This window comes from Chanodichthys erythropterus, chromosome 13, assembly GCF_024489055.1.
Source record: "Chanodichthys erythropterus isolate Z2021 chromosome 13, ASM2448905v1, whole genome shotgun sequence".
In the NCBI taxonomy this organism is placed as follows: domain Eukaryota; kingdom Metazoa; phylum Chordata; class Actinopteri; order Cypriniformes; family Xenocyprididae; genus Chanodichthys; species Chanodichthys erythropterus.
Window position 1 is genome coordinate 50,126,067 of NC_090233.1, and position 135,135 is coordinate 50,261,201.

At 42.6% G+C, this 135,135-nt stretch overlaps 2 protein-coding genes across 4 annotated transcripts; both read left to right on the forward strand.

The window, feature by feature from the left end:
- Positions 1 to 6,631: 6,631 nt before the first annotated feature.
- On the forward strand, positions 6,632 to 61,936 carry LOC137033991 (lipocalin-like). 3 transcript variants are annotated; one of them, XM_067406531.1, is made up of 20 exons: positions 6,632 to 6,787; positions 6,937 to 7,076; positions 7,159 to 7,238; positions 7,321 to 7,431; positions 20,495 to 20,596; positions 30,664 to 30,758; positions 31,502 to 31,521; positions 31,730 to 31,844; positions 37,831 to 37,973; positions 39,283 to 39,484; positions 41,990 to 42,092; positions 42,173 to 42,313; positions 45,131 to 45,196; positions 45,663 to 45,719; positions 45,828 to 45,953; positions 54,626 to 54,769; positions 58,910 to 58,987; positions 59,084 to 59,238; positions 61,122 to 61,287; positions 61,367 to 61,936. In XM_067406531.1, the coding sequence occupies exons 1-20, from the start codon at positions 6,692 to 6,694 to the stop codon at positions 61,561 to 61,563; spliced, it is 2,337 nt and encodes a 778-aa protein (XP_067262632.1). In that variant the 5' UTR covers positions 6,632 to 6,691; the 3' UTR covers positions 61,564 to 61,936. The 3 variants fall into 3 exon arrangements, with proteins under 3 accessions (XP_067262632.1, XP_067262633.1, XP_067262634.1); XM_067406532.1 differs by lacking the exon at positions 20,495 to 20,596; XM_067406533.1 differs by lacking the exons at positions 30,664 to 30,758; positions 31,502 to 31,521; positions 31,730 to 31,844; ... (10 more) ...; positions 61,122 to 61,287; positions 61,367 to 61,936 and adding an exon at positions 21,210 to 21,426.
- A 32,002-nt stretch (positions 61,937 to 93,938) lies between these two features.
- LOC137033892 (cytosolic phospholipase A2 gamma-like) lies at positions 93,939 to 124,465 on the forward strand. Its single transcript, XM_067406345.1, has 20 exons — positions 93,939 to 94,074; positions 94,218 to 94,357; positions 94,440 to 94,519; positions 94,602 to 94,712; positions 96,607 to 96,708; positions 98,533 to 98,627; positions 100,467 to 100,492; positions 100,714 to 100,822; positions 100,941 to 101,083; positions 104,732 to 104,933; positions 105,824 to 105,926; positions 106,011 to 106,151; positions 108,200 to 108,265; positions 112,089 to 112,145; positions 112,252 to 112,377; positions 115,371 to 115,514; positions 116,369 to 116,446; positions 116,551 to 116,705; positions 123,673 to 123,838; positions 123,920 to 124,465. Exons 1-20 carry the CDS (start codon positions 93,979 to 93,981, stop codon positions 124,126 to 124,128), a joined length of 2,349 nt encoding a protein of 782 aa, XP_067262446.1. The 5' UTR covers positions 93,939 to 93,978; the 3' UTR covers positions 124,129 to 124,465.
- The last annotated feature ends 10,670 nt before the right edge of the window (positions 124,466 to 135,135 follow it).

The following is a 135,135-nucleotide window of genomic DNA, read 5'->3' on the forward strand; positions in this document are numbered from 1 at the left end:
CCATTCCTCAAGGCCCGGAGGCCTTGTCAGAGTCTGCTCCAGCCCTGCATGCGCTTCCTGTCAGTCCCGTCATGGCCAAGAGGGTTGTCTTCGCCTTTTATGTTCTGGCTGTTCTGCGTGCCTGGAGAGTGCACTTAAGTTCCCTTGACCACGGACCAGTCTGCCAGCCCGAGCCCGCTGCAGTCCCAGAGTTGTCAGCTCTCCCTGATACGGCCACGGAGGCCCCTTGGTCTGCCCTGCCGGCGCTGCTCCAGCACCGCCTTATAGGTCAGTAGCAATAATTGATACAGAACTTAATAGGTAACCAGTGTAGAGATGATAAAATTGGTGTTATATGATCATATTTTCTTGACCTGGTAAGAACTCTAGCAGCTGCATTTTGGACTAATTGAAGCTTGTTTATTGAGGAAGCAGGAAAACCAGCTAGTAATGCATTACAGTAATCTAGTCGAGACATTGTGAATGCATGAACTAACTTTTCTGCATCAGAAATAGATAACATATTCCGTATCTTAGCAATGTTTCTGAGGTGGAAGAAGGCTTTTTTTGTAACACGAAATATGATTTTCAAAGGACAAGTTGCTGTCTAATATAACACCCAGGTCTTTAACTGTTGTGGATGGAGTCACAGTACATCCTTCTAAATGCAAATTGTAGTCTGAGAGATTCTGTGTACAGGTTTTTGGCCCAATAAGTAATTCTTCAGTCTTATCTGAATTTAATAGAAGAAAATTAATAGTCATCCAATGTTTTACTACTTTACACACTCTGTCAGATTGGATAATTTAGGGATTTCATCTGGTTGTTGAAATATATAACTGAGTATCATCGGCATAGCAGTGGAAACTAATTCCATGTTTTCTTATAATATTGCCGAGTGACAGCATGTATATTGAAAATAGCAGAGGGCTTAAAACTGATCCTTTGATTTTTCCACGTTTAAATAGACAAAATTGTGACGTCTGATAGGTACGACCTAAACCACCGTACTGCCTGTCGCTGAATACCATTATAATTTTGTAGTCGATCTAGGAGTATTTTATGATCTATAGTGTCGAACGCAGCACTGAGATCAAGTAACATTGAGATACAGCCTTGGTTAGAAGCTAGAAGTAAGTCGTTTGTAATTTTAACGAGCGCAGTTTCTGTGCTATGATGAGGCCTGAATCCTGACTGAAATTTTTCATAGATTTTTTAGCAAGAAGGAGCAGCAATTGGGCCGACACCACATTTTCTAGTATTTTAGACATAAATGGAAGATTTGAAATGGGTCTGTAATTTGCCAGTACATTTGGATACAATTGTGGTTTCTTAATGAGGGGCTTAATAACTGCTAGCTTGAACGGTCGTGGGACGTGACCTAGAGATAAAGACGAGTTGATAATATTGAGAAGAGGCTCTTCTGCTACAGGTAACAATTCTTTCAGTAGTTTAGTGGGTATTGGATCTAATAAATATGTTATTGGTTAGAAGCAATGATAAGTTTATTTAGCTCTTCCTGTCCTATAGTTGTAAAGTACTGCAACTGTTCTTGAGGGGCGATAATTGAGACTGAATCACAAAACTCAAAGGTTGTCAAAGGTTGTACATTTACAATTGTATTTCTGATGCTTTCGATTTTCTCAGTAAAGAAATTCAAGTCATCATTACTAAACTGTAATAATGTTTTGTTCTGGTGATGTCTGTCTATTTGTTAATCTAGCCACTGTAAACAAGAACCGTGGATTGTTTTGGTTATTTTCTATGAGTTTGCGGAGATGCTCGGCTCTGGCTGCTTTTAGAGTCTTTCTATAACGGGACAAGCTGTCTTTCCACGTGATTCCGAAGACCTCTAAATGAGTTTGTCTCCATTTGCGTTCTAGATTATGAGTTTCTCTTTTGATAGTGTGAGTAATACTGTTGTACCATGGTGCATTATTTTTCTCTCTAACCTTTTTTAATCTCATGGGTGCAACAGTATCTAATGTACTAGAGAAAATGGTGCCCATACTGCTAGTCATGTCGTGAAGTTATCTATAGTTGTCGGGAGAATTGTTCTACCTATTCGATATGTTGGTGCATTTTGACAAATATCAGCAGTATGCAGTACGCATGTTACAAGTTAGTGATCAGTGACATCACTTTGCGGTAGAATTTCTATATCGGTAGGATTGATTCCATGTGGTATAATTAGATCTAGTGTATGATTAAAATGTCTGTAATCTGTAGACGCAGCCCCTAACGCATCATTTGTATTGTCAACATGAATGTTAAAATCACCAACAATCAGTGCTTTATCGACGTTGACCAATAGGTCTGAGAGAAAGTCTGCAAACTTTTAGGAAATCAACATAAGGCCCTGGAGGTCTATAAACGGTAGCCAAAGCAAGAGATATTAGCAACTTTTTGCTTGTATATGAGAGTGTAACATTTAACACAAGAATTTCAAATGAATTAAACCTGTAGTTTGTTTTATGAGTAACATTAAGAATATCTCTTTAGATTGTTGCAACACCACCACCACGGCCAATCAGACGGCATTTGTTTTTATAACAGTAGCCCGGTGGACAAAACTCATTAAGACCGAAATAATCCGTTGGTTTAAGCCATGTTTCAGTAAGGCAAATTACAGGACTAAAGACTATTATCTGTGATCATTTCATTTTTAATAACCGCCTTAGGTGTCAGCAATCTAATGTTTAGTAGCCCTAGATTTAGAAATTGTTTTTGTTCAGTAATTTTGTGAATTTCTGTTTTGATCACGACCGTTTTTTTTCTAGATCCTTTATTTTTATTGTTAAACCTCACTATTCGGGGAGTAGACACAGTTTCTATGGACTGTACTACACTCACATCTCTATCAATTAAGTGGGCAGAACACAGATTGTGATTTGAGGTTTGACTTACTAGTCATATGGTGTGAAGCGTCTTGGAGATGTTCTCTGACAGAAGATCAGCTCCGATTCTGCTGGGGTGCAGGCCATCAGCACGGAAGAGCCTAGGTCGCTCCCAGAAAAGATTCCAATTATTTATAAAGAGCAGCTTCTGTTCATTACACCAATACATTAACCATTCATTTAAAGCAAATAATCTACTAAACACATTTCATGTCCATGTCGGTATGTTGGAAGCGGTTGGATACGATGATCCTCCAAATGGATTATTTTTAAAATCACCAAAAAATAAATCTTTAAACTAATGCAGGTTGAGCTCATCCACACACCGAATAGAATCAGCATATTTTAAGCCACTACATCAACCTCTCTCATCATATTGGTGGGGAAACAAATTCCGACAGCTGGATTTTTGCCATCGGATTCTGTTCCCCCCCATGGATCTTACACAATGAGGTTCTAATATTTATCAAACTGATGCTGGTTAAACTCCGTGCACTCACAGAATAGAATCAGCATCTTTTAAGTCACTACATCAGCATCTCTCATCACATTGTAAGGGGAACGGATTCTGACAGCTGGATTGATTGCTATCACATTTTTTCCCCCCAGCATGTTTCTTACACAATGAAGTTCTGATATTTATCAAACTGATGCTGGTTAAACTCCATGCACTCACAGAATAGAATCAGCATCTTTTTAGCCACTACATCAGCATCTCTCATCATGGGAGTGGGGAACGGATTCTCACAGCTGGATTGTTTGCTGGCAGATTTTGCCTGGATTGTAAATGGAACTTTGGAGAGAGAGAACATCCAAATTTACAAAACACAGGATGGCCACAGGTGATGGCAAACAAGATTTCAGTGGTAAGCATGAAGAACCTAATTCAACAGCAAATGAGTTATTATTTACCTGAGTGTAAGCAAGCAGAAAAATAGGAAAGGTCTAGAGCATATAGGCAATTTATGTGTGTATAAACTGCCTATCCTAATCACAGTCTGTATCACAGTCCATCAAGCTTGTTGATGGACATCACTGCATTGAGCTTCCATTGAAGAAAAAGGATGTAGCGTTTGTTGTTACTTCTCTGCGTGCATTATTTCTGAAAAGGAAATTCCAAAGAAATTCAGCTTTCCACTAGGAATATTGTAGTTTCATGGAGGACATGTTACTCAAAGGTCATGCTGAAAAAATCCCTGAAAGTGAAATTGAAGCAAAACGTTTCAGAATCTTGTACATCCCACACCACAGGGTGTATCACCCACAAAAACACAAACTTTGAGTGTTTGAATCAGCAGCTACCTACCATGGAAAATCACTAAACTTTCAACTGTTATAAGGACACAAATTGAATACTTCTCTCATTGGTGTGCTGATGAGATTCAGACATAAGCCAATAGCCCTTGCAGCAGATGTGTAAGGGATGTTTCATCAGATCAGAGTTACTGCTGAAGACAAAGACCTGTTGAGATTCCTGTTCAGATTCAGTCAAGAAGACTAAATGTTATCTTTAAGAAATTTGTTTGGCTCTTTGGTATAAATATGTTGGTAATTGTTTTGTTGAACAAAGACAATTAGGGGCTGGTATGTAAGAGCCGGTATGTAATTTAACATGTCTATAATTTGTATATTATTATTTGCTTAGTGTTGATTTGCAAGTAATAACTTTAAGTATAATTTTTGTAACTTTCTTTGAGATGCAATTCTGATATTTCCTATATATATATATATATATATTTCAGTATTATTTCCTATGTTTGATGTATAATTTCTGTACTTTTTATGTAACGACCACGTCTACTTGTTGTTATGCAAGATTGAAAAGGTTCAGGCAGGGAAATAAGGGAGAAACTGTTTTCTTACCGTTTTGCTGTCATTTATGGATACAACTTGTTTAAACATTTAAGGAAAGACAAGATAAAGGTTTAACAAGTGTAATATGATTGGATACAAGAACCAACAGGATTTTTGTATATTTTTGTGTTTTGATTAAACTCGTACTTGTTTGTTTTTTTTTTTTTTTTTTTTTTTGACTGACTTCTTGTCAGGGTTCTGTCACTCCCGTTCTTGTCGTGTTTTTGTGTGAGCGTACAGTCTTGAGTGTTCTCGGGGCTGTGCGCTCTCTTGTCTGCGTGCCTTGTTTCATGTTGGGAGCGTGGCGTTCGGATCCCGGCACTCGTGTCTGGTTTGGTTTCGTGTCGGGATTCGGACACTCGCGCTCCCAGTCCTGTCTTTATTGTGAGCGCACGGTTTGTACTTTCACTTGCCGTGCGCTCTTGTTTCATGTTTTTGTCTTGTGTTGTGTAGCACGCAGTCTGTGTTTCATGGGCTGCGTGCTCTCATGTTTCGTTTTGTGTGAACACGTGACTTATGGGTTCTCTCATAGTTGCGTGTTCATGTCTCGTCTTGTGTAAGCACATGGCTTGTGATTTGTCTTCATTGGCCATGTGCTTGTGTTTTTTGTTTTGTTTGGTGTGAGCACATGGCTTGTCATGTGTTTCTTTGTGCCATGTGCTCTCATGTCTATTGTCTTGACCCCGCCCACCTTGTTACCTGATTGTTGGTTGATTTGCCCCACCTGTCCTCCCTCATTACCTGCCTTGTTTGCTCTCCTATTTATTCTCCTTGTGTTTGCAGTCCTGTGCTGGTTCGTTGTCGTAATTTGTCATTTAATGTCATATTATTCCGTGTGTGTCACGTTCTAGTTCAAGTCAAGTCAAGTCAAGTCAGTCGAGTCGAGTCGAGTCGAGTCAAGTTTTAGTTATAGTCTGTTTTCCCCCTCTGGGTTGTTTTTGTTGTGTTTTTGTTTTTATTTTTATTATTAATAAAGCCCTTCCTTTCCTGCAATTGAGTCCTCGCTCCTTCCACCACCCACCCTACCTGACACTTCTGTGATGACTTCAGTGAAGTTAATCTAGGACTTTGTATCTACAGCTAGGATATGTTGAATAATATTTGTTTAATTGATTTCTTTCCCAAATTGCACTGACTGCTCCAAAATATGAGGCACCAATGTTTCAGGAGTTTAGGACACAGAACAGGACATGTGTATTCAATAACAGATTTATTTCCTATTTGAGTTTATGTATATGCTTTATTTTTTAAGATGAACTGTTTAGCCAAGGCATTGTTAGATTCCAGTGTTTCTTGTCATAGCTATGCAAAGATTTGATTTCAAAAACCGTATCATAGATATTAAACAAGTGGTTCTTGTTATGATTTTTAATCTGTATTTAACCTCAGAATGATCTCAAAGTAAAAAGAGGTGCTAAAGTCTAATTTTGTAGTGGCTGTGCTTTAAAATTAAATGATTATAAGTGATGAAGGATTTTAAAAGTCTGACAGTAATCAGTGTTGAGTACTACTGTTAGGTTAACCTGCCTGGTTTAAATGTTTGAAAATGATTAACAGTTGAAAGCATTCGTTAGAAATGTTTATAAAAATTTTCGAATGTAATCAGTTACATTACTTTAATAAAGTAATTGAAATGGTGATGATACTATTTTAAATAGGGTAACTAGTAATTTGTAACTTATTACATTTTCAAAGTAACCTTCCCCACACTGGTTAAGTATTATGTTGAAGTGCATTCTCGTGTGTGTGTATGTGTGTGTGTGTGTGTGTGTGTGTGAGTGTGTGAGTGTGTGAGTGTGTGGTTGTGTGGTTGTGTGGTTGTGTGAGTGTGTGAGTGTGTGTGTGTGTGTGTGTGTGTGTGTGTAAGGGGCATGTATTTATGTAACGTAGGGCTGTGCTATATAAGAGCATGTTGTTAGACTCAGAATTCACCCCAGACCAAGATTCTCTCTGCAGTAGCCATGCCAACCACCATGCTGGGATTGCTGGGAGTTTTGCTCTGTGCCCTTGCCGTTAGTTCTGGTGTCACGCCACAGCCTGACTTTAACATCAAGAGGGTAAGACTGCAAGATGCTGATGAGAGGAGGAATCTATATATATAGCCTATATATGTATCCCACAGATTTGTAATGATGCAGGGACATGAACTATATTTAGAGACCAGAATATCCTTTGGAAAATGTTGATGTGTGTGTCCTTCATATAGATGGCTGGGAAATGGTACCTGATTGGTATTGCCACCAGTGATGAGTGGTTTGTTTCCTGTAAGGCAGACTTGAAGATGGGAGTCGCCATACTGACTCCATCTGATGAAGGAGATCTGGAGATGGCATATTCTAGTCTCAAGTAAGATAAACTAATTACTAAAAATAAGAATGAATGAAACTTTCCCATGTTAGATAATGCAAGATTTCACTTGTTTTTCCAGTCCTGATGGAACATGCTGGAGGATAAACCAATTCGTTGATAAGTCTGATTTTCCTGGAATATTCAGCTTCCACAGTAAACGTAAGGAAGATATGATCACCTAGACATGAAATACAGTATAGTGGTTTATACTGGACTCAAATGAAAAATATTTGTTCCACAGGCTGGAAGACTTACAACATAACTTTTGTTGATGTGAAATATGATGAATATGTTTTGATCCACACTGTCAAGACCAAGGACGGCTCCACTACAGTGGTCAGCAAACTCTACGGTAACAGCTCCAGCATCAACACACCTTAAAATGAACGTGAATTTGTAGCAGTTTGTAATCAAAGAGTGTGCCGGGTTTCCTCCTGCAGGCTAACAGGTTTTAAGCAAACGCTGGTAATACATTGTAGCACAGTTCGTATATACGGGAAGAGGGAGGCGGGAACCGGCGAACATTCAACAAAACTTTAATATAAAATAAACAAAGAACAAAACGAAAGTAATGCCGGCAGACCCTCGCGGATGTCTGCTGGCCACACAAACATAATAAAACATAAAATAAAGTCCAGGCCTGGTCCTCTCTCATCCTTCACTCACGTCGCTCCTCCTTTTATGCTCCCGGAGCTCCTCTGTGAGAGACTCAAGGCCGGTGCGCCTCACAGGTGATCCTCGTTATCACTTGCGTCACCAACCTCGCGCCGATCCCTCACGGCTCTCGCCCGCCCTACTCGTCACATACACATTTAGCCAACAAAACAAAAACCATAAATATTATAAAATGTGCGCACTCACACTGAGAGAAAAGAACAGCAGATGCTGGCTTTTTCAGACAGTTCAAGTTAGTAAACTAGCCTCTTAACCGATCTCTGACTTCTTTAACTTAAGCAAATGCTGTTATAATACACATTTTGTTAACAAAACAAAAAAAGATTTATGCTAGAAAAGTGTACACACTGAGACAAATAAAAATCAGATGCTGGATATTTTCCTGTAGTTCATCTTTTAACATTTAGTTAACTAAAAACAAAAAACAAAAAAACATGCGCATATTAATGCTATGTACAACAAGGAAATGATCCAGCTGTGTGCCAGACTAAGATGTTCAGGGAGGCAGCTCTGATCAGTTCTCTAAAGGCCATCTTTCATCAGAGCAGCAGCCATATCACCCTGTAGCCCAAGACTGTTTTCCCACTGAAGCTAAAGCCGAGTTCAGACTGCACGATTTTAGCCCTAATTTTGGCTCGCCGACAGGTTTTGAGAAATCGCCGACAAATGCCCGAAATCACAGGCAAATTGGTGCTCGTTCACGCAGGTGACAATCACGCAGTGTGAATGAGAAAAGACGCGATCTGAGAGAATCGCAGACGAGTCGCGAGTACTTGGCATGCTAAGTATCTGGACCTGTCGGCTATTCAAAATCCTGCTGTGTGAAAAGTGTTCTGACTGAAAACTACATTGGCGATGACTGAGAGCCAATGAGAGAGCAAGATACAGAGCAGCGGGGAGTTCGGGGAGGAGTTATAGACCACAATATCAGCAAGCATTGCTTTGTTTCAGATAAACATTACAATTCTATCAAACAGAAACAAAGCACAAACATTTGCTTGACCATCCGCAACAGCAGAACATTGAAAAGTTATGTATTTTCCTCCAACTCTCTTGGAGAACACACAATCCTTGTTCCTCGCGTCTCCCTAACCATTTCCTCCTCCATATTCTTCTTTTCTTTTTCTTGTTTTCGCTGCAAATCCGCGCACAGGCAATTTGTATTGCAAGCTTCTTGCGGGCTACCATTTTTATTAATAATAATAACTCCGGTCTTGCACGCGTGATATCGCGTTGTTTCTGTAGTTTGCGTGCCAGACAGAGTTGTCGCGATTCTTCCTATTGTAAAGTCATGCAGTGTGAATCCTTCTGTCACCGATCCATCGTGCAGTTTGAACACAGCAGCGACTGAATGCTGGCCAAGATAGTCATGCAGTGTGAAAAGAACAGTGACCCGACTACTTTGAAAATCATGCAGTCTGAACTCAGCTTAAGCAGGGTTGAGCCTGGTTAGTACCTGGATGGGAGACCTCCCGGGAAAACTAGGTAGCTGCTAGATGCAATGTTAGTGAAGCCAGCAGGGGGTGCTCACCCTGTGGTCTGTGTGGGTCCTAATACCCCAGTATAGTGACCGGGATACTGTAACAAGCACCGTCCTTCGGATGATATGTTAAACCAAGGTCCTGACTCTCTGTGGTCATTAAAAATTCCATAGCACTTCTTGTAAAAAGTAGGGGTGTAACCCCGGTGTCCTGGCTAAATTCCCTCCATTGGCCATTACCAATCATGGCCTCCTAAAAATCCCCATCCATTGAATTGGCTCTATCACTCCCTCTCCTCTCCACCTACAGCTGGTGTGTGGTGAGCGCACTGGTGCCGTTGTACTGTGGCTGCCGTCACATCATCCAAGTGGATGCTGCACACTGGTGGAGGTTAAGGAGAGACCCCCTGATATGATTGTAGAGCACTTTGGGTGTACAGTTATACATAGGAAATGCGCTAAATAAATATGCCATTCATTCATTCATTTATTCATTAATTCAGTAACTGTGGTTGCCATATGCTTATCTGTGAGTGTGAGATATTCTGTGTGCAGTTAAATGGTGTTGACACCACTGGCCTAATTCTTCGGTCAGAAAGAACAGCAGCTACTCCAGAATGAATGTGGTTGATATTAATATGTATTGTGTGGGTATACACATCAATGTGGTTTCTGTGAGAAAACAAAATGAGGATAGTAAATATACAGGATAATATGACATGACCGAAAATACAGAGATTAGAACTGTATACACTGATAAATTAAAATAATATAATGTAACAGTAAATCAGAGCTTATTGTAATGTATGAGCGCTATACGCAGCTATATTAAACAGACCGAGCTGCCGCTGCTAACAAGTGGTGTCAGATTACAAAGTGTTTGAGCTGCTCTAGCACTTCCATGCGCTCTTTATATTATTACTTAAATGCCGATCAAACATTGGATAAATATTTTCATCATCAACATACATAACAAGCAACTCCCTTTCACACACGAATAAACATCTTAAGATAACCAATAACTAGATCATTCATCGAATATATGAGTATTGCCGCCATTGCGCGTATAGTGACGCATTAATAAATGGTAAAATGAACTCAATTATGCTATAAAACACTCTGAAACATATCTAAAAATAATAATAAATGTTGTTACTTAGAGTTATTAACGCACCGCAATACCACACAAGGAAAAGCAGATTTTCAATGAATAAACAAAACCAGGAAACTCTGTATAACTCGGCTACTGCACACTGCTGTCTGAACAAGTATAACTTGTGCATGCGTGATAAGGAAATTCCTACAGTATAATGTATAATATTGTGCTGCCCTCTCGTGACAGAATAGGGAATTTTGTACAGCCACCCCACAAATTTACACAGGAAATTTGTAATTTCACAAAATGTCCCAACTCTACTACTGTTGCTATAAGCTAATCTTTAGGCATTTCGGGTAACACAATAAGTTTAGCAACAGGGCGAACATATGTATTGCCCTTGATGTCCACTTCTGCAGCTCTTATGGCACTGCCGTCACTTGATAGGACTCTGGTTACCTTACCGACTGGCCACTGGGCTCTGGGAAGTTGAGAGTCCGCAATCAATACAACCTGATCGGCTGCTAGGTTTGATGTGGTGAGCTGCCACTTCTGTCAAAGCTGAAGACTGGGTAAGTAGTTTCTGAGGAACTGAGTCCTGAAGTGATCGGCAATCACTTGACTGTGTCTGTAGCGACGCTGTCCAAGTAGATTACTGGGCCCATACACAGCCTGAGGTAGGGAAGCGTCCTGCCGCCCCATAAGCAACAAATTGGGGGTAATAGGGTCTGGATCTGCTATATCAGAGGACATGTACCCCAGTGGTTTTGAATTTAGGATGCCTTCCACTTCAGTCAACACTGTGATGAGGGCCTCCTCTGGGACAGTGTGATCCTTTAGAACAACTTGGAGTGAAGACTTAAAAGATTTAATTTCCCTCTCCCATGCTCCACTGAAATGCGGTGCATGAGGTGGATGGAATGAAAGGCAATCTTCTGTTTTGCTAGTTGCTCTTGAAGGGATGGTTCCATTTCGGTAAAGGCTTCAGAAAGCTCACATTCCTCCCAGTGACTGGTCTTCAGATAGCAGCCTGGTTTGGTGAAACAGGTTCAGAGAGCATGTTGTTGCCATAAGTGGAGACATACGAGCCATGAGTAAGACTCCCAACAGTGGTGGACCAAGAGTGGGACCAGGTAGTAAATTATCATTTAGGTTCATTTTCTTATAGGTGAAAGAGCAATTAAAGACCACCCAGGCTTTGTCATTGTGGAGTACAATGTGGTGAGAAACGTACCATGAGTCACTGGAATGGGCTGCTTCTGGGTTAGTTATTCGTACTGCATAACCAGCTTCCTCAAGTTTGTGTATCTCTTTGTTATAAACATTTGCCAAATCAGGATAATTAGTGAGGCGACGTTCTGTAGCTCTTAAAAGAGCCATGACGGCAGTGGGTGGTGCCTGGAGTTTAGCCGTGTCTTGCTTATGAAGTAGTGGGGTAGCATAGCGGGTTGTACCATCAACTGTAACACGTACCGTTTTCTCCTCCAACATGGCAAGTGCAGCTTTATCTTGTGTGGAGCAGACTATTTCTTTCTCATTTCTTGGTGGCAGTACGTCAAGCTGCCACAACCGCATGTTGACGTAACTCTTGTGTAGGAGAAAGGAATGCCATGTGGAGGGACAAGCTTACGTTTGAGGGCTGCTGGAGAAAGGCTGTTGGCCCTTGAACTGTCCAGCCAAGAAGTGTATGTACCGATATAGCGCTACCAAGCAGACACATACGGATTGGGCAGTTTGATGTGATCAGCTGTGGATAATCTGATCCTATGAGTAGCAAAGGCTGCACTTTATTGAATACTGGCAATGGAATTGCCCTGAGGTGTCCATATCTCCTCTTCAGTGCGTCCACAGGACAAGACTCCTCAGCTCAGCTGCTCAGCTCACTGCTGTGCTTCCTCTTAGCTGAACAAGTTTGTGTCTTATTGTTCGAAGAGTCAAATTTTCTTCAGATCCTTTCAAGCCCAGATGTTTGACTGCTGCTGGCAAGATGATAGTTCTTTCAGACCCATTGTCCAACACTGCATGGGTGTCCAGGAACCTTTTACCACTGCAAAGTCTTATTGCAACTTTCAACATCACTTTGCCTGAATGACTGGTCTGATCCAAGTAAACCAAGTGGTTGTGCTCAAAATGAGTATGCTTTGGTTTTCCGCAGTAACTGCAACTTCATGTAGAACAGGTAGGTGCTGTCTTCCACAGGTAGACAAGTTTTCTTGAGTGTGCAGCTGTCTTATTTGTGACCTCATCCACACCTCCAACATTTATTGTGCTCCTTAATCCATCTTCCTCTTTGAGTGTGGTGCAACTTGCAAAAAGCTGCACATGCATTGAGGTAGTGTTCATGGTTGTTGCAGTATGGACAGAAGGGCTTAAAGCGATCCTGCTTTTTAGCTGTAGCTGCCATTTTAGCGACTGGGGGAGCTGGAGGGCAAATTGATGGCTTTAGGTTCTTCACTGCTGGTGAGAATTGTGGCAGCCTTGGCTTTGGGATGAGAAAATTTCTGCTCTCGCCGAAAAGGTTCTGTATGCACTGGACCCGTTACACGTCGAGATATCTGAATGGCCTAAGACTTCCTTTCTAACCACTCTGCAAATTCTGGCAATGTGTAGGTCCTGGAACTACCACTCACAATAATGTGCTGGTTGAGACCGTATTCTATGAATGAGTCTCTATAGCTGACAGGCAGTTTTGTCAGTAGAGTGTCAACGTGAGAACCACACTGCAGTTCATATCTAGAGGGACTATCCATTGTGTTCAACATGCCCACCAGTGTGTTAACAGCTGCCGCAGAGTCCTCAAATCCTTGTGCATCACCTGGTCGAATAGCTGGTGCATTGAGGATAGCTCTCAGCTCACTCTGAATTAACTGTCTGGGTTAACCGTATCTCTGTTCGAGAGCCTGCATAGCACTGGAGTAAGGAAATAAGTAAGGCTGTGGACATACCTCTTAGCAACCTGGTAAGCAGCGGGAAGATGTAAATGATCCAAGAGCACTTGATATTTATAGTCCTCAGTTAAATGTCTGTGTGGGCTAAGGATACTGTCCAGTCCTTTCTTGAGCATAAGGAAATCACTCTCTTTCCCTGAGGAGAAGACTGCCAGCTTTGGTTTGGGTATACCATATGATGAAGCAATGGCCATTTCTATCAGTCCAGGCGTCACGGAGTTGACAGGATAATAAGTCTGTGGTTGTGGTCCAGGCCAAGGAGGTGGAGGCAGAGATAGTGGTAGATAAGGGTGTTGGGGATGCATCGCTGGTTGCGCTGGCACAGGCTGAACTGGAGCTGGCACCATCTGCGGGTACCGTGGCTACAATGAGGCTGGCGCAGATTGTACAGCAACTGGTTGACGTTGGGGTTGAACATAAGAATGCACAGGCTGTACAGTGGCTGATTGATGCAGTGACTGCATGCGGGCTGGTGCAGACTGCACTGGAGATGGCTGATGTTGTGGTTGTACCGGAGAATAGGCAGGCTGAACAGGCTGAGCAGCTGTGGGGGGCCATGAATCTGACCGTCGCAATTCAGCAAATGGTCTCTGAGGCTGTGGCCCTGGCAGAGAAGATACACAAGCTAAATTGGGTGGCTGTGCACTTGATTGATTGTGACCGCTGCTGAAGAGGGGGCTCGTGATAGAGTGATTCCTCATAGTGTGGGGATGAGGTTACAGTCACAGGTGGCTCTAATGCAGAGTTACTCAGTTCAAGGCGAGAAAGACTCTGGTAATGTCCATAAACAGGAGATCTAGATGGAAAGGAGGCCTGTCTAGCACTGTCCTTTCTGATTTGAATTTCTCTCATCTCACTGCTTAACTCTTTCCACCGGGCCTCCAAGTGATGCAGCTTTGCACTTTCTAAATCTCTGTCCCTGTGAGTAGGAGTAATATAGCCCCTATAAGGGTCCTGGCTTGCATGAGATATTCCTTGAACACCATCTGCTGGTGAAGGATGATCATGCAGGTGGGCACCCGCCAGGTACGTCTAAGACTGGGATCTGGCACTTGTTCTTCCTCAAAGTAATCTCTGTATGTAGCCATAGCGCATCTGATGTCCCGATCCGACTCGAAGGACCAACTTGTGAGATATTCTGTGGGCAGTTAAATGGTTGGGACACCACTGGCCTAATGCTTCAGTCAGAAAGAACTGCAGCTACTCCAGAATGAATGTGGTTGATATTAATATTTATTGTGTAGGTATGCACATCAATGTGGTTTCTGTGAGAAAACAAAATGAGGATAGTAAATATACAGGATAATATGACATTACCGAAAATACAGAGATTAGAACTGTATAACTATACACTGATAAATTAAAATAATATAATGTAACAGTAAACCAGAGCTTATTGTAATGTATGAGCGCTATACGCAGCTATATTAAACAGACCGAGCTGCCGCTGCTAACAAGCAGTGTCAGATTACAAAGTGTGTGAGCTGCTCTAGCACTTCCATGCGCTCTTTATATTATTACTTAAATGCCGATCAAACATTGGATAAATATTCTCATCATCAACATACATAACAAGCAACTCCCTTTCACACATGAATAAACATCTTAGATAACCAATAACTAGATCATTCGTCGAAAATATGAGTATTGCCGCCATTGCGCATATAGTGATGCATTAATAATTCTGAGGTAAAATGAACTCAATTATGCTATAAAACACTCTGAAACATATTTAAAAATAATAATAAATGTTGTTACTTACAGAGTTATAATGCACAGCAATACCACTCAAGGAAAAGCAGATTTTCAAAAAATAAACAAAGCCAGGAAACTCTGCTACTGCACGCTGCTGTCTGAACAAGTCTGAACAAGTATAACTCCCGTATGTGTGATCTTCTTCTTCTTTGGTGGATTTTAACGGCAGTTGGCATCCATAGTGTTGCATTACTGCCATCTGCTGTCTCACTTTAACTCACTATGTTAATTAAATTCGTCCTTCCAGTCCAGTCCTCCTTAGAAAATTAAATAAATATCTCCGTCCTTGATCATTATTTCCATGTTACTATATTTTTTAACATTATACTCTCCTATACCCATTTCCTGTAGTTGACACTTGAACTCTTGCCTTTCTTGCATATATTTCTTGCATGTTATAAGTATGTGCTCAATTGATTCCTCCTCCTGACATTCATCACATAGTCCTGTCGGGTGTTTCCCTATAACATGAAGAGTTTTATTTAGCTTGCAATGTCCAATCCTCAGCCTATTTATTATGACTTGCTCCTTCCTTTTATTTCCCTTCTTACTTTCCATACCTACCCTATTTTGTATCATGTACAGATGTCGCCCTTTAATTTCATTATCCCACTGCAGCTGCCATTTTTGCATGGTCTTTTTCCATACTAAACTCTTCCCTTCTGATTTTGATCATTTAATTTTGACATCAACATGCTCTATTTTTTGTTGCTTCTTTTGCCAGTCTGTCTACTTTCTCATTTCTCTGCTGGCACCCACATGTATGTAATGTTTTTCCCCCGCCTGCTTATTCTTGAGTTGGTAAATAAAATCTCATAAAGTAATTCCTGATGATTTCTAGCTACACCCGACGTTATGCTCACAAGGGCACATACAGAATCACTACATATTACAATGTTGTCCCATCTAGTTTGTTCGATCCATTCTAATGCTATTAATATAGCATATAACTCAACTGTGTACACACTTAAATTATCCGATGTTCTTTTGTTTACTCCCACATGATGTCTAGGAATATACACAGCAGATACCGTTGCCTCTGTTTGTAAATCCTTGGATCCATCTGTAAAAATTTGAATGCTATCTTAGTGAATATTATAGATATATGGACAATATGCACAGACTATATCTGTATTCCCACTGCTTCCTTTTATTAGAAGCTCCATGTCCACCTTTGTACTTTCCATTGTCCAAATTGGTTTGTTAAACCATACTAGCAAATTGTCATATATGTCAATTTCTTTTGCTATTAAATCTCCTGTCCAGCCAAAACTTTCCTTTTTCCTCCTCTCCTTCTCCCAAATATTTTGTAGCACCTTTTTCGTTGGATGATTTTCCCCATGCCCTCTTAGATGAATCCAATAGTTGGCTACCAGTTGTTTCCTTCGTATCCTTAGAGGCATTTCATTTGCTTCAACCTGAAGTTCACACACTGGGGAAGTTCTGATTGCCCCTAAACATATTCTTAACACTCTTGCCTGTACAACTTCCAATTCAGCTAACACAGATTTTGCTGCTGACCCGTACACAGTACAACCATAATCTAATTTTGACCTTATTAGTGCAATATAAATATATTTCAGAGATGAAAAACTTGCCCCCCATTCCAATCCTGCAAGACATCTCATTATATTACGCACTTTTTTGCATCTATACACAAGGTACCTTATATGTTCCCTCCATGTTAGTTTTGTATCAAAATATACTCCCAAGAATCTAAAACACTCTACTTTTCTCCTAAATAGTTCCATACATTTCCACCTGGCATTCTTTAGCCTTCTTTTTATTTGTAAAGATCATTACTTTTGTTTTTTTCCACTGAGAATTAAATCCCCGTTTTATCCCCCACTCTTCAACTTGATTAATTCCCTTTTGTAATTTCTTATTAATAAATTTTTCATTTCTTCCTCTCTTCCATATAGCTCCATCATCTGCAAATAGGGATCTCCCCATATCCATTGGAAGCTCTGAGTATATATCATTAATCATGATGGAAAATAAAATTGGGCTAATTACACTTCCTTGTGGTGTCCCGTTTTCTACTTTATATTGATTTGATAATACTTGCCCTATCTTTACTTGTATTATTCTTCCATTTAAAAAAATCCATGATCCAACTGAACATTTTCCCTCCAACTCCCATTAAATACAATTTAATTAAAAGTCCCTCCCTCCACATCATATCGTACGCCTTCTCCACATCAAAAAACACTGCCCCCACTGTCTCTTTGTTTACTTGAGCTTTCCTTATCACATCCTCCAAATTTAAATCTGCTTTGACAACTAACATGTTTTTTTTTTTTTTTTGGACAGTAAAAATATAATTAAGCCTTTCATTTATCATGCGCTCCATTAATTTACAAATATGTGACGTAAGTGCAATTGGACTGTAATTTCACGGCCTACTTGGATCTTTGCCAGGCTTTCTAATTGGGATAATTACTGCCTCTTTCCAACTTTTTGGTAACCTTCCCTCCTCCCACACTCTGTCATAAAACATCAATAGTTTCTCCTGACTTTCTATACTTAAATGTTTTAGCATACTGTAACATACTTCGTCTTTCCCTGTCGCAGTTTTCCCTGTCCTATTCAATGCCCTTTGTAGTTCTCCCATGTTAAAAGGGACATCTTGATCTCCATTTCCATTATTTTTCCTGCATATTGCACCCATCTCTTCCTTTGTTCTTTCTCTACCTCTTTTTCCCTCTTCTGACAAACTATTATAACTATTTATTTTAACAAAAGCTTTTGCCAACATCTCTACCTTTACTACCTCTACTGCAGTTTCATTTCCTTCTATCAAAACTGGATAGAAAATTATGTGTCCTTTTAACTAACTTGAATGTTTTATTACCATTTTTAATTACTACCTTACATTTATCATCCCACCATGGCATTACTTTCCTTTTATTTTTTCCATTACTCTTTGGGATAGCCTCTATTGCTGCTAATATTATACCCTGCTTTATTTTGTAATCTAATGTTTCAACATCCATTTCAAAATTAGTTTGACTCATATATCTATTACTTTCCTCCTGAAATTTTCCTCAATCCCCTTTTCTGAGATTCCACTTGTCACTTATATTTTCTACTCTTACTGTTACCTCTATATTTATTCTGCACCATATTGGGTAGTGATCACTGCCAATTGTTCCTTCTCTATACACTGACCAATCACTTATTTCTGCAATACTGTTTGATACTAGTGTAAGATCCAGTACTGACTCTTTCCCCGTGTTGATATCTATTCTTGTACACCATTATTTAGACACACTAACTTCTTCTCATCTAACATTTCTTCAATTATTTGACCATTAATGTCAGTTCTGTCACTTCCCCACAATGTACTGTATTATGCCCATTAAAATCCCTACACCATACCATGTTTCTACAGTCTTGTCCCTCTATCTCCTCTAGGTTCCTTACCTCTAATCTTTGACATAGATTATAATAATTTACTATCACCAACTCCTCCTTTCCAGCCCACACTTTTATTACCACATATTCTTGTTCATTTCCTACACCTAACACTTGGTATGATACACCCTGTTTTATAAATGTTGCACATCCTCCTCCTCCCCTCTCTCTTCTATCATGTCGCACTGCCACATAATCATATAACACAAAATCGAATTGAGTTTTTAACCAAGTCTCTTGTACACAAATAACCTCAGGCACTTCTGTCCTACTAGCAACAAATTGCGTACAGTCTTGTCCATTAGCCAATAGACCTCTTGCATTCCAAAATTAACATTATTAATATTATCACCCAACACATGAATTCTCTTGACTTGCTTGCATCCTCAATTCATCATTTATTTCCTCCCACTTCAGTCCCATCATATCCAAACGATGTTCTGCTGCTTTCACAATCACCTGAATCCTTTCTGTTTTTGATTTTATTTCAAATGTAGCATTTGTTACTCCTGCAATGAATGTGACCAGTTTTTGTCTTTTCCTCCCATGCATTCTTCTTATCTTGCTGCTCATTTACTTTTCTTTGCTCCATATTCCCTCTTCCCTCCTTACTTGGTTTATCCTTTCCAGCCAATTGAACAGCCTCGGCATATGATACCTTCTCTTTTAACCTTATCTGTTGTACCTTCACTTCTTTTTTGAGTACCTCTCATCCACAGAAAGCTACACTGTGTTCTCCTCCACAGTTACAACGTTCCCCCCCCCACATCTAGCACATCTTTGCTTCCATTTACACATTTTGGCTATGTGTCCAAACTCTTGACATTTGTAACATCTCATTGGTTTTGCAACATACTCCCTCACATTATATCTTACAAAGCCAAAATATACGTGCTTGGGTATCTCTTTCTCCTCAAATTCAATTAGTACAGTTTCTGTTTCCTTTTTCTCTACCCCTCTCGTTATTCTTCTTACACCTTTCACTGTGCCACTTTCCACTTTAATCCTTTCCACCAGTTCTTTTATATTCACATGAATGGGAACTCCATAGATCACACCCTTGCATCCACTGTTTTTCTTCTCCCCAACTCTTACAACCTTAAGAACTTTAATTTTTCCAACAGTTGTTAGTTTTCTCGCCTTCTCCATTTGGTCTTTATTATTACACCCAATTAACAAGTTCCCATCTCCTAGAATTCTAGCATATTTCACTTCTCCAATTTGTCCTTTGATGATCCTTGTTAATTTAATAGGGTCAATTTTCTTTATTCCTCCATCCCCTTCAAATCTAACAACTACATTCTCTATACCCTCATTCAATCTCTTTTCGCTTTCTTAATTTCCTTCACTTTCCGATTCTTCAATGCTGGATGTTTCCTTTTTCTTTCTTTTTTGGCTTTTTTCCTGAATCATGCACTGTTCCTTTTAATCCTCTCGCCATGGTCCTTGCACCAATCAGGATGAACTCAAAGGCTACTGTGAATAAAATGGGGGAAATTGAGCACCCTATTCCCCTATTTTCCACCAGGTTTTTGCCAGCTGGTTGTAAAGACATGTAGTGAGTGGTAGATCTTCAAATCTGCAAATTAGCAGATGACACATGCAGGCACGTGGAAGAAGTCCAGGGCAAAATCAATCAACCGATGTGAGAAAAGAGCCATTGGCTTTCTCCAAATCCAGCCGGACAACATGAAGATCCTTCTTGTCCCTCTTAGCGAACTGAATCTGGTCCCAGCTTAAAGGATTAGTTCACTTGAAAATTAAAGTTTAAGTTATATTGGTTAACATTAGTAAACAAACTAAGTAAAATGTTTCTTATATTATTCCTTATCTTATCTTATTCCTCTCTGAAACATTGTTACAGAAGTAAATGGATTTTGAATGCCGTTTCTGATCTTTTTAAATTTCAGCCTGTAATGTGTACTGTAAAGAAAACATTAGCTCAATTAATTTAATTATTTAATGCAGTTTGCATGATTTAGTTAGAATTGTTTCTGTGACATTTTGATGTGCTTCTATTATTTATTCATTGTAATTTTTTTAGGCCGAAGACCCCACCTGAGCCAAGTTGTTTTGGACAAGTTCATTGCGTTTTCTTGGAAGCAAGGCATTCCGCTGAAGAACATCGCCATCCTGTCTAAAAATGGTAAAACCGCCAACACAGGCTCATTGGAAAAACATACCTGTGTATGTTGTACTAATACGTACATACAACTGCAGTTTCCAATAGAAATGAACACCTAGAGGCAGTAAAACAGTTTAATCATTTTCACACAAAATTATGATTACAGGGGTAGATTATGGATCAATAATGACTTTCACACAGCTCCTTGCACAATTATGTTATGACCTCAAAACACTATCATAGTGCATGATCTGTAAACAAACATATTTTGGAGTTTGCATCATTAAGAAGCTCCATATGTTCAGTTTTACTTACATACTAAGCTTGCTTAGTAGCTCAGCTAGTTAATTAATCCAAAATAAAATTTCTGTCATTAATTACTCACCCTCGTTCAAATAAGATATTTTGATGAAATAGAAAAGCTTTTTTTTATCTTCCATTGAAAGCAACGTAATTACCAAGGTCCAGAAAAGTCGTTAAAATAGTCAACGTGAAATCTTTTGCTCTATCCCCGAGGGTCTATCTCTTGAATTGTAAAGCTGAATTACACCTCAGCCATGATCTAGAATGTGTGCTACATCTTTGTACCTTTTTGGCAAAAAAATTTATACTTTTGTTGTGGTCCACTCCTCAGGTTCCTTCTGTCAATATGTGGTTGACTCAAATTGCTACTTCCCTACCTTTAGAAAAATTAACTTGTGACTTACACCGGAGGTCTAATGATTTTTGGCGTGTTTGGTCCCCTCTTTGGACTTTCCTTGAGAATGTAGGTTGATTGTTTACATTTCTTGATTCTTGTCTAGTTTGGTGCTATTACCCTCCACTCGACCATTGAACTACCATTGTATGATTGTATGTACCACAGTTTTGTTATTGTAAAACTGTAAAAAATAATAAAAACGTATTTATAATTAAATAAATAAATAAATAAAATAGTCAACGTGACTACAGTGATTCAACCTTAATATTATAAAGCGAAGAATATACTTTTTGTGCGCAAAAACAAAACAAAACTAATGACTTTATTTGTCAAATTTGTCTCTCCCCTGTCATTCTGCTAAGCTATTTACATTACAGAGCTTGCGTTTATGTCCAAACGCAGGCTCAGTATTGGCCGGCTCTGGTCACATGAGCAGCATGATGCATGCATTTGATGCTGACACAGGAGCCAGGGCTGTGTTCAGCCCTGACAAAACGTTGAAAGTGGTTGAACGCCCTGTTCAGATGACGCAAAAGTTGCAACTATGGCAGCTGAGAAGGCCATTCTTTTTTCCATTGTGTATTTTTTGAAGAATTTTCTGAGCCTGATGAAATCGTTATAAATACATTTAATACTGCAAAATACGGTCAATATTACAGTCACTGCCCTTGCCCTCAGAAGAGGGTTGCCAAGTTTTCACAACAAAACCTGCCCAATTTCTCCTCAAAACCAATCGCGTTCAAGAGGGTAAAATTTGCGTTTTTGGTGGGGCTTCCCTGGTAAAATTCACATTCCAGGGACTAAATATCATGTTATTTTGGGTCATGTCGTTTAACTCGGAAACCGTAGCAAAACTTTGCACACGTTTTAGCTTCAACGTGCCCCAGCTAACACTGAGCCAGCATTCTGACGTAAAACCTGGAAGCATTGCAATGCTCTATCTTCATAGTTTGTATTAGATAATGCACCCTGCATAGTAACCAGAAACCAATTCCACGTTCTACACTTCCCCACCTCAGTCTGCAGAAAAACTGCATTTTGCGTGCACAACAAGACTCTTAAACATGGTGTAGTTAATGAGTATGAGTCACAAAAGCGGAATTGATAATGTGTGAATATATAACAGTGCCACTTTTACAGTGTTCAAAGCATGGGCACAACATAATGCCACACTTACTGCTTTCAAAAACAAGTATAAAATTACCATTTGATGAATTCTCTCATCTGCGCAGAAAAACACCCAAATGTGGCTACTTCAGACCTCCTCATCAGCCTCAGTGTCACACTCGTCGTAAAACCAGGCCTCAGCATGACTGGAGGTGGAAATGCCAAAATGAAAGACGCTAAAACAAATTATAAGGACATTCCAATAAAGTTATTTTACATGTAAAATCACCTTCATCCAGGAAATCAAAACGGCATGAGAAGCTTTACATTATTCTGTACATCTCTGCATCTTCTTTAACGAGCATCCTTAACTTTGACAAAAAACACATTTAGTTAGTCATTTAGTAATTTCTCCACCACTTTTTTTGACTAAATGTATGAAGGAATGTATTTCCTATCTAATTTTAGGAAGAGAAAACCAATCAAATTTACCGTCTTGGTCGCATGAAGAATCGTGGCGTCTGCATTTTGCGAGGCAGCAGTCATCGAAGGGTGGAGTCAAGACATTTTGGCTTTTTTTTTTCAATGTAAAACGTCTCAGGTTACGTATGTAACCATCGTTCCCTGAGAACAGGGAACAAGACTGTGCGTTTGAAACGCTTTGGGGAACCGTCACTCGTGACAGGTGTTAAAATGCCAAGAATCATAACACTCCAATCCTATTGGCCGGCAACAGCCTATGACATCATTAAGGCGTGAACCATGACGTATAAAGGGAGCGCCTGAGGAAGCAGTCAATACCTACTCGTCTTTGAGGGACTGTTCAGCAGGCAGCCCGAAGCATGGCAGGTCAACGCAGAGTCTCGTTCCCTGTTCTCAGGGAACTATGGTTACATACGTAACCTGAGACGTTCCCTTTCGAAAGGGAACTCAACTCTGCATTTGACACGCTTTGGGGAATGATATACCCACGCCGCCATGCTAGAGGAAAGTGCATGCCAAAATGTCTGGACAAACGTCCGGCAGTTCCAGAGAAAAGCCGGGAGCAACTCTCCGAGGCTGTCAGTGACAGCATTCCCTATGGCAAACAGCACAAGCTGAGCCTAAAAGAGGCCTTCCATGGAAGGCCTTCCAAGGCTGCTCAAGGCATCTGGGACCAAAGGGAATGTGGCCAGAAGACCGAACGGAATCCCGGACAGTCACTAGAGAGGAACAATGTCACCCCCAACACCACCAAGGAGGCCGTACTAATCTAGCAAAAGCCAAACATAGTCTGGGCCAGCCCTGTCTGATACACAGAATCTCTAAAGCGCAATCTTCAAAGAAGAGAGCAGGTAAGAGCGACTGCGAAAGAGCAGTAAGCAACTCAAACCTACGCGCAGAGATGGGCATCCTGGAGATGTTCAGCTGAGCGCTATAAACCCTCATATTGAGGGGAGTAAAATCCACTCGTCCTAGGATCTACTCAGTGTCTCATAATCACTGAGGAGGCTGTGCGCTAGAAAAACCCTGGTACAGGGGAGCACAAACCAGCCTAGGGCTAGTCTGAACGGGAGACTTCATAGAAGTCTACAACCAATGACCAGCTTCGGGAACTAAGCACAATTACACAGTCAACCCAAAGGGAAGTACAAAGCTCAACCTAACAGACAGACCATACCGCAGGCACATAGTCCTGGAGGCCGACCAGAAGAGGCCTACAACATAACTAAAGTTCTTACAAATTAACTAATATCACACCAAGAACCCAATTCATAAGGTGGTATTCAGGATGGCCCATAAGGCCATTCGACTGAAAAATATAGCATGCTGAGCGCATGGCCAACCAAGTAATTAGGTAGCTGTGAGTGCCCACGAAACAGCCCGTCCAACACAATCCAACGAGCAATGTACTCAGTAAAAGCACCTTTCTACTCTTTAAGCAAGAGGAGTACAGCATACGCCATCATGCAATAAAGAAGGCCCCATGGCCTTTAACTTCAGCAGACACATGGCATCAGCTCGTGGCAGTGTTATCAAGGATCAGTTTAAACAGACCGACTACAGAGGAGGTCATCAGTCAGCCCGAGCCCTGGCCAGCCAGCTACACAAATCCCTTTTAGTGTTTTTGGTAAAATTGTCAGAGAAACACACAAGTACATGCTAGCATGCTCCAAAGGAGGCCCTTAAGGCCAAACTGTCACACGCGGCGTCAGCTAGCAGCCACTAAAGTTTTAGGAGCAGAATAGAACAGAGTAATAAACAAGGTAGCTACTTAGCTCAACTAGAGCTAAAGGAAACCAAGCTTAAGTAAGCAAATGCATAAAACCAGACAAACAGTTGGTTTTAACACAAGAGAGGCAAGCCACTCAGCCTTGAGAGGCAAGCCACTCAGAAAAAGTACTCCGTAAAAGCACCTTTTACTGTTTAAGCAAGAGGAGTACAAAGCCAAACTCCATAGAACTGTGATACATAGAAGTATCACCCCGTACAACCCGTAAACACGTGCCGTCAGCTAGTGGCAATCATGACCCATCCATGGTGATGAGTCACATAGAAACCCACACAAAGCTGTGCCAACATGCAGACTGAAGGGAGGCCCTTCATAAACACATGGCATCAGCCAGTGGTAGCTTCATGACTAAGACCAGCCAGCAGGCCAAGTACTCGAGAAAACCCTTAGGTTAGAAGTACACACTGCGCCGCAGAACTCTACAAGAGGCCTGACCTAGGGCCTACTCATACAAAGGTGGCCATGGCCGATGGCGGCGCGAGTCATAAGACAAGACTCAACCATGGAATGAGTCTAGATATAACCAACCCAGCTGGGCCAACACAGAGGCTACAAAGGAGGCCTGGCAAGGCCTGCTACTTTTAGCACCATGTGGCGCCAGCCAGTGGTCATATACAAGATCTAAAAAAAGGGACCAGCACTAAACCCTAAAGTTATTGAGGGTAACTAGCTTACCCGATCGGAGCTTAGGTGTGTACATTCCAACAGGCAATGTACCCAGTACTACTACCTCAAACAAACATGAGCATAAACCTGAGGCGGTGCTAAGTTAAGCTAAGCCTACACATTCCAACAGGCAATGTACATAGTACACATAAACATGCTATCATGGTCTAAGGCAGTGGTTCTCAAACCTGTACTGGGGACCCCCCACCACTGCACATTTTGCATGTCACCCTCATCTAACACACCTGATTCAAGTCATCAGCTAATTAGTAGAGACTGCAAGAGTTGAATTGGGTGTGTTAGATGAGGGAGACATGCAAAATGTACAGTGGTGGGGGGTCCCCAGGACAGGTTTGAGAACCACTGGTCTAAGGGAGGCCCACAAGGCCTACCACCTCAAACAATCATGAGCATAAGCCTGAGGCAGTGCTAAGATATGTGAGCCAACTCGTGATCGTAAACCAGCAGCACCCGAGAAACAAGCTGTATAAGAAAGATTGTTGGCTCTTTTGGGTAGCCTCTAACAGTATACGTAAAGCAGCTGCTGTGGTCATGATCGACTGGGGGCTAACAGAGATCATTTCATTTCTACCAGAATAAGGCTCTCTACACTCAACCTGAGTGTGCAATCCAACAGGTGATGCACTCAGTGAAACACAAGCCCTAACCGGGGAGTACAATAAAACAACACGCTCATAGATAGAGGCTTATCACAGCCTGCTATCACAGAAACAGATGCTAACCTGTGGCAGCACTAGAGTAAGCTCACATATATTGAAAGTATGTAGGGCTAAAGCTTAGAACCCAAAGCAAATGCAAATGCTTTGTAATACATGCCATCCAAACAGGATAAATGCTTCCACAAAACAGATCTGAGATCTGTATTGAACCCTTGAGACCGAAAGCTAAAAAACATTTAGCACCGAATGCTCAAACTTGAATATAATTCAAGGGGCTTTAAGACATTTCAAGACATTATAAGCATGACAAAGTTCTAAAAAGTGGGGCCTAGCAGCACTGCATAACTTATTTTCCAAAGATAAGGGCCTACCACCTGGGAAAAACAGCACCAGGAGGCTCATAACAGCCTACACCTTAGCTGTTAATCTTACTATAGCGCCTACATAACAAATATATGAAGGGGGAAAAAAGGGCAAATGGCCAACAACTCCTTCGGGAGGAGGCCAGAACTAGGAACTATACAACTATGAAGGGATAGCGAAAAAAAAGGGATGATGTAAACAAACAAAACACTAAAACCTAGCTCTAGCCTAGCCACTAGCTAAGGCCTATTAGAGACCAAGACACGCTTGGGCTTCGTCTTAAATCCTCCAAATACAAGGAAAAAATGAAGTACTACAAGCAACAGTGCCAGATGGCTGAAAAACCGGCCGATCTAGCACATATAACTGAAGTAAAGAGTGCCAACTCATACTGAAACTACAATATTTAGCTGAGAAGCTACTCTAACACAGGAGGCTAAAAACAATAGCAGCCAAACAGCGGCTCGCGAATATAATCAGCCAGCCTAGCATTCAGTTATTTGCCCAAATAACACCTTCTAATACTGACTATATACTCAGGAAAAACAATACAGGAAATAAAATTCACAAAATAAATATAGACCCCAATTACCTCCTGTGGCTTGTAGAACGAAGATTTCTCTTCCTTTTCTCTGCTCAAAGAAGGATAAAATCCAAAGCCTGAAAGCACTTTCACTATCAAGCCAGACGGCGGGTCGTCAGAAAAATATTCATCATGGGCCCACTTCATCAGCCTGACTGTCAAAGCCTGAGCACATAGTTGTTTCAATGCTTCCGGGAGGTGGAGGAAGAAGAAAGAGCAAGGGCAAAATGTAGCTTCCTACCTTGTTCTTCCTACCTTGCATCCCGCCGCTTCTGCGACTTGCTCCGGGGAGGAGGAGGCGCACGGGTGCCGACACTGGATTTCTGGGCCTGTCTCTGTGCCTCGACTCGAGGTCCAGATCTGAGCAGGATGCTAGTTCTGAAAGCAGCGGAGTGTGCCTTCGCCTCACTGAACTTCTCAACCACCGCCTCAACGGATGTGCCAAAAAGCTCAGTAGGCGAAACCGGGGCATCGAGAAGAAAGTGTTTTTCTTTCTCCCCGATGTCCGCACAGTTGAGCCACAGATGTCGCTTTGTGGCCACCATACCCGCCATAGATCTGCCAATCGAGGCTGCCGTTTGTTTGGTGGCCCTCAGAGCAAGATCCGTGGTCCGGCGCAGTTCCATGACCGCCTCAGCGGACAGATAAAGCTAGCTTGCTGATGTCGGTGAATTCGGGCCAAACGAGAACGGAGCTTCTTCATAGGCAGACGCTCACAGTTGGCACAGACAGCACCCTCGAGCACTGTCCGTGTGTGCTCCTTGCCCAGACAAAACGCACAGGTTGTGTCCTCCGGTGTAAGAAACCTGTGTAACGTCTGGGTAACGATATTACACGTATTTGTACAGGTATTTAATCAATTTATGGGTTAAATATGAATATAATAAATCATAATGCCTTATGATTAATTATGATACATATATCGACCCAAGAGGGAATTACGCATATGTATTGTGAATTAATAACAACAAATTATAATCAATTACATATATGATTAGTTCTGATTTAATAATTATTTAGAGAAACTACAGTTTAGAGCAAACCGTTAGCTCCTCACAGACTGTTAGAAAAAGAATGTTATTCTGGTCTTAGTTCTTCTCTCAAGAAAATAACATTTGATAATAGCATCAAAGCGTAAAGCAATGTTGCAGGGTCGAAATGTAAAAGTGACCTGGTCGTTATGAATGAGCAGCAGAACAATCGAGCATGACTAATGTGTTTAATATATGAAAACTACTAATACAGAGGTTATGCATCTAAATATATATACAGGATATACACATATATACAAGAGCGGAAGTAAAGGCAGGAAAAGAGAGAAGACAAGTAGCAAAACTTACTAACAGTCCTTGAGAGCCAGCACAGAAATCAGTTTCATTATCTAAGATTGAGAGTCTACTTGCATCAGTTGCGTGCTGAGTTTCGGAGAAGTGCGGCTGCAGTTCGTTGGCTTCTTCCGTTTCTGCGGGAAGGTTTGAACTGAGGACTTGAAAGTTTGTTTCGCCGGAGATGATGGTCCCGAAAGAAAGTGTGTGTGCGTGATGGGAGCGCGGTCACCTGAGACGTCCGTGCACAGAGGCGATGGACAATGCAGAGGTAATTGAGAGACAATCTGGAGACAAAAAACAAAGCCACAAAAAACTCAGGATCGGGGGAGGGATGGCGGGCCAAGTCCAGGGTCCCGACTGAAACCAGGGCGGTGCTGGCGGAACTGACAAGGTGGGTTCCAGAGGGTCTGGAGTCCTGGCTGATTGCCAGGGCGGCGCTGGAGAAACAAACCAGACGGGTTCCAGCAGGTCTGGATTCCTGGCTGAGTGCCAGGGCAGTGCTGGAAGAACAGACCAGGCGGGCTCCAGTAGGTCTGGAGTCCTGGCTGATTTCCAGGGCGGCCCTGGAGAAACTGATAAGACGGATTCCAGCAGGACAGACGGCCTGTACAGCGGCGGCGGCAGGGCAGACCAAGGGTGCTCCGTGGCCATATCAGGGAGAGTGGGCAGCTCGGTGACGGCCTCCGTGGCTCGGGCTGCTCCGGGACGGCAGCGGGCTCGGGCTGCTCCGGCACGGCAGCGGGCTCGGGCTGCTCCGGCACGGCAGCGGGCTCGGGCTGCTCAGGAATGACGGCAGCGGGCTTGGGCTGCTCAGGAATGATGGCAGGCTGCTCGGGCTGCTCAGGAACGACGGCAGGCTGCTCGGGCTGCTCTGTGATGACTGTAGGCTGCTCGGGCTGCTCTGGGACGACAGCAGGCTGCTCAGGCTGCTCTGGGACGATGGCAGGCTGCTCGGGCTGCTTCGGGACTGCAACGGGCCTGGACTGCTCTGGCCCGTGGTCATCAGACGCTACGTGCGTTCTCCAAGCCTGCAAAACTGTCAAGACAGCTTTCTTGGCCATGTCAGGACTCACCGGGGAAGCATTCGACTCCAAAACCTCTGGAGTGGCCTCCGTGCCAGCAGCAGGCTCTGGAATAGCCTCCGGGCCTTGAAGGATGGAAGCCCTTCTTCTCCTCTTTTTCCTCCTATTCCGTGAGTGAGGCAGTGACTCTGGACCCATCTCCTCTGAGGTCTCTGGAGCGCACTCACGGACTGAAGTGGTCTCTGGAGCGGACTCACCGGCTGGAGCGGGCTCACCGGCTGGAGCGGACTCACGGGTTGGGGCGGACTCACGGGTTGGGGCGTACTCACGGGCTGGAGCGGGTAAAGGAGGTCTCCGAATCGGCTTACTCCTATGCAGATACAGGTACTTGGCGAAGTTCCAAAAATTTAACGTCCCCACCATCTCCATCTCCCACTGCGGTAGAGGGTCATCCAAACAGTTATTACATGTGTTCTTGAGGACCGCATGAGGGAGGCTAAACTTCTCCACCCATGACCAGAACCTCTGGATAAATGCCGGCATCTTTATACCCCTCTGCCGAAGCGCCGCCAAATCCTGGGGATTTCTCCGACTTTGCCGTGTGTTGGTCGGTGACCGGACTCTCTCGCTGCTGGATCCTTGCATGGTGGTTCGTTCTGTCACGTAATGCACACAGACGAGATGTTAGGATCCAAGCACAGCATTTATTGGGTAATCCAAAGGCGTATATCATAAACAGGCAAGGGTCAAACTCCACAGAACAGTCCACAAAAACAGAAAGCCAGAGATACAAAAGTGCACGTAACATAAATTAACGAACCACAAACAAAAGCAGAAACAACTGAGTATAAATAGACAGACACTAATGAACATAATACAAAACAGCTGGGTGCAATGAAGAGGTGATGAGTCCGGGAAGTGGGTTATGGGAAATGCAGTTCACAAATGGGGTGAGAAACAGTCCGGGTTGGAGTGCCCTCTAGTGGCAGACAAGGGCACTCCCAGTAATGATCATGACAGAAACATTACATATTACATATGAAAATGTGATCTGTTGCAGTTAGTGCTCAACATCAAAACTGAATTATCTTTTGGAAATATTCAAACAAGTTGCAATAATCAAAGACATTCCCACAATAGGGGAAATATCATGAATATTCATGTATACCCACTGCCACTGGAACAATTTTTCACAGGAACTGAATATTACACAATAGCCCCAAAGTTAAACTCTGCCTATTCATTCAGCCCCTTTCCATGTGATCACATCAATTACAATGACATCTCATGTCGTGATTTTGGCAGCATAAATAGTGGATCAGAATCAATCTGTGAGACAGGCTACCAATACAGTATATTTCATCCAGGCTTTGATCACCGGCACACTGCAGCAATATCAATACCTGGTGGCTTTACCCCAGAGAAGGTTGCCACTCCAGAAGTGGAAAAGATCTGCCTTGAGGTATGGAGACACTCATGTAATCACTTTTTATTTTTTTTAATTTATTTTTTTTAAACAGCCTAGTACAATTATCTATTTTATATAGATTTTATATACTATTGTAATAGTATATTATCTTTTTTTTTTTTTTTTTTTTTCATTGCTATGGTGCAATTTTCACAAGCAATTGGTACATTTTCAAAACTCTTAGTACTAATATCACAACATATCATTAAAATTGCATTTTTTTCAAACATTTCAGCATATTTTTAATTGTCTTAGTACAATAATCACAAAAGTATCCTTTTCACTATGTAAAATAAGAGTTTCATCTATAGAAATATTTCATTCACAGTTACTGCCATTTATAATGCTATTACTGTCAGACTTTTCATTTGCATCTCTTTTCATTCAGTTAAATACATTCGTCTATTATTTAATCCAACTGAACTTAATGGTTAATCAATGAATCATTTGGTAAACCTATAGATTTCTATATTGATTCTATAGGCATAGTTTCTATAGAAATTATGTGCAATTTCCAATATGGATAATCAAATGTAATGAATTATAAGCAATTTATCTTAGATGATTACCACAATTTTCTAAGTGTGTGTTTGTGTGTGTGGTCCTGGAAAACACTGTGTTGTGAACCAAATTTCCCAACAAGGATGGTAATACCAGTAATTGTAGAACTAGTTTGGGGAATTTTATTTTATTTTTTTAAATAACTCTAATAACTCTGTAACTCTAATGTTTTATAGATGAGTGCATCCAAACTAAGGTAATCCTGCTCAGATTCCTGCAATTATTGAAGCAGTGCACTTCATTACATAGTACTGCTGCATTACTTACACAATTAAAATCTATAACAAAATGGATCATTCATAACTGTCCAAAATGAACATTAGATTAAATTATATTCAAATCAAGAATATATGAAATCCAAATATATTAAATAGCAGTATTTGATGATGTTTATGTTCTTTCAGCAACAGTGATGTGAGAATCGGACACTCTCTGAATAAGAATGAGAAGGATTTTAGAATCAGAAGGAGGAACACTGTTCAGCAATGCCTGCAGAAGCTTGGGATACACTGCAGTCTGGTAAAACATCTTATACTTCATATATCTGTCTGACTATATATTGGTTCCAAATGGTTCCCTTTCATGGGAACATCGTGCTGCGTCGAGACGCATTGGGATCACCTCTGCGTGATTACGTCTTGAAGCACTTGTGAAATCAAACCAATGGTGTGACGGAACGTCAGAAGCAGGTGACGTCACAGACCAGGAAACTATAAAGCATACCCAGAACAAAGAACACCAGCTTCTGTGTCTTCAGCAAGCGCTCTGTGTTATCGTGTCTTATTTGGTGTCGTCTGTCAATTACATACAGAAACGATCTCTTTTGTTTGAGGACAAGAGTATCAGTGTTACACCACATATATACAAAGTTCTGGCATGAAACTCTAGATGGCGCAGACTAATAGATCCTTTAATACACCTGCTAATTATCACATCATTATCTATAGGTGTTACAGATCCCTTGTTCCCCTGGACTCTAATTCCCATGATCCTCCTGTTTCGTCACCTGCACTCACTTCCCTCGTCAGCTCCTCATCATCACTCATCACCTGCACCTGGACTCTATTATCATCACTCCCTTTATATGGCACTCACTCCCTGCACTCCTTGTCCGTTCTCTGTTTTGTTAAGGTGTCTGTCTGTTGTTCCTTCCCGTTATTTAAAGTAAAGTAAAGTGTTTATGATTGTGGAAATCCGTATCTGCCTCATCTCTCTACCAGCCACCCGTAACAGAAGAATGGACCTTAAACTGACCGGATTTCCACAAAAAGAAAAAAATGGAAACTTTCCCCAGCTCCTTGGCTCCTGCTTCTCCCAGGCCTCAAAGCTCCTTCACAGCCGGCAATCGCCTCATTGGGCTCCTACAGGTGGGTCGTTCACTGGAGAGGTATGTGGAGGAGTTGGTTGAGCTGGCTTATCTGACTGACTGGCCCAATGCTAATTTAATCGCCCTGTTTTTGGACGGTCTGGATGACAACACTCTCCGTTTCCATGAACCAGATTATCGTTTCTCCTTAAGCGAAACTATCAATTTTATTTTGTTTTTGAATAATTCCAAATTCTATGTGGACAAGGTTCAGGATGAGTGTTGGTCTCCAGTCTGTCCAGAAACATGGTCGGCCGGGCCAGTTAGTCAGCCTCCGTATTCCTCCGCTTACCCCTCCAGCGAACTCCCTTCCTACCCCATGCTGGACCCACACTCCTCTACTGGGTCCAGAAAGCGGAGGAGGAGGAAGCAAGCCGCTCCAATCTCTCCAGAGCCCGCTCTAACCCTCTCCGAGCCTGCCGCTCCATCCCTGTGTGAGCCGCCAGATGTTGCGGCCTGGCTCATTGACTTCTGGACCGAGCCAGTTTCTCCAGCCTCCGCCGCCGAGCAATCCGCGCTCCAGCCGCCGAGCAATCCGCGCTCCAGCCGCCGCCGCCGAGCCAGCCGCCGCCGCTCTAGCCGCCGCCGAGCCCGCTTCTATTATGAACTGTGTTATTGAACTCTCCAACCCAAAGACTGTTTTCCCTCCCTGCCTCCCTCTCCCGCCTCCTCCTATCCATGTCCACACTGAACCTCCACCTCAAGCCCCCTCGCCCAGATCTCCACCTCGGACCTCTGGGCAATTACCTTCACCCCAGCTCCAACCTCCCTCTGCTCCACCGTTGTCCATCAGTCCACCAGTATCACCAGTATCCATCCTGCCGCCACTCACACCTTGGTCACTCGTCAGCCTGCCCTCCCCTCTGGACTACACTCCTCCGTCTTCGCTCCGTCACTCCGTCCCTCGGTTTCAGTTGGCCTCCTCACTCCCCCAGGTGTTCGTTTTGTTGGCTGTCTTACTGCTTCCACTGCGGCCTTCTGGAGCCCCGGCTGCGCTTCGGTCGGCGGAGCCTACTGTTCCGCCATCACCCGCCAGTCCTTCAGCGCCGCCTGGGCTCAATGGCTGGAAGGCTTCGGCCCCTGACCCTCCATGGCTGCCTTCGGCCCCTGAATCGCCATGGCAGCCCGTTGCACCTGACCCTCCATGGCCGCCCACGGCACCTGACCCTCCATGGCCGCCTTCGGCCCCTGACCCGCCTTGGCTGCCTTCAGCCCTGCCCTGGAGACCTCCACTCCAGTCTACTCCTCCCCCTGCTCCGGCTTGGGGCGCCCACCCCCCGGTTGTTCCATCTATGGCGCGAGGACGCGCCTACCGGGAGGGGGAGGTACTGTTACAGATCCCTTGTCCCCCTGGACTCTAATTCCCATGATCCTCCTGTTTCGTCACCTGCACTCACTTCCCTCGTCAGCTCCTCATCATCACTCATCACCTGCACCTGGACTCTATTATCATCACTCCCTTTATATGGCACTCACTTGTCCGTTCTCTGTTTTGTTAAAGTGTCTGTCTGTTGTTCCTTGCCGTTATTTGAAGTAAAGTGTTTATGATTGTGGAAATCCGTATCTGCCTCATCTCTCTACCAGCCACCCGTAACAATAGGTCACAGATGATTGTTTCCGGCTGTATTAGTAGCCAATGAACTGCGTGCCTAATTTTTAAATACATGAGTTAGCATTGCTTAGTAGCGCAGCATGCTTCAGAAATCATCTAAGATAAGTACATGGGTTTTACACTATATCACTGTGCATTTTTGCGTAGTCTGCTTTATCAATTCTATGTCATGTCAACAGTCGGTTAATGCTTAGATAAAATTACTAAGCATTTTGGCAGCTAGCGCATATGCATGTCTATAATGATACAGAGACAAGCTTGCTGAACTTTAAATGGAAACAGGTTTCGTTTTGTATCACAATCTAACAAAGCTACAGCAAGTATTTTGTACAGCAGCAGTATGGATAACATATTCAGATAGTAAATGGAGCGGATATCAACAACAATAGAATGCAGCAGACGATGCGTGCGTGCCGTGTGCAGGGCTAAAGTTACATGTTGCTATTGAGTGAGGAGTTTGTGTCGGCTAATGAGTGATCATGCGATGTGAATATATCATGATTAAAATGCAACAATGTTAACAACAAACAATGCAAACAACCTTATTTACATACTAAGTACGTGAGCATCTGTATTCAGATTTTATTGAGCATATACTTTTTCATACTACAGGACGAACAGCGATTTTGCAAGGTCGGTAAGTCATTTAATTAATGGATTTCATGTAGAATGATATTTATAATTTCTGCTTACCCTATAGCGTGCCAAGGCAGTTCTTCATACGAAGCAAGAGCGCTTCAGTATGCTTAATATGTATTTTGTGTTAATCTGTAGTATTGTGTTGCGCTCTGGATAACATTAGGTGTTTCCATATGCGGCGTGTTGCAGCAGCAGGAAGTGTGGCCGAATTATGGACGCGCTTTGTTGATCTGAGCGGTGGCTGCATGACTGTCAGAAATCTCTCTCTCTGCTTAAAATGCCAAGGTATTCATTAACAGACCAAAAAATTGTTATGGGATTCACCGTCAAATTGCATCAACTGACATAACCATTGCATATGGGACAAAGATATAATAGGAATGTATTAGCATGCGACTTAGACAAGATAGAATATTAATTAAAAATATTGTTTCTTTAAATCTTATTCATATTATGATGTAAATGTTTCTAAATGTTTCATAGTACTGCTCAACTTGAACACTCTTCAAGGCTGACGTTTCATGTACCTACGTGTTCGGGCTGGGTCAGCTGATGCATGTTGGAGTTCTGCTCATTCATTTTCCGTTCATCCGAATGAGTTTACTTTTAGGAGTATACAGTGTTACAATGACTTATCAAACGATGCTACATTATATTATTATTTGCTCAGGTGGTTGTGGAGGGTTTCTTATCTCTATTAGCCTGCAACATTTTATCATTTGTTAAAGCCACACATAATGCACATTCTAATTGGTATGTTTGAGCCTTTTGGCTCAGGCACACATATATATAGGCCACTAGAGCTAAGCCATTTGGCGTGGTAGCCCAGGCACACATAGCCATATTGTTCACTAAAGCTAAGCCATTCGGTGTGGTAGCACATGTGCACATAGTCTAATAGGCCACTAAAACCAAGCCTTACAGCTCAGAATTACTTGTCGTGGCAAAAATGGGCCAGGCACACATAGATAGCATACACACGGTTCCTATGGCTCTTCGGAGCAGCAGCAGTACATATGTTTTGGCGGTAGATCTGCTGGGGGGTTAGGGTGAATCATCATCTTGCCTTCTGCATTGATGGGGGATCTGACATCTCTGGGCTTGTATTGTCCAATATGTCACCTGCTCTGTTGGGGGGTTATTCATGTACGCTATATTGTACAGCAGCAGCATGTCTTACACGACCCGCTGCTGTGCGCGAGTATGTATTGGCAGTAGCAAGTCCCGTACTTGCTCTGCAGCAGCAGCAGCAATAATCAACAGCAGCAGCAGCAATTAAGCAGCAGCAGCGTAGCAGATCTATTCTGCCAAGACCAAAGATATCTACATTGTCATATCCATTACCATACCAAACACTCAGAGAGTTGTCATGAAAGAAATATATATATACATATAAAAGACACTATAATGGCGAGCAAACAGCAGTTCAGACAGTGTGCTTCTCCCTACCCTCGTTACTTCACAGGTGGAGATACACACAAGCTCTGTGTTGTTTGTATGGGAGCGGAGCATGCCCAGGCAGCCCTCGAGGGGGTTGCTTGCAAGCATTGTGATAAGTTTTAATATAAAACCTCTACGCTCCCGCCAGGCGCTCTTTGAGGAGGGCGCCACGGCTTGCATTTTTCGGGGTCGGGTCTCGCTTCTGCCAAGGCAGAGCGGCGGCTCAGATCATGGGGTTCACAGATGAATCTGGCAGAGGGGTTAGAGACGAGGCCACCCTTTCTCTGCCCTTACCTGCCAGGTCCAGTGCCTTTTCCCAGGTGGAAGCACACTCTGAAGATTTTGTAAACTTACAAATATTGAAGATATAGTGAACAGCGGTTGGAATCGTGTTCCTCCCTGTGCTACACTACAAAGAGTGTGGGGATACACACGCTTTATGTGTTGTTTGCTGAGAGTGGAGCATGCACGTCAGCTCACATGGGGCTGACAGTATACATTCATAAAAATGTCCCGAAGTGTCCCAAAGTGTTTTTAGTTCCACTCCTTTTGGCTTTATTCTCGAGAGAATAAAAGTCTAATGCAAGGCCGTTTACCAATGCAGCGCGTGGATTAGGTCTGCAATAAAGAATATATGGCTCGGATCTGGCGTTTGCCAAGGCAGCGTGTAGATTAAAGGGATAGTTCACCCAAAAAATTAAAATTTGATGTTTATCTGCTTTTCAGAGGTAAGGTTTTCAGACCTTACCAATCAGATGCTGAAGGCAGTTGGACATAGTGGTGTTTTAGAGGTAAAAAAATTATATACATACTGTTCGGTTTCTCGCACAAACTCATCGTTTCATGTCTTGGGACATGAATGTGTTGTCACGAGCCACAAGGTTTAATTTGGATTTGTCTGTGCATGCAAAGACTCAATCTGCTTTGCCGGTTAGGGTACTAAACACGTATGTCTTGACTTAGGCTCCACTCCGAGGTCTGCTGTGCTCTCGTCCTAAAATAACAGACAGGCACTTGGCATTATGGCATAGTTGGGACAGGGTTCCCAATGCATCTCGACGCAGCTCGAAGTTCGCATGAAAGGGAACGTCTCGGGTTACGTATGTAACCCTGGTTCCCTGAATAGGGAATGACACGCTGCGTCACCTTGCCATAATCCCTGCATGCCTGTGAGCATCTTGCTTCAGCCAATCAGGAGCTGGCATTCTTTGTTCTGGGTATGCTTTATAGTTACCTGGTCTGTGTCATCACCTGCTTCTGACATTCGGTCACGCCATTGGTTCGATTTTACAAGTGCTTCAAGACGTAATCACGCAGAGGTGATCCCAGTGCATCTCAACGCAGCTTCTCGTTCCATATTCAGGGAACCAGGGTTACACACGTAACCCGAGACGCTTTGTAGCAGCTGAACATCAAATGTTTGTAAAATCAAACCATGTGTTTTTCAGGATGATGCACCAAACATTGCATTACTGGGTTCTGGAGGAGGAGAAAGAGCCATGGTGGGTTTGCTGGGATCCCTGGTTCAGCTCCATAAAGTGGGACTTCTGGACACCATCCTTTATCTGAGCGGAGTCTCTGGATCAACTTGGTTCGAACCTTGAAAAACAACAAATAAACACACATTCAGGCATCTGGTAGGAATGCACGATATTATCGGCATGACATCGGAAAACGGCAGATAAAGGCTTAAAATATAATAATCGGCATTAGCAGATATGAAAAAAAAATATGCCAATATGCCTTGCAGATATGATAACATGCTGATAGGTACCTGCAATAACTCATGTGTGCAAGGAGTGCTAGCGATAAGATCACGTCAGCAATGTGATCATTCTTAAAGGGGTGGTTGATTATGATTTGACTTTTTTAACTTTAGTTAGTGTGTAATGTTGCTGTTTGAGCATAAACAACATCTGCAAAGTCATCGTAACTTTGTTCAATGCAAAGGGAGATTTTTTTCTTTTACAGAAATCACTTTTTAAGGACTACAAAAAATGGCTGGTAGGGACTACAACAAGCTTCTTTCCGGGTTAGAGACATCACTAACCCTAAAATTTACATAAACCCTGCCCCGAGAACACGCAACAAAACGGTGAGGCCAAGTTATTCGGTTAAGTCTGATGTCACTCTGCAGCTCTTCCGGGTCCAAACGCTCTCTCTCATACTACAAAAAAAAAAAAAAACGGTGCTAATATGCAAACACAATGTGGTGTAATACTTCCAAAAAATTATAATCATAACCCTTATCTCCATACCAGAATCCCAGATGGCCAGACAGTGATTCAACTTTTATAAATCGTTAAAATATTAATGTCTCTGATGCTGTGAGCATGAAGACTGTTGTGTAGACTGTAAGTATTTTAAATGTTTAACTTTAAAATGTTAAATGTTTAATATGAATAAATAGCGCTCATAAACGGCCATGGATATGCCATTCTCAAGTGAAACGAGTTGAGACCCAGAATTGGCGTTCCTTACGTCAAGCGATCTGATTGGCTGACACCTGTGTTGTTGCTTGAAAAGTTGAGAAATCTTCAACTTCATGTGTTGACGACTCCATTACTCTAGACCATCTACAAATGTTAAATACAACAATAAAATATTTTGGTTACAAATGCAGGAAAGACTTGGCGTTGTTTCCAAACAAAGGAAAAAAAAAATCTATATCGCCATCAAATATAGGCCAAAATTAGTGGAAAATATCGGCATATCAGATATTGGCAAAAATCCAATATCGTGCATCCCTAATGTCTGGTTCACCATCCTTGGGACTCTCCATAGACGTAATGGTTTAATCCATTTGGTCCCCACAATGTAATATAAACCTGTACACACACACACAAACACAAAGGTGAGGTGAATGTCAAAAATGAGAGCAGTATGTTCTTCCTATGAAGGTGCATGGCCTCCTTATATCAAGAACCAGACTGGTCCTCCAAACTAGAGACTGTGAAAGACAAGATCTTCCAGAGACTCAGTGGCCCTAAAGTCAGTTGGAAAGATGCATTTGCCAAACTGAATAAATATTACTATGAGAAAGACATCTTCAGCTTGACTGACTTCTGGGCAGCGATGGTCGTCACGACATATGTGAAAGAGGTCTGTAACTCTTCATAACACAGCCTCCATGACTTACATGATTTATGAGGTGGTCACATTCAGGTTAAAGTTGTTTTGAATATTTTAAATAGATTGTAATAAAAATATTTGGTAACACTTTACTTGAAGGGGTGTGCATAAGACTGACATGACACCTTCATAATCATGACATGACACATGTCATGAATATGAAGGAGGCTTTATGAATGTTTATGACAACTGTTATTAAGTGTCATTCGCTCAATTATGCCATTTTTAATGCAAAGATGACATTGTTTAAGATGTCAGTGTTATGACAACTTGACATAAACCAATACATCATAACCTGTCAGTGTCTTTGTCATGACAACTTGACATCATTTAGCTTTATGAGTTAACATTACATTAAACTGTCATGTGGTTGGTTTTGACATTGACTGTCATGAGGCCATTATAATAGTGTCATGAATATGTATCTTGAGCTCAGGTACAGTGGTACAAATTGAACCTGTCATTAAAATGTCATTAAGTGACAATACTCTGACAAATAATTTTATAACAGTGTCATGACTATTTTTCATTTCATGTTTTTTTTTTTTTTTTTTTTTTTTTTAAGTTTCCTCCAACAGAAGGTCAGATAATAGACAATTTCAAAATTTCGTATGACACATGATGACACTGTTATAAAATAATGGTAACACTTTATTTTAGGGTCTTTTAACTAATTGCTTATTACTATTAGCATTCATATGGCTAAAATATTGGCTGTTTATTAGTACTTATAAAGCACATATTAATGCCTTATTCTGCATGACCATATTCTACATTCTTAATCCTACCCAATACCTAAACCTAACAATTAACTATAATAAGCAGTAAATTAAGAGTTTATTGAGGGAAAAGTCATAGTTAATAATTTATATATGTGTTCCCTATATTGAAGTGTTACCAAAATAATGTAATGTATTGTTAACCCATAAATCTAAGTCGTTTTTTAAGTTTGATAATTAATCTGCTATGTCATGTTTATGACAGGTTATGATATTTTGCTAATGTCAAGTTGTCATGACAAAGACACTGACAGGCTATGATGTGTTGGTTTATGTCAAGTTGTTATAACAAAGACATCTCAAACAATGTCATCTTTGCACATAATTGAGCATAATTAAACATTCATAAAATCTCCTTCATATTCATGACATGTGTCATGTCAAGATTATGAAGGTGTCATGTCAGACTTATGCACACCCCTTCAAGTAAAGTGTTACCAAATATTTAATAGTATGAATATTGTAACATTGTTCAGATTACAAAGTACTATAAACCTGACATACTCTGGTAAAGGAATATACATGCAAAAAAAAAAAAAAAATGTGGGATTCATAATCTAATTTTAACCTGGAAATAAACAATGTTTTGTCATTTCAAATAAATATAAATATGTAAAATAATATAAGATTATATATTTTAGATTGTGCACTTCTAGGTCACTAATCAAAAGCAAATGCATTGTAAAAGTACAACAGTAATATACTAAAATATTATATAAGTATTTCTGCTAACGCTTTAGATTACAGCCCGGGAAGTACTGCATAATTACAGCAAACTTACAGCGTAACTTGTTTTTCAAATAAAGTTTTCAGAGTCCGTGATATCAGATTGTTTGCAGGGTTTTTTTTATTACTTACCCTGTAACTACATGAAACAAAAGTATATTTCCCCATGTATTAAAAAAGATTGCAATAGTTCTTTCTAGTTTCTACTTGCCTTGAAACAACTTAATCAGTGCACTTTCTCACTAAGTTACTCCCAAATGTAAGATTGTTGTCTATCATAATAGTATAAGTACCCCTTAGTTCTAAAATACTTACAGTATAATTTTTTTTTTTTTTTTTCCCTGGTTGTTACCCCTTTATTCCCAAGACTTTACACATTTTTCCCCTATTCTTACACGTACTTTCTTTATAGGTATCTATAATTATCAAAGTTATGCTGTAAATTCATTGTAATTATGCAGTTTTTTCTGGGCTGTAATCTAAAGCCTTACCATAATTCTTAAGTAATTACAAGAAAAATCTCCCCCTTACTGCTTTAATATTTATATGGCACTAATTCTTGGTGAAATTGACTCAACATGTTCTCAGTAAAAAAACTCTTTATAAAGTAAAGTTTGTAGTACCATTTTTTTTTTTAGACAGAACCCCCAATATCCTGTTATGAACTCAAGGAACTTCAGTATTTCACGTGTCTCAAAGTGTCTTTTTTTTATGATGAGGTCACTGGAGGAACTGTTGACAGTCTTTAGTGTTCTTGCAGGAACATATGGACATTTTATAAGAGATGTTCCCAATGATATTTTTTTATTTTTCCTTTTTACAGTGAGAGCCTTTACTTTAAATACTTTTCTTAATTAAGATAACTTGTTGAGTAAGTTTTATCACTTGAAATTATTTTTGATTGAAGAAATTGTTCTAATTGTCCCTTGTCTCCTCTACAATAACATACAAGAAATGCATTCTCTTTTAGATCGATGAACACACACTCACAGAGCAGTGGAACCAGCAGAGTAAAGACCCGTTTCCCATCTACACAATGATTGACAAGCAAAGCAAACAGAAAAAGGAAGCAGGTCTGTTTTTGTGTAAAAGAAAGAGACAGACCGTTAAAGTGCTTGTGTCAGCTGCTATATGGAGATGTTTCTGTCTGCAGACCCCTGGTTTGAGTTCACTCCACATGAAGCAGGTTATTCCCTCATTGGAGCATTTGTGGGAGTCTCCAACTTTGGCAGTCAGTTTGAAAAAGGCTCTAGATTTAAGGAGCAGCCTGAAATTGACATGCTTTACCTGCAAGGTAACAAACTAATAGATCAATAGTATCTGTGATGTATTGATCCGGTGATCACGTCTGTAGGAGTTACTCATTTCCAAGTCAAAACTGAAATGTAAACAAAAACATTATGACCAGAAATGTTCAAACATCGTTCTACATAAATTTCAACAGCACATTAAGTATTTGGAGAGGAGTTTAATGAGTCCACTATATTATTAGGGGAAATAATGAGTAAAGTGAAGTGACATGTGGCCAAGTATGGTGACCTATACTTGGAATTTGTGCTCTGCATTTAACCCATCCAAGTGCACACACACTGTGAACACACACCCGGAGCAGTGGGTAGCCAATGCTGCAGCGCCCGGGGAGCAGTTGGGGGTACAGTGCCTTGCTCAGGGTATTGAGGGTGGAGAGAGTGCTGGATATTCACTCCCCTCACCGACAATCCCTGCCAGACCTAAGACTCGAACCCATGACCTTTGGGTTACAAGTCCGACTCTCTATCCATTAGGCCACAACTGCCCCCAATTTAGTAACTAAACGGGGCCATTTTGCCCCACCTAGGGTAAACTTATCCCAGTTATTTTTATAGAACATATAAAATACATATGTGACCCGTCACAGAAACCAGGGACACAAGTCGGCAGCACTACTATTGAGCAAACTGAGAAAGAAGCGTTTTTTTTTTTTAAATTGGTGATTTTCGTTTTTTTTGCAGAATCTGTCAGTTGAGATCACAAAGAAGCATCTCTGTGTTTTATGTAGCAGTATTGGTATATTTTAAAGCATACATTTTGAGGTTGAAATCGGCTTGTTTTTCTGGGATTCTATCTCGCAGTAGGGGCGTGTCATTGTCTGTTTGTACTTCCATACTGGAATCGGATACGCCGGCTTTTGTTTCTTTTGTTATTGCCGCCGCCCTCCAAGGGAAACGTGGCTGCTTATTTATGCAGCGCTCTGGCCGGCTCTAGCTGATATCAAAATTTAATGAAGAGGGACGCCGCAAAGAATATTGCAGACGAGCTGAAACGTGGCCGTTACACCGAAAATGTTTTGAAGTACAACATACGGCTGGATTCTTTAGCTGCGGAAAAAAGAGTGGCAGGACATGCAAATTATTGGACATTTAGAGGCAAACAGATGCATAGTGCAAACTTAGGAGATGGTTACATCCACAAAGAAGACCCCGACAAAGAGAAAGTGTGCCCGAACAACTTATTTCATTGGAGGCAACGAGATCTTTTCTGTTTCTTATGGGGTAAGTTTCCATAAACATCAAAGTTTGTCGTTTTGTGTTCATTCTAAGAACACGTAGGCTACACGTTATCTCATGTGTCTTTTGTTATTAGCTAGCTCAGGACTGTTGTTTTATTTGTAATCGTTAGCATCGTATCACTTGCCAAAAAAACCCATTACTATAATGGGCTTTTTAGATGGTAATGTTAGCATCTGCTATTAATTTGAATAACGCTTCAACTGCTTGAATTGACTGGTGTGAATGACTTAGCTCATGTAAACCTTACTATTCTTGAATTGAATTTGACGTTAATAATTTTAGCCAGTTACTACTTCTTAACAAGGATTTACTAATGTAATAGTAAATGTATCAGATTAAATTCCTACGTAAGTAAAAGTATAAAGTATCCGTAGCCGTAAAATGTGCGTTATAAGTCAAAAGTAAAAGTATTGAAGAGTTTAATGTACAGGATTTTTTTAATCCTTTGACTCAAACCAGGTCTAACCACTAACTGAGGTCTAAACCAGGACTATAGTGACCAAAATGATCACGGTTGTCACAAAATCCTGTTCACAAAGTCCTAATGTCAAAAAAGATAAATTACAATGCACATTATCCTTTATTATTAATAGTATGCGGTCCGATTTTTCCTGTTGCGTCTGTCGTTGCTTTGCAACCATGCAGCTTTACAGGGGGTATGGCTTATCTAAATGAGATGTAAATGAGCCCTTTTGCCACTCCCAGCAGGTGAGAACAGGCGAGAACTGCAAAACTAGAAGTTATTTTTCTGCCCTTTGAGCTTTTTTGAGTGCCTACCTTCAAATGGCCACAACTTCTCCAAATATTATCAGATTTCCATGTGTTACACATCGTTGGAAAGCTTGGAGACTACACTTTCAGAATCTGTGAATAACTCAAAATGCCCCAGAACCGACTTGTGTCCCTACTTTCTGTGTCTGGTCACATATGTAGGTGACTTTGTTTCTTCAGATGGCAACGGTTGGAGTTAAAAATCATCATTTGTGTTCTATTGAAGAAACAAAGTCACCTACATCTTGGATACCCTGGGGGTAAGAAGATAAACACCAAAATTTCCTTTTTGGGTGAACTATCCCTTTAATATAATTATATCTTTGCAAATCATTAGCTAATGATTCATTAAAACAGACAGCTGAAACTTGAAATACAGTTGAGCTCAATAGTTTACATACCCCTTGCAGAATCTAGAAAAAATGTTAATCATTTTAACAAAATAAGAAGGATCACGAAAATTGCATGTTATTTTTTATTTAGAACTGTCCTGAATAAACTATTTCACATAACAGTTGGATGACCTGGATGATCTACGACTGTTTTTATGCTTTCTGATGGTTGTTCATGAGTCTCTTGTTTGTTCTGAGCAGTTAAACTGAGCTCTGTTCTTCAGAAAAATCCTCCAGGTCCTGCAGATTCTTCTGTTTTCAAGCATCGTTTGCATATTTGACTATATACAGTATATTATTTATTTAAAAAAAAAAAACTTGCACTTGTTCCTTTTATTTTAAACTTACTGTTATTGTATATACTGTGTAATATACTGTGATATTGTGTGTTTTCTGAAGGTCTGTGTGGCAGCGCTTTAGCTGATGGAGAAGAGATTGTGAAATTCATCTGGCAAAAGATAAAAGGTGCAGCTGCATTTGATTCACTTCTGCCTAAAACTGTCAGTCAATTCATTAAGGGCACTGAATTTAAAAGGGACGCTACAGGACATGTCCCTTCCAATATGCAGTGACTACTGAATTGTCTTTAGCAATAATTTTGTTCAAACAATTAAAATATATTTATTTGCAGTCACTGTTTTTGTAATTTTGGCCACATCTGAAATAGGTCTAACCTTTGACATTTCACAAGAAGTCAAAGTAGGCCTACGTTAGTAAACTACATGCTCTCTTTTAAGGACATGCATTTAATGCATGAATTGAGAACATGAGGTTAGTTTAACTTTATGTCGTTAAACAATGTACGAAGCAAACTGTTAATCGAAATATCGACAAAAGTAAAAACCACATTGAAATAAGAGGGAGGGAGGGAGCGAGGGGTGGAGGCCGGGGGTTATTCATTGTCATATGAACTCTGTTTTTTTCTCTTCAGATTTCTTTCATTATTTGTTTCCTACCATAAACAAAATGCTTCAGGAAACAGGGAAAGGTAATGCATTTCTTGTTGCTTTTATTTGTTGATTACATGAAGTAAAATATTTGATGATAAAAATTTTCATTGTCTTTATGTTTGTTCAATGTGTGTTTTCTTGAGAAGATCCAAACTCTCCACCTGCAGACAAGTTTTGCCAGGTGGTCTCGGACCTTGTGGACATGAATCTCTATGTTTTGGATGGCAAAGATCCTTCTGCTCTTGATAAATCCATTAGAAAAACGCTGAGAGGTAAATCTTTTATTAAAGTGTGCTACAAATGTATGTATTTCTTGGGTTTACATTTTTAAAAATATATTTCTGAAGAGACACAAACAAACATTGAACATTTACACTGTTATTGCCCAACAAATATATTTAATATTGATGCCAGTGAAAATAAGTCTATTAGGGACAGATGTACAGTCTGTTCAGTGGTTATACTGTCAGATTTTCACAGTGCATGTTTTCTCTAGATTTTGTTTATTGACTCTGATTTAAGAAGAATACCTTTTATTTTTTGAAATATGAAATACTATTTCAATTCAAATTGGCCCAATTTCACATCATAACTGTTTAAAGGGGACCTATTATGCAAAATTCACTTTTGCATGGTGTTTGGACATAAATGTGTGTTGGCAGTGTGTGTACACAGCCACCCTATTGTGATCATAGACTGTAAAAAAATATGGACATAGTGTCCGTGACGTCACCCATAGATTTCTGAACAGCAGTTTTGATGCGTAAATGAGGCCGCGGCCATCTTAGCTGCACGTCACCGCACGTCACTCCTGGATAACTGAAAATGGGCAAAGAGGCGGGGAGGTGTTTTGAGCTGATGTGACTGGTTGCTGAAACCACGCCCGCCTAGTTCGACATGACCATGTTAGCAAGCAAAGGAGCTATCTATCTAGATACTATCTAAATTATTAATGAAGATAAGTTTTATCATCAGAAAGTTCTAAAGGTTTACTGTCAATCTACGGTGTTTTTTTTTAAAGATATAGATGCTCCAACATCAGTAATTTGTGTTGGGTGTGCAAATAATAACATGGAAAATTAAAATGGGACTTCATACCTTTATAATGAAATAGAGATCGAGAGATCTCGGCTGAGATGAGAATGAGTTAGAAAAAAATTCACCCCCCTCACAATTGTCACGAAGGGCAAAATTAGCAGTATAGACCAAAACCACAATTTGAACCAACTTGTAAACATGTTTTTTTCTGCTGTAAACTTGGCCAATTTAACATGGAACTCAATGAGATTCTGCTCTCTTTTGGAGCCTGTCCCTAGAGGCCAGTCGACGAATCGCAGTTTAAGTCACTTCCGTATTGGCTTCACGAGAGACTGGGGGAGGTTGCCGCTTGATCGTGATAAAAATCCACCCACTACTTTTTTTTTAAATCCTCATACAAAGAGACAATACAAAAATATGCTACTCAAGGATATACAAGTAAAAAACTGTTTGTGATCCAGCTTACAGTCTCCAGATTGATAATGAAGGTAAGGGCACTTGTTCATCTGAGCTTATTTATGGGTAGAAAGTTTATCTAGCACCACCCGAAAGGCATAAGGTTCATTATATTTGTTTACTGTTAGTTGTAACAAGTATTTCTGTGTTATTTGCTATGTTGGTGATGATATTACAAGGGAAAGAGAGAGAGAGTTTATGGATAATATTTTAATGCACACTTGCAATGTTTTATTAAGCTCTTACAGTGATTTTCTAGAGTGAAAATGGAAGCTTCATCATATTTTCTGTGAAGTACAATAAACGTCATAAAACTCATCGGTAAAGTTTTAGCCATCATTCGGACGGTACAACAGGCCTGTACTAATTTAGTAGATTAAAAACGTACTCTGTTACTAACGTAACCTCGGTTCCCTGAGATACGGAACGAGTACTGCGTATGGGGAAAAGTCTCCCTTTTTCCCCATCACTGAAGCCTTTTTCAATAACGCAGTGTAACTGCATCGTCATTGGTTCACTCATAGACAAGTCGTTGAACCAATGACGGCGCGGCATAGCTGCGCGACCTATGGCGAGAGAGCGCGCAAACTTTCCCGCCGAAATGGGCGGGGCAAAGGGCTATATAAGCAGGCGTTTCGCCATAGGATTTCAGGCCAATCGACTGAAGCGACGACACTGAAGCCGCAGCCTCGTGGCACGGCAAGTAACGCAGTACTCGTTCCGTATCTCAGGGAACCGAGGTTACGTTAGTAACCGAGTACGTTCCCTTTCGATACTTCACTCGTACTGCGTATGGGGAACTAATTCAACCGCGCCGTGCCATGGCAGGGAACGACATAACTTGTTCTGGACACCGAAGGGGGACCGAGAGAACAAGTAGGAAGGCAAAGCCGTCGTAACCCTTGTTACACTACAAGGAGGAGATAACTCCTGATCGGTGAAAGATGGAACTCGAAGAGGCCATCTAGTTACACCGAGAGGACCCGGGCTTGCAAGGCCGGAATGTCCAGATGATAAAATCTGATAAAAGTGGACGGCGAGGACCAGTCGGCCGCCTCACAGATGTCTTTAATGGAAACTCCATTAGACCAAACCCAGGAGGAAGCCATTCCTCTAGTGGAATGAGCCCTAACTCCTAAGGGGCATTGAATGTCTGTAAAGCTGCTTTGAAATGATATGTATCGTGAAAAGCGCTATACAAATAAATTTGAATTGAATTTGAATTGAATTGAATGTCCAAGGAGGAGTAACAGAGATTAATTGCGTCGAATATCCAACGCGAGAGACGTTGTTTTGAGACCGAGGACCCCTTGGTGCGGCCACCAAAACAGACAAAGAGCTGATCCGACTGCCTGAAAGGCTGCGATCGCTCTACATAGGTCCTCCATGCCCTGACAGGGCAGAGTAACTCCAGCTCCTGTTCATCCATGGAGGGAGGAAGAGCAGAGAGCGAAATGACCTGAGCTCTAAACAGAGTAGAGAGCACTTTGGGAACGTAGCCATGTCTAGTTTTCAGCACGACTTTAGAGTCGTTAGGCCCAAATTCAAGGCACGCAGGGCTCACAGAGAGGGCCTGCAAGTCGCCAACGCGCTTGACCGATGCTAGTGCAAGTAGCAGAGCGGTTTTCAGGGTTAACGGCCTGAGGTCAGCTGAACTCAGCGTCTCAAAGGGGGTACCTTTGAGAGCCCTAAGGACCAAGGAAAGGTCCCAAGTGGGAACAGTAAGGGGACGAGGAGGATTTAACCGCCTAGAACCCCTTAGGAAACGAACCACAAGGCTGTTTCGACCCACTGACTGGCCAGCGATAGGAGCATGAAATGCTGAGATGGCTGCTACGTATACCTTGAGCGTTGAGGGGGCGCGCCCCAGATCCAAACGCTCCTGTAAGAAGGACAGTATCGGAGATACGTCACATTCTATGGGGTCTATGTTGCGTGTGGAACACCAATCAACAAAGACCGACCATTTCTGGGCGTAGAGGCGTCTCGTGGACGGGGCTCTCGCCTGAGATATGGTCTCTAGTACATCCCTGGGAAGGTTAGTTGGCTCCCATCGAGGGACCAGAGATGTAGAGCCCAGAGCTCTGGCTGTGGGTGTCAGATTGTTTTGTTCGCCTGAGAGAGGAGCTCCCGCCTCAGGGGAATGGGCCATGGGGCTCTTGTGGAGAGCCTGAACAGCTCTGAGGACCAAGTCTGGCTCCTCCAGAGCGGGGCCACTAGGAGGACTCTGTGTCTGTCTTCCCTGACTCGTCTGATGACCTGCGGGATCAGTGCGATCGGGGGAAATGCGTAAAGGAGTGTGCTGGGCCAGGTGTGGGCCAGCGCATCGACTTCCTTTGAGAAATATGTTGGGCAATGAGAGTTGTCTTCTGAGGCGAAGAGGTCTATCTCTGCTCTCCCGAAGAGCTCCCAAATCCTGAGAACCATCTGGGGATGGAGCATCCACTCGCCTGAGGGGACGTTGCTCCGTGATAACATATCTGCACCCAGGTTGGTTTTGCCAGGAATATGAGTCGCCCTGAGCGACTGAAGCTTTGGTGTTGCCCACTCCAGAAGACGTTTCGCCAGAGCGCATAGGCGGATGGACGAAAGACCACCCTGGTGATTTATATATGACACCACAGTCATGCTGTCCGATTGGACTAAGACGTGGCGTCCCGTCAAGTGAGCCTGGAAAACTTGCAGGGCTTTCATCACTGCCAACATTTCGAGGCAGTTGACATGGAGATGGCTCTCCTCGTGGGACCATGAGCCGAAGGCCGGTCTGCCCTCGCACAGAGCCCCCCAACCTGAGTTGGATGCGTCCATCGAGAGCACCGTCCTTCGTGACACCGCCTGTAGGGGTACCCCAAGACTGAACCAAGCAGGGTTCATCCAAGGTTTCAGGGCTAAAAGACAGGCCTGACTGACCTTGAGACAAAAGCAGCCGTGCCGCCAGGCATGTGGGGGGACCCGGGATTTCAGCCAGAACTGTAGCGGCCGCATCCGAAGAAGGCCGAGCTGCAGAACCGGGGAGGCGGAAGCCATCAGCCCTAAGAGCCTCTGGAAGAGCTTCAGAGGAAGGTAGGCTTTGTTCTTGACGGAAGCCGCGAGCTGCTGTACTGCCAGGGCGCGCTCTGGCGAGACTACCGCCGTCATGCGGACTGAGTCGAAAACTGCCCCCAGAAACGAAATGTGTTGGCTGGGGAGCAGTGAGCTCTTGGCTAGGTTGACCCTGAGACCCAGGCATTGCAGATGGCTGAGGAGTACGGATCTGTGGTGTTCCAGCTCGACTCGCGAATGGGCCAAAATGAGCCAATCGTCGAGATAATTCAGAACCCGGACTCCCATCTGTCTCAGAGGGGAAAGCGCCGCGTTCATGCACTTGGTGAAAGTGCGAGGAGCCAGAGACAGCCCGAAGGGCAGGACCGTGTATTGGTATGCCACTCCCTCGAATGCGAATCTCAAGAATCGTCTGTGAAGGGGGGCTATCTGGATGTGAAAATATGCATCTTTCAGATCCAGCGAGCAGAACCAGTCCTCGTGACAAATCTGTGCGAGGATCTGCTTCAACATCAGCATTTTGAACTTCCGTCTCATGAGGGAGCGATTCAAAAGTCTGAGATCTAGGATGGGCCTGAGGCCGCCATCCTTTTTGGGGACCAGAAAGTAACGGCTGTAAAAGCCTGACTCGCTTTCTGAAGGGGGAACTATTTCTAAAGCCCCTTTCTTCAGTAAGGTCATGACCTCGGCCCGGAGGACAGGGGCGTTGTCCGGGTTCACCAAAGTTTGAAGCACCCCTCCAAAGCGAGGGGGCCGTCGTGCAAATTGGAGCGAGTAGCCCTGCTTTATGATCCCAAGGATCCAACTTGACACGTCGGGGATGGCCTGCCAGGCCTCGGCCCGAGTGACAAGGGGTTGAATGATGTCGGGTGATAGGCCGCTGGGAAGGGGGCCGTGCACCGAAGGAGGTGGAAGAGGAAATTTGCTCTCTTTTTGAGGAAGTAAAATAGTGTTCGCCGTGAAAACTGCGTTTTGTTTGGGCGCAACAAGAGTGGGCCCAGCTACAACACAGAGCATTTCTCCCACGCCCGGATTTAAACGAGGCGGAGGGGAGACTGCACGAGGGAGCTTTCGGGGTGGTCCGGTCGTAACGAGACATTCCCAGACCCTCTTCCTTCCTGCTTTTGGATCAGGACGTCTTCGGAGTCACCCGGTCCAGCACAATCTTGGGCCGGGGTCCCTGGCGTCTCGGGAAGGAGGATTGGTGCTTAGCAGGGCGAGGGCGCTGACGATGCTCCTTAGGCGGTGCTGCTTGAGAGGTGGATGGTGCAGGCTTGGTCTGCTGAGCCGGCGCAGTCCTGGGGCGGCTAGGAGCAGACGCAGAGCTGGAGCGCTTGGGCAGAAAGTGTCTCATGGCCTGAGACGACTTCTGCGCTGCTGTGAAGCGCTCAGTGAAGATCGGAGATCCTTGAAGGCAGGTGCATAAGTGCCGGACTCGTCCAAGGAGCGGAGGAATTTGGCCTGGAACACCTGGAAGATCGCCATGGTGTGAAGCGCCGAAGCAGCTTGGCCAGCAGAGGTGTAGGCCCTTTCAGCCAGCGTAGAGGTGGTTCTGCAGGGCTTGGAAGGCAGGGCTCTCTTGGTTTTCCACCCCAAAGCCGCGGGAGGACAAAGGTGAGCTGCCACCGCTTCATCCAGGGGCGGCAAGTGCTCATAGCCCTTTTCTTCTGCGCGGTCGACAGCAGTGAGGGCTTGTGTGCGTTGTGTGGAGGCGGGCGGAGTACGGAGCGCGCCACGACTTCATAAGCTCCTCGTGCACCTCAGGAAAAAACGGAGTGAGGGCAGAGGGACGCTGCTCTGGTCGGGAGAACAGGACGGGAGACTGTTCTCTAGTGGGAGAAGGCGAGGCACACGGGGGCTGGGCCGGCGTGAGCTCGCACGACTCCGGGCGCCAAGTCGCTCTACCCCGCTGTCTTTTCCTGGCCGGCTCGCGGGAGGAAGGAGACGGGAGGGCACGAGCGGCGAGATCGCCTTCAGTGAAGAAGGCGACCCGCGAGCGCAGAGAACCGAGGCTCATGCTCTCGCAGTGCGGGCATGAGGCTCCAGCAAGCGCGCCGTCGGAGTGGGACTTGCCCATGCACGCGACGCACTCGCTGTGTCTGTCATCATCATGCAGAGGGGCTCTGCACGTGCCACAGGAGTGGCGCGGCATTTGCAGCAATGCCGCCGCCGTTATAACGGCGATTGGGGGGGCTCTTTTAGAGCGGCGAGGGCCGCGGAAGCTCTTTTAGAGCGGTAGAATCGCTGTAGGAACGCTCTTTTAGAACGGCAGTAAGCCGCGGGAGAAACTCTCAAAGGCGCGCCGGATGGCGGCAGGAGACGCGCTGAGAAGGCGGCCGGAAGCGGGAGCGGGAGGCGGGCGTCTCGAGGACGGCGCTCAGGGCGGCAGTCAGCGAGGGCGCCGGCGCTGTCTCCGACCGGCGAGTTCAGCTGGGTCCGCTGTGGGGCCTCTTCAGACGGCGGCGGGAGCTTCTTGAAGGCGGCGAGCTTCCTCAGGCTTCAGGCGGAGATCAGCGAAGAGATGCGTTGTCGTCGCTGAAGGAGAAAGGACTGAAATCCTATGGCGAAATGCCTGCTTATATAGCCCTTTGCCCCGCCCATTTCGGCGGGAAAGTTCACGCGCTCTCACGCCATAGGTCGCGCAGCTATGCCGCGCCGTCATTGGTTCAACAACTTATCTATGAGTGAACCAATGACGATGCAGTTACACTGCGTTATTGAAAAAGGCTTCAGTGACGGGGAAAAAGGGAGACTTTTCCCCATACGCAGTACGAGTGAAGTATCGAAAGGGAACAAGAAGACAGTATAAGTTATAACCGTAATTGAACTAAACTATACCTGTTCTATCTCCGTGCAGCGCAGTTTATTACATTATAGTGCGTCCTGACCATAGACTGTAGGTCTTGACCAAGCGGCAACCTACCCCTGTTTCTCGTGAAGCCAATATGGAAGTGAAATAAACTGCAATTCATCGACTGGTCGCTAGGGACAGGCTGCAGAAGTGAGCAGAATCTCATTGACCATCATGTTAAATTAGCCAAGTTTACAGCAGAAAAAAACATGTTTACAGTCTGGTTCATATTGTGGTTTTGGTCTATACTGCGAATTTTGCCCTTCATGACAACTCGGAGGGGGGTGAATTTTTTTATAGCCCATCTGTTTAAATTATATTAAGCCTTAAAGTTCTGAATAATTAAGGGCGTGGTCACTTGAGTGACAGGTATGCCGCTGCTGTATTTTTCTTTGCATATCAGGCAAGTAGCAACTAGAGAATAATAATAATAATAATAATAACAATAATAATAATAATTTAGCGGGCCGGTTTATGTTTTATTTTTGAGATCAGTTGCGGGCCGGTTAGAGGGGGTGGGCGGGCTGTAAATGGCCCGCGGGCCGGCAGTTTGAGACCACTGCTTTAGATTGACAGAAAACCTTTAGAACTTTCTGATGATAAAACTTATCTTCATTAATAATTTAGATAGTATCTAGAATAGATAGATGGCTCCTTTGCTTGCTAACATGGTCACGTCGAGCTAGGGGGGCGTGGTTTCAGCAACCAGTTACATCAGCTAAGATGGCCGCGGCCTCATTTACGTGTCAAAACTGCTGTTCAGAAGTCTATGGGTGACGACACGGACACCGCCCTCTTAGCCCGATCGCAGCAGCTCATTTGCATTTAAAGGGACCGCACTGACACGGCTCGTTTTTGCTCAACCACTAAAAGTAGCAATTTTAACATGCTATAAAAAATTATCTGTGGGGTATTTTGAGCTAAAACTTCACATACACACTCTGGGGACATCAGAGACTTATTTTGCATCTTGTTAAATAGGGCGTAATAGGTCACATTTAAAATGTATTACATTTACTGTATCAGCAAAATTGAAACATATTGAAAAATATTACACAAAACAAAGAATTTGTGCAACAGCAGAAATGGCAAATGCAAAAATATCAAAACTGTGATTGAGGTTTTAATTGAAGCAATAAATTGATTTGTTGATTTGAACCCCTGCAGACAGAACTTTGTAAAGACATCAAGTTGAGGAAATTCACTCTGCAGACTCCAGAATCTCTTAAAAAAATTTACTGGTGATAATTCAAATGCAAATGTGATTTTTATACGCATACGCACTATATTACATGGGTGCTACCAACAAACACGAGATGAAGCGGATTAATCTGGATACAGTTCATTTTCACTGCGTTTGCTCAGCACCTGCTCCACTTCCTGAATCAGTGGTGATGTTGCATATTTTTATTGGTCAAACAGAAAGTAGCCTTTTTCACAAAACCACTGTTTTGGCCAACAATTTTTTTATTATTATTTGTTAATTATGTTTGTAGTTACACAAACTGGAATGTTGTCAGATAAGAAGAACTCATGTTCTCATATTTTTTTTTACAGAGCTCGCTGGAGGCGAAGGTCAGCTGATTTTTCCAGTGGAAAAACTGAATCTCACTGATAAAGAAGCTGCAAAACTGTATATGGAGCGTTACACCATGGATGTACACAACAGTTTGAGTAGTTGGTTCGGTTTCTGGCCATTCAGTAGGTTGAACTGATATATAGAATACAAAGTACTTCACTTTTCATTTTTAAGCCAGATTAATGCATAAAGCACTTTACTCAACAAAACATTTCCATATTTTAAATAGCCATCACTGAGCTTCCAGGTTGAACCAGAGTGATTTAATTCCTAATGCCTAAACTTTCTCATACTAGGACCCTAGAGAGGTATAAATTATCTTGAGAACCCATTTTAGTGAAATATGAGGAGAAAAACCTGCATTTGTTCTTCTTTAGTAAACGTTTTTGTTCTCTTATCATGTTATTAGATTGAGAATGGCTACTTGTTAATTTCATTGCATTAGCATAAGGATTGTCAGGGTTTTTCCTGGTTCAAAAGTTGGTGGTAACGGACATAGCCTACACAGGGGCGGATTAAGGTGGTCAGGGGCCCCTAGGCTGCTCTTTGTGTGAGGCCCCCCCCTTAATCATTACGCTATCTTAAAAAAATGTATTTAGTGACATACATGGTCCACACGCAAATATTAAGGTTAATCATCCAATAATACAGATTTTCTTCTATGTTCCACAGTAAGACAATTACCACCACATCACATAGGCTAGGTAAAATGTGAAATTGAAAATCATAATAAATAATAGCATAGGCGGAGGGTGAACCAACTCTAGGTTAGATGGGATTCCTCTATGAAAACACATAGAGTCTATGTCATGAAATAGTTAGGCTACGTGTCGCTTATCAGCAACCTGTACACATCCCAACATAAATGCAAAAAAATGTGGTCTTCAAATTCTGAATGAATTAGGCCTATATTATGGAAGCCCGTTTCCACCACTAAATCAAAAAAATAAAAACAGTAATTCTGACTTTTTTTCTCAGCATTCTGACTTATTTCTTGCAATTCTGACTCTTTTTTCCCTCACAATTGCGAGTTATAAAGTCACAATTCTGAGATATAAACTCGCAATTGCGAGAAAAAAAGTCAGAATTGTTACTATAATTGCGCAATTACAGTTTTTATTTTTTTTTTATTAAGTGGTGAAAACGAGCTTCCATACTATAAAGTCTATAGACCTTATTTACCAGAGAAACATGCACGCCGCCGTCTTTAGAATATTGTCTTTGAACTGTATATTTCTATGGCATAGCTGTTGAAGAATAATTAGCTGGTGAAGTGAATTTACCTGTTGTAGAGTTAATGAAAGTTATCATGAGAATTGTTATGTTTAAAGCAGATGTCTTAACAAATGTCAGTAGCCTGGGAAGATTTTAAATGAGCAGTTCATTCATAAATACGTTAGATCACTGTGGAAATACAAACCGGTGATTAAGATTAGCGGACTTGTAAAGTTGCTACTACTTACATGTTTCAAGTGATAAACCGTATTTGAGTTTGATGAATGATAGGCGTATGTTATATCCTGCCGTTAACGATCTCTCCCTCACGAACTGCGTGACTTCGTCACTTCTGTCTTGATGTATCCAATGCCTTGAAGTATCAAGTCAATTAGGTATTTTTTTCAGTATATCTTGTTCACGTTGTTCTTTTAATCTTTGTATTTTCCATTTTTTGTGCTCCACTATAGTACTTTCTTTTGGACATTTTGCCGCTATGTCATCTAGCAATAGCAGTGATGCAAATGAAAATGATTGACATGATTTGCTCAGCAGCTGATTGGACAGATGTGACCCAAATGCCACATCTATCCAATCACCTGTTGTATTTTTTATTTTTATTTTTTTTTCTTATGGGCCAATGCGGGTCTTTTTTGTCCGCGCTGTAAATTAAAAAAAATAAATAAAAAATAGTCTGGCCTATCCGGGGTCCCTGCACACGTGGGCCCCCTAGCTGCAGCCTAGGTAAGCCTGTCCGTTAATCCGCGCCTGGACATACATGATCATCCACACACACACACACACACACACACACCAGGGCCGGGTCTAGGAGGGGGGGGGCTAGGAGGGGCAATGCCCCCCCAGATTTCTCTTGTGCCCCTCCAACATCCCCAGGATACTCGTTTTTTTTTTTTTTTTTTTTTTTGATAGCGCACAAAATATAAAAAATATATCAACACTAAATTAGTTACATACGCGAATTACTAGAAAGATTGTGCGGCGTGCATCCTTTTACAGTTCTCCCTCACAGACGTGCTCAGCTCTTCAGGTGCTCACACCATGCTAGAGTTGCCATAATTACAAGATTTCAACTTGTAAAAAGCATTCATGTCCTCATCCACATCCTTATTCTAAGAAGTTTTCCAAGACTTTTGCACACCTTATCTGATCACTTCTCAAGACGGCCATTGACAATGACTTGAGCAGATGACATGCAGCTCCTTCATAAATGCGCTCTAGTCTCTATGTAAACTCGCACACACCGTTAATATATTCCTACATGATCATGGAACATTTGAGAATTTAGCTTGGAATTTTAAAATTGTGATTTCCAAGTCAAGAAAAATCTCAAAAATGAATAAATTAAAAACTAAAAAAAAATATGTATATAGATGTAACTATTCTAGTAAAATATAAAATTGTTTTGCTCAGTTATGTTCAGCTCTAGATATACTATCAGCATATTGTGCTATTTGTTGAATAGTAGCCTATTATTTGATGTGATAACACCTTTCAGAATCTGCAAAATATCAATAATTTAAAAAATAAATAAGTGAGATCAAAAATAGTTTTTTTTTTTTTTTAGCACTGCAACAAAAATGTATTATTATGAGATGTTTACATATAGTCCACAATATATAATATCTGCCTTTACACAAATTAAGCAGTTCATATATACTTAACTTATTCTCAGTACTGTGTGTCATTAATTTACAACTGTTTTTATAATTTTCTTTATGATAAGATCCATGTTTGGGACTCTCCTCATACCCAACTGTTACAAATGGTGAAAACATTTACTGATACTCCAGAAGGAAACAATGCATTAAAATTAAGGGGATATAAACATTTGCACAGGATGGTATTTATTTATTTATTTGATAGGGACAGTGTGTGTTAATGGACAGACATGATAGTACATGAATGTAAACACACCGGATTGTAGCCAAAGGCTAATTTCCATCCGTTGTCCCGGGTTGGGGGGTAAATTGTTTTTATTTTGTCTTCTGGAAAATGTTTTATGAAGCTTTTGAAAGAACTAAAAAAAAGTAGATCTTTAAATAAAACAAGAACTTATAGTCTTATTCCAGTCAGAATTTCCAGTCATCCTGTTAATAGCTTTACAACCCACTGGCTCTCTTATTTTGTTGTGTTGTCTTGGGCATCAGTGAATGTTTGCAGCTTTTGATCATCCAGGTAACAACACACACTATTAAGAATCAAGCATATACACTTTTGAACTGGATCTTTTGTGTAAATTCAGTTATTATTATGTCTTGTGGTTTTTATTTTTATATAGCCAAAATAACTGAGCACAATATAGAAATGAACCAAAAATATAGGGGGGGAAAACACGAAAAAGGAAAGAATCATGCAACCAGGTCTTCTAATGGTTTAAATTTCTTCAATGAACCAAGTTCTTCATCCACTTTTAAATTTTACCATTCTTAAAGATTTAGAGTAAATCCAAAATTCTTTCTGAAAAAACAGAAAACAATGGCTTTGTTTTAAGGAACTTTCAGTAAATTAATATAACATGAATATAACATTTTCCGAAAATGAAAATATTGTTCAGTAGAAATTGAATGTGTACATCTTCCATTATTATAACAAAAGTTATGTCATTTTTAGAACATTTTTGTATTAATTGTAATTTTAAGCTATTTGTATATGTTAGACCAAAAGTCTCTAAACAGTCTAATTAAACAGTTGTACTAACTAAACACTCAAAAAACAAATGTACTGTTGCTTCAATTTCAGAATCACAGAAAGTACTTTTGTGATTTAATATTAAATCTGAAGCTGTTATTAATCTGAAAAAAATCTGAAAAAATCTGAAAAAACAGCTATGTACTAGTTCTTTAAAGCTAAGACAAAAACAAAACACTGATCTGGAGAACCTATAATGAAACATCAGTAACTTTTTGAATCTTCAAAGAGACTAATATTTAAGAGCCCTATATGGGCAAAGGCTGTCCTAAGAACCATTTAGGGAATCCAAGAACCACCGAAAAAACTTTTTTTTGAAAAATGTGTTTGTTGTACAGATCTTTGCTTGAGCATTATTAGATGCATGGCTCAGTGGATTTGGGGCAGAACATATAGCTTTCTCCACAACATGGCAGGTGAGAAGAGACTTGCTTATAACTTGAACTTCAGTGTGAATAATAAATGTGACTCAATGTGACTCACACTTTGATCTCTCACTCAAATACTGTCAGATGAAGCAGTGCCTGCTCCTCTACTGGAAAGTGAGACGAGAGACTTTGAAGACGCTGGACTGTTGCTCAACTCACCCTACGTCTCAGTGCTGAGAAAAGAGAGAAACATTGAGCTCATAATTTCCCTGGATTTCAGTGATGGTGATCCTTTCATGGTATTAAATATAATTCTCTCTATTTTAATAATGCACACATACTCTCATATACAGGTGCATCTCAATAAATTAGAATGTAGTGGAAAAGTTCATTTATTTCAGTAATTCAACTCAAATTACTCAAACTCAAATTTGTGTATTCAATGCACACAGACTGAAGTACTTTTAAGTCTTTGGTTCTTTTAATTGTGATTATTTTGGCTCACATTTAACAAAAACCCACCAATTCACTATCTCAACTAATTAGAATACTTCATAAGAGCAATAAAAAATAATAATAATAAAAAAAAAAAAATTAGTGAATTGTTGGCCTTCTGGAAATTTATGTTCATTTACTGTATATGTACTCAATATTTGGTAGGGGCTCCTTTTGCTTTAATTACTGCCTCAATTCGGCATGGTATGGAAGCGATCTGTCTGTGGCACTGCTGAGGTGGTATGGAAGCCCAAGTTTCTTTGACAGTGGCCTTCAGCTCATCTGCATTTTTTGGTCTCTTGTTTCTCATCTTCCTCTTGACAATATCCCATAGATTCTCTATGGGGTTCAGGTCAGGCGAGTTTGCTGGCCAGTCAAGCACACCAAAACCATGGTCATTTAACCAACTTTTGGTGCTTTTGGCAGTGTGGGCAGGTGCCAAATCCTGCTGGAAAATGAAATCAGCATCTTTAAAAGCTGGTTAGCAGAAGGAAGCATGAAGTGCTCTAAAATTCCTTGGTAAACGGGTGCAGTGACTTTAGTTTTCAAAAAACACAGTGGACCAACACCAGCAGATGACATTGCACCCGAAATCATCACAGACTGTGGAAACGTCACACTGGACTTCAAGCAACTTGGGCTATGAGCTTCTCTACTCCTCCTCCAGACTCTGGGACCTTGATTTCCAAATGAAATACAAAACTTGCTCTCATCTGAAGACTTTGGACCACTGAGCAACAGTCCAGCTCTTTTTCTCCTTAGCCCAGGTAAGACATTTCTGACATTGTCTTTGGTTCAGAAGTGGCTTGGTACGTGAAATGTGACAGTTGTAGCCCATTTCCTGAAGACGTCTGTGTGCGGTGGCTCTTGATGCACTGACTCCAGCTTCAGTCCACTCCTGTTGAAGCTCTCCTAAGTTCTTAAATCGGCTTCGCCTGACAATCTTCTCAAGCCTGCAGTCAATCCTTTCACTTGTACACCTTTTCCTACCACACTTTTTCCTTCCAGTCAACTTTCCATGAATATGCTTTGGCACAGCACTCTGCGAACAGCCAGCTCATTCAGCAATGCCCCTCTGTGGCTTACCCTCATTGTAGAGGGTCTTGATGATCGTCTTCTGGGCAACTGTCAAGTCATCAGACTTCCCCATGACTGCTGTTGGGATTGCTGACCTAAACCCAGTATTTATACCCTGAGAATGGTAATTTAATAGAACTTGAAATTAAATATTCTAATAATTTGAGGGTTTTTTTGAGAAGCAAGCAGTAATCATCAAAATGAAAACAAAAAAGTCTGGAAATATTTTACTTTATGTCTAATAAATCTAGAATATATTTAAGTTTTACTTTTTTAATTAAATTACAGAAAAACAACTTAATTTTAAGAAATAATTCCCCAATAAATGGAAATTCAGGCATAATTTACTCACCCCCGTGTTGTTCCAAACCCTTCACAAAAGGAGATTTTTTTGAAGAATCTTGCTGAAAACTATTTAAATATGTTTAAATGTAACCATCTTTACATGGTATATATGAAAATCTAATACATGGAGAGAGCGATCCTTTAGCATTCCCATTTATCTCAGTGGCAGTTTCTCAACTGACACATCAGTACTTCCACTTTTAGTTAACTAAATGATGCTGCAATACTTTTAATAGAGTGACACTGCAATGCTTTTTCACTACAGACGGTGACGGAAGCTGCTAAGATGTGCAAGAAACTAAACATCCCTTTCCCTGAGGTCAACATATCCCATGAGGACTTGGAGAAACCGAAGGACTTCTATGTTTTCAAAGGCCAAAATGTTCCAACTGTGATACACATCCCTCTCTTTAATGTGGTCAACTGTGGAGGCAAGTTAAAATCTTACAATGTCCAGAATAAAACTGAAACATCAACTGTGTTCTGATTTAAATGTTATTGTTCCATCAGATAAAATTGAGGACTGGAGGAGCAAATATAAGACTCTTCAAGGTTCTTACAGTGCTGAGATGATCACTGATCTTATGGACATAGCTGGAAAAAACATTGAAAACAATAAAGAAAAGTTGAAGCAAGTGATTCGTGAGATCATTGAGAAAAAAATGTTTAACAATAACAGTAATCTATCTAAATACAGAATAAACTGATTTTCATATAGTTGATTTAACAATAAATGGTGTTTTGTTTCTTTTTCTATCTTTAATAATCATTGATCAGCATTATTACCTTTTCTGCAAAATGTGATTTGTGTGCCATTATAAGAGCATCAGAGATTGATCAAGTTTGCGCTTCATTTATGTTTAATGTTAAAAATGTTTCTTCATGTTTCAATCTGTTTTTTTCACAATTCAACTTCATTAAGCAATAAATATCTGATCATTAATAATCAAATCAGCAATAACAGACTGGATTGCATGTATGATAACAGGAATTGCAGATTAAAAATATATGTTATGCAATATACTTTAACAAATATTGCACTCTTGCCTGTTAATGTTTCTGTTCCAATTAATTAATAAAGGGCTCTTGATAAATAAGGTTTTGTCCTGGTCATTTGATATATAGCAAACACCGCAAATGCTCATTATTACAAAACTGATAGTTGTGTTCCTGGATGCTGATTGGTCAATCCAGAGCTCTAGTCATTTTCTTTCTTTTTTTTTTTTCTTTCTTTTTTTTTCTAGGATTTTGGACACATTTGAAATGGGTGGTCAGTTAGAAATGTCTGACACACCCTAAACAGAGTTTAGGAAGCAGTAAAGGATCAAGCACACTGTAATAGGAGAGAATTTAATGTTTAATTAATAAGTTAGACTTAAATTAAAAATCCTTTCAATGTAAGTGTAATATTTTTATTGCAATGCCTCCAAACTGCCATGGATTGTATTGTTTACACTTGGAGCGCCATCTGGTGGGCCGTGTAGGCCGTGGTAGACTACACCCAAATTATTTTATATTTATTTTTTTAATTAACAAATGATTTGTTACAAATCTTGTTATTTTTCTAATTATCTAATTGTTCTTATGAATTTATATGATCAAAAACACTCAGTTCAAGTCAAAATGCATTATCTAAAAGCTAATTTATGTAAATATCGCAACAAGTCAGATTGAACGTTTGCTCGTTCAGATGCAGTAACATTAGGCTACGTTACTGTAATATGGATCATTTTCTGAAAAGAAAAGCAGATGTGGGAGACAGACCTGTGCAAACAAAAGCTTTGACGTGTGTGGTGAGAAAATACAAAAATATGCATTTACACAGACTGTTTAGTGCTCCTCTGAAGCGGCATAAATGCATTTACACATTAAAATCGCGGGAAACAATGCTTTGAACATAACTTCTTTAAAACTAACGATTTAACTAAATTAATTTAAAAATAATTAAATATGAAACAATGAAATATAACTCGAAATGAAAAAATACGAAATTTTAAATGAATAAACTGCGTGCTATATCTCACGCTTTGATGTTTTTCATAAACATCAAAGCGTTACAGTTGGAACGATGATACAAAAAAATCATTCATTATTACACCGAGTAGATCACAACAGGATTAAAAGAAGTCGAACAGTTTTTTTTTTTCTTTTTTTTTTTTCCCAAAGAGCCAGAAACAACAAATGATGCTAGCGTTTGCGTGTCAGGCAGCAGCAGATGTTTCCAGACCGTCGTGTATGGGTGAAATATCGTCCTCAAGGACATGATTTTTGGAATATAATATAACAATACACAATCAAAGTGACGCCGATTGTGTTAAAGGTGCTCTCGAATGAAAAATTGAATTTATCTTGGCATAGTCAAATAACAAGAGTTCAGTACATGGAAATGACAGTGAGTCTCAAACTCCATTGTTTCCTCCTTCTTATATAAATCTCATTTGTTTAAAAGACCTCAGAAGAACAGGCGAATCTCAACATAACACCGACTGTTACGTAACAGTCGGGGTGTACGCCCCAATATTTGCATATGCCAGCTCATGTTCCCAACATTATGAAAGGCATTACACAAGGGCAGCCAGTATTAACGTCTGGATCTGCACAGGTGAATCATCAGACTAGGTAAGCAAGCAAGAACAATAGCAAAAAATGGCAGATGGAGCAATAATAACTGACATGATCCATGATATCATGATATGTTTAGGGATATTTTTGTAAATTGTCTTTCTAAATTTGTTTCATTAGCATGTTGCTAATGTAAGTTACTGTTAAATGTGGTTAAAGTTACCATTGTTTCTCATTGTATTCACGAAGACAAGAGCCGTCGCTATTTTCATTTTTAAACATTTTTGCAGTCTGTATAATGCATAAACACAACTTCATTCTTTATAAATCTCTCCAACAGTGTAGCATTAGCCGTTAGCCACAGAGCACAGCCTCAAATTCATTCAGAATAAAATGTAAACAATACAACAGTATACAATACTCACATAATCCGCCGCATGCATGCCGCATGCATGATGAACACTTTGTAAAGTCTAAACTGTGTAAACTTTGTTTATGCACTTTTCAAGGCAAGCGCGAGCTCCGTGGGCGTGGAGCACGAGAATTAAAGGGCCAGTAGCCCTGAATCGGCGCATATTTAATGATGCCCCAAAATAGGCATTTAAAAAATGAATAAAAAAAAATCTATGGGGTATTTTGAGCTGAAACTTCACAGACACATTCAGGGGACACCTTAGACTTATATTAAATCTTTTACATCAGCCATGTCATCAATTGCTCTTGAGCGAAATCTCCTCCCATCCGTTGTCTGATTGGCATTTCGCAAGGATTCCTGGGTAGTTGAAGTGTGCGGAGCCTGCATCTATGCTTCAAGGGTACAAAGAGGGCGCTTCTGAGCACACTTCAGAGCGTTAAAATGCTGAATAGGACGGCCTACGGACTCGTAGACTCGGTGAGCACGCGCAATTTAAGTCCACGAGACTGAAAGTCCACATGAAGTGCGCCATTTGGGACAGGGCCTAAGACGCGCTCCAGTTCACACGCCAGTGATCGCGCCCGTGCCTGCCAGGATTATATTGTCTGCTATATTTGCTTCTTATTTATTAAATCCAAGGAATTGGTTGATGAAACAATTTTTACAAAACAAAATTCACCTTAAAGAAAGGCTTTCTACAAAACAAAACTTAAAGCTGCAGTCTGCAACATTTTTTGGTTAAAAATTATCCAAAATCAACTTTTGAAAAAGTACATAACCAGCCAGTGTTCAAAACTATCTAATTATCTTGTCTCGATTCACAACAGTAAGCTTGTAATAATGTTTTATAATAAGAGCGACATGGCGGATTTCCGCGGGGAAATTTGAGCATGCATCTGTGCGTCATTACATCACATCCGTAAACAAAGGAAGGAGTCCAGGCTAATTGGTTTTATCACGTGAGGACGCTGCCGGTAGCAGCACATTTATAGCCTGTTCTCACAGCAGCTGAAATAATTAAACTTATCATTTTGATGGCGGATTGTAATCCAGAAAGATCCAAATGACAATCATCAATGACAACTGGAGATTCACCCATAGTCAAAAAGCAAAAGACTTGGACTGTGGAGTGGCTACAGAAATTGAAATCTTCAGGTGAAACATACATACACACTAAATACACAGTCACGCAATGCTGATGTTATTAACAATATCAATTTGAGAACAATATAACAGTAATAATAATTTGCATGGTTTGGCATGATCCGAGCTAAGCGATCGTTAGATTTAATCATCATTGGCAGCGCGATTTTATTGTAGGCCTAGTGCTTTTTTCCTCAGTTGGTCAGAACAAAAGTGGCAGACATGTTACTTACTTGTTCAGATTATATTTTCCAGTGAAAATCTTATATGGGTCATACTTTCATGACGTAGAATCTGTGATTCTGAAATACAGTATCCACACCGGTGTGGTGACTGACGGCAAGCATTAGATTCACTAGCATTAGCATTAGATGCCAAAGCACAGCGCACGTACAGATAACTGTTCCGCATATGACTGCAATCGCATGTTTCAAACAGAGATGGCGACAAAGTGGAAAAATTGCGGACAGCAGCTTTAATGAAGTGGTCAACATCATGTCTGACCCACTCCATGACTTCCGATATATTGCACATCTTATGATGAATCCTATCTTACTCATGCTGTTCACTTTTCATAATCAAGTAAATTAATTTAAAACATAACATAGGACTATTTAAACATAAATATGAAACTAAATTTTCTTTAATGGCTACCAACACGTATAGTAGCCTACAGTACAGAGAAATTTCATAAGCAAGAGCGGATCATGAGTCACGAGTCCGATCAAGAATAATTTATTCTTAAACTTATATTTAATATTTGGGGCATTCAAGTTATTTGACTTTTTTTTTTTTTTTTTAAGTAACGCAATAGTTACTTTCCTTGGTAATTAGTTACTTTTATAATGATGTAACTCAGTTACTAACTCCATTACTATTTGTGAGAAGTAACTAGTAACTATAACTAATTACTTTTTTAAAGTAATGTGCCCAACACTGTTTGTGACTATACGATGAAGAGTGTGTTAATTGGCCTGCTTGTAAACTCCGAACATCTGTTTATTTAATTTAAGAATTTATATGCGACATTGATGTGCTGTATGCTGATAAGCTATTTGGTGCTGTTTTCCCAGGTATGTGTTTTATTCAAGTTTTATAGTGTTCTGTGTTAAAATATTAGCCCTAGCTGAGTGTGAGCTTTTAGCACATGTGCTGTGTCGTCTCGCACATGCTCTGCTGTGTAACTGCGCCATCTAAAGGCTGCGTTCTTCTCTCTCCATTTCATTTATATAATATATGTAAAATGATGGTTACTTGAGTTTATATTTTCACTGTATTAATGTGAATTGTCTGTATTAGTGTTTTATATTTTATTTTCATGGATGTATGCTTTATTTAGAATTTTGTCCACTATATGTTCATGATCACTGTGAGAATAATGTGTAATAATCAATATATGAATCAGACTCACTAAGACTGTCAACAGTTTCTGTTCCGTGCATCATTTTATTATATGCATGCATGTGGTTACAAACAAATCATAAAGAACCATGAAATTGCTCTAGAAATTCTCTGTCCTGTCTTGCCTGCACTTGAGAAATGGTATGAATGGGGCTTAAATGCATGACGTAAAGACCATGTCCAACATTAGATCAATTAACAGATCAGCAATAGGCTCCAATTCCAAAAACTAAAAATCTAAATAAATAAATAAATAAATAAATAAAAATGTATAATTTAACCTCAAATTTCTTAAGATGGAATACATTTCATAAATGTTCATAGGAAAAGTCAAGCAAAATTATTCAATAAATTTGTTGAAATGTGATTTCTTAATCTACCTTGAAATCTGATTACAACTAACTGTTATATATACATATTTTATTTTAAAAAAATGATTGGTTTTTGTTCCATTTCTTTTAAACTTCCTGTTTGTTTATTGTGTTTATTTGTATATTGTTTTTTTCTGCAGCTTTGTACAGCAGCGCTTTAGCTAAGAGAGAGGAGGTTGAGAAAATCTTCGGGCCGATGATAACAGGTGCAGCTTCATTTATTCTGAAGAATCAGTTCTGCCTAAAACTGAGTCAAATCATTTTCATATGAACTCTGTTTTTTTCTTCTTCAGATTTCTTTAGTCCTTCAAGATGTGAGGAAACGGAGAAAGGTAAAACATTTTTATTTAATTCCCAATGCCCAAACTTTCTCATACTAGGACCCTAGAGAGGTATAATTTATTTTGAGAACTACCAATCACATTACAGTGAAATTGTTTTTTATTATTATTATTTTATTTTCCTTGCCATATAATTATTTACATGTTCATCAGTAAACGTGAGTCTGAATAATTAAATAAAATTACCAGCTCATGGTTCATTTTCCATGAGGAGTCGTCAACAAGGTCGATGTGTGAAATATGAAAATATATAAATACAAGATATGCTTTTTTGATATTTTTAAAATACTTTTCTTTTTTCTGGCATGACATGAATGCACCAACATTCTCAGACTTTGTGATATCCCTGTTTTGAAAACCGTTGCCATAGACTAATCAATTGAATTTACAAGAACTTATTATTTTCTAGTTCTTTAAAATTAAAAAAAAAAAAAAAAAAAAAAACATTGATCTGCAGAACCTAATGAAACATCAGGAACTTTTTGAATCACCAAAAAAACCTTATAGTCATGTAAAAACCATATACGGGCAAAGACTGACCTAAGAACCATTTAAGAAACCTAAGAACAAATGAAGAAACTTTTTTATTTCATTGTACAGATCTTTGCTCGAGCATTTCTACATGCATGGCTGAGTGGATTTGGGGCAGGAAATATGACTTTCTCCACAACATGACAGGTGAGAAGAGACTTGCTGAAAACTGGCAATTCCATGTGAATAATAAACTCATTTCACACTGTGATCTCTCACTCAAATACTGTCAGATGAACACGTGCCCGTCGCTCTACTGGAAAGTGAGATGAGAGACTTTGAAGACGCTGGACTGTTGCTCAACTCACCCTACTTCTCAGTGCTGAGAAAAGAGAGAAACATTCACCTAATCATTTCCCTGGATTTCAGTGATGGTGATCCTTTCATGGTATAATTCTGTCAAATATAAAAATGCACACACTCTCTCATATAAACTCATTTAAAAGAATTGTTCCCATAGAAATGTAAATTCAATCAATATTCACTCACCCTTCTGTTGTTCCAAACCTGTATGACTTTCTTTCTTCACAAACGATATTTTTTTTTGAAGAATCTTGACCACCAGGTCACACTAACCTAAAATGTACAGAATTTAAAAATCACTGACAGATAATTATAAATACTTTGTATCATTTTAACCCTTTGATGCACAACATGGGTCAAAAATGACCCGGCTGAGTTTTTATTTTCTATATCTTTGCAAGAAATTAATTTCATCATTCAGTATTCCAGGTATTCCTCAATCAACTTGTTTTTGATGATCACAAATCCTCAATTTCATTTTTTCTTACTTACTTTTTTAATAAAAATCATTTTTGTATCACTACCCTTCTAATGCGCAACATGGGTCAAAAATGACCAGTATTCATTTCCTATGTAATTTTAATAACGGTTGAGTGTTTCTTTGCTGAATCTTTAAAATAAATGTATTTTATCATTCATTTATTCCAGGTATTCCTTAAATATCTTGTTCCCTTTCAGTCGGTCACGTTCGACGTACGTCAGTAGTGACCGACAAATTGGGATATCGCTTAGAGAGCCCTATCAGCTTCGTGTAAACTAAAACAAGCCAATGGAATTGGCGTGCGATATTTGCATAATGCGCACCGCCTCCGACAGGTGTATATAAATAGGAAGCAGATGCAATCGCACTCGGTCTTTCGCTTCGGAGCCATTCAGTGGTGTCCTGTTCAAGAAGACTGTTTGTGAACTAAACTGCCTCGAAGAGGATTCACAGCAAGCCGGTGTGACGGTGCTACAGCGAGGTCGCAAGCTCCCGAGGATCCGAGCTATAGCTCTCAACTGCTGTTTTCACAGCACACGCCTAAGAGTGAAGTGTGTGTTGCGATTTGGGCCGGTTCCTCGGTGTGTCCAGGGAGTGGTGTACCTGGCACATCGCGTCACTCCCTGTGTGCTTCGGCACGAGCGAGTTGACTGTTTCCCCTTCTAAAAGAGCTTACAGACGAACCCTGACAGTATGTCATTCCGTTACTGGGTGCGGTCGTTCCCTGGTCCCTGCTGATGGGCACAATCGCTGCATCTCGTGTTTGGGCGTTCAGCACGCTGAAGCAGCTTTTGTGGATAGTTCATGTTCCCATTGCGGGAATATGACTATCGCGGTGCTGAGGTCGAGACTCTCCTTCCTGAAGTCTCAGGAAGCGGGGGTCCCCTCTCCTATGCCCCGTTCGACCGTTTTTTCCGGCCCGGGCCGGAATGACGGCTCGGCGGTGTATAGGAAGGGTGACCTGAGGATCACGGTCAGGGCTTCCCCGCCGAGCGGAAATGCTCCTCGGGCCCCTGCCGCCTCTTCAGCACCACAACCCATCCTGCCGCCGTTGGTTTCCGCTGGGCCCTCTTCGGACTGTCCAGCCGTTACCTTTGGTGCGCCGGCAGCGGATCAGATGTCGATCACAGCATCGGAAGGTGAGCCAGAGTCCTCGGGGGAAGACCCGGACGCGCTGCCGCCCTCCGGGACGGTAGCGTGGCCTGAGTCGGATCCTGAGTTGACGGCTGTGCTTTCCCGGGCCGCCTTGTGCGTCGGGCTTGAGTGGAACCCTCCACCATGTCCCGGCCCATCTCGGTTGGACGATTGGTACTTGGGGGGGGGGGGGGGTCGCGCTGGTCAAACCCAGCGTCCCGCCCCAATGCCTTTCTTCCCGGAAGTGCATGACGAGGTGACCAGGTCTTGGCAAACACCGTATAGTGTTCGTGCGAGGCCTGGTCCCGCGTCCGCCTTCACCTCCCTGGACGGCGGGGCAGCCAGGGGGTACGCGAGGATCCCGCCAGTCGAGCGGTCTGTTGCGATGCAGCTGTGTCCAACGGCCACTGGCTGGCGTGGTGAGCCGCGTCTCCCGTCCCGGGCCTGTAAATTCTCAGCCGGTCTGACTGAGAAAGCATACAGTGCCTGTGGGCAGGCTGCCTCTGCCCTGCACGCGATGGCCCTTTTGCAGGTTTATCAGGCAAAAGTGCTGTCGGAGATGCCCCAGGAAGGTCCTGACCAACAGCTGCTCGGGGAGCTGCACGCTGCCACCGACCTTGCCTTCCGGGCAACGAAGGTGACAGCACGCGCTGTTGGTCATGCGATGTCTACCTTGGTAGTCCAGCAACGCCACCTCTGGCTGACCCTGGCAGACATGCGGGATACCGACAAGCAGCGGTTCCTAAATCCCCCCGTGTCCCCGGTCGGCCTATTCGGCGACGCAGTGGAGAGCTTCGCCCAACAGTTCTCCGCTGCACAGAAGCAGGCTGAGGCTATCAGTCACGTCATGCCACGGCGGTCCGCTACTGCCTCCACCCAGCCGCCCGTGGCTCAGCCTCAGCCCGCTCGTCGCGTCGTCCTCCGCCCCTGCTAAGCCGGCAGAGCAGCAGCCTACACCAGCCAGGCAGCAGGGTGCCGGTCGCGGGCGTGGTGCCCAGCCCATCTCAGCTAAGCCCGGTGGCAAACGGAAAAGGAAAACACGGCCCTGAGACGGGCAACCTGGAGGGGAAGGTTCTCGCTCTTCGGGAGAGAATACCATCGTCTCTCCCACCCCCGGAGGAGGGCCGGGGGGAATTTGTGATGTCTGTCTATCAACCGCCGCTGGCTCCCCGGAGTCCAGCGGTACCCACCTTTTCACAAAAAGAGCAGTTTCCTCAAACTCCAGGTCACAACAGGGTGTCTCTGCCAGTGTGCCAGGCCCCGCCTCGCCGCTGGCAGCCCCCTCCCAATGCTGCCTCGCAGAGTCCGACCCCACTCCGGACCGCTCCCATGCCGTCCGAGTCGGGTCCCTCTCTGCCTTGCTGCCCCACCACCGGTGCGTCTGTGGTGCCTTTGGTCCCGCTGGCTCGGAGTCTGGAGGCGTGGATCACGCTTCCCAGCCCGTCCCGCTGGCTCATTCGCACTATCAGACTCGGCTATGCGATTCAGTTCGCCCGGCGTCCCCCGGTTTTCAGGGGTGTCCACTTCACTCAGGTGTCGTTGGACAGTGCACCTGTTCTCCGGGCGGAGATTGCTGTCCTCCTGGCGAAGGATGCAATCGAGCCGGTCCCTCCAGCCGATATGAAGTCGGGGTTCAACAGCCCCTACTTCATTGTACCAAAAAAGGGCGGTGGGCTACGGCCAATCCTGGATCTGCGCGTCCTGAACCGGTATCTTCACAGGATGCCGTTCAAGATGCTCACGCAGAAGCACATTTTCGAATGCGTCCGTCCCAGGATTGGTTTGCAGCAATAGACCTGAAGGACGCATACTTTCATGTCTCGATTCTGCCTCGACACAGACCCTTCCTGCGGTTTGCGTTCGAGGGTCGGGCATATCAGTACAAAGTCCTACCCTTCGGGCTGGCCCTGTCACCCCGCGTCTTTACGGGAGTGGCGGCTCCACCCCCAGGCAGTTTAGCTGATTTGGCAGCATTTCGGCGAAGCCCAGGTAGACCTGTTCGCCTCCCCAGAAACTGCCCACTGCCAGTGGTTTTATTCCCTGACCGGCGGCACGCTCGGCACGGATGCCCTGGCACACAGTTGGCCCCCGGGTCTGCGCAAATATGCGTTTCCCCCAGTGAGCCTTCTCGCACAACTCCTGTGCAAGGTCAGGGAGGATGGGGAGCAGGTTCTGTTAGTGGCTCCGTACTGGCCCACTCGGACCTGGTTCTCAGACCTCATTCTCCTCGCGACAGCCCCTCCCTGGCCAATTCCTCTGAGGAAGGACCTCCTGACTCAGAGACGGGGCACCCTGTGGCACCCGCGTCCCGATCTATGGAACCTCCACGTGTGGTCCCTGGACGGGATGCGGAGGTTCTGAGTGATCTCCCGCAAGCGGTCGTAGACACCTTCACTTCCGCTAGAGCTCCTTCCACTAGGAGTCTCTACGCGTTGAAGTGGAACCTGTTCGTCGAATGGTGCGCCTCTCGCCGAGAGGACCCCCGATCATGTTCGGTCGGATCCGTGCTTTCCTTCCTGCAAGATGGGTTGGAGCGAAGGCTGTCTCCCTCCACCCTGAAGGTGTATGTTGCCGCTATCGCCGCACATCACCATGCAGTTGAGGGTAAGTCCCTGGGGAAACACGATCTGATCGTCAGGTTCCTGAGGGGGGCCAGGAGACTGAATCATCCTCGCCCTTCCTCCGTACCCTCTTGGGATCCTGGTTCTCACAGCTCTCCGGGGTCATCCCTTTGAGCCTTTGCAATCAGTCAACCTGAAACTAATGTCTCTCAAGACGGTTCTTCTGGTTGCATTGGCTTCCCTGAAGAGGGTAGGGGATCTGCATGCATTTTCGGTCGACGAAACGTGCCTAGAATTCGGGCCCGGTGATTCTTACGTCATCCTGAGACCTGGATACGTGCCCAATGTTCCTACCACTCCCTTCAGAGATCAGGTAGTGAACCTGCAAGCGCTGCCCTCGGAGGAAGCAGACCCAGCCCTAGCTTTGCTCTGTCCCGTCCGCGCTCTGCGCGTTTATGTGGACAGAACGCGAAGCTTCAGGACCTCAGATCAGCTCTTCGTCTGTTACGGAGGCCAGCAGAAGGGAAAGGCTGTCTCCAAGCAGAGGATGGCCCACTGGATAGTGGATGCCATCGCCTTGGCGTACGAATCCCAGGGCGTGCCTTGCCCGCTCGGGTTGAGAGCCCACTCCACCAGAGGGGTGGCCTCTTCCTGGGCGCTGGCTCATAGCGCCTCGCTGACAGATATCTGTATAGCTGCGGGCTGGGCGACACCAAACACGTTCGCTAGGTTTTACAGCCTACGTGTAGAGCCGGTATCCTCACATGTAATCGCATCCACTAGTCGGTAGATGTGTTTGTAACGAAATGTAGCGGTTATTAATCAATTTATGGATGAAATATGAATATAATAATTCATAAGGTTATGAGTAAATTATGATTCATATATCGACCCAACGGGGAATTAAACATATATCGTGAATCAATTACAACGAATTATAATCAATTACATATATGATTAGTTCTGGTTTAATAATTATTTAGAGAAACTGTTCGTTTGTCCAGCAAACTAAGTCCCTCACAGAATATTATAAACAAAGTTATCTGGCCATGAAAATAACCTGCTATTATAACATCAAAGCATAAAACGATCGAAAAACGTTAAAGTGACTTGGGTTTTCAGCTGAAAGAACAAACAGAACAATCGAGCATGAAAAACGTTTTAATATATGCAAACTATGAATACAGAGGTTATACATCTAAATATATATACAAGAAAATACACACCTATGTACAAGAATAGAAGTAGAGAAGGAAAGAGAGAAGGCAAGTAGCAAACTCACAACCAGTCCTAAGCCAGCACGGAAATCAGTTTCATCATCTAAGATTGAGAAACGGCAGTATACTTGCATTGGTTGCGTGTGTCGAATTTCAGATTAGCGCTGGTGCAGTTCGTCGGCTTCCTCCATTCAGCGGGAAGGTTTGAACTGAGGACGAGAGTGAGTTTCGCTGGAAGATGGCGATCCCGAAGCTGAGCGCGGTGGCAGCGCGTGGTCACCGGAGAGGTCCGGGAAAAACGTGCACGAGATGCTCGTGAGACAATCGGGAGAGAACGCACCAGAAATTGTGCGTCTTTGCTTTTATGACAGATAAGCCGACACACCTCCTTGAGGTGGGGTAGCCAATAACATGGGTGCAAAGTTGGCGGGAAAGCTTTCCCATTGTTTGGCCTCACGACTTAATCCAATGATTTATGACTACCAGATCAGATCTCCAAAAGGAGTGTGTTCTTCACAGTATCATTAAACACATAGAAAAATGCATTTGTCCGTTTGGTGACATGTCTCAATGAATAGCTCGAGTCCGGAGCTTTGAAACAAGATCAAACTCGATAGGTCAGAAAGGCATAGGAGAGAAGTTATGGTTTACAGACAAAATTATATCATTAAAATGCACACTAGCACAAATACACTAATTTAAACACTAGGAAACATGTATACGCCCTAAAATATATGAAATATATATTTCAGCATAGTGGTGCTATATATATATATATATATATATATATATGCAGTTAAAAGTGTATGTTTGTGTGTTTCTGTATGTGTGTCTGTGTGTGTGTGTTTTTGTGTGTGCCAGTGTGTGTGGGTGCTGGAATGTGGATCTGGCCCGTAGTCCACATGAGGGGCCCCTTTGATGTCCTAAGAGCAAGGAAATTGGGCCTGCTGTGTTACCTCGGAGGGCCACAAAGGTGTCAAGTGGGCTCATCTTTAGTAGACAGTTCGGAGCCGATTTAGTGATTAAGAAACAAAGTTCATCAGGTTAAAAGCGTTCTGAAAACTCCAAAGTTTATTGATTATCCTGATACGTGTGCATAGGCTACAGATTCCCCCTTTCGGCCAACGAAGTTCCTGTGCGGACTTCGTTGGATGGTAGCCAAGTTCGATGGCACATGGATCCGGATGGTCACGCAGCAGGTGGTTCCTACTAGTCCTTGAGGGAGAGCAGATAAGCACCGGTCCATGGACTCTTGCATCCCTTTGATCCCTTGGGATAGGATGAAGGCCAGGCCCAGGGCGAGTGTGTACTTGATTGCCATGGAGAAGCGACGGACTGTGTTGGCAGCAGTCCAAGCTTGGGCTTTAGATGAGCTGGTCAGGACAGGCAGTGCTTGGAGGGCTGCATCGATGGGAGTGCTGTCACTTAGCTGGGACCTCCCTTTGTCAATCCTCAGTTCCAGTCCTGGATCTAAGGTGTGATGGTGATTCCTGGAGGAGGATGGGATTTCCAGTTCTGACTGGTCCTCTTTGCTTGAGAGACAGTACACTGCCAGATGGCTGCGATGAAGGATGGAACCCAGGGGTACCTGGATCCACTTACTTGGATTGGGCAGGTTGACACGAGTGGCGGTGCTGTGCTGATTGTAGGTTAGGGTGGCAGCATGAGTGGGGGTGTGGATGAGCAGTTGATCACCCACAATCTCGGCTTGTGCTCTGCTGACTGGGGCGCGAGGCTTGGCCTCGGCAGGGCAGCGTGTGTTGCTGGTCATGGGCTGCAACCGGCCCATTCCTTCAGTGTGGTTTCTGAGGAAGAGCTGGTTTGGGCAGAAGTACTGAAAGTCTTTGGTGAAACTACACCTGCTAAAGTGGGGAGCCGGGCACAGCCGTGGGTTGCTGTTGTGGTAGGCTACCGCAACTGAGGTGTGTTTCTTGGCATGGGTGTTACGTTGCCGCCACCTGACATTGACCGTGTCTTTGGGTCTGCCAGTAGCAAAGTCCAGCACAGTTTGTGTAGGATACTGAGGAATCCTATTCATAGCCACTCTGTCCATAGGGAAGCTAATTTCTCGTAGCAGGTCTGTCAACAGAGCTATAACCAGCTGATTTTGGGCAAAGTCATTCTGGAGGACTGTAAACAGTTGCTTCCTTGAGTTCGCCGTTTGGATCAGCAGGAAACTGTGAGTGCGGAGAACCACCGCAATACCTTTCCAGGATTTGCAGGTGGTTTGCAGGGTTTGGCTCTGTGTTGCGAGTTGCTTTCTCAGTTGTAGGCGGAGCTTGTTGTGATGCTGATGAGGGGAGCAGGCTGTGATGAGACTCAAGTCTCCTGGTTGGTACAGGTGCAACGGCAGTGGCACCTGCCGTGCCATCAGTAGTTCCGTGGGGAACACCGGAGTTGACTCCTGTATGGTGTCTGTGATGGCCATGAGCATAAGAGGAGGTTTTACCGTCCAGTCTTTCTGGTCGACTGACCGTGGAAACGTGACTCCTCGGTTTTGCAGTGGAGCTCGGTGCTTTTCGTTTGCAGTCTGGACGTGACGGCAAACTTGACATCCTCTGGCGTGCTCTGCCACATCTTTCTGCATGCTGGGCCGGTACGCCACTTGTTCCAAAGTCTCATAAATAGTTCTGGTGCCATGGTGTTTGGCACATGGTGTGTCGTGGGTGTATATCAGTTCACCCCCCTTTTGGCCCTGTGGCAGTACAAGCTTTGGCGCTGTGAGGACATCAGGGACATACTTTAGAAAGTTTATTCCCACACGCAGCATGTGGTCGGTCTCGTGCAGTCGTTTGTTGCTAGGGGCCGCCGTGGGACCAGATGCCGGGATGGGAGGTTGGAGGGGTCTGAGTGGTGGTACAAAACATTTCGAATGGAAATGTTGGAAAGTTTGGTTGTCAGTGGCAGTGGCAGTAAGGTGGGAAATGTTGCAGGAACAGTCCGCTGGCTGCGGGTTGTTGTTGCCACACTAAGGGTGGGTGAATGGGGTGGGTGTGACCATAGCTTGTTATGCAGTGTGCCAGTCTTGGCAAGGGCATTAGTTTGGTCGTTCACACCTTTGTCACGCCCTGGTTGCTTCAAGCATCTTTTCACCTTTTCCCAGTAAACGATCATGTCGTGTGCTTGGGTGAGGTGATCACGTGTCTGGAACATGTGTTGATGTTTCACCTGCTTGTTGCATTCAGTCTTGAAACCAGTTTGTTTCCAGCCCAGAAGATGGCATGTGAAACAAGGTCTGGCAAAGTGTGAGTCTGTGCACATGAGTTCCCTGATGTTATGAGCTGAGGAGACGTGAAGGGTTTTGAGGGTAGCTGCTGCTTCACCATATTGACATGACTGGGGACCCCACCTGCTGTTCTGTGGTTGGCAGGGTTGGTTTCTTAACCATCGTACCCCTGCATTTGCCTGTGGGATGCCCTCATGGTTGTAGGAACGTCCATCGATGTAGGCCGTGGGCATTCCTTGGCACGCATTCTCTTTGAGGTATCTGTGACAGGCTGGTCGCTGTTGTTGGGGTACCAGTATCTCAAGTGTCAACGCTGGTGTGCTGTTATAGCAGTTTTGATAGGCAGCTGAATCTGCGCTCCGTGCAGACTTGTGCTTTCTGGCACGTTGTGGCAGTGGCACCTGCTGGTTCAGCCTCCTGAAGTCGCTGGTGGGTCGCCACTTGCTGTCTGGTTTGACAATGGACCAGGTAGGGACTGAATAGGTGCTGTTGCATGGGCAGATAACACCTTTACCTTCTGTTGAATGAACAACCTCCTGTACTGGTTCATGTGGGGCGATGTGACCTTCGTACTGCCTGATTAAGGTGGGAGGAGCATTTGGGTGTGTTGCACTATGCACTAAGTGAAGTTTAGTGAGACCACAGCATAAAAGGTCTTTGTCAAATGTCACTTTGAATTTGTGCAAGACGTTTCTGAGTCTTCGACAGTCTGCATCATTCTTTAGCGCACTTGCATCTTTCTGGATCTGTTGGCCTTTAGGCTCAAACCTTGGGAAGGGCTCCTCTGTTGTGGTGTAAGCTGTCAGGTTGGCTGTCCGAGGTGCAGCGCTTTCCTGAGTTTCACAGGCAGGCTGGTTAGCGACTGTGGGTACTGCAAGGTGTTTGTCCTCCATCAGCTCCGTTCTGTGCACCTGTTCTGTGGGTACCAGTTTGATGGAAGTGATGGAGATGCTCTTGAAGGATGCTGTGAAACTTGTGTTGCTTAAGCTTCCTTCTGGGACCATGGCAGCTGGTATTAAGTTAATGACTGTTAACTTGCGTTCAAAGTCATAGGGGCCGTGGTCCATTATCCATTCTAGATGGTGGGCTTTGGGAATGCTGATGTCTGTGACCATGCATTCGTTGAGCCAGCTGTGAACTACGTAGGGTGACACTTCAGTTAGCGGTGTGGCTTTTAGAGCAAGTCCAAGTTCCACGCCTTCAGGTGACAGTGTGAAGGAGCCCAACATGTGGCTTAGGGTTTGACCACATTGCCTGTTGAGCCAAACAGCACCCCCTTTGGTGTAAGGTGGTACTACAATTTCCTGTATGTTGATCCAAACAGCACCCCCTTTGGTGTAAGGTGGTACTACAGGTTCCTGTATGTTGATCAGGATGCAGACCTGTTGGATAGTCTGGCCTGACAGGAAGTTGGCAGTGTTGACAGGAACAACAGGAAGCTGTACAGTCATTGGGGCCCACAACAACTCATTTGCACTGTCCGTATGAGCATTAGAGTGCATCAGGAGGTCTGGAAGGACCAGGAAGTGATGGGTTAAATGCCGGTTGTTCCATTTGAAGTTCACAACGCAGATGTCCTTGACGGTCATCATGGTTGACAGACGAAAGTCCAATGGGAAGCGTATTTGCATGTTGACAAATGGGAGGTCCGGTGTTCCTTCAATGAGAGCACTTAACAGCGTGTGGCTGAAGGCTGAGTTGTCTGCCCACAGTGTGAGAATAATGTCTGTTGTAGTTACATCATTCAGCTGTGAGTCTGTCATGACCTTGGAGCAGAGGGAGCTACAGTCTATGGTGGGTTGAAGTGTGCCGGGTAGCGAACTTGAACTGTGCTCTAAGACGGGGTTCCCGCGGTTAGAAGGCAGAAGTTCACACACTTGAGCCCAGATTTTCAGCGGTCTGGCGTTCAATAAGGGCTCAAAACAGTCTAGCGGGTCTTTGTGGGTGAAACAGAGAAACATGTCCATTTGCGCTACGCACACAGGAGGTACCAGGCTCACTCGACCAATGGTGTGGTGCATGGGAGCTGTGTGTTCAAGGTGGACCTCATTTGGACTGTGAGACTGCACATTCAGCTCACATCTTTGTGACTTGAGAGTCTGGCTTTGTCTTTCAGCTTCATTTCTCAGTCTTTCAAAAAGGTGAGGACAGGTTTCTGGGCAGTGATCGGAGTCTGGGTAACTGGTTGGATTTTCTACAGTCTTTTTAGACGCAGTTCTCTGCTTGGCTTGAGCTTCGTCGACCAAGTCTTGTGGCTGCTGAATAGACATGCTGCTTGAGCAGGCCAAGGCTGCCAGATGATCACTCACCGCAGGGTGCAGCTCTCGGAGAAGCAGAGGGTTGAAGATGAAATCTTCCTCCGTTGCTGGCTGGTTACGTGCTCCGTAGTACCCTCTTTGCATTCGGCTGTAGAAAGTGTATGGGTTATTCAGTCTGCCCCGTTTTAGGTCCATGGCAGCAGGGAGCCCTTGATCTGATGCAGGGTCAGAAAGCTTTTGGATCAGAACCTGTCGCAGGTGCTGGCAGTTGGATGTGACAGCTGCTGGAGAAGGTTCTTGGCCGTTGGACGTTTTGGGCAGTGGACTTTTAACCCCATTTGGAATTAGGGCTTCTTGACTGGTTAGGGGAAACTCGGTGATGTGTGTTTCCCCTCCCATGCCACTTTTCAGTACTCTGTAACCAGTGTCAAGTTCATTCACATAGTCTCTTTGTTGTTTTGGAGCCATAACTCCTTTCTGGGCCTGTTTGAGATGATTTTCACAGGTCAGGGCTTTAGTGTGTCTGTCTTTCAGCGTAGTCTCTGCTTTGGCTAGGGGAGCTTCGCTGTGTTGGAGTTTTCCAGTCAGTTTTCTACGCTCCACCTCCAGGTGGAGCTCTGCAAGGGCTTTTTGAAGTCTTTGCAGCTCCTCCTGCAGCTCGGGTTTGGATTCATCCGCTGTCCAACGCTGGTCCTGGGTCTCGACGAGTCGCTGATTGTGGTGACGATGAATCTGGGCCTGCTTGAGGTTGTGGGCGATGGCTCGGATGACTCTCGCCCACTCTTTGTAGCTCGGCATTGGATCGTGGGCCATTAGTCGATTCAGGTTGTCGTCCAGCTGCTCGTTGCTTAGGTGCTGGGGATCCACAGCGTCGTTGGGCAGGATCGTGCTGGTCAGGGAGCCCAACCCGGTCTTGAGTCCGTCCCCATGGGTGCTGGGGCTGGCTGCTCTGAACACGTTAGCTTGCTGTTGGCGAGAGAAAGACAGCACAAACAGAACCAATGCAAGCACGCGCAGGAATAACGACTTATAATAATGCATGATTATATAATTCTTTGGTTTGGTTCCAGTTAACTGGTGCAGACAGTTAGTGGAATGTAGGCTAGACACTTAATTGTCGATAGCCAAAAGGACCACGCGGGTCAATTTGTGTGGGTGAGTGCCGGATTTGAATAAAGATTTTGACAGGCGGTAGCCCTAAGAGTCCTTTGATGACTCTCGCTGCTCGGTCGTCTATCTATTACTCAGTTTTCCGTGATGGCTCTCACAGGCTCTGCTTTTACATGAACTGAAAGAAACAAACACAGTAAAGAAGCAAAACAGAACAGGGTGGATGCAATTAAATGAGAAATAGAGCAGTAAACAAATAGAAAGGAATAAAAATAGAATCGCAATAAACTAAAACAGAAGGGCTAGAGGGGAGAAGTGAATATTAAACTTCCTATTCCAGCTGGGTTTATGACGGTGTCAGGCGAGTGCACGGTTGCGTCATAAAACCTAGAGGGATGGTATGGATCGAGAGCATAAGGGTTGGCCCGCACCTGAGTAATTGAAGAATATGTAATATTCTGTGGCTTTCAATTAGGTGAAATGACTGTATGTCACTAATTTAGGCCTGGGTGAATTGTGGGTGGTCAGATAAGAACTCAATGGCAGGCAACCTTTCCTCGACGTTCAAACACTCTACTGCGGTGTCCGTGGCCACCTGTCCCCTTTGTAACACGGTGCAACCTCTCAAACAGGGAACACCAGTACAATTGCGCACTTCGGTAAGGTATTTGCGCCAACGGCCCGAGTGACCAGTCAAGATTGAGTTTTCCCTGAACTCAGAGTCTGTCCCCTTTATGGGCAGTTACTCCAAACGGGCGGTTCTGTCGTGCAGAAGCCTGAGCAGGGAAATTAAACAAAATTGCCGCTTGTTGTCACCCCGGGTCTCGTTGCCTCCCTGTACCTGATACACAACTCGCTGATGTCCTTGCGTGTTGCCCGTGATACGAGGTCAGAATGTCCACGATTCACACACGGTTAGTGTAAGAAGCGCCAGGCCAGGCAGCTCCACTCACTGGAACTCGCTGGGGCGACTGTCAACTCGCCACCCGGCGGTGAAGGGCCTTCTCTGCAAGTGCACAAACAGTCAGGTAAACACGACTTAATTGTAAATTTAAATCTCAATTTAAATCTTGTTTAAATAGAATTTAAATAATTAAGTGTGTAGGATAAAAGAGTAGGGGTCTAAAATGAACTAGCTAGAAGCAGAACAAAAGTAAAAATAACATAAAACAAAAACAAATCAGATGCACTTGATTCAAATTTGAATTAAACTCTGTTCAATTAAATTTAAATGAGTGCATAGAATAACAGGATGGGAAAAGGCGAAAAGAGGATAATTCAGAGGCACTTGATTCAAATTTGAATTAAACTTGTTCAATTAAATTTAAATGAGTGCATAGAATAACAGAATGGGAGAAAGAAAAGAGAAAGCCTTCCCTATTTGCAGATTTTTCCTAAAGAGAATTGCTTGTTGATAGCAAAATGCCAACTGATTGACACTACTTAAATTTAAAATTGAATTAAATGTTATTTAATTAAATTCAAAATAAGTGTATGAAATAAAGGAGGCTTGGGTGTGCGTGAATATTATTGCCAGCCAATAACACACAGGACCCAGAACTAAGAGTGAATAAAATAAAACATTAAGTAATAAAAGGGAATGAATTTCCAAAGTAAAACTAAAGAAATAACTTGAGAGAGAGAAAAGACAAAAAGGGAATGGATGAAATAACACAAAGTAGAATAAAAATAAAATAAATAAACTGAAATAAAATAAAATAGAGTAGATCTGTGAATACAGGAAAAAGAATACAAGGGAAAAAAAGAATTGACTTATCTGACAGTGTCCACCAGGGGGCGCACTCTCAGAAAGTGAATTCCCTTGTTGGAAGGGAAACAATTTAAATTAAAAATTTAAACGTGTTTAAATTAAATTTAAATCAGTAAACCACATTCCAACAATGATTGGAAAGCATAACCACCAAAAGCAAATTACTTTTACAACTCCCCGCAGTATAGAGAAGCAAAAGATAACTTGGAGATAATTTCAGTTCAAAGTATGGAGCGGCTTTAACTCAGAACGTCCACGCGGTGGCGTCACTGAGTCCACACAACCAATAAGTAGGGAGGGGTGGCACACCTGAGCAGACTGCCCTCTGGCGTCTGGTCAGAGTTACTGCATCCCCTTTCTTTAATTCGTGATATAAAACGAGCGCTTTGTGGGGTTCTGACCCTTACGCTGTTTTAACTGCACGGTCACGATTACAACTATAGAACCTCAGCGGATTCTTTCATAAATATATGTGTACCGTTTTACTCACGGGTACACAACTCTGGGAATCAGTCCCTTTGGTGCAAACTTTAATGCACGCGAATATGTAACGCTTGCGGGATTCCTTCGCCGCGGGTTGCAAATCAACATTGGATCAGAATGTTGATATAGCTCCAAATTTTACACATCAATCGATAAACCAGGTGAACTGCTCTCCGATTAGATTTGTAAGTGGGATCACGTGTTTGGGTAGCTAGGCCAAACGGCGTAACCCAGGAGCGCCAGCTATATTATGAATTTTTGGACGACACAGATAATTCAGATAAATAGTGGCAAATATAATAAGGCCTTAAGAGATTTAGTGGGAATATTCGCCACTATACTCGTTTCAAAACGCGTTGAATACGATTCAATTCGTTAATTCAAGCTGAAATTAATATTCAAAACTGTAACTTACTGCAAAGATTGTCGTCCTTCACAGATACGAGCTTGAAATATCAATGGACTGCAGTGTATTTCACGGTCAACCAAGGCTATGCCTGCAGTGTTTCTAGACACAAACAGCAGCTTGTTAACGGTGCGTAGTGAGGACCCGTGCGTCTTCTCACTGAATAAAGCGCGCATGTAAGTTAAATCATACAAAATTATTCTACATTGCTCTTTTACCGAAAACCAAGTTTAAAACGTTGCTCGCGAATCCTCCACCAAATAGATGTAACGAAATGTAGCGGTTATTAATCAATTTATGGATGAAATATGAATATAATAATTCATAAGGTTATGAATAAATTATGATTCATATATCGACCCAACGGGGAATTAAACATATATTGTGAATCAATTACAACGAATTATAATCAATTACATATATGATTAGTTCTGGTTTAATAATTATTTAGAGAAATTCGTTTGTTCGTTTGTCCAGCAAACTAAGTCCCTCACAGAATATTATAAACAAAGTTATCTGGCCATGAAAATAACCTGCTATTATAACATCAAAGCATAAAACGATCGAAAAACGTTAAAGTGACTTGGGTTTTCAGCTGAAAGAACAAACAGAACAATCGAGCATGAATAACGTTTTAATATATGCAAACTACGAATACAGAGGTTATACATCTAAATATATATACAAGAAAATACACACCTATGTACAAGAATAGAAGTAGAGAAGGAAAGAGAGAAGGCAAGTAGCAAACTCACAACCAGTCCTAAGCCAGCACGGAAATCAGTTTCATCATCTAAGATTGAGAAACGGCAGTATACTTGCATTGGTTGCGTGTGTCGAATTTCAGGTTAGCGCTGGTGCAGTTCGTCGGCTTCCTCCGTTCAGCGGGAAGGTTTGAACTGAGGACGAGAGTGAGTTTCGCTGGAAGATGGCGATCCCGAAGCTGAGCGCGGTGGCAGCGCGTGGTCACCGGAGAGGTCCGGGAAAAATGTGCACGAGATGCTCGTGAGACAATCGGGAGAGAACGCACCAGAAATTGTGCGTCTTTGCTTTTATGACAGATAAGCCGACACACCTCCTTGAGGTGGGGTAGCCAATAACATGGGTGCAAAGTTGGCGGGAAAGCTTTCCCATTGTTTGGCCTCACGACTTAATCCAATGATTTATGACTACCAGATCAGGTCTCCAAAAGGAGTGTGTTCTTCACAGTATCATTTAAACACATAGAAAAATGCATTTGTCCGTTTGGTGACATGTCTCAATGTATAGCTCGAGTCCGGAGCTTTGAAACGAGATCAAACTCGATAGGTCAGAAAGGCATAGGAGAGAAGTTATGGTTTACAGACAAAATTATATCATTAAAATGCACACTAGCACAAATACACTCATTTAAACACTAGGAAACATGCATACGCCCTAAAATATATGAAATATATATTTCAGCATAGTGGTGCTATATATGTATATATATATATATATATATATGCAGTTAAAAGTGTATGTTTGTGTGTTTCTGTATGTGTGTCTGTGTGTTTTTGTGTGTGCCAGTGTGTGTGGGTGCTGGAATGTGGATCTGGCCCGTAGTCCACATGAGGGGCCCCTTTGATGTCCTAAGAGCAAGGAAATTGGGCCTGCTGTGTTACCTCAGAGGGCCACAAAGGTGTCAAGTGGGCTCATCTTTAGTAGACAGTTCGGAGCCGATTTAGTGATTAAGAAACAAAGTTCATCAGGTTAAAAGCGTTCTGAAAACTCCAAAGTTTATTGATTATCCTGATACGTGTGCATACGCTACATGTTGTACCCGCTCTAAGTGTCGGCTTGCAATGCCATTCCTGCCACTGGCCGGATACGTGCATACTTTCACTCCAGTCGTGTTCCCCGCTTGGCGAACCCTGTCGAGTTCCTCCGCCTCCCCCTTCGGCTCGGACATTGCAGAGTGTCTGATGCCAGGACTACATCCGTCGCTGACGCTGTCTGTTGGCTGGGGCCCATATGTCGTGACCCCTCTACGTGAGCGGTCCCATATGTGTAATTATCCACGGTTTAAAACTCCCTACGGGCCGAGTCCGTGTCTTTCCCTTAGCAGAGCCAGCTCTGCTGTCACCTGTCAGATGAGTCTCCCCCTACCAGGTGGAGCCATCCCAGGGACTCCATATGCGTACTGCCCCCCGGGCCAGTCCATATGTGTATTTTCCACGTAAATTCCTCCCCCATTGGGTAGGTAGTGGCCTCCGCAGCGTCCCTCTCGGGTTCGCTTCCCCAGTGTAGTCTAGTTTACTTAGTGGGTAGTGGTTAGACAGCAGTAGACTCTCTCGGTGTAAGCTCGCCCCCTTCACCGCCAGCCGGTGCTATGGGCGGCTGAGCTTGCGCTGGGCACTGGAAGGGGTTTCGTAACTGTGGCGCTTTAGTTGGGATCCCAATTTGTCGGTCACTACTGACGTACGTCGAACGTGACCGACTGAAAGGGAACGTCCCGGTTACGTATGTAACCCTCGTTCCCTGAAGGAGGGAACGGAGACGTACGTCCCGTCGCCACAGTTTCTGTACCCTCGCTGTAGCGCGGACACCAGTTGTCTCCTCAGCGAAAAACAGAGTGCGATTGCATCTGCTTCCTATTTATATACACCTGTCGGAGGCGGTGCGCATTATGCAAATATCGCACGCCAATTCCATTGGCTTGTTTTAGTTTACACATAGCTGATAGGGCTCTCTAAGCGATATCCCAATTCGTCGGTCACTACTGACATACGTCTCCGTTCCCTCCTTCAGGGAACGAGGGTTACATACGTAACCGAGACGTTTTTGATTGACAAAAATCATTATGTTCATTTTTTCTTTCTTACTTTATGAACAAACACAGGTTTTGTTTGTCTACACCAATTTTACACACATGGGTCAAAAATGACCCGTATTAATTTCCTATGTAATTTCAGTCATGACTGAGTGTTTCTTTGCTGAATCTTTGAAAGAAATGTATTTTATCATTTATTTATTTCAGGTATTACTTAAATATCTTGTTTTTGATTGACAATAATCATTATGTTCATTGTTTATTTTTTCTTTCTTACTTTATAAATAAACACAGTTTCTACATCAATTTTACACACATGGGTCAAAAATGACTCATATAGAAATCTTTAATATTTGCAAATTTTTGCAAGTAGGAGCATATTTACTGCAGACAACTGTTCATCTGCCACACATTTCACATCTTAACAGGCTACTTTTGTATATTTGATGGATGTAAGTCTTATTATATTTAATATATTAGGCTATATATTTCATAATTTTTAATTTTTTTGTCATAAATCAATGCAATTGGTCATCCTTTATATCTGTCAGCGTTCCTGAAAAGTAACAGTTTTGGACATATACAACATGGGTCTTAAGTGACCTGAATGAGTTATTTTCTATATTGCATATATTACAATAAATTAATTCCATCATTCATTATTCCAGGTATTACTCAATAAACAAATCCTTATTTTAATTTTTCCTTTCTTTTTGATTGAATTTTTTGTATGTCATTACCTTTCTAAAGGCCAAAGTATACTTCACGTTTTATGCGTATGTGAGGGTCAGCATACAGATTTTTGTAACTTTTTATAATTTCCTCCGGATTTCTGTAACTGTGTATGTGCAACCTAACCTAACCTTTTTTTAAAAAAATCAGAAATAACAGACTGGATTACAAGTATAATTGCAGATTAAAATTAAATATATTGTATTACTTTTTTTTACAAATGTTGTATTCTTGTCAATTAATTCATAAACTACTCTTGAAAAATAAGGTTCTGTTTGCAAAAAATACATCATGTGATCTCTTTAAAACTGATCTTCATCTTCTGCAACAACATTTTAGTGACATATTTTTGTAGGCCAACTTGAACGTCACCCTGGTTTCCTTAACAAAAACTCAACTAGATTTTTCTACTGACTATTGGATTATTGCAGAAAATAATCTCTGTGATCAACAAAAGTTTATGATTTGTATAATCTTCACAAATACACTTTTTATGAATTTTGAAGCCTAAATATAATCACCAGAAGCTAAGCGTAGGCTATAAACAAACTACACCAAGTCGCATGACTTCAATGTCACTATCACTAAGCTTCATTAAAAAATATTTTCCCTAAAAGTTTGAGTTACAATAGTTTGCAAGAGTGTGATTATAAACACAAATGAGTAGATGTCATGATCACTAGTGGGAGTGCCCTAATCAGCCACTAGAGGGCACTCCAACCCGGACTCTTGTTTTCTACACTTGGACTTGACTTACACTTCCCAGAACTCACTTCCCGGACTCATTACCTCTTCATTGCACCCAGCTGTCTTGTGTTATGTTCATTAGTGTCTGTCTATTTTTATCTGGTTTGTTTCTGCTTTTGTTATCGTGGTTTCATTTATGGTCACCGGTTTCTCTGTTTGTTTTCTGTTTGGACTGCTCTGTGGATTTTGACCCTTGCCTGTTTGTGGATTACGTGTTGGATTACCCCATTAAAGCTGCATTTGGATCTTACCTTCTTGTCTCTGTGCCATACGTGACAGAAACCATGATCACTAATAGATCCAGCAGTTTCCGGTTTCTTCCTCCAGCCACCATGAGGAAGCGGATGGCTCGACTTCGGGCGTTGATGGCTCTACGACAGGAGGAATGGGAGGTATGGTGCTTTGCCCAGAGGTTCTGGACGATGGCAGTGGGGCTAAATTATAATGATGATGCTCTAAAGGTGATTTTTAATGAGTGTCTCAAGGACCCTCTGCCTCAATGGGAGATGGAGGGGCTGCAGGTCTTGGACTTTTGGGGCTTGTCAATTATCTCTCCCATAGAGTCCATTGGGCAACACCTGCTCAGCCAGAGCCCGCTCCAGCCCGTGAGTCCGTTCCAGAGCCCGCTCCAGTCCGTGAGTCCTCTCCAGAGCCCGCTCCAGCCAGTGAGTCCACTCCAGAGACCACTCCAGTCCGTGAGTTCGCTCCAGAGCCCACAGAGGAGGTGGGTACAGAGTCACCGCCTCACTCACGTAAAAGGAGGAGGAGGAGGAGGAGAAGGAAGGCTTCCTCCATTCCTCAAGGCCCAGAGGCCTTGTCAGAGTCTGCTCCAGCCCCGCATGTGCTTCCTGTCAGTCCCGTCATGGCCAAGAGGGCTTGTCTTCGCCTTTTATGTTCTGGCTGTTCTGCGTGCATGGAGAGTGCACTTAAGTTCCCTTGACCACGGACCAGTCTGCCAGCCCGAGCCCGCTGCCGTCCCAGAGTCAGTTCTCCCTGATACGGCCACGGAGGCCCCTTGGTCTGCCCTGCTGCCCAAGCCCAAGCTTTCTGCCCTGCCGCCCAAGCCCAAGCCTTCTGCCCTGCCACCGCCGCCCAGACCTTCTGCCCTGTCGCCGCCCAGGCCGTCTGACCTGCTGAAGGCCTCCTGGTCAGTTCCTCCAGCACTGCTCTGGCACTCAGCCAGGACTCCAGACCTGCTTGAACCCACCTGGTCAGTTCCTCCAGCACCGCCCTAGCACTCAGCCAGGACTCCAGACCTGCTGGAACCCGCCTGGTCAGTTCCTCCAGCGCTGCCCTAGCACTCAGCCAGGACTCCGACCCCACTAGAGCCTCCATGGTCTGTTCCCCCGGCTCCCCCCTGGCCTTCAGTTGGGGACTCTGGACCTGGCCCATCCCTCCCCCTGGTCCTCCTCCAGTCCACCTCCCTCCTGAGAGTTTTGTTTTTTGTTTTCTGGTGGAGCGTCTGGTAGCCGCTCCTTTGAAGGGGGGGGGGGGGGTGCTGTCATGATCACTAGTGGGAGTGCCCTAATCAGCCACTAGAGGGCACTCCAAACCAGACTCTTGTTTTCTACACTTAGACTCATTACCTCTTCATTGCACCCAGCTGTCTTGTGTTATGTTCATTAGTGTCTGTCTATTTATATCTGGTTTGTTTCTGCTTTTGTTATCGTGGTTTCATTTATGGTCACCAGTTTCTCTGTTTGTTTTCTGTTTGGACTGCTTTGTGGATTTTGACCCTCGTTAAACTCCATCCACACACTGAATAGAATCAGCATCTTTTTAGCCTCTACATTGACATCTCTCATCATGGGAGTGGGGAACGGATTCTCACAGCTGGATTGTTTGCTGGCAGATTTTGGCTGGATTGTAAATGGACCTTTGGAGAGAGAGAACATTTAAATTCAATTAAATTCACATTTTTTTGTATAGCGCTTTTCACAATACATATCGTTTCAAAGCAGCTTTACAGAGAATGCATGTCTACATTACAGTTTAAAGAATGCAGTTAGCAAATAATGTAATAATTTGGGCAATTAATTTACAAACACTGTTAGCAGTTTAACTGAAGGTAGAAGCAATGAGCTCCTGGAAAAATGAATTACATATTAACAATAATTAGGATATATACAAATTTGGAAATGTGCATGTTGATCCAGATGATAGCGTCTTCTGAAGTCCTTGCAGGAGTTGGCACCGTCTCTTGGCTGGATCCATACTGAAGCTGATATACTCTATGATATATGGGCGTCCCGGAGTAAAACAGAAAAGCAAATGAAGAATAATTAGCATAGCTGCTGTTCATAACATTCAGCAAAGATAGTCACGTGCAATTGATCTGATATGAGATGTGTTATGTGAATGCTTGGCTAAAGTGATGCGTTTAAACAGCGTTTAAAAAATGTCGTACAGGCAGGGTCAATCAGGAGCAGATGAGAACAGCAAGGGACAGGCAGAATCGTAATCAGGAAACAGGCAATGGTCAGGACAGGCGGATATCATTCACAGAACAGTATAACAGGCAAGGGTCAGGACAGGCAGCAACGAGTCAAGAAACAGGAACAGGCAGTAACGGTAACAGACAGGCAGACAGGAATAATAATGCTCAGAAATGATACAGGAGTAATCAAGACTTCGCCGTGAGGTGGTGTGTGTGACATACTTTTATAGTCCTGTAAATGAGCTGCAGCTGGCTGTGGTGATCAGTGAGGTGTGCAAGGGTGGATGTGGCTGATGCTGATTGGTGGTGAGTGTGAGCATGTGACTGGCGAGGGGGATGATGTGAAATGGAGTCCGGAACTATACAGGGGCAGACGGTGATCGTGACATAGCGCCCCCCTACCGGAAGGCGCGTCCTCGCGCCGTAGAGGACACCAATAAGAGGGGGGGGGTGGGTGCATTGGAGATCTAACGGGGAACGGGAACGGATCTCCAGTGCAGGTTCCAGGAGCTTGGGCAACCATGGAGGGTCAGGAGCCTCGGGCAGCCACGGCGGGTCAGGAGCCTCAGGCAGCCACGGCGGGTCCGGGGCCTTGGGCAGCCACGGCAGGTCAGGTGGCTCAAGCGGCCACGGCAGGACAGAGTCTATAGGTGACCCCAGTGGGTCAGAGTTCATAGATGGCCATAGCAGTTCAGGGGCCCTTAACGGCCATGGTTGAGCAGGGTCCCCACCCACAAGTTCCCCACCCTCAGGTACACGGCCCCCCCCCCCCCCCCCCCCAAAAAAAGTTCTTGGAGATTTCAGCGGGGCCCGTAGCAGGTTCGTGGACAAGGAGTTTGGATGACGCCGGCAGGGCAAGGCGTTTGGGTGGTGCTGGCAGAGCAAAGTGGTCGGGCGGCGCCAGCAGGGCGAGAAGCACGGGAGGCGCTGGCAGGGCAACGTGCTTGGGCAGAGCAGGAGAGACCTCTGGAATGGTCTCCAGACCCACAGCGGGTTCTGGGAAGTTCTCCGAGCCCTGACGGAAGAAGGAAGCCTTTTCCCTCCTCTTTCTCCTCTTACGTGGAAGAGGTGGTGGCACTGTGTTTACCTCCTCCGTGGACACTGCAGCGGGCGCACAAGCTGGAGCAGGCTCTGGAACAGACTCCCTGGCTGGCACGGATTCACTGGCTGAAACAGACTCACTGACTGGAGCGGATTCCGGAACGGACTCACTGGCTGGAGCGGACTCAACGGCAGGAACGATCCCTTTGTTTACTGACACTGCAGGGACGGCCATCTTGTCCATCGCGTCCGGGGCGCTTGAGTGCGTTGCGGCCGGTGAATTTGAATGTGTTGCCCTTGGCAACTTTCAGTGCGTTGCAACCGCTGAATTTGGGTGCGTTGCTACCAGCGAGCTCACGTGCGAAGCGTCCGGCAGGCTTGAGAGCGAAGGGTCCGGCGAGCTTGAGAGCGTAGCGGCCGGCGGGCTTGAGAGCTTAGCGGGCAGCGGCCTTGAGAGCGTAGCGGCCGGCGGGCTTGAGAGCGTAGCGGCCGGCGGACTGGAGTGCGAAGTGGCCACCGGGCTTGAGAGCGAGGCGGCCGGCGGATGCGTTGGAATGCAAGCCGCTCGTACTGAAGACAGCGGTGGATCAGCCACACTGGAACGTAACCCTCTCCGCTCCTTGACTGATCTAGAGACGCAATGTGACTCTGGGCGATCAGCGGAGACGTGGCGTTGTTCTGGGCGATCAGTGGAGACATGAACTGTTGCTGTTGTGATGGTAGCCACCATCTTGTGCGTGTTACCTGCATGGCGGCCATTACGGGACTCACCATGGTGACGCATTCCTCCGCGACACCCACAGTAAACGGAGAGCCAACAGTCAACAATGCATAGTCCATAAAGCTGCTGAGTGATGAACGCGGTCCCTCTAGTCTTAGTTGATTCTGGAGAGGTTGGTTGACGCCGTCACAGAAGAAGTCAGTGCACAGTCCGGAAGATCAGAGAGGTAAGCAATGTCCAGATATTCCTGCACATAATCCTCTAACGATCGCGTGCCCTGCGTACTCCACAACAATAATTGAGCAATGTCCATACCGTTCATATGCTCTCCGGGAAAGCTGCTGGATCGTGGTGGCGGCAAAGTCTTCTGTAACGAAGCGGGACTGAGCCAGAGATCCATTTGCAAGCTTTATTAAGAATGTCGTACAGGCAGGGTCAATCAGGAGCAGACGAGAACAGCAAGGGACAGGCAGAATCGTAATCAGGAAACAGGCAATGGTCAGGACAGGCGGATATCATTCACAGAACAGTATAACAGGCAAGGGTCAGGACAGGCAGCAACGGGTCAAGAAACAGGAACAGGCAGTAACGGTAACAGACAGGCAGACAGGAATAATAATGCTCGGAAATGATACAGGAGTAATCAAGACTTCGCCGTGAGGTGGTGTGTGTGACAGACTTTTATAGTCCTGTAAATGAGCTGCAGCTGGCTGTGGTGATCAGTGAGGTGTGCAAGGGTGGATGTGGCCGATGCTGATTGGTGGTGAGTGTGAGCATGTTACTGGCAAGGGGGATGATGGGAAATGGAGTCCGGAACTAGACAGGGGCAGACGATGATCGTGACAGACCTAGAGATTAAGACAAGTTAATAATATTGAGAAGAGCATGAGCACCCCGGATCTCTTTCAGGAGCTTGTTGACGCTTTGCGCCGAGCACTCACCACCCATCCAAAAGCCACGCCCACTTGTTGTCATGCAAGATTGAAAAGGTTCAGGCAGGGAAATAAAAGAGAAACGGTTTCCTTACCGTTTTGCTGTCATTTATGGATACAATAATGTTTAAACGTTTAAGGAAACACAAGATAAAGGTCTAACAAGTGTAATATCATTGGATACAAGAACCAACAGGATTTTTGTATATTTTTGTGTTTTGATTAAACTCGTACTTGTTTAAATTTTTTTTGTTTTTGACTGACTTCTGTGATGAGTTCAGTTTAATGAAGTTAAACTAGGACTTTGCATCTACAGCTAGGATATGTTGAATAATATTTGTTTAATTGATTTCTTTCCCAAATTGCACTGACTGCTCCAAAATATGAGCCACCAATGTTTCAGGAGTTTAGGACACAGAACAGGACATGTGGTGCTGGCAGAGCAAAGTGATCGGGCGGCGCCGGCAGGGCGAGGAGCCAGGAACAGGCAGTAATGGTAACAGACAGGCAGACAGGAATAATAATGCTCGGAAATGATACAGGAGTAATCAAGACTTCGCCGTGAGGTGGTGTGTGTGACAGACTTTTATAGTCCTGTAAATGAGCTGCAGCTGGCTGTGGTGATCAGTGAGGTGTGCAAGGGTGGATGTGGCCGATGCTGATTGGTGGTGAGTGTGAGCATGTGACTGGCAAGGGGGATGATGGGAAATGGAGTCCGGAACTAGACAGGGGCAGACGGTGATCGTGACAGACCTAGAGATTAAGACAAGTTAATAATATTGAGAAGAGCATGAGCACCCCGGATCTCTTTCAGGAGCTTGTTGACGCTTTGCGCCGAGCACTCACCACCCATCCAAAAGCCACGCCCACTTGTTGTCATGCAAGATTGAAAAGGTTCAGGCAGGGAAATAAAGGAGAAACGGTTTCCTTACCGTTTTGCTGTCATTTATGGATACAATAATGTTTAAACGTTTAAGGAAACACAAGATAAAGGTCTAACAAGTGTAATATCATTGGATACAAGAACCAACAGGATTTTTGTATATTTTTGTGTTTTGATTAAACTCGTACTTGTTTAAATTTTTTTTGTTTTTGACTGACTTCTGTGATGAGTTCAGTTTAATGAAGTTAACTAGGACTTTGCATCTACAGCTAGGATATGTTGAATAATATTTGTTTAATTGATTTCTTTCCCAAATTGCACTGACTGCTCCAAAATATGAGCCACCAATGTTTCAGGAGTTTAGGACACAGAACAGGACATGTGTATTCAATAACAGATTTATTTCCTATTTGAGTTTATGTATATGCTTTATTTTTTAAGATGAACTGTTTATCCAAAGCATTGTTAGATTCCAGTGTTTCTTGTCATAGCTATGCAAAGATTTGATTTCAAAAACAGTATCTTAGATATTAAACAATTTCTTGTTATGATTTTAAATCTGTATTTAACCTCAGAACGATCTCAAGTAAAAAGAGGTGCTACAGTATAATTTTGTGGTGGCTGTGCTGTAAAATTAAATGACTGTAAGTGATGAATGATTTTAAAAGTCTGACAGTAATCAGTGTTGAGTACTACTGTTAGGTTAACCTGCCTGGTTTAAATGTTTGAAAATGATTAACAGTTGAAAGCATTCGTTAGAAATGTTTATAAAAATTATCAAATGTAATCAGTTACATTACTTTAATAAAGTAATTTAAATGGTAATGATACTATTTTGAATAGGGTAACTAGTAATCTGTAACTTATTACATTTTCAAAGTAACCTTCCCAACACTGGTTAAGTATTATGTTGAAGTGCATTCTGGTGTGTGTATGTGTGGTTGTGGGAGTGTGTGTGTGTGTTTGTGTGTGTGTGTGTGTGTGTGTGTGTGTGTGTGTGTGTGTGTGTGTGTGTGTGTGTAAGGGGCGTGTATTTATGTAACGTAGGGCTGTGCTATATAAGAGCATGTTGTTAGACTCAGAATGTTGTCTCACCCCAGACCAAGATTCCCTCTGCAGTAGCCATGCCAACCACCATGCTGGGATTGCTGGGAGTTTTGCTCTGTGCCCTTGTCGTTAGTTCTGATGTCACGCCACAGCCTGACTTTAACATCAAGAGGGTAAGACTGCAAGATGCTGATGAGAGGAGGAATCTATATATATAGCCTATATATGTATCCCACAGATTTTTAATGATGCATGAACTATATTTAGAGACCAGAATATGCTTTGGAAAATGTTGATGTGTGTGTCCTTCATATAGATGGCTGGGAAATGGTACCTGATTGGTATTGCCACCAGTGATGAGTGGTTTGTCAACTGTAAGGCAGACATGAAGATGGGAGTTGCCATGCTGATTCCAACTGATGAAGGAGATCTGGAGATGGCATATTCTAGTCTCAAGTAAGAGAAACTGATTACTAAAAATAAGAATGAATGAAACTTTCCCATGTTAGATAATGCAAGATTTCACTTGTTTTTCCAGTCCTGATGGAACATGCTGGAGGATGAACCAATTCGTTAATAAGTCTGATTTTCCTGGAATATTCAGCTTCCACAGCGAACGTAAGGAAGATATGATCACCTAGACATGAAATACAGTATAGTGGTTTATACTGGACTCAAATGAAAAATGTTTGTTCCACAGGCTGGGAGACTTACAACATAACTTTTGTTGATGTGAAGTATGATGAATATGCTTTGATTCACACTCTCAAGACCAAGAATGGCTCCACTACAGTGCTCAGCAAACTCTGCGGTAACAGCTCCAGCATCAACACACCTTAAAATTAACGTGAATTTGTAGCAGGCTATGAATTTAATGTTTGCATGTGGTTTGGTTCAGCTTTGTTTTGCATGACTTCTCACGCTGTGCTTAACCCTGAGCTGGGTGGGGCAGTTTTTCAGATATAGTACATGTGTATTTGAAACACAAAATAATCGAACGCTTTTTTACAAGATGTAATATAAGTCTAAGGTGTCCCCTGAATGTGTCTGTGAAGTTGGAGCTCAAAATACCCCATAGATTTTTTTAAATTCATAATAAGAAATGCGCCGATTCATGCTGCGGCCCCTTTAAATCACGCACTCTCCGCCCCCTCCCGAGCTCTCGACTCTATCATTGCATAGTTCACACAGCTAATATAACCCTCAAAATAGATCTTTACAAAGAGTTCGTCATGCAGCATGTCTAATCACATAAGTATGGTATTTATTTGGATGTTTACATTTGATTCTGAATGAGTTTGATAGTGCTCTGTGGCTAAAGCTAACATTACACACTGTTGGAGAGATTTATAAAAAATGAAGTTGTGTTTATGAATTATACAGACTGCAAGTGTTTAATAATGAAAATAGCAACGGCTCTAGTCTCCGTGAATACAGTAAGAAACGACGGTAACTTTAACCACATTTAACAGTACATTAGCAACATGCTAACAAAACCTTTAGAAAGACAATTTACAAATATCACTAAAAATATCAAATAATCATGGATCATGTCAGTTATTATTGCTCCATCTGCCATTTTTCGCTATTGTTCTTGCTTGCTTACCTAGTCTGATGATTCAGCTGTGCACAGATCCAGACGTTAATACTGGCTGCCCTTGTCTAATGCCTTGAACATGGGCTGGCATATGCAAATATTGGGGGCGTACATATTAATGATCCCGACTGTTACGTGAGATTCGCCTGTTCTTCTGAGGTCTTTTAAACAAATGAGATTTATATAAGAAGGAGGAAACAATGGAGCTTGAGACTCACTGTCATTTCCATGTACTGAACTCTTGTTATTCAACAATGCTGAGGTAAATTCAATTTTCAATTCGATGGCACCTTTAAAGCCTTTGAAAAAATGATTAAAATACATTTAAGTTTATTATTTTTTTAATATTCTGAATACTTTATGCCAGTCAGCCTTTATTAGGCTGCTTATTTCTTGTATCAGCTAGTTCAGGTCACCCAACCTGAACTTTCATGCACATGAGCTGCAGCTGTACGATTACATCTAGTATTGATTGAGTGAGCAGATTATCTGTGTTAAAAAGGAATAGGACAAAGTTACGATGTTATTACATTTTGACCAAATTTATGAAAGAATAATAATAAAGACTTTCTTGTTATTCTTTCATCAATTTGGTCAAAATGTAATAACTTGTTCAACTCTGAAATGACTTTCTGGTAATACTTTAAAATAAGGTCCCATTAAGTTAACATTATTTAATGCATTAATAATGAGCAATACATTTGTAACAGGCCTATTTTCTATTTGTTAACATTAGTTAAACTGTTCTTTGTTTGTTCATTTAGCTCAAGTTAACAGGTATAACTTGATTTTAATAATACAAATATTGAAATTAACATGAACTAAGATTAATAAATGCTTTAGAAGTATTTCTCATTGTTAGTTCATGTTAACTAATATTAACCAATATAACCTTAATGTAAAATGTTTCTTGTTGAACATCTTATTCCTCTCTGAAACATCATGTTACAGAAGTAAATGGATTATGAATGCCGTTTCTAATCTTACTTATATTTCAGCCTGTAATGTGTACTGTAAAAAACATTAGCTCAATAAATTGAATTATTTACTGCAGTTTGCACTGATTTGAATTACCCTTTTTTTCTTCTTTTTTTTTTTTTTTTTGTAGGCCGAACACCCGACCTGAGCCAAGTTGTCTTGGACAAGTTCACTGAATTTTCTCTGAATCAAAGCATTCTGCCGGAGAACATCACCATCCTGCCTAAAAATGGTAAAACGGCCAACACAGTCTCACTGGAAAAACATACCTGTGGCAACATTTTTGTACCAATACGTACACTGCAGTTTCCAACAGAAATGAACACTAGATCGGAATTTCTGTCATTAATTACTCACCCTCGTTCCACACCGGTTAGACCTTCATTTTCGGAACAGAAAATAAGATATTTTGATGAAATCCAAAAGATTTTTTTTATCCTCCATTGAAAGCAACGTAATTACCAAGATCCAGAAAAGTAGTAAAACATCGTTAAAATAGTCAACGTGACTACAGTGGTTCAACCTTAATATTATAAAGGGACGAAAATACTTTTTGTGCGCAAAAACAAAACAAAAATAATGACTTTAGTCATTCTGCTAAGCTATTTGCATTGCCGAAATTCTGTGTTTATGTCCAAATGCAGGCTCAGTATTGGCCAGCTCTGGTCACATGAGCAGCATGATGCATGCATTTGATGCTGACACAGGAGCCAGCTAATACTGAGCCAGCGTTCTGACGTAGAACCTGGAAGCATTGCAATGCTCTAACTTCATAGTTTTGCATCAGATAACACAACCTGCATGGTTACCACAAACCAATTCCATGTTCTACACTTCCCCACCTCAGTCTGCAGAAAGACTGCATTTCTTGTTTGCACTGTGCACAACAAGACTCTTAAACACGGTGTAGTTAATGAGTATGAGTCACAAAAACAGAATTGATAATGTGTGAATATATAACAGTGCCACTTTTACAGTGTTCAAAGCATGGGCACAACATAATGCCACACTTAGTGCTTTCAAAAACAAGTATAAAATTACCTTTTGATTAATTCTCTCATCTGCGCAGAAAAACACTCAAATGTCGCTGCTTCAGACCTCCTCATCAGCCTCAGTGTCAGACTCGTAAAACCAGGCCTCGGCGTGACTGGAGGCGGAAATGCCAAAATGAAAGACGCTAAAACTATATGTAACAAATTGTAAGGACATTCCAACAAATTTATTTGACATGTAAAATCATCTTCATCCAGGAAATCAAAACGGCATGAGAAGTTTTACATTATTCTGTACATCTCTGCATCTCATGAACTTTTCTTTAACGAGTATCCTTAACCCTGTCAAAAAACACGTTTAGTGTTAGTCATTTCTAAAATGTGTTCACCACCACCTATTTTGACTAAAAATATTTAAAGGAATGTATTTCCTATCTAATTGTAGGAAGAGAAAGCCAATCAAACTTACCGTCTTGGTCGCATGAAAATAAAATGGCGACAGCAGCGTTTTGCGAGGCAGCAGTCATCGAAGGGTGGAGTAAAGACATTTCGGCTTTTTTTTTTTTTTTTTTTTGCATTTTGTGTAAAAATTAAATTACACCATGTAACACCCTGTAACACTTAAAAGGAGTACTTCAACACTGTAGATTGTTAATTCAACTCTTTGGGTATTAATAACTTTTAACACTGCAATTTTTACACTACTGATTTTACTGTGCCTAACATTGAAAATGTGATCTGTTGCAGTTAGTGCTCAACATCAAAACTGAATTATCTTTTGGAAATAATCCATCAATCAAGTTGTAATTCTCAAGGACACGCCCACAATAGGGGAAATATCATGAATATTCATGTATACCCACTGCCATTGGAAGAGTTTTTCACAGGAATTGAATATTACAGAACAGCCCCAAAGTGAAACTACGCCTATTCATTCAGCCCCTTTCCATGCGATCACATCAATTACAATGACTACTCATGTCATGTGATTTTGGCAGCATAAATAGTGGAACAGAATCAATATGCGAGTCAGACTGCCTTATAATACAGTTTATTTCATCCAGGCTTTGATCACCAGCACACTGCAGCAACGTCAGTACCTGGTGGCTTTACCCCAGAGAAGGTTGTCGCTCCAGAAGTGGAGAAGATCTGCCTTGAGGTAGGAGACAGAAAATCATGTAGCATATATATATATATATTTTTTTTTTTCTATTTTGGTGCTGAGAAATGTGTTGAAGACTAAAATTGTATTATTTATTATTAATTATTATTTTTTATTTTTTATTGCTATGGTGCAATTTTCACAAGCAGTTGGTACATTTTAGAAACTCTTAGAACTCTTGGAACTTTTAGCATATTTTCAATTGTCAACATTTTTTAATTGTAAAATTTTAAATTTGTCTTAGATGATAACCACAATTTTCAGAGTGTTTGTGTGTGTGGTCCTGGTAAACACTGTGTTGTGAACCAAATGTCCCAACAAGGATGGTAACACCAGTAATTTTAGACCTTGTTTGGGCTTTTTTTTTTTTTTTTTTTTTGGTACCCATGAGGAAAACAGCTTATAAATCATACAAAATTATATTTTTATAAAATGTAAAAATGCAGAAAGTTTTCTGTGGCGGGTATGTTTACCGGTAGGGGATAGAATATACCGTTTATACAGTATAAAAATCATTATGTCTGTGGAAAGTCCCCAGAGAGTACAAGGGAAAAAAACTGTCAATGACTGTACAGTATAACATCAGATTGATCAAAGATGCATCAGAAGAAGGGAGACAGATGGCATTTGAAAATATACATCTTACTTGTGAAAATAGTACCAAAGCAAATAAAATTAAAAAAATCTGTGAACTTGGTTGTGAAAATTGCGCCAAACAATTACATTATTTTTTATTTATTTGCTTTGGTACTATTTTCACAAGTATGGTGTACATTTTCAAAACTCTTGGTACTAATATCACAACAGATCATCAAAAGTGCACTTTTTTCAAACATTTCAGCATATTTTCAATTAATTTAGTACAATACACAAAATTACAAAGTATCCTTTTCATCTATATAATGTTTCATCTATATAAATGTTTCATTCACAGTTACTGCCATTCATAATACTATTACTATCAAACATTTGATTTGCAACTCTTTTCGTTTAGTTTAATACATTTGTCTATTATTTAATCCAACTGAACTTTTTGGTTTATCAATGGATCATTTAACGAGTTTGTTTGCACATATAATCTTTAGGGTATTAGGTTAGCTAATTTGGCTTGCTGTCCACTGAGGAGGGGCTCGATGAAGCATCTTCAACTCAAGCTCTGATACACCCCCCAGTGAATAAATAGGATGTGATTACATAGGGCAAGGTACCTGAAATGAAGGTGGAGTTTAGAGAGGTGGAGGGATGCTGAAACAGTTGAGACTGAAGAGAGGTAAGCAGCTGCTTATATACTCTGGCTGTTGATTGGAAGATTAGATGGGCTCGCTCCTCCCTAAATTACGTTTAGGAACTTCACTTAGTACACCTATAGATTTCTCTATATATTGATTCTCTACGCATAGTTTCTATAGAACTTATTTATAACCAAACTTATGAATAAGCAAATGTAATGAATTATAAGCAATTTATCTTAGATGATTACCACAATTTTCAAAGTGTGTGTGTGTGTGTGTGTGTGGTCCTGGAAAACACTGCATTGTGAACCAAATGTCCCAACAAGGATGGTAATACCAGTAATTTTAGACCTTGTTTGGGAATTTATTTATTTATTTATTTTGTCCCATGAAGAAAACAGCTTATAAATCATATGAAATGATAATTTTATACAATGTAAAAATGCAGAAGTTTTTCTGTGATGGGTAGGTTTAGCGGTAGGGGATAGAATATACCGTTTATAAAGTATAAAAATCATTATGTTTATGGAAATTCCCCATAAAACATGGAAAACCAACATGCGCCAAAACAATTAAGAAAAACTGTAACTCTAATGTTTTATAGATGAGTGCATCCAAACTCCAGGAAAGGTAATCCTGCTCAGATTCCTGCAATTATTGAAGCATTGCACTTCATTACATAGTACTGCTGCATTACTTACACAATTAAAATCTATAACAAAATGGATCATTCAGGGAATAACTGTCCAAAATGAACATTATATTAAATTATATTCAAAAATCAGCAATATATGAAATCCAAATATATTAAATAGCAGTATGTGATGATGTTCATGGTCTGTCACTAACAGTGAGGTGAGAATCAAACACTCTCTGAATAAGAATGAGGAGGAGTTTAGAATCAGAAGGAGGAATACTGTTCAGCAATGCCTGCAGAAGCTTGGGATACACTGCAGTCTGGTAAAACATCTTATACTTCATATATCTGTCTGACTATACATTCTTGAAATAACCTACAAAATGGTTTTGTAGCAGCAGAACATCAAATGCTTGTAAAATCAAACCATGTGTTTTTCAGAATGATGTACCAAACATTGCATTACTGGGTTCTGGAGGAGGACAAAGAGCCATGGTGGGTTTGCTGGGATCTGTGGTTCAGCTCCATAAAGTAGGACTTCTGGACTCCATCCTTTATCTGAGCGGAGTCTCTGGATCAACATGGTATGAACCCTGAGAAACAACAAATAAACACATATACATACGTCTGGTAGGAATCCAAGATATTATCGGCACGTCATCGGAAACGACCGATAAATGCTTAAAACATAATAATCAGCATTGGCCGATATGAAAAAATATGCCGATATGCCTTGCAGATATGACAACGTGTTGATATGCACCTGCAATAACTCACGTGCGCAAGGAGTGCTAGCGATAAGATCACGTCAGCAGTGTGGTCATTCTTAAAGGTGCCATAGAATTGAAAATTGAAAAATTTCTTTGTAAAGATCCATTTTGAGGGTTATATTAGCTGTGTGAACTTTGTTTATGCAATGTATTATGGAGTTGCGAGCTTGGGGGCAGGGAGCACGAGCATTTAAAGGGGAAGCACGCTGAATCGGCGCATATTTAATGATGCCCCAAAATAGGCAGTTAAAAAAATGAATAAAAAAAAATCTATGGGGTATTTTGAGCTGAAACTTCACAGACACATTCAGGGGACACCTTAGACTTATATTACATCTTGTGAAAAAGCGTTCTAGGGCACCTTTAAAGGGGTGGTTGATTATGATTTCACTTTTTTAACTTTAGTTAGTGTGTAATGTTGCTGTTTGATCATAAACAACATCTGCAAAATTACGACGCTCAAAGTTCAATGCAAAGGGAGATATTTCTCTGTTTAAGGACTACAACAAATGGCTGGTAGGGACTACAACGTATTTCCTCCCGGGTTAGTGACATCACTAATCCTAAAATTTACATAAACCCTGCCCCTGAGAACACACAACAAAGGGGGCCTCTCACCACTGGCTCCTGGAGTCCCCAGCCAAAGAACCCTTACCCACTTGCTGCTCCTTTACTAAACTTCCTTCACAGTCTGTCACATTCACTCCTGAACCGTAGCTCTCTGAAATTGGGGCACTATTATTGTCATTCTTCTTATGAAGCATTCCGGAAGAAGTTTGAGCTGGTGGCCAAGGCTAATGGCTGGGACGAATCCGAGAAAGTGGGCCAGCTCGCAGTGGCTTTAGATGGCGATGCGCAACAGGTGCTGCTAGATGACCAAGGAAGTCAGGTGTATAGTAGTGTGCATACGCTGCACCAGGCTTTGTCTCACCACTTTGGGGACATTACAGACTGCTCAATTTCCCTTAGTGACTGTCATGGGTGAGAAAGCAATGGTGATGGGTCACTGTGAGTCAGAAATCTTGGTGGAGGGACACAGCCAGTGATGTGTCTTACCTCCCATAAGGCAGTCGGCTGCAGATCACTGCCTAGAAGAGATGAAGGCTTCAGGAATTATAGAACCATCGGAAAACCTGTGGGCCTCACCAGTTGTATTGGTCCCTAAGAAGAATGGTGGCTGGCGTTTCTGCATTGACTTCAGATGCCTAAATGAGGTGACTATTCAAGGACTCCTACTCACTTCCGCGGGCTGATGAGTCACTGGACCGGATCACTGGGTCCAGGTGGTTTTCTTCACTAGATCTACGTAGCGGGTATTGGCTGATGCAGAAAGCTGTGACCTTCTTGGGCCACTATGTGAGCGCTGCAGGGGTGGCAATGATGATCAGAAGACGGCAGCTGTTCGCGAATGGCCAGTCCGATACAACCATAGGCAGTTGTGGGCTTTCCTAGGACTAGCGTCATATTATCAGAAATTCGTCCCTGAGTTAGCAACTGTTGCCGCTCCCCTCCATAAGTTAACGAAGAAATCACAGCAGTTCCAGTGGGGGCAAGAACAGCAGCAGGCTTTTGAAAGCCTGAAGGAGGCTTTGTGTCATGCGCCAGTCTTGGCCGCCCCAGACCCTAGATTACCATTCATCCTGGACACAGACACCAGCAACGTTGGTCTGTGTGCAGTTCTCTCCCAGGAGGGGGAAAAGGGAGAGAGGGTCATTGCCTAATACATTCGAGCCTTCAACAGGGCAGAACGTAATTACTGTGTGACCCGACGTGAACTTGTAGCCGTGGTGAAGGCAGTCCACCATTTCAAGCATCACCTCTGCAGTCTTCATTTTGTGATCCGAACAGATCATGCTTCTCTACGTTGGCTGTTGTCTTTCCGAGAGCCAGAGGGACAGGTGGCACGATGGATAGAACGCCTGCAGGAGTTTCAATTCACCATTCAGCATCGCAAGGGGGGGAGTCACCAGAATGCGGACGGGTTGTCAAGACGCACATGTATGGCATCATGCCCATGATGTCAGCGTCTGGTTGGATATGTGAAGCAGGGTCCGGCTGACAAGACCCCAGAGATGGGGATGGAGGCGTCTTGTTGTGCAGTTCTGCCTGATTCAAATGTAGCATGGGCCACTGAGCAGCGCAAGGACCCCGAGCTCCAGGTAGTCATCAACTGGGTGGAAGCTGGAAGGAGGCCTGCATGTCGTCTGTCATCATTGTGATGCCTGCACTGCTAAAAAAGGGCCAACCGGCCAGTCCCATGCCCCACTACAACAACGCCCGGAAGGCTGTCCCATGGATTGCATGGCCGTGGATGTACTAGGACCGTTTCCACAGACCCCTCGAGGAAATCGGTTTGTGGTGGTCACCATGGACTACTTTACAAAATGGCCAGAGGCCTATGCTGTTCCTAACCAGGAGGCAGTGACAGTGGCGAATGTGCTGCTGGAAGGTATGTTTGCTCGCTTTGGGGTTCCCACTGAGGTGCATACGGATCAGGGGAGAAACTTTGAGTCACATGTGTTCTTCGAGTTCTGCCGGCAGTTGGGCATCCGAAAGACGAGGATGACTCCCCTACACCCCCAGAGTGATGGGTTAGTAGTGAGGTACAATCGTACACTGGCCCTGTGTGTGAGCCAAGATCAAAAAGACTGGGATTTTCAGTTGCCAATGGTGCTGCTTGCAAGTCGGAGTGCAGTGCCGGAGACCACTGGATGTACGCCAGCTCTCCTCATCTTCCTTGTTGATGGGTCAACCTCCAGATGCACCAAGAGCCCCGCCCGGATTGGAGTATGTACATCAGCTACAAGAATGGCTGCAGTCAGCCCATGAGTTTGTTCGTCGTCAGGCTTTGTAGGCGGGTGTTTGCCAAAAAAGGGCATATGACCATCATTGTACAGGACGTGATTTTAATGCTGGAGAGCTGGTATGGGTCTACAGTCTGAAAAGGCAGAAGGGGGCAGTGTGGCAATGACACTGTTTATTCTCTGTTATAAATGTGTTTTACTTGATTCACCGGCTGTTGGAAGGAGGTGTCCGGGAGGGAAAGAGTTAAGAGGGAGGGGCAAACACAGTGCGCAGGGAGTAAAGAAAAAGTAAGTTGAACATTAGTCAAGCGGAAGAAACGTGAGTCAAGCTCTTTCTGCGTTTTGTTATTTTTGGGGAAGTTAAAGACACCTCCTGATACCCACGTTTTAGTTTGTAAACGTTCAGGAAATAAACCACAGCCCGCTGGGTGCTTTCAAACTGGATTCTCGTCTTCTGTCTGTTTATTGGATATCTGCAAAAATTCAATATCATGCATACCTAATGTCTGGTTCACCATCCTTGGGATTCTCCATAGACATAATGGTTTAATCAATTTGTAATGTAAATGTAAATGTAAACCTGTATAAACCTGTATACACACACACACACACAAAGATGGGGTGAATGTCAAAAATGAGAGCAGTGTGTTCTCTGTAGGTGCATGGCCTCCTTATATCAGGAAGCAGACTGGTCTACCAAACTAGAGACTGTGAAAGACAAGATCATCCAGAGACTCAGCGGCCCTAAAGTCAGCTGGACAGATGCATTTGCCAAACTGAAGAAGTATTACAATGAGAAAGACCACTTCAGCTTGACTGACTTCTGGGCAGCGATGGTTGTCACGACATATGTGAAAGAGGTCTGTAACTCTTCATAACACAGACTTACATGATTTATGAGGTGGTCACATTCAGGTCAAAGTTGTGTTGAATATTTTTAATAGATTGTAATAAAAAATATTTAATATTATGAATATTGTAACATTGTTCAAATTACAAAGTACTACCAACCTGCCATACTTTAGTAAAGGAAATATACATGCAAAAAAAATGTAGGATTCATAATCTAATTTTAACCTGGAAATTTTTGTCAAAGTTTTGTCATTTTAAATAAATATAAATATGTAAAATAACATAAATAATATAAGATTATACATTTTAGATTGCAATTCTAGGTCGCTGATCAAAGCAAATTAATTGTAAAAGTACAACAGTAATACACTAAACTACTATATTAAGTAATTTTTAAGTAATTACAAGAAAAATCTCCCCTTTACTGCTTTAATATTTAGATGGCACTGATTCTTTGTGAAACTGACTCAACATGTTCTCAGTAAAAAGCTCTTTATAAAGTAAAGTCTTCCATAGTAGCATTTTCTTGGAGACAGAACCCCCAATTTCCTTTTATGAACTCAAGGAACTTCAGTATATTTGAAGTGTCTCAAATCCTTTTTCTTTATGATGAGGGCACTGGAGGAACTGTTGACAGTCTTTAGAGTTCTTGCAGGAACATATGGACATTTCATAAGAGATTTTCCCAAATGAGATTTAAAAAAAAAAAAAAAAAATACTTTTTTTTTTTTTTTTTACAGTTCTTATCATTTTACAGTTAGTGCCTCTTACTTTAAATACTTTTCTTGATAAAAGATAACTTGAGTTATTTCTTAATATAATTTGTGATTGAAGAAACTGTTCTAATTACCCCAGGTCTTCTCAATACAATACATACAAGAAATGCATTCTCTTTTAGATCGATGAACACACACTCACAGAGCAGTGGAACCAGCAGAGTAAAGACCCGTTTCCCATCTACACAATGATCGACAAGCAAAGCAAACAGAAAAAGGAAGCAGGTGTGTGTGTGTTTGTGTGAAAGAAAGAGACAGACAGTTAATGTGCTTGTGTCAGCTGTTATATGGAGATGTTTCTGTCTGCAGACCCCTGGTTCGAGTTTACTCCACATGAAGCAGGTTATTCCCTCATTGGAGCATTTTTGGGAGTATCCAACTTTGGCAGTCAGTTTAAAAAAGGCTCTATGATGAAGAAGGAGCCTGAAATTGACATGCTGTACCTGCAAGGTAACAAATTAATAGATCAATAGTTTTTGATCATCTGGTGATCAGGTCTGTAGGAGTTACTCATTTCCAAGTCAAAACTGAAATGTAAACGATAACATTAGGACCATTCTGAAAGCATATCATCCTCTTGTTAATCCATGCATCGTTTTTCAGCAATGCCGCGAAAAAAACAAAACGCATCTAAAACAGGAAAGAGCTTTGCGATTGACTGTACAAACAACTTTGACACAAAATCTGAGGTATATTTTTACAGACTGCCAAAAGCTACAGAAAAAACAAGCAAATGGATCACTGCAATTCACAGAAACAACTGGACTCCAGGCAGAGAAACATGGATTTGCAGTTATCATTTTGTCAAAATGTTGGATTTTGCGATAAAATCATACTGTATATATTGTATTGTTATATATTGTGTTGACAGCTCATAAATTACATATTTACCATCTGATATTCTGCATAATTTTTTTGCATTTTTTTACCACTCAGTCCAGCTGAGGGAGCGCGTTCCGGCGGGAAAGTGGCGTCGATGTATTACTGAGGAGCTTATATATGGATGCTATGATAGGCGTCGTATTCCTATAGACCTTATTTTCCAGAGAAACATGCGCGCCGCCATCTTAGAATATTGTCTTTGAACTTCCGTTTTCGCGGTAGCCCTGTATATTTCTATGGCATCGCTGTTGAAGAATAATTAGCTGGTGATGTGGATTTACGTGTTGTAGAGTTAATGAAAGTTATCATGAGCATTGTAATGTTTAAAGCGGGTGTCTTAACTAATTTTAAAATGAGCAGTTCATTCATAAATACATAAGATCGCTGTGGAAATATAAGCCGGAAGTCAAAAGACAACGAGCGCAGCACTGAAAAGGGGCGGGGCTACATAAGGTCTATAGGTAGACGCGAGTCCCCTGGGAGTCAGGTGATGTGAGCTTGACTGACGTGACCTGCCAGAACTGACGCTACGCTAGATATTGCTCCAGAAATTCTCTTGTCCTGTCTTGCCTGCACTCAAGAAATGGTGTGAAATGGAACGTAAAAACCGTTAATGTACAACAAATCAATTTACAGATCTGTATTATTCAATGACAAAAACATTTGATAGTTTCAACCTGGTCTCATGGGAGAGACGTATCCGTGGGCACGTTTTCGTGAGACACAAAATTACGTAACGGCGCGTACGTCTGGCTGCAGTTTCCAACAGAAACGAACGCTAGAGGCCGGTAAAACGTCAATGAGCACTTTGGCTTGTTTTCACACACGGTTTCGACGACGGCCGGGGTCGGATTATGGATTCGTAAAACCTCATTTTGACGTCTCCTCATGCAATATCATGTCGCGACTTCAAAACGCTTCTTAACGAATGTACTTTGGACTTTTTGGCCGCAACCAAGCTTGCTCTGTAGCTCAGCCGATACGGAGTTTTACTTACGACGACAAACAAAAACAGTAATATTGGGAAATATTATTCCAATTTACAGTAAAGTGTAATTTATTCCTGTGATCAAAGCTGAATTTTTTAGCATCATTACTCCAGTCTTCAGTGTCACATGATCCTTCAAACTTTTGAACGGTAGTGTTTAATGTTACAAAAGATTTAGATTTCAGACAAATGCTGTTCTTTTGAACTTTCTATTCATCATAGCATCATGAAATAAAAATGTAAATAACTGTTTTCAACATTGATAATAATCATAAATGTTTCTTGAGCATCAAATCATCATATTAGAATGATTTCTGTAGGATCATGTGACACTGAAGACTGGAGTAATGATGCTTTGATCACAGGAATAATGTATATTGACATAGAAACAGCTGTTTTAAATTGGAATAATATTTCACAATATTACTGCTTTTGTTTGTATTTTTAATCAAATAAATGCAGGCTTGGTGAGCAGAAGATACTTCTTTTAAAACATTAAAAAATCTTACTGACCCCAATCTTTTGAACGGTAGTGTACATATATACAGTATATTATTTTAAAAAATGTTAGGGTTTTGTTCCTTTTATTTTAAACGTCCTGTTTGTTGATATTGTGTGTTTTCTGCAGCTCTGTGTGGCAGTGCTTTAGCTGATGGAGAAGAGATTGTGAAATTCATCTGGCAAAAGATAAAAGGTGCAGTTCCATTTGTTCTAAAGATTCAGTCCTGCTTAAAACTGTTCAATTCATTAAGGGCACTGAATTTAAAAGGGACACTACAGGACATGTCCCTACCAATATCCAGTCACTACTGAACTGTCCCTAGCAATAATTTTGTTCAAACAATTAAAATATATTAATTTACAGCCACTGTTGTAGTAATTTTGGCTGCATCTGAAATGGGTCTTACCTTTGACATTGCATGAGAAGTCAAAGTAGGCCTACGTTAGTAAACTACATGCTCACTTTTAAGGATATGCATTTAATGCATGAATTGAGAACATGAGGTAAGTTTAACTTAATGCCGTTAAACAACGTACGTGTCACAGATCCCTTGTTCCCCTGGACTCCATTTCCCATGATCCTCCTGTTCTCCACACCTGCACTCACTTCCCTCGTCATCTCCCCATCATCACAGATCATCATCACCTGTACTCTCTCATCTGCACTGCCTTTATATTGGACTCACTCCCTTCACTCCTTGTCCGTTCTTAATGTTATGTTAGATGGTTAATGTGTGTAAAGTGTGTATTCTCCTGCGTTCTTCAGTAAATACCCTGTGTGTGGAAATCCGTTTAAGTATCTTCTCTTCAGCACGTACACCACTGTAACAGAAGAACGGACCTTTAAACTACCGGATTTTCCACAGAGAAAAAAAAAAAAAAAAGAAAAGAAAAAAGATGGAAGCTTCCTTCTTCCCCCGGGCTCCAACTTCTCCCATGCCTCTCTCATCCTGGACAGCTGGTGAGCGGCTCATTGGACTCTTACAGGTGGGTCGTTCGCTGGAGAGGTATGTGGAGGAGTTCGCTGAGCTTGCTTTTTTGTCTGACTGGCCTGAAGCACGTTTGATCGCCCTGTTTCTGGATGGTCTGGACGACAACACTGTCCGTTTAAACGAACCTGATTTTCGTCTCTCCTTAAGCGAAACTATCAATTTAATTTTGTTTTTGAATAAGTCCAAATTTTTCGTGGAACAGGTTCAGGATGTGTGTTTGTCTCCAGGCCATCCAGAAGCACGGTTGGCCGGGCCAGTCAGTCAGCCTCCGTCCTCCTCCGCATACCCCTCCAGCGAAGGTTCCCCCTGTGTCCTGCCGGGCCCACAAATCTCCGCTGGGTCCGGTAAACCTAAGAGGAGGAAGAGGAAGAAGGGCGAGCGCTCTCCAGTCTCCTGCGAGCCAGTCTCTCCAGTCTCCTGCGAGCCAGTCTCTCCAGTCTCCTGCGAGCCAGTCTCTCCAGTCTCCTGCGAGCCAGTCTCTCCAGTCTCCTGCGAGCCAGTCTCTCCAGTCTCCTGCGGGCCAGTCTCTCCAGTCTCCTGCGGGCCAGTGTCTCCAGAGCCCGCTCCAGTATCTCCAGAGCCCGCTCCAGTCTCTCCAGAGCCCGCTCCAGTCTCTCCAGAGCCCGCTCCAGTCTCTCCAGAGCCCGCTCCAGTCTCTCCAGAGCCCGCTCCAGTCTCTCCAGAGCCCGCTCCAGTCTCTCCAGAGCCCGCTCCAGTCTCTCCAGAGCCCGCTCCAGTCTCTCCAGAGCCCGCTCCTGTATCTCCAGAGCCCGCTCCTGTATCTCCAGAGCCCGCTCCAACCCTGTGCGAGCCGCCAGATCTGGACTGGCTTATTGACTTTTTTAACGAGCCCTCAGCTCCAGCCGCCGCCTACGAGCCCTCAGCTCCAGCCGCCGCCTACGAGCCCTCAGCTCCAGCCGCCGCCTACGAGCCCTCAGCTCCAGCCGCCGCCTACGAGCCCTCAGCTCCAGCCGCCGCCTACGAGCCCTCAGCTCCAGCCGCCGCCTACGAGCCCTCAGCTCCAGCCGCCGCCTACGAGCCCTCAGCTCCAGCCGCCGCCTACGAGCCCTCAGCTCCAGCCGCCGCCTACGAGCCCTCAGCTCCTGCCGCCGCCTACGAGCCCTCAGCTCCAGCCGCCGCCGCCGAGCCCTCAGCTCCAGCCGCCGCCGCCGAGCCCTCAGCTCCAGCTGCCGCCGCCGAGCCCTCAGCTCCAGCCGCCGCCGCCGAGCCCTCAGCTCCAGCCGCCGCCGCCGAGCCTGCCGCTCCAGCCGCCGCCGCCGAGCCCTCAGCTCCTGCCGCCGCCTACGAGCCCTCAGCTCCAGCCGCCGCCGCCGAGCCCTCAGCTCCAGCCGCCGCCGCCGAGCCCTCAGCTCCAGCCGCCGCCGCCGAGCCCTCAGCTCCAGCCGCCGCCGCCGAGCCCGCCGCTCCAGCCGCCGCCCCCGCGCCCCCCGCTCCAGCCGCCGCCGCCGCCGAGCCCTCAGCTCCAGCCGCCGCCGCCGAGCCTGCCGCTCCAGCCTCCGCCGCCGAGCCTGCCGCTCCAGCCTCCGCCGCCGAGCCTGCCGCTCCAGCCTCCGCCGCCGAGCCTGCCGCTCCAGCCTCCGCCGCCGAGCCAAGTTCTCCAGTCTCCGCCGCCGAGCCAAGTTCTCCAGTCTCCGCCGCCGAGCCAAGTTCTCCAGTCTCCGCCGCCGAGCCAAGTTCTCCAGTCTCCGCCGCCGAGCCAAGTTCTCCAGTCTCCGCCGCCGAGCCAAGTTCTCCAGTCTCCGCCGCCGAGCCAAGTTCTCCAGTCTCCGCCGCCGAGCCAAGTTCTCCAGTCTCCGCCGCCGAGCCAAGTTCTCCAGTCTCCGCCGCCGAGCCAAGTTCTCCAGTCTCCGCCGCCGAGCCAAGTTCTCCAGTCTCCGCCGCCGAGCCAAGTTCTCCAGTCTCCGCCGCCGAGCCAAGTTCTCCAGTCTCCGCCGCCGAGCCAAGTTCTCCAGTCTCCGCCGCCGAGCCAAGTTCTCCAGTCTCCGCCGCCGAGCCAAGTTCTCCAGTCTCCGCCGCCGAGCCAAGTTCTCCAGTCTCCGCCGCCGAGCCAAGTTCTCCAGTCTCCGCCGCCGAGCCAAGTTCTCCAGTCTCCGCCGCCGAGCCAAGTTCTCCAGTCTCCGCCGCCGAGCCAAGTTCTCCAGTCTCCGCCGCCGAGCCAAGTTCTCCAGTCTCCGCCGCCAAACCAGCTCCATGCTCCTCCACCCACACATTGACTTTATTCCTTGGACTCCTCCATACGATCCTTAACCTCTCCAAGTATTTTTTGGGGGGGGGCCAAGTACCCGTGGGTGGGGGACATGTGGGCGCCACACATGTGGGTGGGCCTCTGAAGTGGCCTGCCAAGGCTCCTGACCCGCCGTGGCCTGCCAAGGCTCCTGACCCGCCGTGGCCTGCCAAGGCTCCTGACCCGCCGTGGCCTGCCAAGGCTCCTGACCCGCCGTGGCCTGCCAAGGCTCCTGACCCGCCGTGGCCTGCCAAGGCTCCTGACCCGCCATGGCTCATGGATCCGCCCTGGAGACCTCCACTCCAGTCCACTCATCCCCCGGCACCTGCATGAGGTCTCCAGGGCGCCCGCCCCCCCCTCCCGGTTATTCTATTTACGGCGCGAGGACGCGCCTACCGGGAGGGGGGGGTACTGTCACAGATCCCTTGTTCCCCTGGACTCCATTTCCCATGATCCTCCTGTTCTCCACACCTGCACTCACTTCCCTCGTCATCTCCCCATCATCACAGATCATCATCACCTGTACTCTCTCATCTGCACTGCCTTTATATTGGACTCACTCCCTTCACTCCTTGTCCGTTCTTAATGTTATGTTAGATGGTTAATGTGTGTAAAGTGTGTATTCTCCTGCGTTCTTCAGTAAATACCCTGTGTGTGGAAATCCGTTTAAGTATCTTCTCTTCAGCACGTACACCACTGTAACAGTACGAGGCAAACTGTTAGCTGAAATATCCACAAAAGTCTTTGTCATATGAATTCTGTTTTTTTTTTCTCTTCAGATTTCTTTCAACGTTTGTTTACTCAAATAAAAAAAATGCTTCAGGAAACGGGGAAAGGTAATGCATTTCTTGTTGCTTTTATTTATTGATTACATGTAGTAAAATATTTGATAAAAAACATTTTTCATTGTGTTCATGTTTGTTCAATGTGTTTCTTGAGAAGATCCAGACTCTCCACCTGCAGACAAGTTTTGCCAGGTGCTCTTGGACCTTGTGGACATGAATCTCTATGTTTTGGATGGCAAAGATCCTTCTGCTCTTGATGAATCCATCAGAACAACGCTGACTGGTAAACCTTTTATTATAGTGTGCTAGAAATGTATGTATTTCTTGTGGTTCCATTTTTAATAATCTATTTTTGAAGAGATACAAACAAACATTGAACATTTCCACTGTTATTGCCCAACAAATATATTTAATATTGATGCCAGTGAAAATAAGTCTATTAGGGACAGATGTACAATCTGGTCAGTGGTTATACTGTCAGATTTTCACAGTGCATGTTTTCTTGAGATTTTGTTTATTGACACTGATTTAAGAAGAATACCTTTTATTACCTTTTACCTTTTGAAATATGAAATACTATTTCAATTCATATTTGCCCTATTTCACATCATAACTGTTTAAAATGCATTACATTTACTGAAAAATATTACACAAAACAAAGAATTCATGCAACAGCAGAAATGGCAAATGCAAAAATATCAAAACTGTGATTGAGGTTTTATTTGAAGCAATAAATTGATTTGTTGATTTGAACCCCTGCAGACAGAACTTTGTAAAAACATCAAGTTGAGGAAATTCACTGTGCAGACCCCAGGATGTCTTTTAATAAGTTTACTGATGATAATTCAAATGCAAATAAGTGTGTTTTTTATACTCACACACACTATATTACATTAGTAAGCTCAGGGGTCCGTGTACGTTTTGATAGTTTGTTTTCCAATTTGAAATGAAATACGCAGAAACGAGAAAACGGTCGTTTCCCGTTTTTTCGTTTGTTAAAAAAACCGGGAAACGAGATTTTGACTCGATTTTCGTTTTTTTCGGGTCACGGATAGAAAACAGAAACACGACTTCAAAACTCGTTTTCCACATGTGGGCGGTCATTACACGCCCCTTTCAGCCGATTGGTCAATCAAATCTGAGCCAGTGATGTCATCTTCAGTTCGTTCAACAAAATAACAGTCCTCTGCCGCTATATCAGTAGATGACATAAATCGGCTTTCTTCTGTGCAACCTAACGCGTATTTCACAGAAATATTTATTTCAGAAATGTTAATCAGCACACAGACTGTTGTAATGCTGTTTGTAGTTTAATATGCATAGTGAAACTGCGCTACCCACACAGAGGAGCGGATGAAAAGCACAGATTAAAAAAACAAAACAAAACAAAAACTACAGTTTTCAAAAACTACTACTATTATTTTGTACGCTCACAATAAAAACAAAACATTGCTCGTAAAATAAACAAAGAAATGTTCTGCCGTCTCTGTTTCCTTTCTGTGAACTTCTCAAAAATGAACCGACACTCATATTGTCGCATTTTTTCCCCTTTCATTTTGGTAATATGTTAATTACTTAAGTGAAATAAATTTCGCGCACAGACATAGGCTATTTATTCCTTTTATATAATTGAATCCTTTTTCTCCATTCACAGAAGGGCTGCAGGTGCGTGATGATGATGAATCCTCATTTGTCTGTGTTTATTCTGCTATTTGTTCATGTAGGCTAAAACTAAACCCCTGGAATTTGTTTAATGATTCACAGACATTTATCAATTCTATTTTCGTTTAATTCCAATTTAATATAATCTTGTCGGTTAATGAAACGATGATCGCACCAGTTGAAAGTCAGGGGGAAAAACAGAAATTATATTGACAAGGCAACAATAATTTTCGTTTAGTTTAAGTTTTTCAAAACATCCAGAACTGCATACAGTAAATTTTCCCGCTGTTTAAGCCACGAATATTTACAAAATAAAATAATTACAAAGATGATAAAAGATAATAAAATAATTACATAGATAATAAAAGTTAAAAAATGTTTAATATACGAGAGTTTTTGTTTTGCTGTTGTCCACTAAAGCAAATGACGCAGAATCGCCAATAGCCGTTAAATAGAAATTGAAAGTAAAATGTTCAGGGCCATAGCTAATTCATTCAAAAGCGAAGGAAAGACAGAAAAAGTGAGGATAGCAAGTAAACTGTGACATATAATAATGTTCACTGTGTTCATAAAAGTGTTTAATTTAAGAGATAAAATCTGTATGGCCATTTATAAGCTAAGGAAAACTAAAAAGCCCCCCGATGGTGATACCGTTATTAGGTGTTGCCACCTAGTGGATAGCCTATTTTCTAATATGACTGCATAGTCTACTGCAAGGAATGCGTCTGCTAAATGATTGAATTTAAATGTATAAAATGTAAACAAAACATTAAAATAAGAAAAAAAAAAAAAAAATTAGTGCGGTAGCCACTGATCTATAATAGAGAACAGTCTATCATTATGTATAGCCTATTGATCGGTGGTAGTAGCCCAAAGGATGTCATGCGCTTGGTAACAGATGTAGAGGCATTTACATTTTACATTTTAAAAACACAATGCCAGCTTAAAAACAGACTTAATTAAATTTACTGTAGGTTTTTTAAACTTTTTTTTATCTGTGCAAACATATTTCTGTGAAATACGCGTTAGGTTGCACAGAAGAAAGCCGATTTATGTCATCTACTGATATAGCGGCAGAGGACTGTTATTTTGTCGAACGAACTGAAGATGACGTCACTGGCTCAGATTTGATTGACCAATCGGCTGAAAGGGGCGTGTAATGACCGCCCACATGTGGAAAACGAGTTTTGAAGTCGTGTTTTTTCGTGACCCGAAAAAACGAAAATCGAGTCAAAATCTCGTTTTTCCGTTTTTTTTAACAAACGAAAAAACGGAAAACGACCGTTTTCTCGTTTCTGCGTATTTCATTTCAAATTGGAAAACAAACTATCAAAACGTACACGGACCCTCAGGGTGCTGCCAACAAACATGAGATGAAGCGGATTAATCTGGATACAGTTCGTTTTTACTGCGTTTGCCCAGCACCTGCTCCACTTCCTGAATCAGTGGTGACATTCCATATTTTGATTGGTCAAACAGAAAGCAGCCTTTTTCACAAAACCACTGTTTTGGCCAACAAAAAAATTGTTTGTAAATTATGTTTGTAGTTACACAAAACGTAACTATATGTTGTCAGATAAGAAGAACTCAGTAATGTTCTCATATTTTATACAGATCTCGCTGGAGGTGAAGGTCAGCTGATTTTTCCAGTGGGAGAACTGAATCTCACTGATAAAGAAGCTGCAAAACTGTATATGGAGCGTTACACCATGGATGTATCCAACAATTTGAGTGTTTGGTTCAAATTCTGGCCATTTGGTAGGTTGAGCATATATGTAGCCTAGTTTTTAAGCCAGATTAATAACTGATCTTCTAGTTTCAACCAGTATGATTCCTAATGCCCAAACTTTCTCATATACCAGGACCCTAGAGAGGTATAATTTTTTCTTGAGAATACATTTTAGTAAGGTATGAGGAGAAAAACCTGCATTTGTTCTCTTTTAGTAAACATTTTTGTTTTCCTTGTCATATTATTATATTGATTATGGCTACTTGTCAATTTCATTGCATTAGCATAAGGATTTTCAGGGTTTTTCCAGGGTCAAAAATAGTCTTCGGTGGTGGTGAAATAAATGTGTAAAAAAAAAAAAAAAAAAAAAAAAACATTAAAACATTAACTTATTTTATTTATTCATTAAATACGAAACAATTACTGTCAGGACAGATCATAGTAACAAAGAACAATGTAACACATGAAACATTAAAATTAAAATCACAAAATAACATCTACCCAAATGGTGCAGAAACAATATAACAGTTGACTTTATTCTTCTCTATGATTTTTAAGCCATTTTAGGGATGATACTTTGGGGTGGAATCTGGGTCGAGGAAGACTATAATTTCTTACAGAACCTTTGATGTTCTTCACAGAACGCTTACACAAACACTCACTTTAACACATATTTCCTTTCTTTATGCTTTGCAATGTTCATCAGTAAAGGAATCATCAGACATGAAGATGTTGCTAGTTCTTTAGAAAATCAGCTATGTACTAGTTCTTTAAAGCTAAGACAAAAACAAAACACTTATCTGAAGAACCCAATGAAACATTAATTAGGGAACTCAAGAACCACTGAAGAAACTTTAATTTGAAGAATGTGTTTGTTGTACAGATCTTTGCTTGAGCATTATTAGAAGCATGGCTATGTGGATTTGGGGCAGGAAATATGACTTTCTCCACATCATGACAGGTGAGAAGAGACTTGCTGATAACTTGCACTTCAATGTAAATGATAATAAATGTGACTCAATGTGAGTCATTTCACACTTTGATCTCTCACTCAAATACTGTCAGATGAACCCGTGCCCATCGCTCTACTGGAAAGTGAGACGAGGGACTTTATAGATGCTGGACTGTTGCTCAACTCACCCTACTTCTCAGTGCTGAGAAAAGATAGAAAAGTTGACCTCATCATTTCCCTGGATTTCAGTGATGGTGATCCTTTCATGGTATTAAATATAATTCTCTCTAATTTAATAATGCACACATACTCTCATATACTGTAAGCTAATTTAAAGGTGCCCTAGAACCCTATTTCACAAGATGTAATATAAAGAATTAGGTAACACTTTAGAATACTGTATCGTACTTACTGCATAACTAATAAGGAATTACTGCAGAATTAATCGGTAGTTCTTCATTAACACTCAAGTAACTACTATTAACTACTAAGGAATATGTGTTAACTAATCAGTATGTCATAGCGTTTTTTAATTGTGTTAAGTAACTATTAGTTAATCAGTAACTAATCAATTCAGTCATGCCTCCTGAAGAACTACGATTAAGTAACTACTAATTCAGCTTCAGGAGGAATAACTATTAAGTAACTATTAATGAACTGTGAAACTCAGTATCAGGTTATGGCCCTTTCTTCTTTACTACTAATGTTAGTTGATTTACTTAGATTTATGTCTACTGTACTGATATATATATATATATATATATATTATAATATGCTCTGCAAATATTGTTAAACATTCGTTCATTTGCGCCACTGTATGTTTCTGTCGGTGGGTGCTATAATGTTGCACGTCTTGCATCGCATTCAGGTCAAAGTTTGAGCGCACACATGTAATATCCGTGAGTTTTGTAATATCTCCCGTTTTGCAAGAGAAAAGGGACTGGGAATCCAACTGTCAGCGGAGAGGTACATCGCTCTCGCATTATAACAATGCGCTGGCGACACTTAAACTAAACACTGTAGATACCACATTAATGAACTGTAGAATTAGAAGAAAGTTGTTTATTCATTTATGTTTTTTAAATGAATGGTGAATTCTTCGTGTTTTTTCTCGTGCTCGACCATTTCCGTGGATGGCGCTTGAGAGTGTTAATTTTTTTATTCAAGTGTTGTCTGCAACCAGAAAATCAGGATGGATCCGTGACCTGCCAATACCTCAGGTATGTTTATGGCCTTATAAATATTTTGTGTCTGTTTTTACTCAAGATATTTCACATTACTATTATAAAGTGATGCCAAATGAGTTCTGTATTTAAGGCAATGATCATTACCACATCATGCTCAAAGAATTACTTCAAACCCACTGATAATTAATAAAGAATTACCACATCATTCTCAAGGAACTACTAAGAACCTGGAACAGTATTCTAAAGTGAAAACAATGGGAACCCATTGATAATTAATGAAGAATTACCACATCATTCTCAAGGAACTACTAAGAACCTGGAACAGTATTCTAAAGTGAAAATATCCTTGTGCATAAGTAATAAAGCCTAAAGTAGTACTAACATAAAAAATGTTCTTAAAATGTGTCATCTTTTAAAGTAAAATTACATTTACATTTATTGCAGTGTTAATGACATTTTCAAAAAAAAAAAAAAAAATTCCATACAACAAAACAATGAAAAAAGTGAACACTAAAACAAGAAAACAATACCAACATTTTACATCAGATTACTAGGAACTTACCAAATATAACAACAGAAGACAGCAAATATGTGTATGCCTAAACTTCTACTTTTAGCCAATGGTTCTCTAATACATCTAATTCATGTTATTTTTTTCTGGCAAAGGTCAATAAGCATGCCATTCTTCTTTTTTTCCTCGATGATGCTTCGAAGTGGCTCCCTTGTGCACATTTCTTTGCACTGTTTGGCAAACTCTGACAGTTTCAGGAACTTTTCACGCAATGTCTTGTAGGCTTCAGCATCACAATACTCCAGCTCTGCTATCGCTGCCGTATCCACAACCGTTTTTCGATCCACCCCACACTTGTGGTATGACACATTCATGTCCTAAGACACGAAACGATCGTTTTTTGTGAGAAACCGAACGGTATTTATATCATTTTTTTAACTCTATACACCACTATGTCCAACTGCCTTCATCCTTCCATGACGGAAGTGATCTCTAGCACACGTTGAAGTCTACACGCGCGACATCACTTCCGTCCAGAATGCAATTTGACCTTATTAACATGGAGGATGAAGGCAATTGGACATAGTGGTGTATTAGAGTTAAAAAATGATATAAATACCGTTCGGTTTCTCACAAAAACCGATCGTTTCGTGTCTTAGGACATCAATGTGTCGTACCACAAGTGTGGGGTGGCTCGAAAAACGGTTGTCGAGGAAAAGCATCATCGAGGAAAAAAAGACGAATGGCAGCTTATTGACCTTTGCCAGAAAAAAATAACATGAATTAGATGTATTAGAAAACCATTGGCTGAAAGCTGAAGTTTAGGCATACACATATTTGCTGTCTTCTGTTGTTATATTTGGTAAGTTCCTAGTAATCTGATGTAAAATTTCGGTATTGTTTTCTTGTTTTAGTGTTCACTTTTTTCATTGTTTTGTTGTATGGAAATAGATGTTTTTTGTTTTTTTTTTAATGTTATTAACACTGCAATAAATGTAAATGTTCTTAAAATGTGTCATCTTTTAAAGTAAAATTACATTTTTTATGTTAGTACTACTTTAGGCTTTATTTTTATTACTTATGCACAAGGATATTTTCACTTTAGAATACTGTTCCAGGTTCTTAGTAATTCCTTGAGAATGATGTGGTAATTCTTCATTAATTATCAATGGGTTCCCATAGTTTTCACTTTAGAATACTGTTCCAGGTTCTTAGTAGTTCCTTGAGAATGATGTGGTAATTCTTCATTAATTATCAATGGGTTCCCATAGTTTTCACTTTAGAATACTGTTCCAGGTTCTTAGTAGTTCCTTGAGAATGATGTGGTAATTCTTCATTAATTATCAATGGGTTCCCATAGTTTTCACTTTAGAATACTGTTCCAGGTTCTTAGTAGTTCCTTGAGAATGTTGTGGTAATTCTTCATTAATTATCAATGGGTTCCCATTGTTTTCACTTTAGAATACTGTTCCAGGTTCTTAGTAGTTCCTTGAGAATGATGTGGTAATTCTTTATTAATTATCAGTGGGTTTGAAGTAATTCTTTGAGCATGATGTGGTAATGATCATTGCCTTAAATACAGAACTCATTTGGCATCACTTTATAATAGTAATGTGAAATATCTTGAGTAAAAACAGACACAAAATATATATAAGGCCATAAACATACCTGAGGTATTGGCAGGTCACGGATCCATCCTGATTTTCTGATTGCAGACAACACTTGAATAAAAAAATTAACACTCTCAAGCGCCATCCACGGAAATGGTCGAGCACGAGGAAAAACACAAAGAATTCACCATTCATTTAAAAAACATAAATGAATAAACAACTTTCTTCTAATTCTACAGTTCATTAATGTGGGATCTACAGTGTTTAGTTTAAGTGTCGCCAGCGCATTGTTATAATGCGAGAGCGATGTACCTCTCCGCTGACAGTTGGATTCCCAGTCCCTTTTCTCTTGCAAAACGGGAGAAATTACAAACCTCACAGATATTACATGTGTGCGCTCAAACTTTGACCTGCATGCGATGCAAGACGTGCAACATTATAGCACCCACCGACAGAAACATACAGTGGCGCAAATGAACGAATGTTTAACAATATTTGCAGAGCATATATATATATATATATATATATCAGTACAGTAGGCATAAATCTAAGTAAATCAACTAACATTAGTACTGAGTTTCACAGTTCATTAATAGTTACTTAATATTTATTCCTCCTGAAGCTGAATTAGTAGTTACTTAATCGTAGTTCTTCAGGAGGCATGACTGAATTGATTAGTTACTGATTAACTAATAGTTACTTAACACAATTAAAAAACGCTATGACATACTGTTAACACATATTCCTTAGTAGTTAATAGTAGTTACTTGAGTGTTAATTAAGAACTACCGATTAATTCTGCAGTAATTCCTTATTAGTTATGCAGTAAGTACGATACAGTATTCTAAAGTGTTACCAAGAATTAAGATGCGTTTATTATGAATTATACAGACTGCAAGTGTTTAAAAATGAAAATAATGACATGACTCTGATCTCCGTGAATACAGTAAGAAACAATGGTAACTTTAACCACATTTAACAGTTCATTAGCAACATGCTAACGAAACATTTAGAAAGACAATTTACAAATATCACTAAAAATATCATGATATCATGGATCGTGTCAGTTATTATTGCTCCATTTGTCATTTTCGCTATTGTCCTTGCTTGCTCAACTGCATAAAGTCTGTTAATTCGGCTCTGCTGCTCCAGACGTTAACACTAGCTTGTCTAATGCCTTGAACATGGGCTGTATATACAAAAGTTGGGGGCGTACATATTAATGATCCCGACTGTTACGTAACAGTCAGTGTTATGTTGAGATTTGCCTGTTCTTCAGAGGTCTTTTGCACAAATCAAATTTACAAAGGAGGAGGAAAAAATGGTGTTTGAGACTCACTGTATGTCTTTCCATGTACTGAACTCTAATTATTTAACCATGCCGAGGTAAATTCAATTTTAAATTGTAGGGCACTTTAAAGGAACATTTTCCAACTCCCCTAGAGTTAAACAGTTGAGTTTTACCATTTTCGAATCCATTCAGCCGATCTCCGGGTCTGACGATACCACTTTTAGCATAGCCTAGCATAGTTCATTGAATCTGATGAGACCAATAGCATCTCGCTCAAAAATGACCAAAGAGGTTTCAATAGTTTTCCAATTTAAAACTTTACTCTTCTGTAGTTACATTGTGTACTAAGAAAATGAAAATGAAAAGTTGTGATTTTCTAAGCCGATATGGCTAGGAACTATACTCTCATTCTGGCATAATAATCAAGGAACTTTGCTGCCGTACCATGTGCGCAGCAGACGCAATGATATTACGCAGAGCCTGTGACCCCCTGCTTGCACAGGGAGCGTGCCTTGCAACCATGAAGACATTTGTGAGAGATGCTGCATAATATCATTGCGCCTGCTGCAACCATGGTACGACTAGCTAAGCTATGCTAAAAGTTTTACCGCCAGACAGGCACGTGCACACATAGACAAAAAAGGGGCTTGAGCACCTGCCCTTTTTCTTCCTGGGGAGAAAGTGCCCTTTTTTCTGGGGTGTTTTTTTTTTTTTTTTTTTTTTTTTTTTTTAAATAAATGAATATATATTCCTGTTTGCGCACAGCTTCCCCTGTCAAACAAATATATTTACTGTATAAAACAAATAAAAAAATACTATATCAGGTCGGCTTTGTCGAGTTCAGATGCCCTCACTCCGCGACACGCCATTCCCCGCACGCACGCACGCGCGCCACACCCCACCCCACCTCGAGTTTGCTGCTGGCTGAAAACTTGTGACAAACTATTTCCGCGAAAATCCAACTGCTGTCTGGCGATAAGAAGCGAAAAAGAAAAAAGCCCTAGATGGATGCATCCCGTGCATTTCTTTCAGGTAGGCTAGCCTATGTTCACAAACCTGAAAGTTTTGTCTATTTAAGGGCTATTTATACATTTAACGCTGCATTAATAGTTTTACCACAATCAACACATCTGCCTGATTTGATACTAATGAAATATGTCATATTATAATTTAAATTATTGTATTGTGCTATGCATTGCGTTTTGAACCATGGTAAACACTTGACCGATAGGTTGGGCTGTCAATACCAGAAGAGGAGCACTCCATGGACGCACATCCATGAACCACATTATTAGACAGTTTTGTAAGGATGCATGGTTTATTAAAACTATTTAAAAATCATAATACAGCATCAGCTACATAATGCTATTCTTAAATCTAAGCTTACACAGGATAATACATCAATAAAAAAAACTCTCGCTCTGTCTTTGCATGTTTGATGTCCACATATTCTTGTTGAAGAAATTAAAGTGGCTGTAGCATTTTCTATCACAAAGAAGTGGGCGAATATTATTATTTAACTAAAAATATATATTTTTTTTAATCATGGTTGGCTTTGATCGTGGATTTAATCGTGCTGTGCTGTCTAACAACAAAAATCAGCAGGCTTTTGGCGCCCTCTGCAGGCATTTGTTATAACATATAATGTATTAACAGTTCAGGAAAATTTTTTTTTGATGTGTTTAAATATGCAGATTAGCTTATTTTGGTTAATTTAGAAGAAATCTACAGATGCAAACAGACGGAGGGTAGTAGGCTTAAAACAAACTCCATCTAAATGTGTAGGGTTACGGTTAAGTTTTCTTTCCATTAGTGAAAGACATGGCAGCAAAAATGGACCTTAAAATTGTAAAATCTTAAAATTGTCCACTTCATGAAAGAAGTATTCCAATAACACCAAAAAATTAAAACGATTTATTGATTTGTGCAAAATAAATTATTAGTGAAACTATGTCCCTCTCCTTGGTGCAGTCATTTATTCTAAATATATATAGCTACTTGAAAATAGTTGTTGATTTCTCTTGTGATTAAACCTAGTGAATACTAAAGAAGACCATGGTCTCTGTGTGAACTGATTATTTTGTAGAAATATGTGGAGTATAAAACAATTGGATGAGTGTAAGTGAAGTCAAAGTTGTCTTAATATATTTAAGGGTTCGTTATTTTTTAAATAAATAATTATGAGAAGTGCCCTTTTTTCCACTTGAGCCCCTGCCCCCCAAAATGTCTGTGCACGTCCCTGCCGCCAGACCAGGAGATCAGCTGAATGGATTCGAAAATGGTAAAACTCAACTGTTTAACTCTAGGGGAGTTGGAAAATGAGCCTATTTTTTTTTTTTTAAAGTGGAGTGTTCCTTTAAAGAAATAATTCCCCAATAACTGGAAATTCAGTCATAATTTACTCACCCTCGTGTTGTTCCAAACCCTTCACAAAAGGAGATTTTTTTTGAAGAATCTTGCTAAAAACCATTTAAATATGTTTACATTTAACCATCTTTACATGGTATATATGAAAATCTAATTCATGAAGAGATATATCCTTTAGCATTCCCATTTATCTCAGTGGCAGTTTCTCAGCTGACACATCAGTACTTCCACTTTTAACTGAGTGATGCTGCAATACTTTTTCTCTACAGACAGTAAAGAAAGCTGCTGAGATGTGCAGGGAACAAAACATCCCTTTCCCTGAGGTAAACATACCCAGTGAGGATTTAGAGAAACCGAAAGACTTCTATGTGTTCAAAGGCCAAAAAGTTCCAACCGTGATACACATCCCTCTCTTTAATGTGGTCAACTGTGGAGGCAAGTTAAAATCTTACAATGTCCTGAATAAAACTGAAACATCAACTGTGTTCAGATTTAAATGTGTTATTGTTTCTTCAGATAAAATTGAGGACTGGAGGAGCAAATATAAGACTTTTCAAGGTTCTTACAGTGCTGAGATGATCACTGATCTTATGGACGTAGCTGGAAAGAACATTGCAAACAATAAAGAAAATTTGAAGAAAGTGATTCGTGCAATTGTTGAGCAAAAACAGAGAAAAGCTTACACAAAACATGACAGTGATGTATCTAAATACAGACTAAACTGATCTGCATATAGTTGATTTAACAATAAATGGTGTTTTGTTTCTTTTTCTATCTTAACATTGATCAGCATTATTATCTTTTCTGCAAAATGTGATTTGTGTGTTCCATTATAAGAGCATCAGAGATTGATAAAGTTTGTGCTTCATTTCTGTTTAATGATAAATATGTTTCTGCATGTTTCAATCTGTTTCTTCATGACTGACCTGCAATAAATATCTGATAGCAATAACAGAGTGGATTGCATATATGATAACAGTAATTGCACATAAAAAAATATGTATTTAACAAATATTGCACTCTTTCCTGTTTCTGTTCCAATTAATTAATAAAGGGCTCTTGATAAATAAGGTTTTGTCCTGGTCATTTGATATATAGCAAACACCGCAAATGCTCATTATTACAAAACTGATAGCTGTGTTCCTGGATGCTGATTGGTCAATCCAGATCTCTAGTCATTATTATTTTATTTTATTTTTCTAGGATTTTAGACACATTTGAAATGGACTGATACTGACTGCACTGAATACATTCACATTTAATCATTTAGCACATGATTCTCAACCGGTGGGCATTGGAGCGCCATCTGGTGGGCCCTGTAGGCAGTGTTAGACTACACCCAAATTATTTTTTATTTATTTTTTAATTAACGAAATCTTGTTATTTTCTAATTATCTAATTGTTCTTATGAATTTACATAATCAAAAACACTAAATTCAAGTCAATGAATTATCTAAAAACTAATTTATGTAAATATTGCAACACCAATCACGTCAGATTGAACGTTTGTTCAATCAGATGCAGTAACATTACATTACTGTAATATGGATCGTTTTCTGAAAAGAAAAGCAGATGTGGGAGACAGACCTGTGCAAGCAAAATTCTAAATAAATAGATTGATTCACAAATAAATGTAAAAATATTCACAAAAAAATAATCTTATCCACAAATGATTAGAATGAGATACACAAATGTTGGGAGTTCCACAAAAATTAATTGAAATCATAAATAAATAAAATGAGATTTGCCAATAAAAAAACATATTCACAAATATGTTTTTATGTCACAAGCACAACTCTGCCTGCATTCATTTGTGAATCGCCACCTGTACATTTGTGGATTCTGAAACAGCGTCATGAGGAGTCGTCAACAAGGTTGATTTGTGAAACACTTGTGTGTCATGTCAAACATATGTAAATACAAGATATGCTTTTTTAATATTTTTAAAATATTTTTATTTTTTCTGGCATGACATGAATGGACCAACATTCTCAGACTTTGCGCTATCCCTGTTTTGAAAACCGTTGCCATAGACTAATCTATTGAATTTACAAGAACTTATTATTTTCTAGTTCTTTAAAGTTGAAACAAAGACAAAACATTGATTTGAAGAATCTAATGAAACATCAGGGACTTTTTGAATCACCAAAAAAACCCCTATAGTCAAGTAAAGAACCATATAGGGGCAAAGACTGACCTAAGAACCATTTAAGAAACCTAAAACAACTGAAGAAACTTTTTTATTTCATTGTACAGATCTTTGCTCGAGCATTTCAACATGCATGGCTCAGTGGATTTGGGGCAGGAAATATGACTTTCTCCACAACATGACAGGTGAGAAGAGACTTGCTGAAAACGTCTCGGTTACGTATGTAACCCTCGTTCCCTGAAGGAGGGAACGGAGACGTACGTCAGTAGTGACCGACGAATTGGGATATCGCTTAGAGAGCCCTATCATCTTCGTGTAAACTAAAACAAGCCAATGGAATTGGCGTGCGATATTTGCATAATGCACACCGCCCCCGACAGGTGTATATAAATAGGAAGCAGATGCAATCGCACTCTGTTTTTCGCTGAGGAGACAACTGGTGTCCGCACTACAGCGAGGGTACAGAAACTGTGGCGACGGGACGTACGTCTCCGTTCCCTCCTTCAGGGAACGAGGGTTACATACATAACCGAGACGTTCCCTTTCAGTCGGTCACGTTCGACGTACGTCAGTAGTGACCGATGAAGTGGGATCCCAACTAAAGCGCCACAGTTACGAAACCCCTTCCAGTGCCCAGCGCAAGCTCAGCCGCCCATAGCACCGGCTGGCGGTGAAGGGGGCGAGCTTACACCGAGAGAGTCTACTGCTGTCTAACCACTACCCACTAAGTAAACTAGACACACTGGGGAAGCGAACCCGTAAGGGACGCTGCGGAGACCACTACCTACCCAATGAGGGAGGAGTTTACGTGGGAAATACACACATGGACTGGCCCGGGGGGCAGTACGCATATGGAGTCCCTGGGATGGCTCCACCTAGTAGGGGGAGACTCATCTGACAGGTGACAGCAGAGCTGGCTCTGCTAAGGGAAAGACACGGACTCGGCCCGTAGGGAGTTTTAAACCGTGGAAAATACACATATGGGACCGCTCACATAGAGGGGTCACGACATATGGGCCCCAGCCAACAGACAGCGTCAGCGACGGATGTAGGCCTGGCATCAGACACTCCGCAATGTCCGAGCCGAAGGGGGAGGCGGAGGAACTCGACAGGGTTCGCCAAGCGGGGAACACGACTGGAGTGAAAGTATGCACGTATCCGGCCAGTGGCAGGAATGGCATTGCAAGCCGACACTTAGAGTGGGTACAACACGTCTACCGACTAGTGGATGCGAGTACACGTGAGGATACCGGCTCTACACGTAGGCTATAAAACCTAGCGAACGTGTTTGGTGTCGCCCAGCCCGCAGCTCTACAGATATCTGTCAGCGAGGCGCCATGAGCCAGCGCCCAGGAAGAGGCCACCCCTCTGGTGGAGTGGGGTCTCAACCCGAGCGGGCAAGGCACGCCCTGGGATTCGTACGCCAAGGCGATGGCATCCACTATCCAGTGGGCCATCCTCTGCTTGGAGACAGCCTTTCCCTTCTGCTGGCCTCCGTAACAGATGAAGAGCTGATCTGAGGTCCTGAAGCTTCGCGTTCTAGCCACGTAAACGCGCAGAGCGCGGACGGGACAGAGCAAAGCTAGGGCTAGGTCTGCCTCCTCCGAGGGCAGCGCTTGCAGGTTCACTACCTGATCTCTGAAGGGAGTGGTAGGAACCTTGGGCACGTATCCAGGCTGGGGTCTCAGGATGACGTGAGAATCACCGGGCCCGAATTCTAGGCACGTTTCGTCGACCGAAAATGCATGCAGATCCCCTACCCTCTTCAGGGAAGCCAATGCAACCAGAAGAACCGTCTTGAGAGACATTAGTTTTAGGTCGACTGATTGCAAAGGTTCAAAGGGATGACCCCGGAGAGCTGTGAGAACCAGGGTCAGATCCCAAGAGGGTACGGAGGAAGGGCGAGGAGGATTCAGTCTCCTGGCCCCCCTCAGGAATCTGACGATCAGATCGTGTTTCCCCAGGGACTTACCCTCAACTGCATGGTGATGTGCGGCAATAGCGGCAACATATACCTTGAGGGTGGAGGGACACAGCCTTCGCTCCAACCCATCTTGCAGAAAGGAAAGCACGGATCCGACCGAACATGATCGGGGGTCCTCTTGGCGAGAGGCGCACCATTCGACGAACAGGTTCCACTTCAACGCATAGAGACTCCTAGTGGAAGGAGCTCTAGCGGAAGTGATGGTGTCTACGACCGCTTGCGGGAGATCACTCAGAACCTCCGCATCCCGTCCAGGGACCACACGTGGAGGTTCCATAGATCGGGACGCGGGTGCCACAGGGTGCCCCGTCTCTGAGTCAGGGGGTCCTTCCTCAGAGGAATCGGCCAGGGAGGGGCTGTCGCGAGGAGAATGAGGTCTGAGAAACAGGTCCGAGTGGGCCAGTACGGAGCCACTAACAGAACCTGCTCCCCGTCCTCCCTGACCTTGCACATGAGTTGTCCGAGAAGGCTCACTGGGGGAAACGCATATTTGCGCAGACCCGGGGGCCAGCTGTGTGCCAGGGCATCCGTGCCGAGCGTGCCGCTGGTCAGGGAATAAAACCACTGGCAGAGGGCAGTTTCCGGGGAGGCAAACAGGTCTACCTGGGCCTCGCCGAAATGCTGCCAAATCAGCTGGACCGCCTGGGGGTGGAGCCGCCACTCGCCCGCAAGTGGATGCTGCCGTGACAGCTCGTCGGCTGCACGGTTGAGCACACCTGAGACACGAGTGGCCCGAAGGGACCTCAGATCCTTCTGACTCCACAACAAGAGATGGCGGGCGAGTTGCGACATGCGAAGGAAGCGTAGACCACCTTAACGGTTGATGTACGCAACGGCCGCAGTGCTGTGAGAGCGGACTAGAACGTGCTTGCCTGACAACAGCTTCTTGAAGCGGGCCAGCGCAAGACGAACCGCTAGCAACTCGAGGCAATTGGTATGCCAATGCAGCTGAGGCCCCGTCCAAAGACCTGTCACTGCATGCCCATTGTACGTGGCCCCCCATCCCGTGGCAGAGGCATCTGTGGAGACCACAGCGTGCCTGGACATTCGTTCGAGGGGTACTCCGGCCCACAGGAACGAAGGGTCCAACCACTGGACAATGGTGCGACGGCAGCTCGGTGTCACGGGGACACGGAGCGTGCCGCAGTGCCACGCCCATCTCGGGACCCGGCCGCGGAGCCAGTGTTGAAGCGGTCTCATATGAAGCAATCCGAGCGGCGTTACCGCGGCTGCAGATGCCATATGCCCCAGGAGCCTCTGAAAATCTTTCAGTGGAGCCGCTGTCCTGCACTTGAGCGAGCTCAGGCAGTTCAACACCGACTGGACGCGCGCCTCGGTGAGACGCGCAGTCCGTGCGACCGAGTCTAGCTCGAGACCGAGACAAGAGATCCTCTACCCAGGGGCGAGTTTGCTCTTGTCCCAGTTGACCTGAAGACCCAACCGGCTGGGAGCTACAACCATGTCGGGTAGGACTTTGTACTGACATGCCCGACCCTCGAACGCAGACCGACCTAGGAAGGGTCTGTGTCGAGGCAGAATCGAGACACGAAAGTACGCGTCCTTCAGGTCTATTGCTGCAAACCAATCCTGGGGACGGTCCAGGATTGGCCGTAGCCCACCGCCCTTTTTCGGTACAATGAAGTGGGGGCTGTAGAACCCCGACTTCATATCGGCTGGAGGGACCGGCTTGATTGTATCCTTCGCCAGGAGGACAGCAATCTCCACCCGGAGAACAGGTGCACTGTCCAACGACACCGGAGTGAAGTGGACAGCCCTGAAGACCGGGGGACGCCGGGCGAACTGAATCGCATAGCCGAGTCTGATAGTACGAATGAGCCAACTGGACAGGCTGGGGAGCGTGATCCACGCTTCCAGACACTGAGCCAGCGGGACCAAAGGCACCACAGACGCACCGGGCAGGGCAAGGCAGAGAGGGACCCGACTCGGACGGCTTGGGGGCGGCCCGGAGTGGGGTCGGACTCTGCGAGGCAGCAGTGTGCATGGGAGACAGCGCACGGGACGCGGTCTGCGCCATCACACTGCCGCCTGCTGGCGAATGGGGAGGGAGCTGCCAGCGGCGAGGCGGGGCCTGGCACACTGGCAGACACACCTTGTTGTGACCTGGAGTTTGAGGAAACTGCTCTTTTTGTGAAAAAGTGGGTACCGCTGGACTCCGGAGAGCCAGCGGCGGAGGACAGACAAACACAAATTCCCCCCGGCCCTCCTCCGGGGGTGGGAGAGATGGTGGAAAACTCTCCCGAAGAGCAAGATCCTTCCCCTCCAGGTTGCCCGTCTCAGTGCCGTGTTTTGCTCTTGCGTTTACCACCGGGCTTAGCGGAGACGGGCTGGGCACCACGCCCGCGACCGGCACCCTGCTGTCTGGCTGGTGTAGGCTGCTGCTTTGCCGTCTTAGCAGGGGCGGAGGACGATGCAGGTGGGCGCCCTCGGCGACGAGCGGGCTGAGGCTGAGCCACGGGCGGCTGGGTGGAGGCAGCAGCGGACCGCCGTGGCATGACGTGACTGATAGCCTCAGCCTGCTTCTGTGCAGCGGAGATGATGGGTGAAGCTCTCCACCGCGTCGCCGAATAGGCCAAGGTCAGCCAGAGATGGCGTTGCTGGACTACCAAGGTAGACATCGCATGACCAACAGCGCGTGCTGTCACCTTCGTCGCCCGGAGGGCGAGGTCGGTGGCAGCGCGCAGCTCCCCCAGCAGCTGTTGGTCAGGACCTTCCTGGGGCATTTCTGACAGCGCTTTTGCCTGGTAGACCTGCAAAAGCGCCATCGAATGCAGGGCAGAGGCAGCCTGCCCACAGGAACTGTAAGCTTTCTCAATCAGACCGGCTGAGAATTTACAGGCCCGGGACGGGAGACGCGGCTCACCACGCCAGCCAGCGGCCGTTGGACACAGTTGCATCGCAACAGACCGCTCGACTGGCGGGATCCTCGCGTACCCCCTGGCTGCCCCGCCGTCCAGGGAGGTGAAGGCGGACGCGGGGCCAGGCCTCGAACGAACACTATACGGTGTTTGCCAAGACCTGGTCACCTCGTCATGCACTTCCGGGAAGAAAGGCATTGGGGCGGGACGCTGGGTTTGGCCAGCGCGACCAAGTACCAATCATCCAACCGAGATGGGCCGGGACAGGGTGGAGGGTTCCACTCGAGCCCGACACACAAGGCGGCCCGGGAGAGCACAGCCGTCAACTCAGGATCCGACTCGGACCACGCTACCGTCCCGGAGGGCGGCAGCGCGTCCGGGTCCTCCCCCGAGGACTCTGGCTCACCTTCTGATGCTGTGATCGACATCCGATCCGCTGCCGGCGCACCAAAGGTAACGGCTGGACAGTCCGAAGAGGGCCCAGCGGAAAGCAACGGCGGCAAGATGGGTCGCGGTGCTGCTGAGGCGGCAGGGGCCCGAGGAGCGTTTCCGCTCGGCGGGGAAGCCCTGACCGTTATCCTCAGGTCGCCCTTCCTATACAGCGCCGTACCGTCATTCCGGTTCCCGGGGCCGGAAAAAACGGTCGAACGCGGCATAGGAGAGGGGACCCCCGCTTCCTGAGACTTCAGGAAGGAGAGCCTCGACCTCAGCACCGCGATGGTCATGTTCCCGCAATGGGAACATGAACCATCCACAAAAGCTGCTTCAGCGTGCTGAACGCCCAAACACGAGATGCAGCGATTGTGCCCATCAGCAGGGACCAGGGAACGACCGCACCCAGTAACGCACAGACGAAATGACATACTGTCAGGGTTCGTCTGTAAAGCTCTTTTAGAAGGGGAAGTCAACTCACTCGTGCTGAAGCACCCAGGGAGCGACGCAATGTGTCAGGTACACCACTCCCTGACACACCGAGGAACTGGCCCAAATCGCTACACACACACACTTTTTGTGTTGCTGTGAAAACAGCAGTGTAGAGCTTATAGCTCAGTTCCTCGGACACTCGCGACCTTGCTGAACGTGCCCTCTTCACCAGCACCGAAAGCTCGCTGCAGATCCTCTTCTGAGGCAGTGTTTTAGAACAAAAACAAACGAAGAAAGGAGTCTTCTAAACAGGACACCAGTGAATGGCTCCGAAGCGAAAGACAGAGTGCGATTGCATCTGCTTCCTATTTATATACACCTGTCGGGGGCGGTGCGCATTATGCAAATATCGCACGCCAATTCCATTGGCTTGTTTTAGTTTACACGAAGATGATAGGGCTCTCTAAGCGATATCCCAATTCGTCGGTCACTACTGACGTACGTCGAACGTGACCGACTGAAAGGGAACTGGCAATTCCATGTGAATAATAAACTCATTTCACACTGTGATATCTCACTCAAATACTGTCAGATGAACGCATGCCCGTCGCTCTGCTGGAAAGTGAGATGAGAGACTTTGAAGACGCTGGACTGTTGCTCAACTCACCCTACTTCTCAGTGCTGAGAAAAGAGAGAAACATTCACCTCATCATTTCCCTGGATTTCAGTGATGGTGATCCTTTCATGATATAATTCTCTCAAATATAAAAATGCACAGACTCTATCATATAAGCTCATTTAAAAGAATTGTTCCCATAGAAATGTAAATTCAATCAATATTCACTCACCCTTCTGTTGTTCCAAACCTGTATGATTTTCTTTCTTCACAAAAGGAGATTTTTTTTGAAGAATCTTGACCACCAAGTCACACTAACCTAAAATGTACAGAATTTAAAAATCACTGACAGATAATTATAAATACTTTGTATCATTTTAACAGAAAAACAAGAAAGAAAACCATTTAAATATGTTTTAATGAAATCAAAAACAAATCTTTACATGGTATATAGAAAGAAAATCTAATATCTACAGAGAGCTATCCGTTAGCATTACCATTCATCTCAGTGGCAGTTTCTCAGCTGACACATTAGTAATTCCACTTTTAATAGAGTGACACTGCAATGCTTTTCCACTGCAGACGGTGAGGGAAACTGTCGAGATATGCAGGGAACTGAACATCCCTTTCCCTGAGGTCAACATACCCAGTGAGGATTTAGAGAAGCCAAAAGACTTATATGTGTTCAAAGGCCAAAATGTTCCAACTGTGATCCACATCCCTCTCTTTAATGTTGTAACAGTCATTGCCTGTCACAAGGTTTATTGTATTTGTGGTTGCTATGTTCTTCCTGGACTCTAGGGGGAGAGGGAGCATACTCATTATGGTATATAACAGGAAACAGTAGAGTAAATGGTAGGGTCTGTTTGGTGCCTCATGGTTGTTTGCTACCTGTTCACTACCTGTTTGCCTAATCCTGTTTGAGAAACTGTTTGTTTCCTGCTCAAACGTAAGTTTAATGTTTGTATCAGTGTGATGAACTTGCATGGAATGTATTTAGTTTAATTGGTATATTGTTTTCCTTTTTATAGAGGATTTTTGCTGTGATGTAACTTTTGCAAATCAACTATGATTACCTCTACATGTTTACTTGCACACTGTGTTGCTGAAGCCACCTTTGGTTCAAGTGTGAGATACTGAAATTGACCAGCCATTCAAGCATAGGACAACAAATGACCTCGTCAACTTCTTCGTCATCTGTAACTATATTCAACAAAAGATAACACTGCTTTCCTTCAATTCATGAACTGTTTAAGTTTTCAAACATCTGTGCTGGACAATTTGATTTCCTATATGCACATACACTTGCCTTTGATGAAATTGTTGAACTGTATACGCATGTATAGTTTAGAAACCAGGCAGTATATTGTGTATTGTGAATATTGAATGCGAAACATTTTTTGAATACATGCTAAATGAAACTGCACTCTTGTTTGTACAAGACTTTACTTATTAATAGACCTTTCTTGCACAAAAGACGATTCCCCCTTAACTCTTGTAGCTTGACCTGTGCAAAGTAACTGGGATGGTAATAATGTGGTCAACTGTGGGGGCAAGTTAAAATCTTACAATGTCCTGAATAAAACTGAAACATCAGCTGTGTTCTGATTTAAATGTTATTGTTCCATCAGATAAAATTGAGGAGTGGAGGAGCAAATTTAAGACTTTTCAACTAGGTCCTTACAGTGCTGAGAGGATCACTGATCTTATGGAGGTTGTTGGAAAAAAACAAATAAAAAAAAAGAAAGAAAAAGTGGTGGAAGAGATTTGTGCGATTGTTGGGCTCCAGGAATAACATGATCCAGGCTCTTTCGTGACTAAATTTAACACTGTAATTTAATACACAACTAATGACAGTTTATTTTTTTTCTATTTAATAATCACTTTAACATTTAACATTTGATGTGTTAACTTTCTTTAACATTGATAGGCATTATTACTTTTTCTGCAAAATATGATCTGTGTGCCATAATAAGCGCATCAAAGGTTGGTAAATTTTCCGCTCCTTTTTTGTTTGATGTTAAAAATGTTTCTGCATTTAGTTCCTCCATGATTGACCTTCATTAGGCAATAAACAGCTGATTATTTAAAAAAATCAGCAATAACAGACTGGATTACAAGTATAATTGCAGATTAAAATTAAATATATTGTATTACTTTTTACAATTGTTGTATTCTTGTCAATTAATTCATAAACTACTCTTGAAAAATAAGGTTCTGTTTGCAAAAAATACATCATGTGATCTCTTTAAAACTGATCTTCATCTTCTGCAACAACATTTTAGTGACATATTTTTGTAGGCCAACTTGAACGTCACCCTGGTTTACTTAACAAAAACTCAACTAGATTTTTCTACTGACTATTGGATTATTGCAGAAAATAATCTCTGTGATAAACAAAAGTTTATGATTTGTATAATCTTCACAAATACACTTTTTATGAATTTTGAAGCCTAAATATAATCGCCAGAAGCTAAGCGTAGGCTATAAACAAACTACACCAAGTCGCATGACTTCAATGTCACTATCACTAAGTGGCATTAAAAAATATTTTCCCTAAAAGTTTGAGTTACAATAGTTTGCAAGAGTGTGATTATAAACACGAATGAGTAGATGTCATGATCACTAGTGGGAGTGCCCTAATCAGCCACTAGAGGGCACTCCTACCCGGACTCTTGTTTTCTACACTTGGACTCCATTTCCCAGAACTCACTTCCCGGACTCATTGCCTCTTCATTGCACCCAGCTGTCTTGTGTTATGTTCATTAGTGTCTGTCTATTTTTATCTGGTTTGTTTCTGCTTTTGTTATTGTGGTTTCATTTAACACTAGAAGTCCCAGAGAGCAGCCATTTGGCTTTTCTACCTATAAAACCCGCAGGACAGCCGATGGGCTGGATGTCTTTAGGCTAATATCCTTAATCAGCTGTGAACAGTTGCTTTTGTTATGTAAACAATGTGGGGCCATGCTGAGCCACTACAAGGAAATTTGTGTTTCACTTTGCCATCTTAGGGAGAAATCAACACACATGTTGTTTTTTTTTTCCTTTGTTGCTGAGATCTATTGATAAAAAATATACAAAATAAAATAAAGAAACCAACCATTTGTACACATATTTACAAATAATATTAAAAAGTGAGTGAGTACATTCCAGCAATCACTCACAATCCTGGCACTGCCTGGCAATATATTATAAATACATTTTGTATATATTCATTGTATATTAATCTTATATTTGAAATAC

Excerpts from the sequence above, each read along its gene's own strand:
- LOC137033892 (XM_067406345.1), top strand. The coding sequence starts at position 93,979 with ATGCCAACCACCATGCTGGGATTGCTGGGAGTTTTGCTCTGTGCCCTT. Across the intron at positions 94,520-94,601 it reads ATTCAGCTTCCACAGCGAAC|GCTGGGAGACTTACAACATA; the intron begins GTAAGGAAGATA and ends TTTGTTCCACAG. Across the intron at positions 108,266-112,088 it reads CATCTGGCAAAAGATAAAAG|ATTTCTTTCAACGTTTGTTT; the intron begins GTGCAGTTCCAT and ends TTTTCTCTTCAG.
- LOC137033991 (XM_067406531.1), top strand. The coding sequence starts at position 6,692 with ATGCCAACCACCATGCTGGGATTGCTGGGAGTTTTGCTCTGTGCCCTT. Across the intron at positions 37,974-39,282 it reads GGAGTCTCTGGATCAACTTG|GTGCATGGCCTCCTTATATC; the intron begins GTTCGAACCTTG and ends CTTCCTATGAAG. Across the intron at positions 45,720-45,827 it reads GCTTCAGGAAACAGGGAAAG|ATCCAAACTCTCCACCTGCA; the intron begins GTAATGCATTTC and ends TTTCTTGAGAAG.